The 101422-nt window shown below is 35.2% G+C and overlaps 5 protein-coding genes across 13 annotated transcripts; 4 read left to right on the forward strand and 1 right to left on the reverse strand.

Annotated features, from left to right (window-relative positions):
• The first annotated feature begins 10685 nt into the window (after window positions 1-10685).
• On the forward strand, window positions 10686-53007 carry LOC106054745 (serine-rich adhesin for platelets-like). The gene is made up of 31 exons (XM_056004288.1): window positions 10686-10731; window positions 11012-11241; window positions 12067-12226; window positions 19526-19708; window positions 20885-21016; window positions 21120-21367; window positions 22484-22652; window positions 23904-24074; window positions 24650-24895; window positions 27412-27671; window positions 27849-28014; window positions 28116-28295; window positions 29571-29612; window positions 31019-31126; window positions 31860-32101; window positions 41761-41932; window positions 43044-43214; window positions 44075-44155; window positions 46292-48268; window positions 48563-48822; window positions 49070-49235; window positions 49416-49595; window positions 49712-49744; window positions 49902-50120; window positions 50416-50675; window positions 50924-51089; window positions 51270-51449; window positions 51561-51593; window positions 51752-51970; window positions 52266-52525; window positions 52774-53007. The coding sequence occupies exons 1-31, from the start codon at window positions 10686-10688 to the stop codon at window positions 53005-53007; spliced, it is 7194 nt and encodes a 2397-aa protein (XP_055860263.1).
• Window positions 53008-53136: 129 nt separating this feature from the next.
• LOC106067238 (uncharacterized) lies at window positions 53137-78237 on the forward strand. 3 transcript variants are annotated; one of them, XM_056045631.1, is made up of 20 exons: window positions 53137-53299; window positions 53405-53437; window positions 53595-53813; window positions 54109-54368; window positions 54617-54782; window positions 54963-55142; window positions 55247-55279; window positions 55437-55655; window positions 55951-56210; window positions 56459-56624; window positions 56805-56984; window positions 57088-57120; window positions 57278-57496; window positions 57792-58051; window positions 61502-61667; window positions 61848-62027; window positions 62515-62547; window positions 67643-67703; window positions 68090-68483; window positions 77260-78237. In XM_056045631.1, the coding sequence occupies exons 1-18, from the start codon at window positions 53209-53211 to the stop codon at window positions 67666-67668; spliced, it is 2724 nt and encodes a 907-aa protein (XP_055901606.1). In that variant the 5' UTR covers window positions 53137-53208; the 3' UTR covers window positions 67669-67703; window positions 68090-68483; window positions 77260-78237. The 3 variants fall into 3 exon arrangements, with proteins under 3 accessions (XP_055901606.1, XP_055901604.1, XP_055901605.1); XM_056045629.1 differs by having other exon boundaries at window positions 68090-68454; XM_056045630.1 differs by having other exon boundaries at window positions 68095-68454.
• Window positions 70013-70804, forward strand: LOC129921720 (anti-sigma-I factor RsgI2-like). Its single transcript, XM_056004289.1, has one exon. The coding sequence runs from the start codon at window positions 70013-70015 to the stop codon at window positions 70802-70804; it is 792 nt and encodes a 263-aa protein (XP_055860264.1).
• A 4102-nt stretch (window positions 78238-82339) lies between the features above and the next one.
• On the reverse strand, window positions 82340-92126 carry LOC106064714 (uncharacterized). Of its 7 annotated transcripts, none has more exons than XM_056004757.1 (4): window positions 91664-92126; window positions 88360-88431; window positions 84876-84927; window positions 82340-84752 (listed from the first exon to the last, which is right to left on the reverse strand). In XM_056004757.1, exon 4 carries the CDS (start codon window positions 84717-84719, stop codon window positions 83754-83756), a length of 966 nt encoding a protein of 321 aa, XP_055860732.1. In that variant the 5' UTR covers window positions 84720-84752; window positions 84876-84927; window positions 88360-88431; window positions 91664-92126; the 3' UTR covers window positions 82340-83753. The 7 variants fall into 7 exon arrangements, with proteins under 7 accessions (XP_055860732.1, XP_055860734.1, XP_055860730.1 ...); XM_056004759.1 differs by adding an exon at window positions 88563-88625 and having other exon boundaries at window positions 82340-84927; window positions 88381-88431; window positions 91664-92123; XM_056004755.1 differs by adding an exon at window positions 88563-88625 and having other exon boundaries at window positions 82340-84927; window positions 91664-92123.
• A 6858-nt stretch (window positions 92127-98984) lies between these two features.
• LOC129921721 (G-protein coupled receptor daf-37-like) lies at window positions 98985-100073 on the forward strand. Its single transcript, XM_056004290.1, has one exon. It carries the CDS (start codon window positions 98985-98987, stop codon window positions 100071-100073), a length of 1089 nt encoding a protein of 362 aa, XP_055860265.1.
• Window positions 100074-101422: the final 1349 nt, after the last annotated feature.

Here is a 101422-nt window from a genome sequence, read left to right on the forward strand (position 1 = left end):
CAAGTTCGTACAGCAGTTTCAGACGAGCCATAGTAGATCCGATCCAATCCGATTCCGATCCGATCCCACTTCTGACACCAGTTGTTACGAATCTCACTATCCAGGCTCTCTGCAAACTGCACCATACACCACCAACTTAAAGAACTTGACAACTCAGGGCTCCAAAGTAACGTAACACTTTAATAGTTGAATAAATAACAGCCAATACTGTACAATTGGCAGCACGTACACTGTACAAATATCTCTCCTGTTAATAGCCGTACCGCCGTATCAACTCTTGCACTGGCCTCTCCGTCTCGTTCCGGGCTTGCACTGGGTTCAACAGTTCAGGACTGACTTCACACACTAGGCTCGTTGTGTCGGACTCGATCACAGACCAAGATCAAGACGCCGTTCGTCTCAACTGTACCTTATAGTACTCCGCACTGAACCGTTGTAATGCTCCGTACAGAACCACACCGCTGAACTGTGCTGTACTCGACCGTGTTCTGAACGCTTGTCGTGAACCTCCTTTCTGAACCGTCTTGACTGCGACACCTCCGCTCACTATATAGGGTCCATACAGGCCTTCTAGAACCGGACAGAACGCCGCTCGACGTTTCTAGGTGTCAGATGACTACAACTCTCGTGACGTTCATGAGCTCTGTTCACGACGACGATCCTACTCGAACCTTCATGTGGATACCCGTCTCGGCTGACCGTCGTAACTCGTCACGGTTGACCGCTCGTCTAGCGCTGGCCTGGGGCGATTTGCATCGGCTGACTACACACACACCACTACCCCTCTCTGTGCCATCACCAAGTTTATAACAATATAAACACGTGGAAGTGCGATACATGCAATCCCCTTCCCCTCATCGGACAAATCAATACTTTTTCTATTTGTATTATAGTAAGAAATTACAAAATTTAAAAAAATCTGTCACTAATATAATTTATATATGCTATAAAGTAAATTCTTATATCGAGTCGCCCAACCCCTATTCTTTAATGCAAAATGCAATCATTAGCAGAAATTATAAAAAGGAGCGAGAATTAATCGTTTTCATTTTACCGCCCTTCCCCTTTCAGACAGAGTTTGTGTAATTTGACATGAATTTATCATAACTATTTTAAGAAAGACTTTGCTTTGGAAAAGTTATAATTCAAACGAAATTTTTCAATATAACAGTCACGGTTGAGATAAGTTCAAAAGCCAGATAATCTTTTTCTAGTCGACTTTTTCCAACCTTTACTCTATCTCATATTTTTCTAGTTAAATAAATTTAGGACTATAACTCACAATTTATGCTTAAATTTTATTGAATATTATTAATCGAATTTTTTTTTTCGACGGCTATCCTGAAAACCTTAATCTAAATATGTGGGGTATCTAATCTTTTCAAAGAACAAATCGGTTTTATTTGCAATGTATTAAGGGACTATAAATTCATATTAGAATATTTTTCTCATTATTCAAAATGCACTTTATAATAGAATGAATAATAGGCTGTAGGTCAGTAGAATGCGTTACTGCAGTGAAGAATGCCAGAAAACGCTTTTAGCGTCGTGGCTTCGCCCCGAACCTCACTGATGAATAATAAGCTGTAGATGTCAGGAGAATGCGTTTCTGCAGTGAAGAATGCAAGAAAACGCTTTTGGAGTCGGAGCTTCGCCCCGAACCCCACTAATACATAATGAGCTGTAGATGTCAGGAGGATGCGTTTCTGCAGTGAAAAATGCAAGAAAACTCTTTTGGCGTCGGGGCTTCGCCCCGAACACCACTAATAAGTAATGAGCTGTAGATGTCAGGAGAATGCGTTTCAGCCGTGAAAAATGCAAGACATCGCTTTTGGCGTTGGGGCTTCGCCCCGAATACCACTGATAATTAATGAGCTGTAGATGTCAGGAGGATGCGTTTCTGCAGTGAAAAATGCAAGAAAACGCTTTTGGCGTCGGGGCTTCGCCCCGAACACCACTAATAGGTAATGAGCTGTACATGTCAGGAGAATGCGTTTTAGCTTTGAATAATGCAAGTAAACGCTTTTGGCGTCGGGGCTTCGCCCCGAAACCCACTGATAAATAATGAGCTGTAGATGTCAGAAGAATGCGTTTCTGCAGAGGAAATTGCAAGAAAACGCTTTTGGGCGTCGGTGCTTCGCCCTGAACCCCACTGAAGAAGCTTAAAGCGCTCTCCCAGACCCCCAAGCTTGCAAGAGAAAGACTGTTTTTTTTTTTTATTCGCCGAAGATTGAGAAACAGTCTTATTTTATTCTCATATATCGAATATATATATATATATTATATATATATATATATATATATATATATATATATATATATATATATATATATATATATGCTGTACGCACGTTTATGCATAGGGTTAGGGTTTACTGGGCGTTAGGGTTAGGGTTTGGAAAAAAATCGCCCCCCCCCACTCCAAAGTTCTGGATCCGCCAGTGGTCTCATCAATGGCGAGTCCTACACAGTGAGCTGGGTAAACTTTAGGAAAATAGCGAGAGTTTCTGGTGCGCACGGCATTCGGCCAAGTATTCAAGTCTGTGTGAATGGAGTGTCCGGTCCATTTGGAAATAGCTGAGTTTAATATGGACATTAGCATTTAACTTTTGCCACACAGAGCGCTTTATTCAACCAGGCTTGCAAGCCCCTAGAGTTTCAAGAGCCTTGGCTCAACTCTTTTGATAGTAAAACGGTTTCAAAACGCGTCCTGCACTAAGCCATCTTACTTTCCTAGAGTAAGCCATATCCTAATATTCAGGAATTCTTGAAGTTGCCTGCAAGTAAGACCACGAGAGCGATTAGTGTTCCCATTATTTATACAACATCAAAGACTTTATAAATTTAAGACAGTATCACAGATGTTTCGATGTATTACGAATTATAGAGAAACAGCAAGTTTTGATTTAAAATGTCAAAAAATCCAGATAAGTTGTCAATCATATTGGGGCTCCATCTGTCGTGATAAAGCATGCTGCTGATGTAGGTCATTTAAAAATAATCTTAGTCATGATTTAAAATCATTGCATTGCAACTTTTTTTTATCTACAAACTCAACTATAAAAAGAGTGCAAAATAAAATCTGTATCTTAAATAAATCTAAGTAGTAAATGTTTTTTTTTCTTGCTACACACAAATATCTGTTTTGTATATACAAGGAGGAGTGTTCATAGCCACTAAATACAGGGCAATCAATAGGCGGAGTAATCCTCGGCTCTTTACTATAGGGACTCTATGGCCTCTTTCAGGGACTCTAACCTATAAAATTACCTCTGTATCCAAGCGACACGCCAGGAATCTATCAATGAGTCATAAGTGAATGACTTCCAGACTAGAAATTTTAAGCGCATGGTAAAAAAAAAAATAACTATTCCGTTTTGAAAGAGAAAAAAATGTTTAAGTCTCAATTTATGGTTAGAAAATGATTATGTATTTCACATAAGAGAAGGGAAAGGGTTAAATGTAACGTGAATGAAGTGAAGGGAATAAAACGTGAATGGGGCGTCTGTTTATAGGCCTACATCGGTTGAACCTCCATGTATAACTAGATCATAGAGTTTAACTGTGAGTAGAAGACGTGACTTCCTAAATTCTCCTCTGGATATTTGATAACAATTTATAAAACATCTATTTTTTTATTTACAATGATAGGAGCAAATTAAAAGTGACAAATGATAATGTTACATAGCAGGTCAGTGCAAAAGTAGAAGATAATTCCTAAACCGCGATTCCCTACTAAAGCACGCTTTTTTAATTATTTTGTCTTTAATCAGTTTAAAAATGATTTTTTTAGAAATAATAGTTAACCAGACAAATAATTTTAAGCATTAGCTGGTAGAGATTATATTACAATAAACGAAACAATGACGCTAAATTGATATTCAAAATTGACAAATAAATAAAAGCTACCAACAGAAGAGCTTACGAAACTAGATTTTGTGAAAAATACATGGGGGGGGGGTGGAGGGTGGGGAGGGGGCTACGTGCTAATACATATCATTCTAGAAACATAGCTTGTCAACTCTAGATATACCATCAAGCTTGCTGTTTATAGGCTTTTTGCCCATGTTTGAAAATTTCCAATAAAAAGTAAAAAAAAAACAACTTAATAGTATCTTTTTCCATAAAAGGAAAATGTATATAAAAGCTAGTGTTTTATCACAGCTATTATTAGTTACAGAAAGCGCATCCAATAATGCTGCCTTACAATTACTGAACTTTGGATAACTGATAGAGCGCTTGGCTTCCGAACTGAATCGGGATTTTTTATTTTGGGTCCCTAGGGCGCCCATGAATCCACCCAGCTCTAATAGGGACCTGACATTAGTTGTAGAAAAGTAAAGGTTGGTCAATGTGATGTCAACATTACACCCTCGTAAAAAGTGGGCCACAGATACAGATGACATTTACATCATATTCCCTATAGACCGCATGGTCTGAAAGGGAAACTTTACTTGTTTTACTTAAAACATGTTATTACATAAGGCTTGTCTTCGAGTCCGAAGATTAATGAGGAATGCAGTATTTCCCGTGGATACGCAGCCCCAGCTGTGACCTACATATTTTGCCACCAGCATGGCAAGCATAAGCATTGTCCGCCGATGGTCGATTAAGATTTTCTATTCGCCGTCTGCGTCTGTACATATACATATCTATTCAAACCATACATGGTGTACATCATTACATAACATTGAAATCTCTCATAGTTGCTACTCGATAGCATGTGTGCTATGATTATGTTTGCCCATTATTTCTGTTACTAGTAGTTAAGAACAGAGATAAATCCTACATAGGCATTAATGTAAAAAAAAAAAAATCGTTCGACAATAAAGTCCATTGTCAGAAAAAAAAACCAACATTCGACAATAAAGTCCATTGTCAGAAAAAAAAAACATTCGACAATAAAGTCCATTGTCAGAAAAAAAAAACATTCGACAATAAAGTCCATTGTCAGAAAAAAAAAACATTCGACAATAAAGTCCCTTGTCAGAAAAAAAAAAACAACATTCGACGATAAAAACCATTGTCAGAAAAAAAAAACATTCAACAATAAAGTCCATTGTCAAAAAACAAAACAACATTCGACAATAAAGTCCATTGTCAGACATCAATGTGAAGCGGTGAATAACAAAACCGACAAGAACAAAAGTCTGCATTTTTTGAACGTACATAGAACTCCGCCCTGAGATTTAGTTTCTTGCTAATCATCTCGTGCCTTTAAAACTGTTCACGTTCTGTTGAAGCAGCATGCAAATGTAAAGAATGTACTCCAACATGTTCTTGTTATCTTGCAGTGTGGACTTCTGGGATTTAAAAAAGCGCAGACGGCTCATATCGGACTGTGCCAAGCTTGATCCTCTCTATCTAGAGAAACGTTTGCGAGGCAGAACACTGGTTTCATCACTGACCTTTATAAAAAAATGTAGGATTAATATAAAAGCCTCTTTTAACCACAAACATAAATAACCTTCCCCTTATATCAATCACTTTGTCTCTTGAACTGATGGGGCGGCTTCAAACAAGATTTGTTGACAGTTTTTCTCCATTTTTCTTTGTGTTTTTGTCTTGGATAGAATTTCTTTCAATGAAAAGCCAGTCTTCATTCTTCTTCCAATCGCTTTCTCTGTCTGCCTCTTATTCTTTTTCCTGGTACTGTTCCTCGAAGGAAGTTTTTTGCGAGCCCTGAGACCTTGTGATATGGCGATAGAGTTTAAGTTTGCGTTTTTTAAAATAGTTTATTGTCTATAGCACAGTCTGGAAAGAACCTGGACACTAAAATCTGACTGATGCGCTCCCTGCTCAAGGCCACATTCTTATATGCTTGCAGATCCTGGACGCTGTCTGCAGATCTCAGATGCTTCAGAAAGATCCTAAGTATTAGTTAGAAAGACCGCATCACAAAATGCATAGATTAGAAACAGGATTAACACAGCAATTGAACCCCACGATGACCTGCTAACCTCTGTCACAGAATCTATATTATATTATTTTTGAAACGTATACTTCAATTAAGAAATTAATGTTCTTATAATAAAGGTTTATAATTAAACTATTTTCAATCAGATTGATAGATTCCAAACACATGATGCTCATATTGTGGATCTTTATTGGAAGCCTACTATTCTCAGAGATATACGCTTATAACAGTATGTATACATTTTTTTTTTAAATATTTGATATATTTGTACAGTTGGGAAAAGGTAAATTAAAGTAAAAAAAATGTCCGCATTATACGAAAAAACAAAGCATGCATGATATAAAAAAAAAAGTAAAAAAAAAAAAGCAAAATAGAAATTAAAAAAAAACAAACTCCTACTAATGTTAAAAAATGTTGAAAATGCTCAAATCAAATCTGATTGGATCAGAACCTTTCGGATCGTCTTTGGAAGAATAAATAAATAAAAATGAGAAAGCATGGCAGGTCGAGCCCATGGCAATCGCATTATTAGCGTGACAGTTTATCAACTTTGTTGCCAGACTTTTTCTGCCAGTTTCACGGAATCACCGACTTTCATCTACTCAACCTTTTCTCATAGTGAAAGCTAATAGCATGAATATATATGTAATATTAAAATATCCATGCGCTAAGATATAAGACTAGAGACAAAGATCTATGACAGCATTAATAATAAATGATAATACTAATAACATTTAAACATTTCAAGATTAGGATTAGACTTAGAGCCTTAAGGAGTCGTTCGGCGCATTGGGCTGCAAGCTACCTCCACAGAAATTTATTTCCAGCAATGTTTCAAGCCTCTGGTGTCCACTGCCATGAGATCGGCCCTGTTATAGCCTACAATAGTCGTTTCGGCTGTCATGTTATTGCCTTCCTTGTGATGCACGATTCATTCTGTCTGAGAACATGCTAGTGAAGCGATCTCTCAGACTTAAAATCCGGCTTAGCCATTGCAGCTACAACACATTAGTCTCGCGTGATGAAGTCCCCGTTGAGATAAAGATTGTGTGAAATAGGGGATTTTCGTGGGTCAGGACTGGTATTGAAAGGAGTACCGCGTTCTTGAATGGACTATGGCGTTCGGGAATTTCCGATCGCAAGGCTTTATTTATTCAAGAGTTTAATAAATTTATGTTCAGAAACATTTTGTGTATCGTCTTCTAAGTATAGATCTAAATATTAATCATTGGAATATTATAAAGTGTACTAAATCTATATATTAAACTAAAAAAGAGAACAAAGTATTGACTTATCTAGATATTCATACAATTACTTAAATCTTCATTTTAAAATAATCGAATAGCTTTCAAGTAACACCGCACTCCCCAGCACTAAAGCTGTCAGTCTGGTAAAAGGTTTCCACACGTTATTTCTCCCACACCCATTCTCGGAGTTAGTTGGATTAAAAAAAAACAACTATTTTTTAACATAGACAAGGAATGAATAAATTTTAAAATTAAACAATTAACCAATTACTGGTTATTAATTATTTTATTTGATACCAAGACGGGGACTTAATCCATCAGTATTCAAAGTTACAGCTAATTTGCAGGGGTATTTTCCCTTTTTATAATTGACTTAGTCATTTCTCTTACAGTGGTCTTACACCTATTCTCTGATCTTGTTAAAACTTTAAACAACTATTTAATGCAGTTAGTCTATTAATTATGAGTAATTAGTTATTTTGTTTGATATCGAACAAGAAAAATAGCTTCTACATTATTGAGACATATAGTTGTAAGTGCGGAGTTCTTTCGCCTAGATAAGCTAGATTTTTTAAAAAAAGATTTAAAAAAAATATTTTGCTTGTTTTTTTTTGTCATTAATGTTCTCTATTGTATTCCAGCAAGCTGTGGAAATAACATTACAGATAAAGGAGAATGGGATTTCCCAATGGATATAGAAGGACTAGGTGATCCTAGAATTATAGTTTAGTATTTTATACGTTTTAGTTTGCACAAAATAAAATTACTTATTTGTTTATTTAGACTTTAGACCTATCTAACCAAGAGAACAATTTTTTAAATAGATGTTTATATAGCTCTACTTTCATGCTTATAGCGCTATGGTCCAATCTCATTTGTGAACCAGTTTGGGGGGGGGGGGGGGGGAAGGGATATTTGGGAGAAGGTTTTCGGTGCTGCCTTTAGGCGCTCAGTGAACATAAATCTGCTCGAGTCGGATGTCAGGTACAATTTATAATTAAATTAGACATATTAGCCTATGAAAAAAAAAAGATTTATGTCGTGTAAAAATCACTGCTCGTTTATTAATAACACGGTCTGCTTGACGCTATATCCTTCTAAATAGTCAAGCTAGAGACCTTTTAGACACTTGACCTAATGGAGAGACTTCTTGTAGAGGTATTCTTCGAAGGCCGCCTCTGAGTGTCTGTAAAAAACAATAAAAAAAAACAAAACACTCTCTTTGTAATCGTGTTTAAAAGCCTTGCAAAATATTATAGAGGATTTTTTTAAAATCAATGCTTTCAAAAGAGAAAAAAAAATAGCTTGTTTATAAAAAAAGATTAAAGATTAAATGTAGATCTATCTTTATTAAGATTTAAAAAAAAAACGCAAGCTGAGACTGTCAGGCCTTTTAACGAGATCGCCATGGCTCGCAAAGAGCTTTCTGTAGGGGACACTACCAGGGAAAGAAAAAATAGACAGCAGAGAGTAGACAACTTAAAAGCTTGGGTTGGCCTGTTGTGACATAAGATTACTATGTATTTATTTGTAATATATGACTTTTCCGGTGTGTCATACTAATTTTGTGTGTGTTAGATTATTTTTATACAAAAGGCTTGCGAGCATACGGCCAGTTATTAGATTTTAATTCTAAATTAACTATTTGTATATATGCTTACCTGGGACTTTCTTAAGTCTTATGATTTGCTTACATTAGTGTACTTATATACGTAGAGGGTTATGCTTAGCCTACGAAATATAAGTAGATACCTATAGACCACTGGACGAACGTGCCAACACACCTTAAAAACTGATCACTTGATCTTAATAACCAAATTCTAGCTATAGGCTATTTGGGAACTCGTTAGTAACAATAAAGTCATACTATTTTTAACTATACCCGCTACTAGGTAACATTATTAGATCACATTCGTTCATAACATGGATGCTCTACAGAAGCAACTAACATAGGTCAATAAAAGGCACTAATCCTAACCAAAGACAAAGTGGAGCCGAGAGACATGATCGACAGACAGATCATGTGTGGTGTCCCAACGATTCAACAGACTAAGGGACATAAAAGGATGATGATAATGATGACCAACATTTACCACTGTAAATTACTGGATAGCTGTTCATATAGTTTAAACTGTAGGTTTAAGAAAATAGATGAGTATCTAGAATCTAGATAAATCACTGCTTTTTCTTTTCTTTTAATAAGAATTGCCGTAGGCCTACGTACATATGCCATGTTTAAGAATTTCTTTTATCATTTATATTTTTAAAATGATGTAGGCCTATAATTATATAGCTCCTCCTACTTGGCCAGAGTTAAATATTAAAGACACTCTCATTTCTCAAGACTATATATATATAAAATCCAATCTTCGATTTAAAAAGCCGACCTACCACTTTGCACTGTTAGTATCTCGTGTGTTGAACCAGTTGAGATCGCTTTCCGACGCACGGATCTTAAAAACAAGACTCACGGCAAGGCAATAGTCTGTAGCATGAAGAAGGGATGGAAGAATTACAACACAGCAGACTCTCATGTTCAATTTGTTGATTTTTTGAGCACTCAGCTCTCTTTGACTATATATTATTAGTATTATATGTATATTAATTACTACGAAATTTGTAAAAGAAATAATAGATCTAAAACTTATTTCGAAATTTAAAAACTAGAGATCCCTAGATCTAAACATGTTTCTTTCATTGAAGATCGAATTTTAATAAGGAAAATCAAAATGTAATTATGTCATGATGATGGTCTTCTGACTCTGTTTTAGAATTTCTCGATCTAGAATTCTAGATCTATAGTGACTATAGACACTATAATTGATCTATTTACCAAGATCTAGATATAGAGAATCTATTCTGTCTAAATAGTAAATTAGAATTATTATACTTATTACAGATCGAATCTTGATAATCTAGATTCTAGTAGAGTTAGCGCGACTAGGTCTAGATCTAGGACTAGACTAGCCTATGACTAGGCTCTAGTGACTAGTCCTACTTACTAACTTAGGCTACTCTAGTAGAGTAGAGTAGGCCTATATTATATATAATATATTATTAAAAAAATATAAGTATATTATTAATAATATATGTCTATATTATTATTGGTCTGATATAGATCTGGATTAAATTTAAATAAGATCTTTCTATAGCTATAGCTAGACAGATAGTAGACTAGCTTGATCTGACTAGATCTGTAATTTATTTTCTCTTTTACTGTTTTACTTTAATCTAGACTAGGTTTATTAGAATTAGATAAAGTTCTAGACAAATAGATCTAGATCTATAGATCTATTATTATATCTATAGAGTCTAGTATAAATTAGTTCTAGATCTACTTACACTTTTAAGTTTAAATAATGGTCTAGATTTAGATCTCATCTAGATATCAATATTTAAAAAGAACGTTTCTAGCAAGATGATCTGATCTAAATCTAGTTGTGTTTTTTTTAGTTTAAAGGAATTTAGTTATCTTAGATGTTTTTACTATCACTTCTCTAAAATCAAAATGAGATCTCGTCATGGTCATCTGGTATGCACTTCAGACTGTCATTAAGATGGTTCAGAGTTTGAACTTAGCCCAGTTACACCCACTGCCACAATGCTAGAGATTTAAGTTAGAACATAATCATCCTTATTTCTAAATGAACATCTTAAGCTTATTTTTAAAAATACACACTAAAGCTGCTTATAATGGATTGAAAAATATACAAATCCTCAAACCAGTTTCATTGGTCTTAATTGTAAAGTGTGTATACGGGTCTAGTTAGAACGACCATTTCCAATTTTGTTTAATTAATTAACAGGTTCATCTTAATTAACCTGACAATGTTTTTTTCTCTTATAGCTGCTCCTTCAAAGATCTGTACATCAGCCACTGATCTGGTTTTTGTGATTGATGCCTCCACCAGCATTGGAGCCACCAACTTTAAGAAGCAGCTTAACTTTGTGGATAATACAGCCTCTTATTTTAGGGTAGGTTCAGACTCTCTTAGGCTTGGTGTGGTCTCTTTTGGGACTGAAGCCATTGTTTGGATTAATCTTGGAGATCATAGTAGCTTGCAGGGGATATCTAAGGTGAGTTATAACAATTGAACTGTTAGCATATAATTCTTTATTAACTGATGTTACCCCATCTGACATTTTTAACTCTTTCACCCTGTTGCTAAAATAGCAACGGATGCACTGAGCATACTATAAGCATGAAAGATTTATAAAAGCAAAAAAAAAAAAAATACAGGCCTTCATCAACAAGACAGATGTTTGAGAAATATCTTAAAAATACAGTGGTATGACAAAGTACAAAACACTAAACTCTGGAAGAGGTGCAGCTCTCTGAAAAATGTTGAGATGCATTTTTCACACTCTAAGAAAAAATGTTAACAACAGGGCTAGACAAGCCCTGAATTGGAATCTCCAGGGACAACACACATAAAAAGACCTTAAAGAACATGGTGGACCAGATGAAGCTGAGCAGGCAGGAAAGAGCTGAGAAGCAATCAGAAGACTAGCAAGAGATTGGATAAAAAGTAAAGTAAAGTTCCCCTTTCAGACTTTGTGGTCTAAAGGGAAGATGATGTAAAGGTCATCTGTCTCTGTGGCCTACAGTTTACGAGGCTGTCATGTGGCCAGCACAGCAACCAACCGCTTTTACTTTACCCAACTAATGTCAGGTATCCATTAAAACTGGATGGATTCAGTTGTGCCCAAAGATCCCAAAATTACCCCCATTTTGGAAGCCAAGGGCTTTCCTGCCTAGCCACCACAGCTCCAAGAGATTGGATATTGGGGTGTTTTTACTGAGGCTCTAATCTTCCATGAGGAACACAAGGGGGCGGATGATAATAAAATAAATGCCTCTTTCATGTATCATAGTTTTACTGTTATTTCTCTTTCTCGTAGGCTCTGTTACAGATTACTTATGATGGAGGGTATGCATATATACACAAAGCACTCAGAAAAGTCACAGACACAATGTTTACAAGTGATGCAGGTGGTCGGGACTATGCTCCTGATATTGTAGTGGTGATCACAGATGGACTTTCAAATCAACCTTTCACAAGTAAAGCCCATTATTTATTGTTTTTAATAGTAAATGTTTGATTAATTGTAAAAAAATATATTCCAATCATTAAAGTTGAATATAAAACTATTGTACATCTTTGCAAAATGGAGACTAAATAAGAAAAAAAAAAGAAATATTTAATTAAATAATCTGATTTTTGAAGAATTTTCAAACTAAGATAAACAGTTTTCATTGCCAAAATAAAAAAAAATCATACCAAAGATTGTTAAGGACCTTAAAATTGGCCTCTTATGTTTCTTTAATATCTTATAATTTTTTTTTTCTTTCTTAATTTTTTTTTTTTCTCTTTTCTTGTACAGCCGTTTCTGTAGCAATAGTGGTTTTACAGGGTGGGGTCGCTAGCCCCACGCCAAACCCTCCTCCTTTCTCACCCGGGCTTGGGACCGGCATACGGCGATCACCAAATGGGGAAACCTTCAACGAGATAGATTACATTTGCATCTCCAAACGATGGAGGTCATCTCTGTTAGACGTGCGGACCCGCAGAGGAGCTGATATCGGCTCAGACCACTACCTTGTCAGTGGCAAATGTAAGCTCCGATTGAAACGCCAACCAAAACGAGCCACACGACCCCGCCCATTTAATGTAGAGAAGCTTAAAGACGGCAATACTGCAGCACAGTTCCAATTGAAACTAACGAACCGCTTTGAGGCTCTTGCAGATATATTGACCCTTGAAGAAGAGTGGGCCAACTTCAAAGATACCACTATTGGGTGCGCAGAAGAAGTTATCGGAAGGAGGCGAGGTTCATACAAGGAACGGTGGATACAAGACAGAACATGGAAATTGATAGATGAGAGGAAAGAGGCCAAACGTAGACGAGATCAGAAAAATGAAACACAGGATCGCAGCCTAGCGGAAGAAGCCTATAGGGAAGCAGATCTGAAAGTAAAGAGAAGCTGTCGGCAAGATAAACGGGACTGGATTGAGCAGAAAGGACAAGAGGCACAAGCAGCTGCAAGCAGAAATGACACAAAAACCCTCCATCGTATTGTCCGAGATCTCACTGGAGCAAAGAGTGGACATGGGGCACCAATAAAAGACAAGCAAGGCAAAACTTTGTTAACGAAAGAAGAACAGGATGCAAGATGGGTAGAGCACTTTAAAGAGACCCTTAACCAACTGTCGCCAGACATAACTTACATATTCAAGGACCCCTCTCCAGACAATGATCTCAAGGTCAAGACAGACCCAATAACTGCTGAGGAGGTTACCATGGCCATTGCAGTGCTAAATAATAACAAAGCACCAGGACTAGACATGATATCAGCAGAAATGCTAAAATATGGGGGACAGTGCATTGTTAACAGAATGACTGATCTCTTAAATCTCTGTTGGCGAACTTCAAAAGTCCCAGAGGACTGGCAAAAGGGAGTGATTGTAAAGCTTCCAAAAAAGGGCAACTTGGCAGACTGTAACAACTGGAGGGGCATTACTCTCCTCTCTGTCCCAGGCAAAGTTTTCAGCACTGTTTTGTTGAGACGGCTTCAACAGTCTGTAGATGAAAGGCTCAGAGAAGAACAAGCAGGTTTCCGAAGAGGCAGATCATGTACAGAGCAGATTTTCGTTTTACGAAATATCATAGAACAAAGTTTTGAGTACCAACAACGGCTAACGATCAGTTTCGTGGACTTCAAAAAAGCGTTTGATAGTGTCCACCGAGAATCACTATGGAAAATAGTTAGAGAATACGGTATACCAGAAAAATTCGTCCAGATCCTACGACACCTTTACAGTCAGTCTAGTTGCTGCATTAAAACAGAAGAGGGAACAACAGAGTTTTTTACAATCGAGACAGGTGTGAGACAGGGGTGCATCTTATCTCCCTTCCTTTTCCTCCTAGCCATCGACTACATAATGAGGAGAGCAATGAACCAGACTGCCTTTGGTATTCCATGGCATGAACAACTCCGATTGACGGACTTGGACTTTGCTGATGATGTTGCACTACTCGGGGCTACAAATAAATGCATTCAAGAAATGACGGAGAGCCTAGACAGAGAGGCACCCAAAATTGGCCTCCGCATAAACTTGGATAAGACTAAAATTATGCGAGTGGGATATAAGGCAAAGGGTGTCCCCGTCAGACTTGGCGAGTCAAAGCTTGAAGAGCTGGACAAGTTCACATACCTTGGCAGCATCATAACAAATGATGGAGACGCTTACCATGATGTAGCGTGCCGAATAGGAAAGGCAGGGAGCATTTTCCAAAGGCTGCAGCCTATTTGGACTAGCCAAGCCATTGGACTCGAGACAAAAATACACCTTCTCAACACAATCGTCATTCCAACTGCTACATATGCATGTGAGACGTGGAAGTCATCTGTCAAAATTGAGAAAAGACTAAATGTGGCTCAACAGAGATGGCTGAGACGGATTTTAAGAGTCAGATACACAGACCGGATCTCAAACAAGGAAATCCTTTGCCGAACTGGGAGTCGAACACTTAGTGAGGTTGTGACTGAGCGTCGCATGAGGTTTGCGGGACATGTTCTACGTCAAAATGAATTACGCACACCAAGAGTTGCGATAACATGGAAGCCAAAACGAGGAAAGCGCAAACAGGGACGTCCTCGTATTACCTGGCGACACACCTTCATGGAGGACCTCAGAACAGTGGACACCAGATGGGAAGAGGCTTCAGACATTGCCAGTGACAGATCATTATGGAGACAGCTTGCCGCCCAATGCGCCGAACGGCGCGGGAGGACCTAAGTCTAAGTAAGTCTTGTACAGCACATCTTTCTTGCTTATAGCTCATTTATTGAGCCAAGACCCAATCTCTTTTTTCTGTAAATGTAGGGATATGTATATATGTTAGAAGTTTTTCATGCTGCTTTTAGATGCTCTGCAAACAGAACTCTGCTTGACTTGGGTTTTAAAATTGAGCTTCCTTGACAGGCAGCTAAGTGGCCCATGGTTAATAAGGGTGTCATGTGGCCAGCACAATGACTTAACATTTCACAAACTAATGTCAGGTACCCATTAGAGCTGGGTGAACTCAGAGGCACCCTAAAGATCCTGAAATGAAAAATCCCTATCTTTACCAGGATTCAAAGCAGGGACCTCCAGTTAAACTGAGTTTGGAAGCCAAGCATTTTTCCATTCAGCCTTCTAATGATTCAATGAATATAATCAATTTATAATAGATGTTTTTAATTTACTAGAGTTTTTTTTTCATTCAGTTCATATATATGTTTAAGGTTATAAGAGATGAGTTAAATTTTTCGTTTTGTTGTATTAAAATCAAACCAAATTCATTAAAAAAGCTATTTAAATAATAAACTAATATCTTTAAATTATATATTTAACTTAATTCAGCATTTTTTTTCCACTAATTAATTCAAATTAACAACTCTTAGCTTAGCCCTTAGGACTAGATCTAGACCTAGTCAAGTCAGTCTAGAGTCTAGTCTAGTTTTAGTGTTAGACTTAGACTTTATTTAAGGCTTTAGATCTACTAATCATCTACTAATACTACTAATAATAACTAATAGTAATATTCTATATAGTTAATTATACACGTAAATATATTGATCTAGAATTAGATCTAGATCTAGTCTAGATCGTCTAGGTCCATATTTTGAATTTAATAAACCATTTCATTTGATTTAATTGTCATTGTAAATTAGCTTTCAATTTAGATTTAGACATAAATTAGGCATTGTAAACCTTAAACTAGATTTAGACTAGACCCCTTTAAAAACTAAAATCAACAACAGTCATCATGAAATTGCTCTGGCTATTTATCCTAATAATTACTAAATACATACTAGCTGAACACAGAACCAGATCTACCTTAGTCAACACTAAACTTAAAAAAGAAACAACAGTCATAATCAATCATCACACTTTAGATCAAAGCAACTTAAAAAATAACCTAACATACACATCCATAACACTAAAGAAGATTACCCATCACAAATGGAAGTTCTCAATCAGACACAGCAGAAATAAATACCTATCACTGTTAATATTAATAGCAGGAGATGTAGAGTCAAATCCAGGGTCTAGATCTAAAGATAGATGCAACATCTGCAAAAAAGTATGCACCATGAAACAGAAAGCCATTCAATGTGACACCTGCGATGAATGGTACCATGCATCATGTCTCCATATGAATACACCTGTGTATTATGCCTTAGGCAACAAAGATGCATCATGGCACTGTGTACCGTGTGGGTTACCTCAGTTTACATCAGGACTGTTTGATTCCTTTGATGCAGACACTTCTAACCCATACAACATCCTAAACACCATCCCAAACCAAACTCACCAACCACTAGCCAGATCCACTCCTGTTAAACCTAAATCTACTAAAATTAATACAACAGCCTCACTAAACAAACCTACTAAAGAAGTAACACCAAAATACCTTAAAACCTTAGTAATAAATTTTCAAAGCATTAGGAACAAAACAGCAGACTTAGAAATTTTATTAGAATGTGAGAAACCAGACATAATTGCAGGCACAGAAACTTGGCTACATCCTGAAATTTATAATGCAGAAATTTTCAATAGTAATTATGAAATTTTAAGAAAAGATAGGGCTGATAATCATGGAGGAGTTCTTTTAGCAATAAAAAACACTCTTATAGCAGAAGAAATTACCTTACCTAACTCAAAAAATATAGAATCAACATTTTGTAAAATTAATACCACCTCAACATCCCTAATAATAGGCAGCATTTACAGACCACCAAATTCTAGTTTAGAATACATGCAGGAACTATGTAATCAGATTACTACACTTAAAGAGACAAATAAAAATGCAGTTTTTTGGATTATGGGTGATTTCAACCTACCTGATATAAATTGGAAAACACTAACCATAGATAAACACCAAAACCTTAAGGACATAAATGAGCTTTTCATAGAAACTTTACACAACCTAAGTTTAGATCAAATCATTAAAAAGCCAACTAGATTAAACAACACATTAGATCTCTTCTTAACCAACAGACCTGGATTAGTAGTTGATTATGATATTATCCCTGGTCTATCAGACCATGAGATCATAAAAATACACAGTCAGATAAAAGCTGTAGCCAATACAAAACCCAAAAGAAAAATCTTACTCTGGAATAAATGTAACCTAACACAACTACACCAAGCTGCATTAAACTTTCAACAAACATTCTTATTAGAAAAAGACATTAACCAACCAGTCGATGACCTCTGGAATTTCATTAAAAATCATCTTAAAAGCATTATAGAAAATCATATACCAACTAAATACACATCAAACAAAATAAATAAATGCTGGTTTAATAATAGACTAAAGAAGCTTTGTAAACAGAAGGAAAACCTATATAGAAAATTTAAAGAAACTAATGCAGAAAGAGTTTACAAAAAGTATATAAAAATTAAACACTTAACCCTAAAAGTAAGCAGACAGCTGCAGAGTGAATACATAAACAATGTAATATCTAAAGATAACAACAAAAACCTATGGTCATACATTAAGTCTAAGAAAATGGAAACAACAGGCTTAGCGCCATTAAAAGATGAACATAACATAATACATAATGATAATTAAACTAAAGCAAACATTCTAAACAAATACTTTGCATCAGCATTCTCAGCCCCAGGAGACAAAAGACATATTACTGAATTTGAACCAAGTAGACAACATAGAAGATATAGTAGTACAAGAAAATGGAATTCAAAAACTATTAGCCAACACTAAACCAAATAAAGCTTCTGGACCTGATGGTATTCCAGCTAGATTACTCAAAGAACTAAGTAATGAGCTAGCCCCAGTGTTCAAAATACTCTTTCAGGCTTCACTTAACCAGGGCAGAGTACCAAAGGACTGGAAAGAAGCTAATGTCACCCCCCTATTTAAAAAAGGAGAAAAATCTGACCCAGGAAACTACAGACCAGTATCACTTACCAGCATCACATGTAAAATCCTAGAACACATAATATGTAGCAACATCATAAACCACTTAGACAAACATAATGTCTTCACACCATACCAACATGGCTTTAGGAAATATAGATCATGTGAAACACAACTAATAGGACTAATTGATGATTTTTCAAAAGGTTTAGATAATAGTGAACAAATAGATGCTATCTTACTAGATTTTTCTAAGGCTTTTGACAAAGTTCACCACCATAGTTTGCTTAAAAAATTAAAATATTTCGGCATTAATGGTCCACTGCATCAGTGGATTAAAGATTTTCTGATAGGGAGAGAACAAACTGTAATAATAAATGGCTCTAAATCAACACCGATAACAGTAAACTCAGGTGTACCTCAAGGAACAGTCTTGGGTCCACTACTATTTTTAATTTACATAAATGATTTACCAAATTGCATTACTTCAGGAACAAAAGTCAGATTATTTGCAGACGATTGCATAATATATAGAACAATAAAAACAACACAAGACACAGATATTTTACAAAGAGAATTAGATGAATTACAGAAATGGGAATCAAATTGGAGCATGTCTTTCCACCCAGAAAAATGTCAGTTGTTAAGAGTAACAAAAAAACTAAAACTAATTAATTCCACTTATCTTATTCATGGCAAACCAGTAACACAGACTAAAAACGCAAAATACTTAGGTGTTATAATAAATGAAAAACTGTCATGGAATCCACATATTGATGAAACTACAAAAAAATCAAACAAAGCATTAGGATTTATTAAAAGAAATTTCTATAAATCAAATAAGAACATAAAACTAAAATGTTATTTAACCTTGGTTAGGCCAATAATAGAATATGCATCCTCTGTTTGGGACCCCTAAACTCAAGAAAACATTAAGAAACTAGAACAGACACAAAATAGAGCAGTGCGATTCATAACAAACGAATATTCACATTTGACTAGAGTAACACCTTTAGTAAAATCACTAAATTTAGAAAGCCTTCAGGACAGAAGGCTCAAAAGTAAAGTAGCAATAATACATAAAACACTGAACCATAATCTTCAAATACAAAAACAAAATTTAATAAAATACTCTGAAAGACACAAAGATAAAGGCACATTCCTCGTCCCATATGCTAGGACAAATTTGTACAAATACTCCTTCTTCCCTAGTGCTATTAGAGCATGGAATGGGTTGCCTGAGCTAGCCAGGAAAACCAGTGACTTGGCAGAATTTAAGTCATTGGTTAAATGCATGACGCGTAGGACGTAATCATCTTCTTTTTTGAAGTAACGTCTGTATTATATAAGATAAGATAAGATATGTAAAAAGTTAATATAAATTCAAAATTCTATCATCATTTTAATCAATTTTCTATTTTTTGAACAGCTGCTGCTGAGGCCAAATGTCTCCGAAGTGCTGGGGCTACCATCTATGCTGTGGGTACCTCTCCCAGTGTTCAATCTCTAGAGCTACTACTTATGGCCAGTCGTCCTGAAAATGTTTTCAAGTCCTTGAGTTTTGATTCACTATCTAACATCTCCAATGAACTTGTCTTCTCTATTTGTAAAGGTACTTGTTTGTATTCTAGGCAATATTTGTTTTTTTTTACTGATCCATCTCAGGTATGTTGTTGGTTCTCAAATATTTAATGAGCTTAGTTTAAGAATAAGTTATTTAGAAGTTTTGTTAGTTGATCTACAACGCTTTTCTCTATTTCTGTAAATTTTCTTTAAATACATATTGGGTCATTCTTGTCTGTTTCCACAAAGTATGACTAATTCCTCTCCATTTTGCAAAATTTTTGTTCAATTTTGAATAGCCTGTGGTCATTATATTCTACATTTTCATCTTTACCTATTCCTTAGCCTGTTGGACCGTTGGGGCACCATGCAAGATTTGTCAACCATCTTTCTCTGTTCCTCTCTCTTGTACCTTGAATAGAACCTCTTTCAGTGGCTGGCCCGTCCACTGTACTTCTTTTTACTGGTACTGTTCCCTGAAAGAAAGTCTTTGCAAGCCCGAAGAGCTTGCAATATGCCATAGATTTTTAGCTTGCGTTTTTTACGAAAGTTAACAGGTTAATCATAAATAAAACAATAAAGGAAATATTAGACTATTACACTCAATTATTTGAAACATTAAATTAGCACTTTAGATTCAATTGGGTTTTTTCGTACATCCAATTCAATTAATTTTGACTCTTATTAATAAATTTTGGTCAAATTGGTTGCAATAGATTGATTGGAACAGTGAAACCAACTAAATGTGTAAACATTTCAACAGGCAAACCTTAATTATAAACAAGACTTAATGTTATATTGTACAGTTTAAGTCCAGGTATATTTTAATCTTAAACTATCCTGATGCCTTCATCAAATATCTTACTCATAAATTTAATTCTAGTTAAAAAAAAGGTTCCCCCTTGCGATCGACAGGGCAGATTCTGTAAAGATCATCTTTTTCTGTGACCTACAGCTAATGAGGGTATCATGTGGCCAACACAACAACCAACTGCCTTTACTTTTCCTCAACTGTTGTCAGGAGAGGAAAATTAGAGGAGAGTGGTGCCCTAAAGGTCCCAAATTTAAAAATTCCAGTCTTCACCAGGATTCAAACCCAGGATATCTCAGTTCAGAAGCCAAGTGCTTTACCACTCAGCTACTGCACCCCCCATAAAATTTTATTTGATTGGGTAAATTTACTCTTTACTTGTTAATACATTCTCTATCACTCTGTATTCTGCAGATTACGAGTCCACTATTTCTCCCAGCTCATCAGATGCACCAACAAGACCAAACAGTGTTGAGCTCACAACCACATCACGGCTACTGACACTGCTAACTAGCACATTGACAAGTGTAACAACTCCCCAGAAGGGTAATAAACCACTTCATTACTTTGATGTGCTGTTTAATCATGTTCTTTTAAATCATACAATAGACAAGATAATCATTTCAATGAGTATAATTTTGTTTTTAAGAAGTGATGACTGACCAGCCAACTACCACAACATCTCACGCTTTCAAGACTGACATCATACTTCTCATCGATGCATCGACTAGTGTTGGACTAGAGAGCTGGTCAAATCTAACCACTTTTGCATCCAATTTTGTGCGCTCCTTAACCTTTGGTCCTGATAAAAATCTCTTTGGAGCAGTTGTATTCAATAAGAGATCTAATATATTATTTAGCATGGACACTTACACCAGCATTGATGAAGTCTCAGAAGTAAGTTGAATTTTAAAGTGTCTGGAACTGTAAATTTTCTTACTTAACTGAGGTTTAAGAATTTTGCAAATGAATTATGTGACACTATCATGTTACCCTAGTGTTTTGGGGGAGGGGGGGGGAGTAAAATTTTGTATTTGAAAACACAAGTTTAGTGATTTAACATTAAAGAGTAGCTCAGGGATATTAAAATTAGTGAAAAATAAAACAGAATTTATCTTGGTGAATTGAATTATTAATCCAAGTTGAAATTATAGAATTAGTATACACAAACAAAATCCCAATTTAGAATGCCCATTATAATGAAATTTGAAAATTGAATGCACAGGAATAACTTAATATTGAACTTAAAAAAATGGAACTACCATAAACAAATATGCCTCTGGTCTTTATAGCTGTATGGACTTTTCAGGACTAGAATGCCACAGAAATCTTATGCACTAAAGTTCAATTAATTTTTTTATTACTTCCCTGCACTGTTTACATTTCTTAGTAGACTTACTTATTCCTGTAAACCACCAAGGAGCATATGGCCTTAACCACACCTCTCCACCAACTTAACCACACCTCTCCGCCAACTTAACCACATCTCTCCACCAACTTAACCACACCTCTCCACCAAACTCGGTTCTGAGCAGCTTTCTTCATCTGCTCCCAAAACATTCCAGTATCCTCAGCTTCACTAATGACAGACCTCTTCCAAGTATTTCTTGGGCCTGTCCATTTTCCTCTTTCCTTGCGGATTCCCCTCAAGTCCTAGTAGAAACACAAATTATATAGAATCAATGTACAAGACACATTTGATTAGATGACAATCATCATCATCTGTAATTCATGTAAGCATTTGCAAATCTCTTTTGTGAGCTAAAAAGATTAAAAAAAATAAATTTTGTGACATCTGAAGACTTATACTAACTCCACCACAGTATATAGGTGTGTTATCATTTCATCCTCTCCTAATGCTCAATCCCTTGATCAACCTTTCCAGACTAAATTTCATTAAGACATTTAATTGAGCCTCAAAACATTGAAGACAAATCTTATTTTATAAAGTAATAATTAGAACATCTTTCATTATTTACAAATGTAAATTTTTATTTTTCATCTTGTATTCAGGCATTATTATCTGCACCCAATCCATCTATCAGTAGTACTAGGAACACTAACCTGGGTCTGGCTGAAGTAAGAAATTCATTCCTGTTTGGTCCATCAGCAGGTGGGAGAGATGAGGTGCCAGATATTCTTGTTGTTATTACTAATGGACTGTCTAGATACCCAACAGAAAGTAAGTAGTTTTGATGTTTCTTAATATTTCTAATAAGTAAACATAGTTAACTGCCTGTTTGTATGGTGTCTGCTCTGGGCTGTTGTCTTCATGGTCCTAGGTTCAAACCCTGCCCATCACCATACCCCACCATCCAGCAAAGGTTGGGGCTTGGCTGAAATAATCTTTAATGTTGAATGAACATCTTTGACATTAAAAAGTAATTAAACAAACAAACATTTGTAATATTTTACAGCCATTAGTAAGGTACAGAGGTAAATAGGACAATCTATTTTCTAATTATTGTTTGTGTAGATGTAAAACTTTGTGTTTTGTTCCAGCACTTTCTTTACCTGAAAATTTTTGGTCCAGTAGCTCATTGGTTGAAACAAATGATTGTAATAACATTAATTTGCAATAAATCCTTTGGTAGATTCAGGTTTTCTTTAGATCATGAAGAAGAAACATTTCATAGTAAAAGAAAATCTATTTAATCACTTTTTTAAGTATATAAATATTATCAATGGAGATGTAAGCCTAACCTTAGGGCCTATAACATTTATTCATCTTTCATTTTATAGGATTCAATTAACTTAAAAAACTTATAACCAAGAAATTTACACTTAAATAAGTTTCAGCTGATGTTATCTGTCATGAGATTCATATAATAAACATTCACAAACAGATAGAAAAGACAAACAAATATTCTTCCCTTGGTATTAAAAAGAAGCAGGGTGTCTGTGTTGTCAAATGCGAGGGAGGACTGAGATGTTAAACTTTGGAACAATAAGGATTTCCAAATGTTTACCCAAATCTAATGGGAAAAGTAATGATCACTGTGCTGACACCTCCATTAACAATCTCTCTCTATAAAAGTAAAGTTCCCCTTTCAGACCTTGCATTTTATAGGGCAGATGAATTTAAGGTCATCTGATTCTTTGAACATAGTTAACGAGCAGGGTGTCATGTGACCACCACAACAGCCAACCACCTTTACTTTCTACAAATAAAATCAGGTACCCATTAGAGTTGGTGGACTCAGGGTAATCCTAAAAATTCCAAAATTTAAAATCCCAGTCTTCACCAAGATTTGAACCCAGGACCCTTTGTTCAGAAGTCAAGCACTTAACCTGTCAGCCATCTCTCTCTATATATATGTATATATTTATGTTCTTGGTGATGCTTACTATCAAGTTTATTTCATTATTTTTTTTTTAAACTTTTCTTTATCGCAAAACTAACTAATACATAAACATTGTTGTTGGTCTATAGCTCATGACCAGGCCAACATCCTTAAAGACAGTGGTGTGAAAATCATAACTGTAGGTATAGGACTGAAGGATGCCAATGAAGTGTTAGATATGGCTAGTAGTTCAGAATTCGCCCTTAATGCTGCAGGATATGACCAATTGCAAGACATTCAAGAAAATCTCACAGATGCTGGTAATTTTATCAATTCCATTTGTACTCCTTAGGATATATATAATATTGTATATATATATTCAGTGGCATTTTATGTCTTGAGAGACAATCTTTTCCCTTTGCAACTTATTGTGTGACTGAAGAGGCATATCCTTGATATACAACTGTGGTCACAGGTTGGGCATCTGTAGTCCCTGGGCATCTGTAGTCAGTCACCAGGGGCTGTTCTACTTTCATCCTTCTTTCTGCTACTGTTGTGTATGGCATCTGCAATATAGGACCCTCCCTAAATGCTCTTCATGTGTATCTATCCAGTGCCCCTTTTTCACTACTGTTAGTGATGATCTACATAGATATAATTAGATATGGATAAAGAGAAAAAACATTTTTGTTAAATGTTGTGTCAGTTATCATGCTGAATCCTTCTTACCAATTTTTGTGTTACACTTAAAAAATAAAAGAAAATTCTTTCTGAATTACAAATTTGTAAGGATGTTAAAGGAAGTGGAGAATTAATTTAGAGTTAAATTATTATCTGAAAAACTATTTTTAAATGATTAAATTATGATTTAAATATTAATACTTTAATTTTTTAGTGTTAAAAATAGCATCATCAAGATATGCAACTGATGCCACTTATTGGGGGAACACAACTTCTGTAACTAATGCATCCTCAATAATTCCTGGAACTTCAACTTTGAGTGCATTTACTACAACATCCTCATCTACAAGCAGCACTGCTATGACATATTCTTCAGCTGAAATAAGTGTTCCAACAGCAGAAACATCAATGCCATCAGTAACTTCAGTTACTATGGACAAATCTTTTTCAATCACAACTGGTAAGGGACATACATAATCTTCATTTACGTATAGAGAATTGATGAAGGTTTGATGGGACACAATTCTTCATTTCCACTCTAGGAGAAAAATACAAATGTAGGGATTTCTGTTTTTAAAAATATATGTTCATATAGTTGAATAGGCTTAACAAAGGTGTTGAAGAGCCTGATCTTGGTGGTGGTGCCTATTTCCCTAGATCCCCAGGTTTTCTTCAGCTGATGGAAGACTGCTGGTTCTTAAATCTGCATCTGTTCTTTGACGTTGTCTAGGATACTGCTGAAATAGGTGAAGCTTTCCACTGCTTCAAGTGTTGAAATAGATGGACTACATGAGGATGTAATCATTTAAGTTTTAATAACTGGCTGGTCCATTTAACTGGATTTGACAGTATAATAAGATTAGTACTTAAGGAATTGGTCCATATAAGCAGATGGTCTGACTAACTGGATTGGACAGTATAAATAAATTTAGTGACTTTGATGTTATCCAGTCTAAACTTGTTGCTCAGAAAATTTTAGAAAAATTGAAAGATTTGGGAATGTCAACGGGTGATAGCTGGAGGTGAATATGAAGGTGAATATTAAATACTCTCTGTTAGTGCACTAGGCTGGAGCCTATTTTGAATGAAATGGTTATGCCAAGATGATCACTATCTCCTCTATTAATTATTTTTTGGTTGAATTCAGATGATCCACTGACTAGTCTATGGCTTTAAATTACAAATATATATCATTATTAAAAAAGAAGATAAAATGCATCAATTTTCTTATTAACATTCATTAATCCATTAATTAGGTCAAGATAAATTGGCCACATTTTTGTGAGGCTAGTATGGATGTTTCAGAGTCATTTAAATGGCTAATACTAATAGATAATGCCACTAGGTTTCATTATGTAGCAATATGCTTATTCTGACACTTGTATTCATTATAATAATGTGTTAGATACACATAATATACAAACTGGAATTTATATGTATTGGTTGTTATATAAAGTCTCCAATTAGTCATAGAAAGACTATGGTTCATCTCATGAAGATGGGATGAGAGCCTGGGTATTAGTTATAGTTAGAACATTGTCACTCACACAACATTTCACCCCTTCGCCACGCTGCTGCTAGGTCCAATATAGTTTGGGATCAGCAGTTGGGCCTGCCAGAGTTTAGCACTATGTGTTGTTTGTAAAATGTTTTACATGTTTCGGATGTTCCTTCAGAGTTGAAGATAGTTTACTTCCTAGTCCAAACCTCCCGCAGGACGACGGGGGATGGGAGCGGGCAGGATTTGAACCCTCGACCATCGATAAATCCGAACAACAGTCCAGCGCACAAACCACACGACCAGGCAGCCTATGCTACCTATGCTTGGGATCCTTTAACTAAAAAGAAACATATATAAAAACTAGATACAAAATAAAGCCATAAAATTTATAACAAAGTAACAAAGTAACATTAACATTTGACTAGAGTAAAACCATTTGTAAAATCACTCAATTAAGAGACACTTCAGGACGGAATACTGAAATTAAAGAAGCAATGCTATTAAAGCAGTGAATGGGTTGCCTTGATCCTCTAGAAACTAATGACTTAGCAAAGTTTAAGTCACTAATTAACATATGCAGCACTAGATTAACACATGGACAATTATCTTCTCTTTTGTAGGAACATCTGTTATTTATGAGATAAAGATGTTCACACAAAATAAGGAACATTCCTCATTCCATATGCTTGGGCAAATTTGAACAAATGCTCCTTCTTCCCTAGTGTTATTAGATCATGGAATGGGTTGCCTGAGTCAGCCAGGAAAACCAGTGACTTGGCAGAATTTAGGTTATTGGTTAATATGCATGACTGAATGCATGACGCGTAGGATGTAATCATCTTTTTTGAAGTAACGTCTGTACTATATAAGATAAGAAGATAAATGTTTTTACTATCACTTCTCTTAAATGAGATCTTGTCATGTATTCATCATGCATATTAACCAATGACCTAAATTCTGCCAAGTCACTGGTTTTCCTGGCTTATCTTATAAAATACAGAGGCTACTTAAAAAAAAAGAAGAGAAATTACATCCTACACATATCTCTAGGTCAATCTAGTCATGTAATTTCTCTTTTTTTTTTTTTTAAGTAATTGTCTACAAGCAGTTCCTCAATAGGTGACACAACTTCCTTCACTATATCTGTTGGTTAGTAAGCAAAAGATGGAATTTATTTAGAAATCAAATTGAGATCAAAATAGATATAAAAAAAATGTTTGCTTATTAGAGATAAAAAAAAGTTCACTTAAAGAAAATGAATTTTAAAAAATGTTGATAAAATTAGGATACAATGTTTAAATTTACAGGAAGCAAAAATTGAAATTTATTCTTTAAACTAATTTTGGTAGAACTATAACTATAATAAATCTATTTATTACTATAGAAAATACCCATTATTATTATTTTTTTGTATTTAATAGTTTCATATTTCTATTTAATTTTGTTAAGAAATGTATAACTATTGTTTCATTCAGAAGAGACAGCACCCACATTACCAGAAGATGTCCTCATTTCTTGCGGAAACTCAACCAAGTCAGATATTATTTTCTTGCTTGATGCATCATCCAGTATAGGAGCTAGCAACTGGCTAAAACAAGTCCAATTTGCATCCAAATTAGTGCAAAACTTTAGTGTTGGACCCAATGCAAACCTATTTGGTGCAGTCATATTTAACAGTCACCCAACCAAAATATTTGACCTTAATACCTACTCCAATGAAACTGGAGTTGCTAATGTATGTTTGTTTTTTTTTATCAAAAAGATTTTTTTTTTTAAAGATATGATCAACAATTTATTATATTGATTGATTATTTAAATTAGATTTAAAAACAAAAATTATTAACTATTAATCTCACCCCTTTAACAAAAAGTGAATATTCTTTGAATGTCAATTTTTTTTTTTTATGAGTAGGCTTTGCTCTCCATTCCATATCCATTTACAAGTGGGACCTACACTGATGTGGCTTTGTCTTTTGTAAGAACAAATAATCTGTTTGCTACAGCACAAGGTGGAAGGGATGAGGCTGAAAACATTCTTTTAGTCATCACAGATGGACAGTCTTATTTTCCTACTTTAAGTATGTCATTGTATTCTGTTAGCTTGTGCTTCTTGTAAACTAGATCTAGAAAGTATAAGATCTGACTTAATTTTTTTTACCAATTATCAAATATTTCTCAGCAATTTCAGAAGCTCAGAAACTTAAACATGCTGGTGTTTCTATAGTAACTATTGGCGTTGGTCTGACTGTATATGAAGAAATCAATGCCATGGCCAGTCAACTTGATTATGTGCTTACAATTAACAGCTTTGATTTACTTGATATTATCCAAAACAGCTTAATTGATATTACCTGTGACAGTAAGTGCCTTATTTTAATTACATAAGCCAAAACTGCCAAAAAAATTAATTTAAAACTCTAATTTTAATATGTATAATTTGACATGGGTTTTAAAAGATGTGGCTAAGACTAAGACTGCTTTAAGACTAAGACTAAGACTGCTTTATTGATCATTATGGAAATTAGTTGTGATTACAAGGACTCTTTTCTCACATAAAGACAACACAACAGAAACATACACATAAATAGAACAGACACAAAATAAAGAGTTCATTCAGCAACTACACACAGGCATCATGGTGCATTTCATGTTTTCTGATCAACAAGTGGCGCTGATATAGTCTGACCGAGTGAGGTACGAACGGGTTTTGGACTGCTTTGTTCTTGTTTTGATTGACAGCAGTTGCCCACATCACGACAACCTGATGTAGTTCTGATTGTGCGGGTGGCCGTTGTCTTCCAAGATTTTTTCAATTGTTTTTAGACACTTATGTTCAAAAAGTTCCTTTAAATATGGTAATGTTGTGAGTGTAATTTTTGATGCCCTTTTTATGATGTTTTCTAGAAAGCGCAACAGGTTAGATGAAGCATTGCCTTGCCAACAAATTATTCTGTATGTTAGCAGATTTTGTATAGTCGCGTCATAAAAGGTATCTAGGATCTTCTTATTTAGTTTAAAGCTATTGAGTTTGTATAGAAAAAAAGTCACTGCTATTGAGTTTGTATAGAAAAAAAGTCACTGGGCTGTTTTCTTTGTCAGATTTCCTAGGTGGTCTTCCCAAGAAAGCTTGTTATCAATGATAACGCCTAGATATTTATAAGCCTTCACTTGTTCTATAGAAGTAGTGTTTATTGCAGTTCGTGAATCGTTTGTTTTTTCTTTCTGAAATCTATTATAAGTTCTTTAGTTTTTGTGACATTCAGTTCTAGAAAGTTGTCAGTGCATCAGTTTATAAACTCTTCTATCATGCTTCGATACTGAGTTTCGTCTTCTGAAATAAGACTGACTATGACAGTATCATCAGTGAATTGTAAAAAATTGTCATCTCTCTTTTTAAAAAATCAAACAAGATTCTCATATTTGTTTCATAATTCCAAAAAAAGAAAGTCATAGCTATAGTGTTTATTTTCCTAATAACAACACTAAATATAATTTTTGTGTTTATTTATAAACATAGGCCACAGTCTATTGGAATATTTATTTCTTGTATTCATTGTACAAAGCATGTTTCTGACATAAAATGACATCTTTGTGTTTTTCTGTTATTATAAATGCCTGAATCATTTTTTTTCAGTATCCAATGGAGCTGTGAACCCAAGAACACAAATAACACAAAGTAAGCTTTATAAAAATATATGATTATTTTTCATTGCACATATCTTTGTGCATACATTAAAAAAAAAAGGTAAAGTTTCCCTTTCAGACTTTGTGATGTATGGAGCAGATGATGTTAAGGTCATCTGTTTGTTTGGCCAGGGTGTCATGTGTCCAGCACAACAACGAACCACCTTTCCATAACTACAGTCAGGTACCCATTAGAGCTGGGTGAACTCAAGAGGGCCCTAAAAATCGAGAATTTCAAAATCCCAGTCTTCACTGAGATTTGAACCCAGGATCCCAGGTTTGGAAGCCAAGCGCTTAACCACTCAGGCATTGCGTCCCCTTGTGCATACAGTAGAACATCGCTTATCAATTGTCAGTTAAAGAAGTCTTCTTTCTAATGTGCGACTTTGTCTAATGCATTGCTCCTTGAACTTGGTATATTCCAGTGGTCTAGTGCACATGTTTAAAATCGTGTGTGAACAAGTCAACAGATTTAAAGCTTGCAAGACAGTAAGGAGAAGTGTTGGCTGGCTGTGTAGTGAATTGTGGGAAGGGGGGAACATGCTTTTATCTATGTGGAAAATAAAACGTGCTAATAATGGTATCGAAGTAGGAAATCCTAAATCTCTTTGATAAGGGAGAAAGTAGGGCTTCTGTCACCAAGATTTTTAGCTTCTGCACATCCACAAAAAAAAAACAGACACCTTAAAAGAATTTGAGACCAGGTTGTTGCAGCAAATAAATATTTTTGTCAATAAAAGTAGCCTACTATATATAATTCTTAGTTCCCCTATAGGCCCATATTTTACTTGATACGCCACATATGAATTTTCATCTTGTTGGTGAAATGGACACATTTGGTTATCTGGACAATTAGGAATTTAAACAGACCCCGTTACCAATTAATCCAGATAAATTTGTTGTTTAGTTTTTATATAGTCTACACATTTTTGGTTCTTTGAATTTATTTATTAAGCAATTAGAATATTACTTAACTTTAATGCTCATGCTGTAACCAAGATTCTGAGCTTCTTGCAATATTTAAACTTCCAGAGCTAGTAATGATCTGTTTCTATGGCCATTGGTTAATATGACATCTTCTTTTAACTTTCCTCAATAAATGATATTCTGATCTTTACCTCACAATAGCTTCTGGTGTCTGCATTAAGTTAACTTTTAAAACCATATCAGAAGCAGCTAAAGATATAATAGGGGTCATTATTTGCCCTGGCATTTGAGCATTATGTTTGGCATTCATTATTTTATCTAACCTTGTAAAAACCATTACCCTCTCCCATATATTCATATCAATGAAGACCTAATTAATGTACAATTTATAAAGTTTTACACATTATATGTGTCATACAAATATTGGTTAGGGTGTTATAATTAATAATATTTGTAATATAATTGCAACAGCATTACTGACTGAAACAAAGATGTCTACCATACACAGTTCAGAGTCTGAAATGTCACCCACCAAATCAACTCTACTTGAAACAGCTAGCTCAACTCTCAGTTCAACTGGTAAGTTTATGATTTAAGAAACAACTGACTAAATCTACACAATATACATAGAGGGTTTGGCAGTAAACCCTGAGGAAAAATCAGGATCTGACAACCTTTACACAGTTCAGAGCACACAGTGCTACACTCTGTCAGAGCCTGCAATGCAGCATGTTCCCAAACTTGTATCTGCACTTGCTGTTCCTTTGGTTCCATCAGCTGCATGGAGAGGAGGAACTGCTATGTGGGTGACATTGTTCTGATATAGCTAATGCTAATGATTCATAGTGGCTTTGCTACTGAAGGAGGCCATCCAGTACTTATAGTATATAACATTACTATTGTCACATTTTGTAACTTCTTGCTGGGAAAAAGTCAATGCATTGTATAAATGTGAATTGTTTGGATGGCTGTCTTGAGCCCTGCCTGCCCTCCTGCAGGATGTTTGAGCTAGAATGTAATAACCTTCAATTGTGAAGGAACATAAGAAATATATAGAGCAAACCAGAAAAAAAATATAATAAGGTTGAATCCAGGTATTAAAAAAAAATATTTATGAGCTTTTCTTTAATGTAAGTTTGGGTCTAAACTAGTTGTGAACTGTGACTCAAGCTTTGTTAAAGGTTCTCTCAGAAATGCTAACAAAATAAAATAAAAAGGTTTGTTAAATGACAGATGATTTAAATTAATTTTTGTTAAAGAGAGAATTTTATAAAAATGTCAACTAATGGCCATAATATTGCCCATCTACCAGATATTTCACATACTACACTATTAGACAAGGAACCTGTTTCAGCGGACATTATTATTTTATTGGACTCTTCTGCAAGTCTGGGACTAGAGAACTGGCTCAAAATGACCAAGTTTGCAGCAGATTTTGTGGAGTCTTTTGATGTTGGTCCAGATGGTGCACAGTTTGGGGCACTTACATTTAGCAACAGACCTGAACTCTTGTTTAAGCTCAACACTTATCCCAACAGATCCCCAGTAATTGAAGTAAGTATAGTCTTTCATTCTTTTTGGATAAAGTTTTTTTTCTGTTACTACAGAGAACTAAATTATTTAGACTAGCAAACATTACAATGAATTAACAGAGACTTCATGTTTTCAGTAAAAGTAGACATTAAAAGTCCACTTTATTACATCACATCCTTTTAAGTACTTTTCAAAAAACACCCACAATATATAATGACCTAATATAAACCTATTAGCACATCCTTCCTTTTAAAGTTCCTATCACAAAGTTGATAATATGAAGTAATGATGAATTGAACAGTATTTGTTCTCAGTATTGTTTTATTTTGCTTATTTTATGTATTGTTGATGGTCTATTTTGTTGATGAGTATATATATGTTACTGGTGCATGCGAGTCCATATGACACAACAACAGAATGAATCAAGAATATACTTAATAACGCAGGCTGATAACTTCAACAATTTAATAAACAATAAAAAGGGCACAGTCCTCTGTCGTCGCTAGCCTAGCGTCGTCCTCTTAGGCGTCTTGTCCGTTATTCTTCTTGTTCATTATCCTACTCTGTTCTTACTCGTCACATTACTTAGGAAAAACCCGATTCACATCAACTTCTACGCATCTTGTGTCATTACATATTTCCTCCCCCCTTTATCAAAAAAAAAAATTTTGTCAATTTTTTTTTTCAGTCTAAAACACTATCCCTACTGTCATGTCTGTACAATATACATGGCCAAAATTTTGGGGAAAGACAAAACAAACATATATCTTGATCTTGATGGACATCATCATGTTTCCCATCTTCATCAGTTCCTGGTAAAATTGTCCATGTTCCTATGTCACAAAGTTCACACTGTAGTTGAATGTTGACACCAAGAAAACAATATGTACAGTTATTAGTAAGAAAATATCTGGTATGCGGTGTTCTAATCATCACTCATTGACGATAAAATAGTATAGTACAGTGTAATAGTTTCACCAACCAATAGTACTAAGTCCATCAAGACATGTATACAGTCCCCATACGACGATGCCTTTGTCGATTCCACAGACATAAAACAGTTTTTCAGAGTAAATACACATGTATATAGTCCACATACGAAGATGCCTTTGCTGACTCCATAGGCATAAAACAGAGTTTTTCAGAGTAAATACTGTTATTGGCTATATGTGCGTTGATGGTTGTCTCATATCACACCAAACCCCTCCTGTCAGACAAAATGTAATATTTGTGTCAAAACAACTTTCCAAATTATTCTACCTAACTTTTTTGTTGGGTACCAATAAGTATATTTTCTCTCCACTTACCATTTCCAAACTGACCTAGCCTTTTACTAATGGATGATAATGATTATATAAAAAAATAATGACTGTAGATGATCATACTTACTTTAATTTACACCTTTGACTTCAATTATTGAAATTTTATAATTATCTCCCTTGATTTAATAAAATTCCCAATTTATATTTTACTGAGTTATCTTCCTTTAAAGGAAATAAAATATATATAGTCCATATATAAACAACTTATTCATACCCATTGACTAGAACATATACATATATATACAAGCATAAACAAATCAAAATGAATAATCATTATTTACAACAGTTTATCTCACTGTAACTCTTGACAACATGTCAGCTACAATATTAATTTCTCCCCTAATAGCCTCCAATTGAAAATTATATTCTTGTAGAATTAGAAACCACCTGTATAATCTACCATTTTTAATACTTTTTTCTTGCATAAACTTAAGAGGCCTGTGATCAGATAACAATATGAATTTGTTTCCCAGTAAATAGCTTTCCAACTTAGTTACAACCCAAACAACAGCTAAAGCCTCCTTCTCTATGACACTGTATCTCTTCTCGGTATCAGATAATTTCCTACTTACATAAATTATTGGGTGTAATTTATCATACTGTTGCATCAAACAACCTCCTATAGCACTACCAGAAGCATCAGTAGTGACATAGAATATTTTAGAAACATCTGGTAATCTCAATATTAAATTTGTAGAAAAAATATGCTTAACTTTCTCTATAGCTTCTACACACTTTCTATTATAAGTCACTTTTCTAGGCTGTCCTTTCTTTAATAACTGGTTTAATGGATCAACTATCTCTGCTAAATTTGGTATGTATTTTCTATAATAGTTTATCATCCCTAGTATTGATTTAATCTGTTTTTGTGTTGTTGGTATTTCTATTTCTAATATCTTCTTTACATTATCTTCAATGGGACTGATAGTATTATTTTTAACTCTATGTCCTAAAAATGTGATTTCTTCTAAGCCTATCTCTACCTTTTCTGCTTGAACTGTTAGACCATTTTGTTTAATTAACTCAAAAATCTCCCTAATTCCTTTTAAATGTTCTTTCCAATCCTCATGAAAAATGCATATATCATCTAAGTAACAGATTACATTTTTTCTATGACCTATAACCGACATCATCATCCTATTAAAGGTAGCTGGAGCATTTATAAGCCCAAAGCTCATAAAGTTCCATTGGAATATTCCATAAGGAGTGATAAATGCAGTATAAGGTTTAGCTCTATTGGTTAAAGGAATTTGCCAATATCCTTTTGTCAGATCCAATTTTGTAAATACTTTAGCATTGGACAATTTGTGTAATATGTCATCAATGTTAGGCATAGGGTAAGGATCAAATTCAGTTATTTTATTTAACTGTCTATAATCTATGCATAACCTTATATCCCCATTCTTTTTCTTTGCTATAACTATTGGTGAAGCATAAGCTGAATTGGATGGTTCTATTATTCCTAGTTTTAATAAGCTGTCTATTTCATCTTTAACTTTTCCCTGTAAGTGTAATGGAATCCTATAAGGCTTCATGAAAATAGGTTTGTCACTAGTTAACTTTATGTCATGCTTTATGATATTTGTTTTTCCTGGCAAACTGGAAAAAATTTCTTTAAAATCACTGATTACATTTATTATGTCTTTTGTTTTTTCTGGAGATAAATTTTCTAAATTCAGTTTTTCCCATGTTTGGTTATCTTTAGTTTCTAGTATAGGAATATTTTTAATATCATTTTCATTAGTTTCCTCATTGATTAAAACAATTAAACATTCATCTACTTGATTTTCATTTTCCACAGTTTCTGTATCTAACTTTTGAGTTTGATTTTCATTGTTTACTTCTGTATCCAAATTTTGAAATTGATTTTCATTTCTCTCATTGTATAACTTCAAATTATTTATATGATATGTTTTTATTTTTCCATTCATATTAATCTTATAGTTTACTTCACTTGTTTTATTTGTAACAACAAATGGACCCTTCCACTGTTTTCCTAATTTGTTTTTTAAGTCAATTACCAAAAGTAATACCTTGTCTCCTACCTCCAATGTTCTTAATTTTCTTTTTTCATTTAAGTTCTCATGTACTGTTTCTTTATATTTCATGTTATTCTCAAAAGCTTCCGCCCATATTTGTTTTAAATCTAAAGCTGTTTCATTGTCATTTTCCTTTTCTATTTTATTTAAGATCAAACTTTCTTTAAAAATTTGTATTTCATCCCTAGGTTTCCTTCCATGTACTAACTCATATGGTGAAAATTGAGTTGCCTCATGAATATTATTTCTAATAGAAAATAGAACAAAATTAATATATTGATCCCAGTTTTTCTGATTATTTTCTACAATTTTAGCTAAGGATCTTTTTATAACACCGTTAAGGCGTTCACAAAGCCCGTTGGCTTCCGGGTGGAATGGCGATGATTTAATGTGTTCTATACCATATTTTAATATCCATCTTTTAAATAACTCAGATGTAAACATAGAAGCATTGTCTGATAGTAATGTTTTTGGTATCCCATGTCTGACTATGAACTTTTGATCTAAAGCATTAATAATATTTTCTGTGTCTATATTGGATAATACCACTGCTTCAGGATATCTACTGAACATGTCTACTATTGTCAATATGTACTTATTATTATGTTCTGTTTTAGTTAAAGGTCCTATGATGTCTATTGCTATTTTTTGAAATGGTTTATTTGGTTCATCCATTGACTGTAATGGAGCTTTACCTAATTTACCCTTAAGTCCCCTTCTTTGACACATATCACATGATCTTATGTATTTTGATATGGTTCCTTTCATTTTAGGCCAAAATACTTGAGTTGCTAAATTTCTAAAACATTTCTTTATACCTCTATGTCCACTTAAATTACTGTCATGTGACAAAATCATGACATCCTTCCAATACTTTTGTGGTAAGACTAATTGTTTTATTTCTCTATCATTTATTTTTGTTTTCCTAAATAGTATTCCTTCTTCTATGACATATTTCTCCATTGGGTTATTATTTCTCCTGTCACTAATTCTGTCATATGTTTTCCCAATGATGTTATCTTGTTTTTGTTCTTGAGCCAATTTGTTTATTCCTTTCAATTCTTCTGTTTTCATTTCTTCAGTTCCATCTTTCTGTTTTTCTGCTTGCGTTTCGTCTTGTTTTTGACCTTGTATTTCAACCTCTTTCTCTTTATCTTCTTCACCATTAACTATTTCATCATTCATATCAATAAGTTCCTGAGTTTCTTGTTTTGGCTTATTCTTAGATCTGGTTATTACCATATTACTAATATAATTATCTGTTTCAGTATTCCTATTCTGCTGTAACCTTTCATATTTCTTTTCCCATGCTTCAATTTCCTGTCTTGAACATTCCTTCAAATCTGTTAAGTTTCCAATTAACATATCATGTCTCATGTTAGGCATGGCTACTCCCTCACAATGGCCAGTGTAAAAAGGTGTCTCAATAAACACTTTAAATACTTTAAATTCCTTTATACTGCCATCTGCCAACTCCACTTTCCTTGTATATCCCCTATAATATTGCGCCTCAATGAGATCAGCCCGAACCACGAGTGTGTTACAGCCACTATCTCGGATTGCCTTTATTGGAACATTGTTAATAAAAGCTGGGTAGAAAGCAAAATTGTTTTTATTTTCCCTAACAAAAAACACTCTGTCAGAATCTCTATTTTTATATTCCCTGCTTTTACTCCTATTGTATGTGTTATTATTGTAATTGTTGTTGTAATTGCTGTACCTATTCCTACTGTCTGCTCTGTAATTATTTCTACTATCTGTCCTATTGTAATTATGTGTACTACTTGATCTATTATAATTATTCCTACTGTTTGACCTGTTTTGTGTTCCCCTGCATCTCATAGCCATATGTCCTTTTTTCCCACATCTATAACATGTAACCTCCCTGTTGTTTGACCTATCTCTACTATTGCTATATCTAAAATGTTGGCTATCCCTACTTCTATTTCTACTTCTTTCATTGTTTTCCTGTGTATATCCCACTAGATCAATATTCTTTTTATCTTTACATGAAAAAAGGTTGTTGGGATAGGCATTTTTATATGTTCTTATTATCTCAGTAACATCATCCAAAACTTTGGGATTCCTTTCTTTGATAAATGATTGTAATTGAGGGTCACACTTAGCTACAAAATTATCAAGTAATATAAAATTTTTTAATCCCTCCAAGGTACTGTCAATCTTCTCAAATCCCAGCCATTTATTAAAATAGTCTTTTTCCAAATTTATAGTGGTTTGTGGTTCTATCTGATTGGAAGGTGTGTTTTCAAAATATTTTTTTCTGAATGTGCTGGCATTGTGTCCATATGCATTCAGCAATTCCTTTTTTAAAATTTGGTAGCTATTTTGTACAGTATGATTATGGTTTTGACAAATTGTAAGAGCTTGCCCTTGTACAAAGTCTAACAAAATTTGAGACCACTCTTCCTCCCTTATATTACAATTAACCATTTTAATTTCATATCTCTTTAGGTAGTCTGAAATACAATCTCTAGCCTCCTGAAAGGGTTGTAGTTTTTTCCTCAACCAATGGTTGTTATCACTTGAAATATTAGTGTTGTTTGTATGATTATTACTATTATTGGTTTCAATGTGATTGTCTGGGGCATTGGTAGTATTAGTATTAGATCTATCATTAGTATTATTGCTATTAACTTTTTGTTTATTTTGTTCAGCTTCAATTCTCAATTTCTCAAGATCATATTGTAATTTCCTATCTGCTTCTTCTTTTATTAATTGTGCTTCCCTATCCTTTTCTTTCTCTCTACGCTCTGTTTCTAGTTTATTCTTTTCCATTTCTATCTTATCTATTCTATCTCTCTCTATTGTCACCATTTGCTGTACATAGCCAGTTAGGTCCTTTCCTTTAAGTTCTAGCTGTTTAGCCTCAGCAATAATTTGCTGGCGAAAAGTCTCCATATAATCAAAGTTTGGAGCTGTTGCCATTATGCTTATTTTATTTTAAACAATGTCTCAATATAGTTTTGATATGGCCTCCCTATTGGCCTAAATATCCCAATTTAGTTTTCACAAAAACTCACTTTCAAATACTTCTTGTAATATATATATATTTATATATTTAAATACCTTTGCTCAGTGTTATATCAACAAATATTACCTCAGTGGACTTACTCACAACCACAATACTTGAATACAACTCAAAATTTTATATCACCTTAATTCAGTGGACTTACTTTAGACCACATAAACAAATATCAATACCTCAATACTTAATTCAATGGACTTACTTCTTGCCAATAAATACCCCTAGGACTATTCTAGTCACTAGTCTAGATTCAATACAACTTCAATACAACCTCAAATAGATAAATCAATATTATACCTCCAACAGTAAATCACAATCCAGTGATACTGACAAAAAATTTTATTCTGACCAATTAGACTGTGTTTAAACACATCTATAAAATAATGTCAACCGATTAATCGGGACAAAAGATCTATATATAAATAATTACTCCTTAGACTCAGTTGTCCTCAGGATAAAATAGATCTAAGGCTCTCATAGGTATAACAATTTAGTTAATACCTGGAAACAATCTAGAATTTATAATCTAGATTAAACGTGGCTTACCTTATCTACTTAAGATAAAATTACTAATATATAATAAGAATAGTGTAAAATAAACGTAATAAGACACAAAAAAAATAAATCTATTCTAATGAGATGAGACTTTTTAGAGGAAGTATACACTGAAAGAGACAAATAAAGATAACTTCACTTGACTTCTAAAAAAAAATAAAATGTACGTGGATACGAACAAAACAAGACAATCTAAACAATCATCGAGACTTTATTAAATGGAGCAGGTCCACTTTCTAATGTGTCCTATAATGACGCCCTTATCAGGCAACCTGCTCTTAACAAAGATCTACTGTCCCTAATAGACTTAATTTAATAATAATGGAGAGAAAAAATAAACTTATCTTTAGTTAGATCCCCTTTGTTCAGTCCACGGAGCTACAACGGTCAGTTCCACACAAGTTCCCCACTGTCTTTGTCTTAGGCAAGGCAAGGTGTGCTCCCACAATGGCTACTCGACAGGCAGTACTGAGTTAGGCCAATCTCTCCTGTTGCTGCCACAGTATGGTACGGTTCTCAGATAAAGTCCTCTGGTAGGGTTCCAAGGTTCCGGTTCCACTTGATGATCTGTTGGTGCTGGCTTCTGTCTTCAGGTCAGGAACATAAGTCAATACTGAGACAAGCTGGTGGTGCTGTCTCAAGAGAGGTAAAAAAAAATGACTAAGTCCAACTCTCTCTTTTGATGAATATAAATTAGTCAACTTTACAAGTTGATTAGATGGTCACGCAGTGTGGTAGTAGGGTATACCATCACTCGTGTGTAGATTAGATTGTAAGCTCAGCAACACTGCAACAGTCAATTAATAGCTTGAAAAACAAACCTGACAAGGTGACTCCAACGGTCAGCTTGTAGATACTAGATATGTAGACTCAGATGACTTTCCGTACTCACAATAAACAGATAAACCTGACAAAATGAGGTATCTTCACTCTTGAGGTATATAGGTAGAGGTATACTGACGACGGACTGCCCTAAATCACTTCAACGGACGAAATAGTTCTGGATTCAGACACAATAGATATAGATCTAGTCAATATAGATCCAAGTTCAATCTAAAAATATCCAACATGGCTGACAAAGCTAGACGCTGGTAACGGTTTCGAATTTTCTCTAATAGAAAGTCTAGATCCACTGGAACAAAGATGCCAAAATCCAGCTGCAGTCCAGATAATTAGCACAGACGTAGGGTAGATCTAGTAGAAATAAACGAATGTTAATCCAGTACTTCTCCAGTGTACTTCGCCAAGTGTAGAATTGTAGATAGATATATCCAGAACACGAAGTTAACTAGATTGTAGATCAAAATGACGCCCTGGCCGTCGTGGGTCGCCACATCTGTTGATGGTCTATTTTGTTGATGAGTATATATATGTTACTGGTGCATGCGAGTCCATATGACACAACAACAGAATGAATCAAGAATATACTTAATAACGCAGGCTGATAACTTCAACAATTTAATAAACAATAAAAAGGGCACAGTCCTCTGTCGTCGCTAGCCTAGCGTCGTCCTCTTAGGCGTCTTGTCCGTTATTCTTCTTGTTCATAATCCTACTCTGTTCTTACTCGTCACATTACTTAGGAAAAACCCGATTCACATCAACTTCTACGCATCTTGTGTCATTACAGTATTAACTCCCTTTTTGCTAGAATTCAATAGCTTAAATGATATGAACAATTCCATTTTTTCAAGTCTTTCTCACTCAAATAATTTTCCACACTCTGAAGGAATCACTTGACCCATTAGTGCATTACCATGTTATTATTAAACTTCAATGACATTTTTGTTGGATACCTGACAATGTTATTTTTTGTATAGAATTACAGGGGGAATACATTCTCTTTTAAAAAATAAAAATTAAATTTTATATAGCGTAAAATAAATTTAATTTTATATTTTGAAGTAAAAATAAAAACTTCCCAGCTGTTTTCTGTAGACTAGGACTATGGGATATTTTATGATCCAAATTGAATACAAGTTATTTAGTTTAGGATGCACGTGCATATTTTATCAAAAAAACATTATGAATAACACATTTAAAACCATAAATTTAAAATCTTAAACTTAATATCTATATCCCCATGCATTTTTAAAGACATAATACAAGTTTATGCTACCCACATTAAGCCCATCATACTTGGTAAAAACACATTCAATGGAAAAAATCAGATGGATGACAAAGAGAAATTATTTATATTTAAGTGGGAAGCGTGGTCGAGAGGCTAAGTGCACTTGAACTTAGCTTGGCTTGGCTACCTATAAAGGGGGCTCGAGGTTCGACATCCGACTCGGGCAGAGTTGTGTTTACTGAGCGCCTAAAGGCAGCATGGAAAAACCTACTCCTAGATACCCCATTTCCCCCCCCCCCCCCCCCCCCACTGGTCCACTACTTAGATTGGACCAAAGCGCTCTGAGCATGCTATAAGCATGAAAGTAGCACTATATAAAAGCCATAATTTAATTTAATTTTAATTTAAGCATTTAGCAATTAAAAAAATGCATAGGGTGAGAAAAATAAACAAAAGAGTTTTATAGTATCAACAATTGGAGCATAAATCTTTACAATTTCACATCGATGATGTGAGCATCATTCTGGAGAGAAAAAAAGTCTTACAAACTGACATGACCTAGAAGCATATGATCATAAGTTGTTGTTTTTTTTTAATGTTAAAAAGATTATATGATTCATATTCATATATCTTTCTTTTTATTACAGAAGATACTATCAGCACCATACGTTCCAACCTACACTCGGAATCAAGGTTTAAATCAAGGTTTGGCTTCAATCAGGAGCTGGTTTCTCTTTGAACCATCCTCTGGTGGTAGACCTGAGGCACCAGATATTGTTATTGTCATTATGAATGGAACATCTAGATATCCTGCTGAAGGTTTTTAGATTATCTTGTTTCAATCCACATTAAGCTGGATACATTGATATTAGTGAAGATTCTCAATAAGATGTAAAGTAGAGAAAAGTTAACTAGAGTCCTGGGCAATTGGTAATGAGGAAGTTACATAATTCTCTCTGAGTTTTGTATTCTTTGTAAAGCAAAACAACTTGAATGTCTGCAGAACATAGAACTGAAAGGCTATTCAACTTTTCTTAGACCATTAAAATACACATTCTCTGTTTGGAAGATATCAACTTAAGTAAAAACATTGAGAAACTAGAAGCGGTGCCAAAAAGGGCTGTGAGATTACTAACAAACATTCACATTTGACTTAGAGTAAAACCATTAATAAAATTACTAAAGCTAGAAACACTGCAGAATGGAAGATTTACAAGTAATGTAGTATTATACAACTGGGACTTTGTAGCAACATAAAATACTCTAAGAAGACACGAAGATAAAGTCATGTTTCTTATTTCATAAGCATGGACAAATTTTTCTAAGTGCTGTTTCTTCTTAGTGCCATTAGAGCATGGAATGGGTTAATGCCTGAATCAGCCAGCAAACCAACAACTTAGTAGAGTTTAAGTCTTTAATTAAGATTCACAACTATATTGAGACGCAGATATGCATAGGAGATTATTATGTTCTTCCTTGAAGGAGGTATATAATTTCTAAGATTCAATAAGAACCAGCTCACTTTGAACTTTGAGACCAATAGGTGCTGTAGAGCAGAGTTAGTGAATTGAGTTGAGGTAAAGTCAGTTGGTCATTATGCTGACAACATGACATCCTAATTAGCAGCAGCCACAGAAACCAAAAAAAAAACAACAAAAAAACATTATATATTTAACTATCTAGGTATCTACCGAAATAAAAGTTACACCTGTTTATATACGTTTTAATAAATAAAGCTAGATAACATTATATATAAAATAAATTCATTTTACATTTCTGGTAAATAGGTGTAAGAATTTTAAGTACATAAAAGACAAGAAAAGATCCTTATGAACTTAGTTAAGTAAAAAAAGAGTGCATTAAAAAAAGTGAAATATGATTGTAACCTACAGATTGTTTCACATATCAAAAATACAACTTTTATCTATAGCTTCTTATGAGGCTGGCTTACTCAAAGAAAATGGTATAAACATTGTAGCTGTTGGAGTTGGACTGAACTCAGCGGCTGAATTAATGAATATTGCCAATGATAAGGAGTCTGTCATCTCAGTTAATGGATTTGATCAATTGGATGACATCAAGTTCAATCTTATGTCGGAAGGTAAGGAACATCTGTACAAATTTAGAAAGAAAAATCACTTTAATTTGTGCGCTGTTGCTAAGGGTGCGCTCTGTGTATGTCATTTCTTTCTTTTCTTGCCTGGGTAGCAGAGTTTTGGCTGGAGCTTTCTGTTTGTTGTTTTTCCCCAGTAGTGGGTAAGTTAGGTTATTAAAATTTCTTCATAATTCATAGCTCTAATGTCGTTGTCATATAATCATGTGAATGGCGGTCACAAGGAATGCATATTTTTGTTTGTTTAGAGACTCAGGCTTGGGTCTCTGTGGAAGTCAAGCCTGATCTATGTTTGTATGGACCCAACTTGGCGATTATTCACTAGGTTGAGGGCATCGCGAGCCAAGAATGGATTTCTAGCACTGTGACTAATGTGTGCTTACATGTTATCTATTTTGTATATCTGCACATAACTTAGTATAGTATTAATTGTTATCATCCATGTTATGTCATAACATACTATTGGATCATTAAACCTTTGTTGTATAAACCCTTGTTATTTACTAGTATATGTTTACATATTATTATTACTTGTTCTCTTGCTTATTACTTAATATATTAACTGATAGATTGTATGGGGTGGCCGGGCAGATGATCCATTGCCAAAATTACAACCCTGTCAAAATCTGCATTAAAGCTATAATATTGCTTCATTCATTTTAAAATGATAGATAATTTAATAACTAATTGTAACATAAAAATAGTAAAGAAAATGATTTAATTGTATGCAGTTATTAAAATAACTTAAATGGTAATCTCACTTATGTCAAAAAGTTGTTTTTATTATAGTGTTATTGATAAATAGTCTCACAGTTCAATATGAATAAAATTGTGATTAACTTTCTAAGTGCTGGACATTGTGACACTGACGACATCCACATCTATGACTAATACAACCGTTTCAAACTTTCTGACCACAGAATTAGCAGGTGAGTGCAATTTAAATTATTTATTATCGTTAACTCTTGCCTTTGTGCAAACTAATCAAACATTTACCATAAATTTGTTTAAAAGTTAAATAATAATTTAAAATAAAAAAGAATAAGGGTTTAGAAATACAGTAAATTATAAGAATTATGATTTATATATGTTGTATATTTTAGTTGTATGCATAAATACTAGTTTTACAGACAGGCCAACCAGTTCCCAGGATATCTATTGCTTATTTTGGCTTTTTTTTTTTCTCAAAGAAAACTGGCCATATTTTATTGCTCTCCTTAACCTAGTTATAGCTCCTGACTTGTAGTGTGTGTTATGTTGAACTTGCTCGCCTTAACCTAGCTATAGCTCCTGACTTATAGTGTGTGTTATGTTGAACTTGCTCTCCTTAACCTAGTTATAGCTCCTGACTTGTAGTGTGTGTTATGTTGAACTTGCTCTCCTTAACCTAGTTATAGTTCCTGACTTGTAGTGTGTGTTATGTTGAACTTGCTCTCCTTAACCTTGCTATAGCTCCTGACTTGTAGTGTGTGTTATGTTGAACTTGCTCTCCTTAACCTAGCTATAGCTCCTGACTTGTAGTGTGTGTTATGTTGAACTTGCTCTCCTTAACCTAGCTATAGCTCCTGACTTGTAGTGTGTGTTATGTTGAACTTGCTCTCCTTAACCTAGCTATAGCTCCTGACTTGTAGTGTGTGTTATGTTGAACTTGCTCTCCTTAACCTAGTTATAGCTCCTGACTTGTAGTGTGTGTTATGTTGAACTTGCTCTCCTTAACCTAGGTATAGCTCCTGACTTGTAGTGTGTGTTATGTTGAACTTGCTCTCCTTAACCTAGTTATAGTTCCTGACTTGTAGTGTGTGTTATGTTGAACTTGCTCTCCTTAACCTAGCTATAGCTCCTGACTTGTAGTGTGTGTTATGTTGAACTTGCTCTCCTTAACCTAGCTATAGCTCCTGACTTGTAGTGTGTGTGTTATGTTGAACTTGCTCTCCTTAACCTAGTTATAGTTCCTGACTTGTAGTGTGTGTTATGTTGAACTTGCTCTCCTTAACCTAGCTATAGCCCCTGACTTGTAGTGTGTGTGTTATGTTGAGCTTGCTCTCCTTAACCTAGTTATAGCTCCTGACTTGTAGTGTGTGTTATGTTGAACTTGCTCTCCTTAACCTAGCTATAGCTCCTGACTTGTAGTGTGTGTGTTATGTTGAACTGACACCTTTAAACTACCCACACATACATTTACTTTGGGAAACAGTCAATCATTTTGTCTATCCCCCTCCTCCACCCCTCCCCCTCCTTCTACAAAAAGTATCTCACTATTCTTTGGCTTCTTCATTCAACCTTGAAATATTTTGTAGTCTCCTGTTGAGTTTTGTACATCCCCCCCCTCCTTTTTTAAATATTTTTTTTTTTCATTTTGAATCATGCACACCACTGTAAAGCTCTTTTTCTTAGACTTTTAACCTTTCAATTTTTATTTAACCTTTTCTTCTCTTTTGGAACAGTTGGAAAAGATACAGTTTTAACAATTTGTTCTCTCTTAAAAAATGACTTCTAAAATTTTGTCAATGATATTTTAGCCTGACTGCTCCCCCACCCCCTCGCCTGCCGAAACAAAAAAAAATTAGTGTATATACAAAAAATAATTTCTTAAAACTCATACACACTCTATATAGACCCTCACATCTTGGGATTTTTATTTCTAGACTTAGAATTGATAGAAATCTAGATATTATCTAATACTAAAGACTTTTCATTTTATTTTGTAGACCAAGTATATTTCTTCACACTAACTGCATACAGATTTTCTGTATTCTGGAGAAAAAAAAAATAATTTGTTTGTTTTTTTTAATTTTATTAATTGTAAAATTATCAGTTTTAAGAGTTACAAAATATGAATACAAAGGTTTTCTTGCTCTTTTTTCAAGAGTATTCACACTCACATTTTGAGTCTATGCAAATTAATTCTAATTGAAAACAAAAAAAAAAAGAAGTAATTGTGTACAAATTATCATGCAAATCCATTCTACAGTTCAAAAGATCTTTTAATAGATGAATAAATAAACATTTTCATATATATTTTTTCTTCTTGCAACTAATATTCTAAAACCAACATGTTTTCACAGGTACTACATCGGTGTCAATAGCATCAAGCACTACATCCACAACAACAACTGCTTCCACATTAAGTACACTAAATACATTACCGAGCATGTCAACAAGTGAAGAAAGTACAGATGCAAATCTACAAACCACATTATCCCAAGTGACAACTAACATGATACCAACTACTTATGCTAGCACATCAGCTTTTCTAGAATCTAGTACTACATCAGTGTCTACAACTTCAAGCACTACAACCACAACAACAACTGTTCCCACAATAAAAACAACAACATCTGTTCCTACAATACGTACATCTACATTACCAATCACATCAACAACTAAAGCTAGTACAGAAGCAAATCTACCAACCACATTATCCCAAACTACATCTAACACGACAACTACTACACATGCTAGCACATCAGCTTTTCTAGAATCTAGTACTATATCAGCGTCTTCAGCATCAAGCACTATGACCACAACAACAACTGTTCCCACAATAAAAACAACAACACCTGTTCCCACAGTAAATACAACAATAACAGTACCAAACACATCAACAACTACAGTAAGTACAGAAGCAACAACTAAAACAGCACCATCTACAAATTCTAGCACATCAGCTATTCTACAATCTATAACAACATCAGTATCTACAGCAACAAGCACTACGACCACATCTGTTCCCACAATAAATACAACAACTGTTACTACAGTAACAACAACAACTAAATTACCAAGTACATCAACAACTTCAGCAAGTACTGAAGCAACAACTAAAACAACACCATCTACACATGCTAGCACATCAACTTTTCTAGAATCTAGTACTACATCAGCGTCTACAGTATCAAGCACTACAAACATGACATCTGTTCCCACAATAAATACAACTACTGTACCAAACACATCAACTACTTCAGCAAGTACAGAAGCAACAACTAAAACAACACCATCTACGCATGCTAACACATCAGCTATTCTAGAATCTAGTACTACATCAGCGTCTACAGAAACAAGCACTATGCCCACAATATCTGTTCCCACAATAAATACAACAACATCTGTAACTACAGTAAGTACAAAAACTAAATTACCAAGCACATCAACAACTTCAGCAAGTACTGAAGCAACAACTAAAACAACATCATCTATAAATGCTATCACATCAGCTATTCTAGAATCTAGTAATACATCAGCGTCTACAGAAACAAGCACTATGCCCACAATTTCTGTTCCCACAGTAAATACAACAACATCTATTCCCACAGTAAGTACAACATCTACATTACCAAGCACTTCAACATTTAAAGCTAATACAGAAGAACATCTACCAACAACATTATCCAAAGCTTCAACTAACACAACACCATCTACACATGCTAGCACATCAGCTATTCTAGAATCTAGTACAAAATCAGCGTCTTCAGCATCAAGCACTATGACCACAACAACAACTGTTCCCACAATAAATACTACAACATTTGTTACTACAGTAAATACAACAACTACATTACCAAACACATCAACAACTTCAGCAAGTACAGAAGCAACAACTAAAACAACACCATCTACACATGCTAGCACATCAGCTATTCTTGAATCTAGTACTACATCAGCATCTACAGCATCAAACACTACGACTACCATTACATCTGTTCCCACAGTAAATACAACAACATCTGATCCCACAATAAGAACATCAACTAAAGAAAGTACAGAAGCAAAAATTCCAACAACATTATCCCAAGCTTCATCTAACACAACACCATCTACACCAGCTAGCACATCAGCTATTCTAGAAACTAGTACATCAGCATTTACAGCATTAAGTGCTTTGACCAAAACAACATCTGTTTCCATAACAAGTACAACATTATCTAGTGCCACCAGTATTTCTCCTAAAACAACAACTGTACAACTTGCTACCTCTACGGGAACTTTGGTAACCAATGAGTCAATAAGTACTTCTAGTGCACCTGCTAATGTATCATTTGGTGAGTATGATCAATGCACAATAGTTACTCAGATAAAAGTAGGTAGAGCAGAAAAAAATAACACAGTGTACAGTTTTTGAAAACATTACATTTTAGTTTGTAAAAATTAAGCAAATCTATAGACTCTTCTACATTAAAAAATGTGTAACTCTTGGAATTTTACAAAATACTTTAGCGTATGTCTTCTGTGTTGTTTTCATTTGCACATTTCAATGCCACATGTGCTGTAATCATTTATCAGTATGCTTTATCCTGTGTATGAAAATGTTGAAACTATTTTTTTGGATGCAACAGAAGATACACCTGCTCCACTACCTGGAGATGTTGTTGTTTCTTGTGGAAATTCCAGCAAGGCAGACATAATATTTCTACTTGATGCATCGTCCAGTGTAACAGAACCAAACTGGAAAAAGATTGTCAAATTTTCATCCGATTTGGTTCTGAACTTTACTTTTGGTTCTGATAGCAATCTGTTTGGAGCAGTCATTTTTAACTCACAGGCTACCAAGAAATTTGATCTGAACACCTATCATAATAAAACTGCAGTTGCTAATGTAAGTACTATTTTCAAAGAGAGAAACATATTTGGATCTTTTATTATATAAACATGATTCTAGAACTTTATTAGGCTATGTCACCACAGGTGTCACAATTTCTTTGTATCTTCTGTTTAGCCTTTACCATTTTATTCCTTTTAACTAAGTGGCTTGCAACCATATTTTAAATCTGAACAAACGCAAGAGTTTAATTCAAGATTCTGTCCTCATACTATTTGTTACTATTCTCTTGTGATTTTGACAGGCTCTACTGGCTATACCATATCCTTTCACCAGTGGCACAAACACTGCTTCAGCATTGTCCTTTATACTGACAAATAACACATTTGGTACATCCAGTGGAGGCAGAGATGATGCTCAAAACATTCTCATAGTCATAACAGATGGACAATCTTCCAATCCTAATCAAAGTATGAACCATTTTAAATTTGTTGACAGTCTTTATTCTTCATCTAGATTAAATAATGTATCTTACTGACTTGATCACTTGAAATTATTTGTGGTACTGTTCTTGAAAAGAATTCTATCATTGAACTAATGAAATGATATGGAGTTCATAAACCTTCTTTTTACATTTTGTTTTCACACAGCAATCATAGCAGCTCAGAATTTGAAAGATGCTGGCATATCAATAGTAACAATAGGAATAGGTCTGGCAGATTTACACGAAATAACAGCAATGGCCAGTCAGCATGATTTTGTGTTTAACATAAACAACTTTGATGTCTTAAGCATAATCAATAAAGACTTGTTGCAAATTACTTGTGACAGTGAGTAGACACAATTGTATTCAGCTAGATTCCTAGAATAATAGCTTTCGTGTCTATTTGATTTTACCCTTTCTGATGCCAATTCAATTTTTTTTTTTTTGTATCTTTTTTTGCAGTATCTAATGTCTTCACAAACCAAACAACTAATGGTAAGTTTGCAATAAAACTAAAAAATATGGATATAAGTTTCTAGTTTCCACATAAATAACCAAAGTTTAAATGTACCTTAATGCTGAGAATGTTAAAAAGTGACATTGTTGTTTGTTTTTTTAATAATTAGGGTGACACTGTTTTATCTTTGCGCAGCATCTACAACAAGGGCCACAACAAGGGATGTATCAACAAGTCAAAGTATTACTACCTTGCTTGTCACCGAAACACCATCCACTCAAGCATCATCATCATTAGCTAGTGCCACCAGTATTTCTCCTAGAACAACAACTGTACAACTTGCTACCTCTACAGGAACTTTGGTAACCAATGGGTCAATAAGTACTTCTAGTGCACCTGCTAATATATCATTTGGTGAGTATGATCAATGCACAAGAGTAACTCAGATAAAACTAGGTAGAGCAGAAAAAAAATAACACAGTGTACAGTTTTTGAAAACATTACATTTTAGTTTGTAAAAATTAAGCAAATCTATAGACTCTTCTACATTAAAAAATGTGTAACTCTTGGAATTTTACAAAATACTTTAGCGTATGTCTTCTGTGTTGTTTTTCTTTGCACATTTCAATGCCACATGTGCTGTAATCATTTATCATTATGCTTTATCCTGTGTATGAAAATGTTGAAACTATTTTTTTGGATGCAACAGAAGATACACCTGCTCCACTACCTGGAGATGTTGTTGTTTCTTGTGGAAATTCCAGCAAGGCAGACATAATATTTCTACTTGATGCATCGTCCAGTGTAACAGAACCAAACTGGAAAAAGATTGTCAAATTTTCATCCGATTTGGTTCTGAACTTTACTTTTGGTTCTGATAGCAATCTGTTTGGAGCAGTCATTTTCAACTCACAGGCTACCAAGAAATTTGATCTGAACACCTATCATAATAAAACTGCAGTTGCTAATGTAAGTACTATTTTCAAAGAGAGAAACATATTTGGATGTTTTATTATATAAACATGATTCTAGAACTTTATTAGGCTATGTCACCTCAGGTGTCACAAATGTTTTTGTATCTTCTGTTTAGCCTTTACCATTTTATTCCTTTTAACTAAGTGGCTTGCAACCATATTTTAAATCTGAACAAACGCAAGAGTTTAATTCAAGATTCTGTCCTCATACTATTTGTTACTATTCTCTTGTGATTTTGACAGGCTCTACTGGCTATACCATATCCTTTCACCAGTGGCACAAACACTGCTTCAGCATTGTCCTTTTTACTGACAAATAACACATTTGGTACATCCAGCGGAGGCAGAGATGATGCTCATAACATTCTCATAGTCATAACAGATGGACAATCCTCCAATCCTAATCAAAGTATGAACCATTTTAAATTTGTTGACAGTCTTTATTCTTTATCTAGATTAAATAATGTATCTTACTGACTTGATCACTTGAAATTATTTGTGGTACTGTTCTTGAAAAGAATTCTATCATTGAACTAATGAAATGATATGGAGTTCATAAACCTTCTTTTTACATTTTGTTTTCACACAGCAATCATAGCAGCTCAGAATTTGAAAGATGCTGGCATATCAATAGTAACAATAGGAATAGGTCTGGCAGATTTACACGAAATAACAGCAATGGCCAGTCAGCATGATTTTGTGTTTAACATAAGCAACTTTGATGTCTTAAGCATAATCAATAAAGACTTGTTGCAAATTACTTGTGACAGTGAGTAGACACAATTGTATTCAGCTAGATTCCTAGAATAATAGCTTTCGTGTCTATTTGATTTTACCCTTTCTGATGCCAATTCAATTTTTTTTTTTTCTTTTTTTGCAGTATCTAATGGCTTCACAAACCAAACAACTAATGGTAAGTTTGCAATAAAACTAAAAAATATGGATATAAGTTTCTAGTTTCCACATAAATAACCAAAATTTAAATGTACCTTAATGCTGAGAATGTTAAAAAGTGACATTGTTGTTTTTTTTTTTTATTAATTTTGGTGACACTGTTTTATCTTTACGTAGCATCTACAACAAGGGCCACAACAAGGGATGTATCAACAAGTCAAAGTATTACTACCTTGCTTGTCACCGAAACAACATCCATTCAAGCATCATCATCATTAGCTAGTGCCACCAGTATTTCTCCTAGAACAACAACTGTACAGCTTGCTACCTCTACAGGAACTTTGGTAACCAATGGGTCAATAAGTACTTCTAGTGCACCTGCTAATATATCATTTGGTGAGTATGATCAATGCACAAGAGTAACTCAGATAAAACTAGGTAGAGCAGAAAAAAAATAACACAGTGTACAGTTTTTGAAAACATTACATTTTAGTTTGTAAAAATTAAGCAAATCTATAGACTCTTCTACATTAAAAAATGTGTAACTCTTGGAATTTTACAAAATACTTTAGCGTATGTCTTCTGTGTTGTTTTTCTTTGCACATTTCAATTCCACATATGCTGTAATCATTTATCAGTATGCTTTATCCTGTGTATGAAAATGTTGAAACTATTTTTTTGGATGCAACAGAAGATACACCTGCTCCACTACCTGGAGATGTTGTTGTTTCTTGTGGAAATTCCAGCAAGGCAGACATAATATTTCTACTTGATGCATCGTCCAGTGTAACAGAACCAAACTGGAAAAAGATTGTCAAATTTTCATCCGATTTGGTTCTGAACTTTACTTTTGGTTCTGATAGCAATCTGTTTGGAGCAGTCATTTTCAACTCACAGGCTACCAAGAAATTTGATCTGAACACCTATCATAATAAAACTGCAGTTGCTAATGTAAGTACTATTTTCAAAGAGAGAAACATATTTGGATGTTTTATTATATAAACATGATTCTAGAACTTTATTAGGCTATGTCACCTCAGGTGTCACAAATGTTTTTGTATCTTCTGTTTAGCCTTTACCATTTTATTCCTTTTAACTAAATGGCTTGCAACCATATTTTAAATCTGAACAAAAGCAAGAGTTTTATTCAATGTTCTGTCCTCATACTATTTGTTACTATTCTCTTGTGATTTTGACAGGCTCTACTGGCTATACCATATCCTTTCACCAGTGGCACAAACACTGCTTCAGCATTGTCCATTTTACTGACAAATAACACATTTGGTACATCCAGTGGAGGCAGAGATGATGCTCATAACATTCTCATAGTCATAACAGATGGACAATCCTCCAATCCTAATCAAAGTATGAACCATTTTAAATTTGTTGACAGTCTTTATTCTTCATCTAGATTAAATAATGTATCTTTCTGACTTGATCACTAGAAATTATTTGTGGTACTGTACTTGAAAAGAATGATATCATTGAACTAATGAAATGATATGGAGTTCATAAACCTTCTTTTTACATTTTGTTTTCACACAGCAATCATAGCAGCTCAGAATTTGAAAGATGCTAGCATATCAATAGTAACAATAGGAATAGGTCTGGCAGATTTACACGAAATAACAGCAATGGCCAGTCAGCATGATTTTGTGTTTAACATAAGCAACTTTGATGTCTTAAGCATAATCAATAAAGACTTGTTGCAAATTACTTGTGACAGTGAGTAGACACAATTGTATTCAGCTAGATTCCTAGAATAATAGCTTTCGTGTCTATTTGATTTTACCCTTTTTGATGCCAATTCAATTTTTTTTTTTTTTGCAGTATCTAATGTCTTCACAAACCAAACAACTAAAGGTAAGTTTGCAATAAAACTAAAAAATATGGATATAAGTTTCTAGTTTCCACATAAATAACCAAAGTTTAAATGTACCTTAATGCTGAGAATGTTAAAAAGTGACATTGTTGTTTGTTTTTTTAATAATTATGGTGACACTGTTTTATCTTTGCGCAGCATCTACAACAAGGGCCACAACAAGGGATGTATCAACAAGTCAAAGTATTACTACCTTGCTTGTCACCGAAACACCATCCACTCAAGCATCATCATCATTAGCTAGTGCCACCAGTATTTCTCCTAGAACAACAACTGTACAACTTGCTACCTCTACAGGAACTTTGGTAACCAATGGGTCAATAAGTACTTCTAGTGCACCTGCTAATATATCATTTGGTGAGTATGATCAATGCACAAGAGTAACTCAGATAAAACTAGGTAGAGCAGAAAAAAAATAACACAGTGTACAGTTTTTGAAAACATTACATTTTAGTTTGTAAAAATTAAGCAAATCTATAGACTCTTCTACATTAAAAAATGTGTAACTCTTGGAATTTTACAAAATACTTTAGCGTATGTCTTCTGTGTTGTTTTTCTTTGCACATTTCAATGCCACATGTGCTGTAATCATTTATCATTATGCTTTATCCTGTGTATGAAAATGTTGAAAATATTTTTTTGGATGCAACAGAAGATACACCTGCTCCACTACCTGGAGATGTTGTTGTTTCTTGTGGAAATTCCAGCAAGGCAGACATAATATTTCTACTTGATGCATCGTCCAGTGTAACAGAACCAAACTGGAAAAAGATTGTCAAATTTTCATCCGATTTGGTTCTGAACTTTACTTTTGGTTCTGATAGCAATCTGTTTGGAGCAGTCATTTTCAACTCACAGGCTACCAAGAAATTTGATCTGAACACCTATCATAATAAAACTGCAGTTGCTAATGTAAGTACTATTTTCAAAGAGAGAAACATATTTGGATGTTTTATTATATAAACATGATTCTAGAACTTTATTAGGCTATGTCACCTAAGGTGTCACAAATGTTTTTGTATCTTCTGTTTAGCCTTTACCATTTTATTCCTTTTAACTAAATGGCTTGCAACCATATTTTAAATCTGAACAAATGCAAGAGTTTTATTCAATGTTCTGTCCTCATACTATTTGTTACTATTCTCTTGTGATTTTGACAGGCTCTACTGGCTATACCATATCCTTTCACCAGTGGCACAAACACTGCTTCAGCATTGTCCTTTATACTGACAAATAACACATTTGGTACATCCAGCGGAGGCAGAGATGATGCTCAAAACATTCTCATAGTCATAACAGATGGACAATCCTCCAATCCTAATCAAAGTATGAACCATTTTAAATTTGTTGACAGTCTTTATTCTTCATCTAGATTAAATAATGTATCTTTCTGACTTGATCACTAGAAATTATTTGTGGTACTGTACTTGAAAAGAATGATATCATTGAACTAATGAAATGATATGGAGTTCATAAACCTTCTTTTTACATTTTGTTTTCACACAGCAATCATAGCAGCTCAGAATTTGAAAGATGCTGGCATATCAATAGTAACAATAGGAATAGGTCTGGCAGATTTACACGAAATAACAGCAATGGCCAGTCAGCATGATTTTGTGTTTAACATAAGCAACTTTGATGTCTTAAGCATAATCAATAAAGACTTGTTGCAAATTACTTGTGACAGTGAGTAGACACAATTGTATTCAGCTAGATTCCTAGAATAATAGCTTTCGTGTCTATTTGATTTTACCCTTTCTAATGCCAATTCAATTTTTTTTTTTTTGCAGTATCTAATGGCTTCACAAACCAAACAACTAATGGTAAGTTTGCAATAAAACTAAAAAATATGGATATAAGTTTCTAGTTTCCACATAAATAACCAAAGTTTAAATGTACCTTAATGCTGAGAATGTTAAAAAGTGACATTGTTGTTTGTTTTTTTAATAATTATGGTGACACTGTTTTATCTTTGCGCAGCATCTACAACAAGGGCCACAACAAGGGATGTATCAACAAGTCAAAGTATTACTACCTTGCTTGTCACCGAAACACCATCCACTCAAGCATCATCATCATTAGCTAGTGCCACCAGTATTTCTCCTAGAACAACAACTGTACAACTTGCTACCTCTACAGGAACTTTGGTAACCAATGGGTCAATAAGTACTTCTAGTGCACCTGCTAATATATCATTTGGTGAGTATGATCAATGCACAAGAGTAACTCAGATAAAACTAGGTAGAGCAGAAAAAAAATAACACAGTGTACAGTTTTTGAAAACATTACATTTTAGTTTGTAAAAATTAAGCAAATCTATAGACTCTTCTACATTAAAAAATGTGTAACTCTTGGAATTTTACAAAATACTTTAGCGTATGTCTTCTGTGTTGTTTTTCTTTGCACATTTCAATGCCACATGTGCTGTAATCATTTATCATTATGCTTTATCCTGTGTATGAAAATGTTGAAAATATTTTTTTGGATGCAACAGAAGATACACCTGCTCCACTACCTGGAGATGTTGTTGTTTCTTGTGGAAATTCCAGCAAGGCAGACATAATATTTCTACTTGATGCATCGTCCAGTGTAACAGAACCAAACTGGAAAAAGATTGTCAAATTTTCATCCGATTTGGTTCTGAACTTTACTTTTGGTTCTGATAGCAATCTGTTTGGAGCAGTCATTTTCAACTCACAGGCTACCAAGAAATTTGATCTGAACACCTATCATAATAAAACTGCAGTTGCTAATGTAAGTACTATTTTCAAAGAGAGAAACATATTTGGATGTTTTATTATATAAACATGATTCTAGAACTTTATTAGGCTATGTCACCTAAGGTGTCACAAATGTTTTTGTATCTTCTGTTTAGCCTTTACCATTTTATTCCTTTTAACTAAATGGCTTGCAACCATATTTTAAATCTGAACAAATGCAAGAGTTTTATTCAATGTTCTGTCCTCATACTATTTGTTACTATTCTCTTGTGATTTTGACAGGCTCTACTGGCTATACCATATCCTTTCACCAGTGGCACAAACACTGCTTCAGCATTGTCCTTTATACTGACAAATAACACATTTGGTACATCCAGCGGAGGCAGAGATGATGCTCAAAACATTCTCATAGTCATAACAGATGGACAATCCTCCAATCCTAATCAAAGTATGAACCATTTTAAATTTGTTGACAGTCTTTATTCTTCATCTAGATTAAATAATGTATCTTTCTGACTTGATCACTAGAAATTATTTGTGGTACTGTACTTGAAAAGAATGATATCATTGAACTAATGAAATGATATGGAGTTCATAAACCTTCTTTTTACATTTTGTTTTCACACAGCAATCATAGCAGCTCAGAATTTGAAAGATGCTGGCATATCAATAGTAACAATAGGAATAGGTCTGGCAGATTTACACGAAATAACAGCAATGGCCAGTCAGCATGATTTTGTGTTTAACATAAGCAACTTTGATGTCTTAAGCATAATCAATAAAGACTTGTTGCAAATTACTTGTGACAGTGAGTAGACACAATTGTATTCAGCTAGATTCCTAGAATAATAGCTTTCGTGTCTATTTGATTTTACCCTTTCTAATGCCAATTCAATTTTTTTTTTTTGCAGTATCTAATGGCTTCACAAACCAAACAACTAATGGTAAGTTTGCAATAAAACTAAAAAATATGGATATAAGTTTCTAGTTTCCACATAAATAACCAAAGTTTAAATGTACCTTAATGCTGAGAATGTTAAAAAGTGACATTGTTGTTTGTTTTTTTAATAATTATGGTGACACTGTTTTATCTTTGCGCAGCATCTACAACAAGGGCCACAACAAGGGATGTATCAACAAGTCAAAGTATTACTACCTTGCTTGTCACCGAAACACCATCCACTCAAGCATCATCATCATTAGCTAGTGCCACCAGTATTTCTCCTAAAACAACAACTGTACAGCTTGCTACCTCTACAGGAACTTTGGTAACCAATGGGTCAACAAGTACTTCTAGTGCACCTGCTAATGTATCATTTGGTGAGTATGATCAATGCACAATAGTTACTCAGATAAAAGTAGGTAGAGCAGAAAAAAAATAACACAGTGTACAGTTTTTGAAAACATTACATTTTAGTTTGTAAAAATTAAGCAGATCTATAGACTCTTCTACATTAAAAAATGTGTAACTCTTGGAATTTTACAAAATACTTTAGCGTATGTCTTCTGTGTTGTTTTCATTTGCACATTTCAATGCCACATGTGCTGTAATCATTTATCAGTATGCTTTATCCTGTGTATGAAAATGTTGAAACTATTTTTTTGGATGCAACAGAAGATACACCTGCTCCACTACCTGGAGATGTTGTTGTTTCTTGTGGAAATTCCAGCAAGGCAGACATAATATTTCTACTTGATGCATCGTCCAGTGTAACAGAACCAAACTGGAAAAAGATTGTCAAATTTTCATCCGATTTGGTTCTGAACTTTACTTTTGGTTCTGATAGCAATCTGTTTGGAGCAGTCATTTTCAACTCACAGGCTACCAAGAAATTTGATCTGAACACCTATCATAATAAAACTGCAGTTGCTAATGTAAGTACTATTTTCAAAGAGAGAAACATATTTGTTTTTTTTTATTATATAAACATGATTCTAGAACTTTATTAGGCTATGTCACCACAGGTGTCACAAATGTTTTTGTATCTTCTGTTTAGCCTTTACCATTTTATTCCTTTTAACTAAATGGCTTGCAACCATCTAAAGATCTAAAGATAGATGCAACATCTGCAAAAAAATATGCACCCTGAAACAGAAAGCCATTCAATGTGACACCTGCGATGAATGGTACCATGCATCATGTCTCCATATGAATACACCTGTGTATTATGCCTTAGGCAACAAAGACGCATCATGGCACTGTGTACCGTGTGGGTTACCTCAGTTTACATCAGGACTGTTTGATTCCTTTGATGCGGACACTTCTAACCCATACAACATCCTAAACACCATCCCGAACCAAACTCACCAACCACTAGCCAGATCCACTCCTGTTAAACCTAAATCTACTAAAATTAATACAACAGCCTCACTAAACAAACCTACTAAAGAAGTAATACCAAAATACCTTAAAACCTTAGTTATAAATTTTCAAAGCATTAGGAACAAAACAGCAGACTTAGAAATTTTATTAGAATGTGAGAAACCAGACATAATTGCAGGAACAGAAACTTGGCTGCATCCTGAAATTTATAATGCAGAAATTTTCAATAGTAATTATGAAACTTTTAGAAAAGATAGGGCTGATAATCATGGAGGAGTTCTTTAAGCAATAAAAAACACTCTTATAGCAGAAGAAATTACCTTACCTAACTCAAAAAATGTAGAATCAACATTTTGTAAAATTAATACCACCTCAACATCCCTAATAATAGGCAGCATTTACAGACCACCAAATTCTAGTTTAGAATACATGCAGGAACTATGTAATCAGATTACTACACTTAAAGAGACAAATACAAATGCAGTTTTTTGGATTATGGGTGATTTCAACCTACCTGATATAAATTGGAAAACACTAACCATAGATAAACACCAAAACCTTAAGGACATAAATGAGCTTTTCATAGAAACTTTACACAACCTAAGTTTAGATCAAATCATTAAAAAGCCAACTAGATTAAACAACACATTAGATCTCTTCTTAACCAACAGACCTGGATTAGTAGTTGATTATGAAATTATCCCTGGTCTATCAGACCATGAGATCATAAAAATACACAGTCAGATAAAAGCAGTAGCCAATACAAAACCCAAAAGAAAAATCTTACTCTGGAATAAATGTAACCTAACACAACTACACCAAGCTGCACTAAACTTTCAACAAACATTCTTATTAGAAAAAGACATTAACCAACCAGTCGATGACCTCTGGAATTTCATTAAAAACCATCTTAAAAGCATAATAGAAAATCATATACCAACTAAATACACATCAAACAAAATAAATAAATGCTGGTTTAATAATAGACTAAAGAAGCTTTGTAAACAGAAGGAAAACCTCTATAGAAAATTTAAAGAAACTAATGCAGAAAGAGTTTACAAAAAGTATATAAAAATTAAACACTTAACCCAAAAAGTAAGCAGACAGCTGCAGAGTGAATACATAAACAATGTAATATCTAAAGATAACAACAAAAACCTATGGTCATACATTAAGTCTAAGAAAATGGAAACAACAGGCGTAGCGCCATTAAAAGATGAACATAACATAATACATAATGATAATGAAACTAAAGCAAACATTCTAAACAAATACTTTGCATCAGCATTCTCAGCCCCAGGAGACAAAGACATATTACTGAATTTGAACCAAGTAGACAACATAGAAGATATAGTAGTACAAGAAAATGGAATTCAAAAACTATTAGCCAACACCAAACCAAATAAAGCTTCTGGACCTGATGGTATTCCAGCTAGATTACTCAAAGAACTAAGTAATGAGCTAGCCCCAGTGTTCAAAATACTCTTTCAGGCTTCACTTAACCAGGGCAGAGTACCAAAGGACTGGAAAGAAGCTAATGTCACCCCCCTATTTAAAAAAGGAGAAAAATCTGACCCAGGGAACTACAGACCAGTATCACTTACCAGCATCACATGTAAAATCCTAGAACACATAATATGTAGCAACATCATAAACCACTTAGACAAACATAATGTCCTCACACCATACCAACATGGCTTTAGGAAATATAGATCATGTGAAACACAACTAATAGGACTAATTGATGATTTTTCAAAAGGTTTAGATAATAGTGAACAAATAGATGCTATCTTACTAGATTTTTCTAAGGCTTTTGATAAAGTTCACCACCATAGTTTGCTTAAAAAATTAAAATATTTCGGCATTAATGGTCCACTGCATCAGTGGATTAAAGACTTTCTGATAGGGAGAGAACAAACTGTAATAATAAATGGCTCTAAATCAACACCGATAACAGTAAACTCAGGTGTACCTCAAGGTACAGTCTTGGGTCCACTACTATTTTTAATTTACATAAATGATTTACCAAATTGCATTAGTTCAGGAACAAAAGTCAGATTATTTGCAGACGATTGCATAATATATAGAACAATAAAAACAACACAAGACACAGAGAGAATTAGATGAATTACAGAAATGGGAATCAAATTGGAGCATGTCTTTCCACCCAGAAAAATGTCAGTTGTTAAGAGTAACAAAAAAACTAAAACAAATTAATTCCACTTATCTTATTCATGGCAAACCAGTATCACAGACTAAAAACGCAAAATACCTAGGTGTTATAATAAATGAAAAACTATCATGGAATCCACATATTGATGAAACTACAAAAAAATCAAACAAAGCATTAGGATTTATTAAAAGAAATTTCTATAAATCAAATAAGAACATAAAACTAAAATGTTACTTAACCTTGGTTAGGCCAATAATAGAATATGCATCCTCCGTTTGGGACCCCTCAACTCAAGAAAACATTAAGAAACTAGAACAGACACAAAATAGAGCAGTGCGATTCATAACAAACGAATATTCACATTTGACTAGAGTAACACCTTTAGTAAAATCACTAAATTTAGAAAGCCTTCAGGACAGAAGGCTCAAAAGTAAAGTAGCAATAATACATAAAACACTGAACCATAATCTTCAAATACAAAAACAAAATTTAATAAAATACTCTGAAAGACACAAAGATAAAGGCACAATCCTCGTCCCATATGCTAGGACAAATTTGTACAAATACTCCTTCTTCCCTAGTGCTATTAGAGCATGGAATGGGTTGCCTGAGCTAGCCAGGAAAACCAGTGACTTGGCAGAATTTAAGTCATTGGTTAATATGCATGACTAAATGCATGACGCGTAGGACGTAATCATCTTCTTTTTTGAAGTAACGTCTGTATTATATAAGATAAGAAGATAAGATTTTAAATCTGAACAAAAGCAAGAGTTTTATTCAATGTTCTGTCCTCATACTATTTGTTACTATTCTCTTGTGATTTTGACAGGCTCTACTGGCTATACCATATCCTTTCACCAGTGGCACAAACACTGCTTCATCATTGTCCTTTATACTGACAAATAACACATTTGGTACATCCAGTGGAGGCAGAGATGATGCTCAAAACATTCTCATAGTCATAACAGACGGACAATCCTCCAATCCTAATCAAAGTATGAACTATTTTAAATTTGTTGACAGTCTTTATTCTTCATCTAGATTAAATAATCTATCTTACTGACTTGATCACTAGAAATTATTTGTGGTATTGTACTTGAAAAGAATTCTATCATTGAACTAATGAAATGATATGGAGTTCATAAACCTTCTTTTTACATTTTGTTTTCACACAGCAATCATAGCAGCTCAGAATTTGAAAGATGCTGGCATATCAATAGTAACAATAGGAATAGGTCTGGCAGATTTACAGGAAATAACAGCTATGGCCAGTCAGCCTGATTTAGTGTTTAACATAAGCAACTTTGATGTCTTGAGTATAATCTATGAAGACTTGTTGCAAATTACTTGTGACAGTAAGTGTAGACACCATTGTTTGTAATAGTGTTTATTTTAGTTTGAATTGTCAATTTCTTCTTTTATTAAATGAAGTATTTTTAAAAAAGAAATACATTTTACAAAAAAAAATTAATTTTGTTTCTACATCTTATTTAGAGACTAGTTTTTCTTTCTGAGTTAGAATTTTATGCTTTACTGAAAATAGGAAAAATGAAGCATTTGTAGTATTTTTCTCAGCATTTGAAATATAATTGTTCTAGTTATCTTTGTGTATTTCCCAGTGTTTTATTAGCTCATGTTTTTGTGTTTGTAAGTTAAGATTCAATGATTTCTATATTATTATTTTGTTGTTCATTTACTTTGTAGTCTTTTTTAAGTACTGGTATCCCAAATTAGGAATTTACTTATGATGTTAATGTTTGTATTGATTTGTTATAATTTTTGTATACCTTTAATTTATAAACATTTCTAATGCCAAAACATCTTGTTTGACCTTTTTTGCAGTATCTTATAGCACCACAGACTTATCAACTTCAGGTAATTTTATAGCTTTTTAAAATATTTTACCAATATTCAATATATTGAATCTTTAGTTTATGAAAGCTTATTAATCATTGCGGCTATACCTGGACATGGGAAAGGCTTCAGGAGACAACCCTGAGGAAAAGTTAGGAGCTGGTGACCCTTAGGCAGATTGCTGCACACTGTGCTACAGCCTGGCAGAGCTGTGGCACTACTGATCCCAAACTGTATCGGACATTCTGTTTCTTTGGTCTCAGCAGCTGCGCGGAGAGGGGGGAACTGCTGAGTGGGTGACATCGTTATAACTAAGACTATGCCCAGGCTTTCATCTCGCTAACTCAAAGCCCAAACCCAAAAACTGTAGAGGATATGAAAAAGTATTCAAGATGAACCATAGTCGTTCTACCACTGAAGGAGGCCAATCATTGTAGCCATTATAGAATAAGAAAACAATATGATTTTTAGCAGCCCCAGATAGGGGAATAGCTGCTATTAGTTTTGTATGGTCTATCTGTGTGTCTATCAGTTCTATTTAGATCACAAAAACTATTGAAAATAGAACATTATGATATTCTAGATCTATTAAAGTTCTGATGCAACAGCAATTTTTTTTTCTTTTCAGAAAGTGTATCATTTAATTTTTTAAATTAAGATTCCAGCACTTTTTTTTTAATAAAACAAAATACACCATTTTTACAATTATTCACTTTTAGTAGTAAAAAAACATGGGAGATAATATTAGTATTGGCTATAATGGATAATAAAGATTATTATTATTTACCTGTATATTTTTTCAATATTTATGTTTACATTTTTATCAGTTTTCAAAAAAATATTTGTATTACTAAAATTATATGTGTCATGTCACACAAGTTACTAGTTAAATAAATTATTTACTTTGTTTTATCAGTATACAAGTAGAACATAATTTAAAACATCATTAATAACTAAAGTCCAATATTACGCACCTATTTTGAAATGTACAATAAGAATTTGCTACTTTAAGATTTAATCAAAGGGAAAAGTTTCATTTTTTAAGGCTACGAATGATTACATCGAATAAGCCAGATTCAAGTTAAACCATCTTCTCAATCATCAGTTCATTGAATACATGTGATTATTAACAGTTTAAAAATGATAAGTTTAATATACACTCATATCTCTGTATTATGTGGTATCATGTCATCAGTGAGCCTAACAATAGAATAATATTGCCAAAACTTTTCATATATGCGCATGTCTTCTTTTTTTATAAGGGTAGACAGGGTTGTGGTTATTGAGAGTTTTTAGTTCATAGCTTCTGATATTCTTTCTGAAAATATTGAAACCTGTCTTTTTTACCTGCCTGAGTGGACCACTTTGGAGGCCGATCTGATTTGGTGTTTCCACACAAACTGAGTTTGTAATCTAGTTTAATATTTGGCATTGCAAACTCTAGTTTTGAATTTTCAAAATCATAATTTTCTTTCTAATTGTTAACGAAATTAGTTAATTATGGAAGTTTTAGCCTTTATTTCTCCAGTAGTCTTGTGTTTTTCTTTTAACAACAAATTAGTATCTCTTGTAAAAAAAATATTCATGATTATATGATACCTTTTATGCATTTGCAATTTCTGTTCAATTATTAATTGATTAAAGCTAAACATTATTCTAGTGCGATTGACTACTTTTATATATTCATGTTTTGTTGTTGTTTTTTAAAGCTTTTATTCAACTTTGTCCTAATCTAAAAATAGAAATCTTGTTGTCAATAATTCAGTACCGGTGTGTATATATATATATAAAGAAATTATATTTAATTTTCAGTTAGGCTGAAAGACTTATCCTAGTGGATATATGTCAACTAAATTTATTGATCTATCAGCTATAGATATACATTTGCATTTACATTGAAAAGTTTTTCATCAATGAAGACTTGCAAACAGTTATATTTGACTTAATTGACAAAGCTGGGTCATAATTATGTCTCCACTTATGCAATGTCATTGGGGGGTTTTTTTGTTGTTTTTTTTTTTAGTCTTTTTGATGTCTGCATCCTTATACCATCACGAATAAGATATGTCACCAATCGTAAAAAAAACACAAAGAATCAATAGTTCGTTCCCTAGGTAGTGAAATGTTTGTAAAATGTTTTGTTATGTTTGTAAAATGTTTTACATGTTTCGGATGTTCCTTCAGAGTTGAAGATAATTACTTCCTAGTCCAAACCTCCCGCAGGACGACGGGGGATGGGAGCGGGCAGGGTTTGAACCCGGGACCATCGATAAATCTGAACGACAGTCCAGCGTGCAAACCGCACGACCAGGCAGCCATCAATTACTGAATTTAAAATAAGCTACAGATAATGTTCAAGTGAAACTGTTGTATGAAAAGTCCTTATGATATGTATTGCTATATTGTAAAACACATTTCCTATAGGTTACGCTGTGACCTACATATTTTTCCACATTCATCGCAGACATAACCGTTGGGTTCTTTTTTTCGCCGTCTACATCTGTCCTCGGTAGCGGTTTTCATTTTGGTCTCAAATTGGCATTGGCAGCCTTTGCAATAAATCTTCAGCTGTCTCGTTCGGGAGTCGCCTGCTCCCAGGTTCTCTCTTCTGTGTCAGTTAAAGCAAGCTTGTACCTAAGCTGGTCTTTAAAGCGTTTCCGGGAGCACCTTTCAGCTAACCCAATTGCGCTGCCTTTGGCAGAGTACAGTTGTCCCCCTATCGAACTGTTAACAACCTTTTAACAATGTGCATACCAGCATTTGTAAGACCTTGTTGATGTCTAAGAGCTGAGCCGAAGGCTCTTCGAGCTCTAAGTTTGAAAAAAAACCTGTTTGGACGCCAAACAGTAAAAAAAAACAAACCTGTGTGAACACACAGTTCTGTTTGGGAGAGACCCTAGACAATGCCTATGTAAGGCATTGCTGTTGACCGATGCGTTCAGCCCCCGACACGTGGACTAGAGACACGGCCGAAGGCCGAGAATGCACCGGGGACTTCTGCCATTTTCCTTCAATGTACCAAGCTAACTGTGCGGGATCCGCCATTTATGTAACGGTCCCTTTGAGGAACAGCGCATGGATTGGTGACGTGTTTGTGGGGACTTTATTACAACCCCGCCCGTGCAATGGGTGGACTCTCGTCTACCCGTGGGCATCCCCACGGGAGTCCTGTGTTGCTACCCATTTAGCCTAGCCAATTCCTCAAATGGCCGTTTCCACGCGGGCGCCACGATGAGGCAGGGCAACGTGCCCGCGTTTGTAAGACCAACTGTATTTGAAGAGCGCTGACATCTTTGATGAAATCGTTCGAGACACGCTTTAAAGACCAGCTGAAGATTTATTGCAAAGGCTGCCAATGCCAGATTTGTAAACTAGTCTACCACAATGAGAAGGAGATCATTCACGTTTATGTTTGAGGCTGAGTTGATTTTTAGCGGCTCCCGAAAGGGGAAAAGACGCTATTAGTTTTGTGCGAAATGTCTGTCCGTCTGTCCGCCTGTCCGTCTGTCCGTCCGTCCCGTTTAGATCTCGTAAACTAGAAAAGATATAGAAAATCCGACATCACAATATTTTAGACCATTCAAAGTTCTGATGCAACGGCTACTTTTTTTTTCTGAAAGCGAAAAATCTAATTTTTAAAATCAGTTATGCAAGCAGTTTTTTTAAAGAGAAAAAGCTAATTAATATGCATTATAAATTAGACCTAAATTAACACGAATAGTAATCTTGTAAACGTCATTTTCGTGCACTTATTTTTTTAATGCCAACATGTTTTTTTTTTGTTTTTTTTTTAAAGCATTCGAATAAGAGATTGAGCCTTTTTCAAAACAATTATATCAATTATAGGTTCAGTTAGGCCAGGAGAGGCGCGGTAGCTGAGCGGTAAAGCGCTTGGCTTCCGAACCGGGAGCCACGGGTTCGAATCCTGGTGAAGACTGGGATTTTCAACTTCGGAATCCTTAGGCGCCTCTGAGTCCACCCAGCTCAAATGGGTACCTGATATTAGTTGGGGGAAAGTAAAGGCGGTTGGTCGTTGTGCTGGCTATATGACAACCTCGTTAACCGTAGACCACAAAAACAGATGAACTTTACATCATCTGCACTATAGACCACAAGGTCTGAAAGGGGAACTAGTTAGGCCAGGTTCACATCTAACTTTGCATTCACTTTCACCTATCCTTTGATCTGTTGTACCGTTGGGGCACTACACAAGATCTGTCAACCTTCTTTCTCCATTCTTATCTCTCAATTGTCTTTGATATAATTTCATTTGGATGTTCTTTCTGAAAATATTGAAGCCTGCGTGGGTGGACCACTTCTGGGGCCGATTTTGAGTCTGTGTTTCCACTCAAACTGTCTTTGTAATCTTGTTTTAAATTAGACTTCTGAAACATGTCTTCTTTTTTTCCGAGGTTTATTATGTACATGTGTTTGTTTGATGCATGTATGTGTTTGATTATTTCGATATTCTGTGTCACGTGTCACATAGGCCTATCGGTAAATTCACTAAAACACACACGCAAATCCAAACACATATGCTATCTCCTAAAGATATTGAAATGTTTATTCTAACCTACATTTTGTACCAATGTAATTTTTTGGGATACAATAGTAGGACCCAGTTACGTTATTGATATCATTAGATGGGTCGGTTCATTATATCTGCGAGACGAGTACGCTCCTAAAATTATATTTAGTTTGATAATTGTATCCATAACTGGTTTTTATTGAATTAAGTCTAGTTATCTCAGCATGGAGTTTTTAGCAGTGTATAGCTATCTTATTTCCGATTAGGCTTTGGTAGTATTTCTTAAGGAATAACTTTAGCATGTGAGTAGCACTCTGTAGGCATCTGTTAGTAGCACTCCCACAGAGGATGCACTCATTCTTAGAACCTTTTTTTTAGAGTTGATATCCCAACTCCATCATAGTTCTAGATACTTGATTTTAACCATCTATCCGTATCTTTAAATTCAAAGACTTCAATCTTTCTTATGAGTTGGCTGTAGTGGGTATTGGTTAGAATAATGATAATAGTGTACTTTTGAAATGTTCTAAATAATGTTACATACTAACAGTAAACTTGTGTTCTCTTATTTTGTTTTTCTTACTTTAGACTGGCACAATGGCGAGATGATATGAGATCTAATGGTTATTTAAATAGAATGAGCTATCAGGTATGGTTTCTATCTATCTATCTATCTATCTATCTATCTATCTATCTATCTATCTATCCATCCACCTATCTATCTATCTATCTATCTATCTATCTATCCATCCACCTATCTATCTATCTATCTATCTATCTATCTATCTATCTATCTATCTATCTATCTATCTATCTATCTATCTATCTATCGTACTTTGCCTAAAACGCAGGGCATTCTATACAATATCTGCATTTCGCACTTTTGCCAGTAAAATATATATATTATATATATGAAATACTATCGCTGATTTCTTTGAATTCTAAGTCTGTTAAACATTTCTCATATTATTGTATTTAATGTTAAGAGTTAATTTTTGCTAATATATTTTATTTTTTACTTTTCCCTCATCTTAGTAAAGGTGTGACTATATTTACAGCCAACACCCTGGGTGTTAGGCTAGAATGTATCTGAGACATGTAATGGCAGGCTTAATATTTCTAATTGTGCTGTCAGATCAAGCAAGCTCCGCCCATGGCAAGGACACGGCACGCACCTGTCATCCTTACAAAGCGTACGAGAGAACGTCCGTTTGGTGGCCCAAAGCACAAGACCAGACCGAGGCGGCCCGCGATCCCGGACCTAGTGGCGACATGAACATGACTGTGTTGAAAGATATAGATGAAGATGTTGTGGTGTTTACGATAGAGGTTCAACCTGTCTCCCAGGGCGAAGACATAGATTTACATACGGCCAACTACACTGTTGAGGAGTATATCCTGTAGGTCTACTTTATGCACTTAAGAAATGGTATTGTTTTGTTTATTTTGTTGTTGTTTTTTTTTGGATTTTTCTGTAGAAATACAGGCTGCAGGGGAGGGGAGAAAGCGGGGCGCGGGCATAATTTTAATCATTGTAATGACAGTAGGAAGCCCATACCACAGGGCTGTGCAACCATCTTAATCTTAGAAAACTCTCGGCCTCTCTATCTCTATGTTTCTCTTTATCTCCCTCACTGCCTTTCTTTTTATCTCCCTCACTGCCTTTCTTTTTATCTCCCTCTCTGTCTTTCTTTTTATCTGCCTCTCTGTCTTTCTTTTTATCTGCCTCTCTGTCTTTCTATTTCCACCACTGCCTTTCTTTTTATCTCCCTCACTGCCTTTCTTTTTATCTCCCTCACTGCCTTTCTTTTTATCTGCCTCTCTGTCTTTCTATTTCCACCACTGCCTTTCTTTTTATCTCCCTCACTGCCTTTCTTTTTATCTCCCTCGCTGCCTTTCTTTTTATCTCCCTCACTGCCTTTCTTTTTATCTGCCTCTCTGTCTTTCTATTTCCACCACTGCCTTTCTTTTTATCTCCCTCACTGCCTTTCTTTTTATCTGCCTCTCTGTCTTTCTATTTCCACCACTGCCTTTCTCTCTATCTGCCTGCCCTGCCTCCTCGTCTTTCTATCTCCTTCCCTGCCTTTTTTCTCTATGAGTCTCTGCCTGTCTTTCTCTTCTACAAGCTCCCCTTCCCCCATTTGTGTGTACGGTATATTTCCAATGCAGTTGCAATGTTTACATTACGGCCCACCTTACACTGGGCCTACATCAGTGGTTCCCAAAACATTTTCCTTAAGTGACTGAACACTTCACGCCTTCTAAATATTTAGCGGAACACTTTCTGTTTTTTTTTTTAAAGTAATATTGTAAATTAAACATTTTATTCTAATATCTAAGGAGACGTGAGGCCTGTTTCTAGACTTTGACTTGGTGGCAACATAATAAGAGGATCTTGCTTCGCACAAATAGTTTGTAGGAAACCCTGTGCCCTGTGGTACTCTTCAGACAAACATGATCAGAAAAAAAAATAATGGTTGATATTTTATGGCATCTTTGTTTCAATTAGTTTTAGAATCTATATCAGTTCAAAGTTCTTAATAAGAAAACAAAATTATATCCCTTATCAGACCTTGCGATCTATAGGGTAGATGATATTAAGGTCATCTGTTTCTTTATCCCACGGTTACGAGCATGTCTTTTGGCCAGCTCAGCGACCAACCGCCGTTTCTTCCCCCAGCTAAAAGAAGGAACCCATTAGAGTTGGGTGGACTCGTAGTTCAAAATCCCAATCTTCAGCGAGATTCGAGCCCAGGATCCCTAGTTTAGAAGCCAAGTGTTTAACAAATCAACCACCGCGCCCCCAAAGTTCATAGTGGTGTTATAGAATTTATTTTGTTATTAAGAAAAACTTTTTTCTCTGCATTAATTCACGTGTAGGCCTACTAGTTAATTATTCCAGTAGTAGCTTATGGAACACCTAGACCTCGCAGAACACCTAGGCCTCACAGAACACCTATGCCTCACAGAACATCTATGCCTCACAGAACACCTATGCCTCGCAGAACACCTATGCCTCGCAGAACACCTAGACCTCGCAGAACACCTAGGCCTCGCAGAACACCTATGTCTCACAGAACACCTATGCCTCACAGAACACCTATGCCTCACAGAACACCTATGCCTCGCAGAACACCTATGCCTCACAGAACACCTATGCCTCACAGAACAACTATGCCTCGCATAACACCTATGCCTCTTAGAACACCTATGCCTCGCATAACACCTATGCCTCACAGAACACCTATGCCTCACAGAACACCTATGCCTCACAGAACACCTATGCCTCACAGAACAACTATGCCTCGCATAACACCTATGCCTCTTAGAACACCTATGCCTCGCATAACACCTATGCCTCACAGAACACCTATGCCTCACAGAACACCTATGCCTCGCATAACACCTATGCCTCACAGAACACCTATGCCTCACAGAACACCTATGCCTCACAGAACACCTAGACCTCGCAGAACACCTAGACCTCGCAGAACACCTAGGCCTCGCAGAACACCTAGACCTCGCAGAACACCTAGACCTCGCAGAACACCTAGGCCTCGCAGAACACCTAGACCTCGCAGAACACCTAGACCTCGCAGAACACCTAGGCCTCGCAGAACACCTAGACCTCGCAGAACACTAGGGCTCCGCGGAACACAGTTTGGGAAACACTGCCCTACACGAATAAGCTTAAAGCATAAAACTGTTGACGATGGTTGCTCATTGGCAAGCTTTGGGTGGGTCATGTGACATTTGGGGGGACAAATACAGCAAGTTACTGATGGGAAAGGATTTTTTTTAATAGGATGATTGTGTGTAAACTTCTTCCCTGTGTTGTGTGTGCGTTCCTGGTTGCGTTTGTGTTTAGGGTTGCGAAGCTCCTATGTGTACCTCTAGGCTTGCATCTGTCACAATTTTATTTAAACATTTTTCTCACTGTCTTCTAGCTGGTCGAACTCTTTTGTTGAGTATTTACAAAGCTTATATCAACTCTGTCTGTGTGGTAAAAAGTTTGTACACGTTATTTCCCACACCGGATCAAGTCGAAACTTTGCACAATTATTTATTGGCATTGACAAGACATAAATTAGTAAAACAGAAATTAACCAATAAGTCAATTGGTGTGACTGGTAATCAATTATTTTATCTGATACCAACATGGGAAATTAATCCTTCTGTATTTACAGATTCGGCTAAATATGTAGGGTTTCGTCCAATTAGATGATTGAATACGTAATTTCCCCCACACCTATTCCCGGATCAAGTTGAAACTTCAAAAAGTTATTTATTGCACCTACTTGACTAAACTAATTAATTTTTTAAAATATGGAATAAGGGAAATAGCTTTTACATTACTGAGAATTTAATGTATGTGTGAAGCTATTTCCCTTAGTAAGGATTTGTTTTTGTATAAAAAAAAATGTTTTATTTCGCTTGTTTATATATAGGCCTACTTCCAAAGGTGTGTTCCTCTAAAAAAACAAAACATCATTTATAAAACGTAATTTCTTCCAAGCTGTGATAGCTGGGTGTTTGTTCACACTGATGTCATCCTTGTGTGTGTTGAATTAATTGTGTGTGTGTGTTGTCCTAATTGTTTGTGTGTATGTACAAAACTGAATGACCTTCGCTGTTAATCTATTATCATGTTGAACAGGTGAACACGTTTATGAATGATTGTGCTAAGTTGTGAAGGAGTTGACACTAGAGTGCTGATTAAGAAAGCTAGGTTAAATAGTGAGAAATATAGTTTCTATTTTCGTAGTTACTCAGTAAAATATGTCTTTAGTGTTGGCCTGTAAGCCAGGTATATGTTGGTAAACAAGTTCTTTTATCTTATCTTAATCTTACGTTACTTTAAGTCCTTAATTAGTCCCACGCATTTCAAATGTCAATCTAATCATTCTTTTTAATCGGTGACCTAAACTCTGATATGCCGTTGGTTTTCCTGGATGATTCAAGAAACCCATTTCATTCTCCAATTGCACTAGGTAAGAAGGAGCACTTATATGAATTTGTCCTAGAAAATGGAAAAAAAAATTGTGTCTCTATGTGTCTTTCTGAGCATTATATCTATCAATATATATAATTCTCTTCATAGCTCAAGAGTTTGGACAAGAAGTAAAGGAAAGCTCACTCTTTTATTTCTGCAAGCCGGACTAGAGTTACCCTACGAAAAAAAAAAGAGGGGTGGGAGAACAAGTAGTATTCACCCATCGCTAAATAGCAGGGCTGAACTCAACCGTTGTGGGGCCTTATGCGAAACGGATTTTTCGGGGCCAACTTTGGGTAGGGATACGGATAATAAGTTAAATTTTAGAGTTTGTATTAGAAAATAAATTCGTCTTTGCATTTTTTTCATTCTTTACTACGTACAGAACTACTTCACGCGCCTTGCGTGTAGCGAAGTCATGACATTCATAAAAAGTTTATTTCCTACATAGCTCACGCTCAATAGCAAGAATTACCAAATGTTTTCAATCTATCTACGTGAATAGTTGAACTCAAGTAATTCTTCATTAGTTTGAGGCGCGAAAAGCTTCTTTCAACAGATTCCAAAATTACTGGATAATGCCGTTTTTTTTTTTTTATCGCGCGTTGGATTGTCGTTTTCCATATTGAATGACACCCCAAAATGACATTTTTGTCTATATATTTCAGGAGATTTTTATGAGTTTTCTAAAGATTTTAATAATTTCCGGATATTTCCATGAGCTCCTGGTAAATTGACAGGAGGGCACGGGAAATCTGTTTTAAGTTATAAATGGTTTAATTTAATAATTTATACACCTAAAATTAGAGCTGGTCCTATGAAAATGCGGGGCCCACTGCGGTCGCATAGGTTGCAGTGGCCTAAGGCTGGCCCTGCAAAATAGCGGCTGATACTACGTCGCCGGTCAACTAGTAAATATATAAACTAGTAGGTCAAACAATACGTCGAACGATTTAGAATGTTTCAACTCACTTTACTTTATAATTATCATTTTTTTTTGTTGTAGAAATGGATTCATTTTCAATCTTTGGCACTGCCAGGGTTGAGCTCTATTAAAAGAAACCAAATTTATAGTAGTCCCATGAATAGTGTCCTGTATGAGAAATTTTCTGATGATGTGGCAGGTCTGCAGCAGTATTACCATTTATAGAGGTAATAAGTATCCTCTTAAGAACGCTTTAGGGCTTGGAATGTGTCTGCGATTCTTCCCCTTGGTGCATCAAACAACAAGGTGTATTGGTATTTAGCTTCCTTAGTTGCTTCATCTCTAAGATTTTCCTATTTTCTTCGTTTTGTTCAATTTCAGTTTTCCTTTTATTCTGAGATAGCGGTACGGCGATATCAATGATTTTTCTAAACAGTACTTAAATTTAGGCTATTGAAATCCACCATCTTGTCAATCAAAATAGATATATCCCGGTATAATCGGTTGACTCGAGGACCTCCTGTGGTGAGCATTTGTTGTAAGGAGTTTATTTCATAATCATATTTTGTGTCAAAGCCAGATTTTGATGTATTTAATTCGACAATAGGATTTGGCAACTCAGGTAGTCAGATTCTGGCCAAGCTCCACATCATGATCCTGCTATTATGTCTTCAATTGACTTACCCGTATTTCGCTTAATTGGCATTTGTTAACAACTTCGAGTTTTAGGATTTTCTTTTCATAATTTTTAGTCCTGATAACTGTATTGCTGTGACAAAGCCTTTCGTTTCAGGGTAGATATGACCTGATTTGAATCATGTCATGGAAGCCTTATAGATCTTGTCACCGTGTAATATAGCTGGTAATTTTCCGTGCTTTTTCTTCCCACTTGCGAACCTTGTGCCCTGCGTCATCTAAACCAACATTAACATCATTTTTTTTTTTGTTTTGTTCAGTGGGGTAGCCTCAAAGTCGTATTATTTTTATTTATATTATTATTAGGCCTGTTAGTAGTAGTGTTTTTATTTCCACCATTATTATAATGTAGCCAATAGTTTGTCCCACGTATCGTAGACTAAAGATTTTATTTGAGAGACTATAATTTCTAATTTTAAAGGGAAATGCAATGATAAGCTAAAACAAACAGGATGTTAAAGACAAATCCTGTTTTTTTTTTGTTTGTATGTTTGTTTGCAGCGCGGTCTTGTTGTTATTTGTTATGTGTCACACACACGCACACACATTGTACACTTGTACCGAGGGCTGCAACATCTTATCTATTTAGGGGTTTTCCATTTAGTGTTCATTTGCTATAGGGCTACTAGGGTAAAAACAAAAATTACCTCTGTAATGGTAGAAATTGAGCCAATGAATTTGCTACATATAGTACTAAGAGTTCTCATAATAAAGTCAATGTCCTAAATATCTTTTAGTAAGGTTAAGTAAAGTGACCCTTTTAGATACTGCGATCTCTAGGACAGTCGATGACAATGCCATCTGTTTCTACGGACGACGGTTAACGAGGGTGTCATGTGGCCAGCACAACGAGCAACTGCCTTTACTTTTCCAACTAATGTCAGGTGCTTAAAGAGTTGGTTAAATAAGGTGCGTTCTTAATATCTCGAAATTCAAAATCCCAGTATTTACCAAGATTCGAATCCGAGACCCCTCGGTTCGGAAGCCAAGAACCTTACTACTCAGCCACCATGCCCCAAAGTTCTTCTGGTAATATTTTGTTTTGTTTGTTTCACAAGTTTTGTATGTTCCTTCGAATAGGAGATAATTAGTTTAATGACGGATGACGGGAATTGACGGCGAAGGGTGTCGAGCCGGAACCATCGTGACCATCAAACGACAGTCCAGAGCGCATACATTCATACATTCATACATTCGGTAACTGAAACAAAATGTTGACATTAATTTGTTGATGATGATAATGTTGTTGCTGATGATGCTGTTGCTAGTGATAATTTTTTTGATAATGATGCTGTTGGTGATGGTATTAATGTTCAAGATGATGCTGTTGAAGATAAATGTTGTTGATGATGATAATGTCAATATTGATGACGATGAAAATGCTGTTGATGAAAATGTTGTTGATCAAAATGTTGTTGATGAAAATGCTGATGAAAATGTTGATGATGAAAATGTTGATGAAAATGTTGATGATGAAAAATCTTGATGAAAATGTTGTTGATGAAAATGTTGATGAAAATGTTGATGATGAAAATGTTAATGAAAATGTTGTTGATGAAAATGTTGATGAAAATGTTGTTAATGAAAATGTTGATGAAAATGTTGATGATGAAAATGTTGATGATAATGTTGATGCTGCGAGTAAATCTCCCCTGAAGTACTTACGGATACATTTATGAAAAAAAAAACGGGTTTCACCATATTCAGGAATGTGTATTTGTTGTTCATATTTTCCGAAGAAATGAAAACATATGGCTTACGTCTCAACATCGCATCTGTTTGTTACATTGAAGTTATAGTCGACATATTTCAAAGGAAATCATCATAGAGTGGTCTCCCGTAAATTCTTTATATCTTGAATCAAACATTAATGTTGAATAAACGTGTTTTTACATAAGTTGTATTTAACAATAGTATTTTTAATCTTGGCTATGTACAACCCAAACATTAGTTAACTCATAATCAATGTCTAGTCCCTCTCTGTATATAGACCTATAGGTCTTTAAAGAGTTTTTTTTTTTTGTTTTTTTTATTTTCTTTAGAATGCTCTTTGATTACCATTTGAGGGTCCTACCAGTATTTCGAAAAAGATTTATTTTACTACAATTGTTTTTTAGTCTTTCCATTTTTTTGGAAATCTATAACGACCAAAAGAGAAAACTCACAAAAGGGACTTAAACATATTTGAATACTAGATCAACATAAAAATCATTTTTCACTTCATACGTAGTTACATCATAAATCTATACCGAAGCAGGGCGTTTTGGAGCAGTCGTTTAGGCGCAGTCGTTTATGCGCAGTCGTTTTGGTGCAGGCGTTTTGTCGCAGTGGTCTTTTTTATCTGTGACATTTTAGCACTAAATGTCATACGCGAATTATATATGTTCATATTATTATAATAATAATAATAATAATAATAATAATCTTTATTATCCGTAAGGAAATTTGTCTTACAATTTGTGCATTACACCAAACAAAAAACATTATAACTATAAGAAACCAAAGTGTACATTCACACCAGACTCACTCATAATTTACATGTGACAAAGTTTATACCAGATTGTTCTTATTTAATGACTTGATTGCCAGGGGAACAAAAGAGTGTTTGTGTCTGTTTGTCTTTGCTATCGGTGTCTTGTATCTCTTTTGTGATGGTAAAATCACAAAGTCCTGACACAAAGGGTGATTCTTTATTTCGAGGATCTTGTTAGCTTTTTTATAGATGTTTGTCTCAAACAACTGCCCAAATGGGGTTTGTTTTTTGCCAATGATTTTGCCAGCAGCATTTAGGATTCTATTAAGTTTATTTTTATTTTTAATGCTCAGATTGCCATACCAGGCAGTGATATTGAAACTTAAAATATTGCAGATGTGAGCGTGATAAAACATAGCCAAGGCCTTTTCGCTAACATTAAACGAGGACAGTTTTCTTAGTAGTCGTAATCTTTGCTGCCCTTTTTTGCTGATATAATCAGTATTTGCAGTAAAATTTAGTTTATTGTCTAGGATAGTACCAAGGTATTTAAAGGTTTGCACAATTTCAATAGTCTCTCCAGCTACAGAAACAATATCATTTCCCTTCTTGTCCCTACGAAAATCGATTATCATTTCTTTGTTTTTTTTTACATTTAATAATAAAAAATTATCTTTACAGTATTCCTCAATGTGTTCTAGTTCTTTGAAATACTCATTTACGTCTGAGCTCTCTGAGAGCAGGGCAAGAAGAGCCGCATCATCAGCGAATTTTGTGAAGGAGCAACAATAACTATCGGATTGAAAATCATTGGTGTACAAAATGAACCACAATGGCGATGTTACAGCCCCCTGGGGCGCCCCTGTGTTAACTATGCGTTCATTAGATATAACATTGTTTACCCTAACCCTCTGAGCTCTCTGGGTCAAAAATTCATTAGCCCATAGTATTATGTATGGACTAATCTGCAACGCTTTCATCTTTTCAATGAGTCTTTTATGTCTTTTAAAAGAATGATTCATATCCATATTTTGTATATGTGTTTGTGTTCTAACGCATTTTCTTTACTGTTCTGTTTTAAGGTAAGAATGCAACATTTAATCTTTTTCTATCCACAGATTCCTGCAATGTCTTTCCAACTTTAAAGTATCTTTCTGTGAATTCCCATTACAAGACGTAACAGATTCCAAAAATCAAAGTCTTGTTCTAAAACCTGACAATTTCACAAACACAAGTCTCAGTGTAACCTGTGGTTATAATACAAACTTTAGTTCAATACAGTGCAACAAATCTGACAATTCTAGCGCCACCCAGCTTGGTATATTTAACATAGACGTCCATGAAGCCAACAGAACAAACATAACTATTTTCTTGAACTGGAAGAGCTCACTGGAAGTTACAGAACTACGATGGGCTGATTTTTTAGACGTGCACTTCGTCTGTCTGGCAGACGACAAGGCAGGTGACTTAGTGAAGATGTCACTTCCACTCCAAATCGCCGGAGCGTCCATGGCGCTGGTCATCATTATCATGTTTACCATCACGGTGTGCCGTAGTTTCAGGAGAAGGCGTCAACTGGAAGAGAAGCTAAAGTTAATACCGGAAACGGAAGTGGAGCTGGAGCACACGAAGACTTTTTCAAGCCAAATTCGTCTCATTACAGACACCACTGACAAACCTGTACCTGAAGAGAACACAATTGTTGTTAAATTCTAAACATTATTGATTCGTTCTGATGTCTATTGAATTTATAAGAGGAAGCACACTACGTCATTCTGAAGAGATAAATGCCTTATTAAGAAATCCATTTCGTAAGCCAGATCTACTGCTAGTTATGTAATAAATATTTGTTGTAGGTAATGTTAGTTCAAATATTGTATGTTGCTTAACAAGTAATTTACTTTATAAATAGACCTTCTAGATGTCGATGTATCATGCGAGTGATATGCTTATTGTCAAAAGTTGATATTGTGATAAATGTTTAGATACACATTGGATGATATAATGTGCAATAGTTCTGTACTCTCTAATTCGTGGGCCAATTAAATTAATAACAGTCCAGGTTAAAAAAAAAACAGATTATAATAATTTTTAAATATGTCGAGTTTTTTTTTATAATTGTGATCTAATTAGTCTGTAAGTCTTAAATGTTTCCCCAATGGTCAGCATCAGTGTTTACTGTTTTGAGATCCCATTTTATTTTACATCCACGTAACAGAGGTGGGGAGCGACCAGTTTTTCTAGAACTGGACGCGAGCTGCCCTTAAAGAATTACTTTCGGAAAGCGGTTGTCCTCCATTCGGCGAACACACAAACACACACACTCACACACACAAACACATAATATATACATATACAATATACACATAGCAACTGATTGAGGAAGAAAGACTGACATGGGCCAACGTCACTTTATTTACATATGAAACGAGAGAGCCGACAGTTTGGCGAATATAAAGAACGTTCCTTGACTCACCAGAGGAGCCGCAAACATTTGAGAGTGCAACAGCAAGAATTTGTGAATGGATTAAGTCCAAGTGGTACGATATTGACCGTGCTATGAGAGTAATATCAGCTTATAGCTTTACAGCCTGGGGGCTTACAAATGATACCAATTAGAGTTGGGTGAATTCAGAAGTTTAAAATTCCAGTCATCTTTTGAGACCCATCAGTAGCTAAAATGTTGTTTTACATATTTAGTTTGTTCCCTATGATTGGTGAAGAGCCAATTTCTCATCCTGGCCATGGATAAAAGCCTTTCCTTGGTCAAGAGGTCCATAAAAGTAAACCGGATGTTCTCGGACTTTAAGGACATCTGATTCAGTATGTTCCCTCAGATTCTGAAGATAAATATATTCTAGCCCAAACCTCCCGCAGGAAGACGGGGAACGGCACCGGGCAGGTTTTGAACCCAAACGACAGCCCAGAGCGCATGCCACACGACAAGAAGCCAAACACCTTACCACTTAGCTATCAAAAAAAGAGAACATAAAGAAATGTAAATTGTTGCTGTAAGCTTGTGACATAACTTTGTAATGTGACACACTTTAAAAAGGAATTTACCTCCTGGTGTTGCGATGTATCCAGGAAGTGACATTTGATATAGGCTTTTGTGTTACTCTCTCTCTCTCTCTCTCTCTCTTGCTTATATCTTTCTCTTTTCCCTCTGTACATCGCTGTCTCTGTTTCTTTCTCTCCTGTCTGTTAATCCGTTTCCTTCTTACCCTAGTTTTGACACCCCCCCTCTCGCCCCCCGTCTTTTCCTCTTTAATTCCCCTTTCATCCCCTGCTCTCAAAGCGTACAGACCTGTGACGTGGCAAAGAGCTATTGGTCTAAACTGCCCACAGGTTGTGACGTTTACAAGTCGGTGGTCAGGCCTTCTATAACGATTGCTCTCACTTTTACCCCCCCCCCCTCAGTTTATTCTTTGTCTTTCAGTATTTCTTGCGTACTAGTTAACGGTGGCTAAGCGGTAAAGCGCTTGGCTTCCGAACCGAGGGGCCCCGGGTTTGAATCCCGGTGAAGACTGGGGTTTTAAATTTCGGGATCTTTACGGGCCTCTGAGTCCACCAAGCTCCATTGGGTACCTGACATTAGTTGTGGAAAAGTAAAGGCAGTTGGTTATTGTGCTAAGACATGACGCCTTCGTTAACTGTAGGCCACAGAAACAGATGACCTTTACATCATCTGCTCTATAGACCACAAGTTCTGAAAGGGGACTTTTACTTTTAGTCAACATTATAGGCCAGGTATATTAAAAACTTCAAAGCCATTTAATATAATGTATATTTACTTTCAATGATCACGACCATCTCTATCTTTAGAATTTCTAAGACTCTTAATATAGGTTGTAAAACTTCCCGGATGTTACATTTTTACCTGTCGCAAAAACATTTGGCCATATAAAAAACAAAACAGACTTCTAGGTCACCTAAAAGAAGTATGAAAGCTTGATTAAATAGTTTTTTTTGTTAGATATATTTATTTATTTCAAATGTATATGCTATCAATAAATAAAGTAAAGTAACCCTTTCAGACTGCGATCTATGTGGCAAATAATGTTAAGGTCATCTATTTCTGTGGCCTACTGTTAACGAGGGTGTCATGTGGACAGCACATCGACCAGCCTCCTTTACTATTCCCCCAGGTACCCATTAAAGCTGTGTGGATCCAGAGACATCCTAAAGATCCAGATATTAAAATCCCAATCTTCAAGAGGATTCGAACACGGAACTCTGGTTCAAAAGCCAAGCGCATTACCTCTCAGCCACCGCTCTTCCAAATACTGTTAATACTAATGCAATATTGAGACCACAAATGCAAAAGTATTTACAAATTGCAACTATTAAAGATATTTTTGTAATTAAAAAATTAATTTTAAAGACATTAATTGGTGAATTAGCTAGTCGAACAGAAAAAGTTCGGATTCTTCAGGGAGGAACGGAAAAATTAAAATCACTATTCATTAAATACATATTTACATAAACCAAACTCCATACGCGAAAGAAAGTCCATAGTAGCTGAGTCCCGATCAGGCCACACCCCTCGGTATAGAGTAATGAATAAAATGACAGACAATCCGAACATCTGGTGCATTTGTATTTGATCCAACGTGTTCTGGGTTAAAAGCTTTTCGGTTGGAATTCCCATTGACACATTTAATTTGATCAGCTTTGGGTTCTTTTAAAAGTGAAGCTAGTCAGTGTACTGTTTACATAATACTCTCGTAAACCCGTGTACTGAAAAAATTTTATAAGTGACACCCAACCTTTTTTTTTAATTGGGGGCGGGAGGTGGGGGGGATATAAATTCGCGAGACGCTGATATGGTCTGCGTCAGTGCAGAACATTGTAGAGTCCTAATGAAAAGATTTTCTGCGGGATAAGCAAGTTTTGAGGGGCCATATAGCATCACTGAAGGGGCCGTAGATTGAACGTAGAGCTACAAGTGAAGTAACAGGCTGGACCCCAGTAGGCTGGTTATGAATTAATTTTGTACAGCACATTTTGTATGCTAGCGTGCTCAGTGCGTTCTTTTCTGGATCGTGGAGGTATCTGGTATACATTTGAAGTGCTGCCTTCAAGGGGATGATACGTACATACTGAACATAAATGAAAAGCAACACAAGGGACCAAGTCTTAAAATAAGAGAAAGTAGTGAATGCAACGAAAAAATTAGTGACTGCGCCGACCTAGGCTTAAACCAGTGACCCTGGAAACGACAACATCGTCTAACAGTAACGCAGTCTCGACCTTCGGAAAGTCAAAAAAAACAGTGTCCTGGTCATTTCGCCAGTATGCAAATTATCCCCCCAGTGGTCAATGTTCACATGCCCAGCTAGCCCCGCGCCCACCTCGCCGCACCTGTGTTCACTAGTAATTTCAACAGAGCCGACACAGACTTCGTTAGGCATGTATTAGACTAACAATGGCTCTGTCTAATTGTGTATCTCTCATTATGACCAGTTCAATAGGCCATCCTGACCTAGTTCGATAGACCGTCCTACCCTAGCTCAATAGGCCGTCCTCCCTCAGTTCAATAGACCGTCGTCCCTCAGTTCAATAGACCGTCCTTCCTCAGTTCAATAGGCCGTCCTCCCTCAGTTCAATAGGCCGTCCTCACTCAGTTCAATAGACCGTCCTCCCTCAGTTCAATAGACCGTCCTAGTCAGTGCAATAGACCATGGTAGTTAGTTCAACAGACCGTCCTAGCAAATTAGACTGTGCTAGCCAGTTCAATAGACCGTCCAAGTCAATTCAATAGACCGTCCTACCACAGTTCAATAGGCCGTCCTACTGCAGTTGTTGGTCATTGTTCAATAGGCGTCCACTTTGGGCTATTCAACTATTACGACACACGGTGACGCCATTGCAGACAGGACGAGGTAACAGAAGAGCAAATTTTGTCAAGATTGTCGCGTCTTGCACGCTACGGATCAAATGATGGCTAATTCCTAGCTACGCCACTGTCACATGCTCTAAGGGAATACGTCTCAGCGAGATACTCATCACGACAAGGGATTCAGATACGGACCTCATAATTTTGTTTTAGCAAAGATCCTCCAATAAGAATAACTATTAAAACAATGTTATTTTTTCTAAAAGCCTTTGTAGATTTAAGTACTGCTTATTGTGTGTGTGTTTTTTTTGTGTGTTTCTAAGTCGTTAAACATGTGATTGTATTTAGAAAGTAAAGCCTTTATATAGCATATCAGAGCAGTTTATTGAGTTCAGCGAAAAACATTACCTTTGACTTGAACAGTTTTTTGGTAAAAAAAAACAAAAAACAACAACAATGATTTTCATCACATTCGGACATTTTTTAACACTAGTCGAACGGACCTACTCATAATCATTACAATGCACATTTAATAACTATACTACAATGGACATTATATGCAATAAAAACAGAATAGAATCAAATTAATCTAAATATCTCAAGTTAAAACATTAACTTCAATTGTAATTTCGATTAAAATAGTTCAAAAAGATTCGTTCATTTCTCATTGAGTTTACATGTTAAGGCAAAATGTTATATACGGTTAACGAGGGTTACATGTGACCAGCACAACGACCAACCGCCAACTAATGTCAGGTACTAAGAGGCGCCCAAAGATCCCGAAATTAAAAATCCCAGCCTTCACCAGGATTCGAACCCGGGAACTCCGGTATAGAAGCCAAGCGCCTATACTGCTATATATATATATATATATATATATAGCCAGGAAAACCAGTGACTTGGCAGAATTTAAGTCATTGGTTAATATACATGACTAAATGCATGACGCGTAGGATGTAATCATCTTCTTTTTTGAAGTAACGTCTGTATTATATAAGATAAGATAAGATATATGTATCCAGGTTTATTTAGTTAAATTTTTTATATATTTTTTAAAATATTAAACTTTTTTTTTACTCTTGTTATCTTTTCTGTATCTAAGAAAAACGTAATCTTTAACGCTGATACTATTTCTGGTTTATCTCATTCAAATCTATAATAAATCTATAATAAATTCATTTGAATTTCAATATTGTAAATAGAAGTCGTCATAACTACCCTTTTTTAATTATACTATTTCATTCAAATCAAAAATTAAATAAAGCTCAAAATAACAATCCGCGTAAGTAGTAATATTATCTAATGTTGTTGTTTTTTTTAAATTAACAATCAGTTTTAATAACATACTTCTTCTACTTCCTGGTTCAAGATTTGCAGTCTATGTGAACACGAAGTGAAGTTCGATCTTCGCCTTGATGCCGATTTTACTTTCAATGGTCAAAGTGCTCAGTCTTTTTTATCAGTTTAAAGACGTTTTAATTGAATACATAAATGTCATCTCCTTGATCCAAAGATAAACTTGCACTTGCACCCATTTAAAGGCTATCATTAATATACCTACTCTTAGAAGAGCTCCTGCTATATATCTCCTTAGTCAAACCTGTTTCAGAAAATTCCAGCACACACTGTAATCCTATTAGACGTACTAACCAACATTTGGCGTCCTCTGGCTGAGCTGTAGACTATTTAGCAATGACTGCCTTGACTTAATAGTCCTCCAAGGAGAGTGAGAAAACAAAGGAATATTTGCTATATTTGTGTACACTGTACCTGCTACAGCTTGTACGTAATCTCGCCAGACAATTCTTCGTTTAGTGCGTACTTCTTCTTTTTCTTTTTGCTGAGTTTAAATGGTTTTGATTTGGTTAAGCTCAACCCATGGCTTTGTCCGTTTTGACCGTTGTGCATTGTCAGTGTGGTGTTGGCATAGTTTGAAGTGCCGGTGTCTTGACCTGCATCTATACTGAACTTATCCAACTGAAGTTCTTTCATGTTAACATACGAATCAGTCTGAGTCAATGGATTTTCCTTGGTCGAATCAGAGTTGTTACTCGATCCATGAGGTTGAACATTCATCAGTATATAGTTCGATGAGCTCCTGTCCAAAGGTTGGGTACTTAAAGGAAGCGTGATTGATTCGTATTCTTCATTTGCTTCCATATTATTGAAAGCTACTTTGTTTGAAGAAGGGGCATTGTAGGTCTGGTTCTCGTACATTTGAGATGACGGTCTATCTTTATTTTTTCTCGAGACTTCAGTTAAGACAGAAAGCGTTGCGTCTGGTTCTCTAGTGTTGGGTGTGGTTCCTTTATAGTAATGATCATTGTCTGAATCTTTCTGAATGTGTTCGTAAGGTTCGCTTGCTGATTTTAGGGATCCCAATCTGCGCTGACTGTCTCTGTGTTTCTTTTCCTTTCTTTTCCTGACGATGATGTAGAAGACGACAACGGCGATGGCCAGCCCCAGAACACCAAATACGACGCCACATATGATGGCCACCTCCCTTTCGCTCAACGCTGGAGCAATGCTTGCTTGGTCGGTGGTGTTTGAAGACGATGTGATGAAGGAGATGGTTGACGTTCCGTTTGGTGTAGAGGTGGGAGGCTGTGAATGGGTTGTGTACGTTGTTGTATGTGTTGTGGTAAAAAATGTTGTTAAAGAAGTTGTTAATATTGTAGTGGTGGTCGTAGTTGAATCCGTTAAAGTTTCAGTTATAGTGGTCTTCGATTCCTCAGCCATTTGTCATAGTATAGTTCTGTAGCTGTTATTTCTATAGATTGTATCGGTGTAAATCTGCAGCTTTACTGTTTCTGATAGATTGTATCGGTGTCAATCTGCAGCTTTACTGTTTCTGATAGATTGTATCGGTGTCAATCTGCAGCTTTACTGTTTCTGATAGATTGTATCGGTGTCAATCTGCAGCTTTACTGTTTCTGATTCAGGAAATCTGCGTAAAAAAAGTGTTATTTATAATAAACTTAATTTCACAAGTAGCTTGTTCTAACTTAACTATTATCGTTTTTAGACAAAGTACACAATATAAAATCGTTCGCTATGTATACAAATAAATGTTTCGGAAGATATAATGGATTGGCAGTAATATAAGTTTCTGACTGGCGCAAGCTTGAACGCCAGGGACCATTCTCGACAGTAAGAGAGATGTTTCAGCCTAACTAGATAACTACTGCCTGCCAGCCCTATGATAATAAAGTGCTATAGAACCACAGCTGGCTGCATTACTGGGTGCTTCTTGCTAGGTCAAAATCGACAAGAAAACTGCTCAGTTTCACCATCTCAACATTTAAAAGAAAATAATTTTCCTTGTTACGTTTCGCTAACTAGAACATACGGACAATGTGACCTGGCTTTAATACTGACCCAGACCTTGTTACCGATATGCATCAAACTGCCACCATTGACACAAAATTTAACAGAATGCAGTTGAACTGCAGGTCGTCCAATTCTAAGATGCACTGATACATGCAAACAGTACATGAAGCTGCAACAGTTGGAAGAAAGATGCACTGATACATGCAAACAGTACATGAAGCTGCAACAGTTGGAAGAAAGATGCACTGATACATGCAAGCAGTACATGAAGCTGCAACAGTTGGAAGAAAGATGCACTGGATAGATCCTTATGAAGAGGAAGCATAAAAGAAGGGTCCTGGATTGTAGATGGCGTACCCACCAGAAGTAGGAAAGATGCTTAAGACGATACAGTTCTGGTGATCCCAAATGCCCAACCTGGGCTCGCAGGTGTATATCAAGGATTGGCTTCTTATGAGAAGCTGCAAAGGGAAAAGATCATCACACCGACCATAAGAATTTGGAGCTGCTTGCGAATAATTTCGATATATGTAAGAGCACACAACCTGTTCTATTACAGTTATATTTACGATATATTTTGTAGATTCTAAAATTTTATTGAGCATAGGAACTTTTGTAAATTTCCCCTCTAGCAGATGTAACATCAGAACACTCACCTCAAAAACCCAGATTTTTAACGAATTCACAAAAGCGTCTTAAATTTTAAATTCAAGAATTACAAAGCTATCCAAAACCTCTTTTCAAAACAAGCCTCACAAGTTGATTCCTTACAGCACATTTGTTATCTCCCCTTAACACGTTGCCTCTCATTGTTGTAAACAAAGTCAATTTTATACCTCTGTCTACATCCCCCTCCCCAGCTTTTACTATCAAATCATACTTTCCTAACCTGCGTTTATACATATTTGGTTGTTATTTATAGATTTACAAACAATAGGGATGTTATCATGTATTAATTTACAGGATTTTTTTTTCACTGAACCGGTATTTAAGGCTAAAATAATAATTGTGTTCTTTCAAGGCACCACTGCTGGTACTACCTGGTAGAGAATATTTCATAAACGTTAAAAGTGCATACAAATACGGAAGGGAAAACATGTTATCTAGTAATAGCTTGGTATAAATGTGTACAAAACTGATATCAACTCATCCTGTCTGGTACAAATCATTTCTCCCACTTTTCGTTCCCGCATCAAGTTGAAACTTGGTTTAATTATTTATGGTCGATGACAACACAGGAATCAATTATACAAAAAAAAAAAACAACAACAAGAACCTATTAGTTAAGTGATTAGCGGTAATTGATTAGTTTAATTTTATACAGAAAAAGGGAGATACATCTTGCAGTATTCAACCTATCTTATCTTATATAATACAGACGTTACTTCAAAAAAGAAGATGATTACGTCCTACGCGTCATGCATTCAGTCATGCATATTAACTATACTATTAACTATATATATATACATAGCAAGCGGCCCTTTCGGTGTCTCTAACGGCCGATCGGGATACCGGCCGACCGGGCATTTCCCCGAATGCCCATATAGCCAGTCATCGAAAGACATTTTAGTCACAACATAAGATAGAGAGGAATGGAGAAAGACGGTCAGTAGAGCGTGTGTGATGTCCAAGCGGTTGCAAAAGACTAAGAGATAGGGGACGGGAACAGTTTAGCAGCAGCCGTAATGTTTTTCCCTATTCTATATTTAGAACTACAGCCTGACCATTTAAAACGTGACAAGTAGCGGCTAGCTTAAAATGCAGGAGAAACTAAAGCATCGATCTGATTTACTGTCACATAAAGGACGTGATTAGTTTAGAGTGTAATTATCGTATCGATCCGCACCAATCCTGTTCGATATTGTAACCAGACCTAAAAGGCGAAATGCCATGAATCGAATGAATAGTGTTGATTTAATAAGTTAATATTGTTTTCAACTCAGGCCGTACAAAAAGACGCTAACTATAAAAAAAATAATAATTCTGATTTCACTTCGATAGATTCGTTCCCATGTGAATTAATAACAGCAACCATGAATTAATATTCATTTCAAATATTGTATACGACTAATGACTTAGGAACAAGACTAGTTAGTCATCACGAGTGGCTCGGGAATTATTTATTTACATCCTAATCCGAACCTCCCGAAGGATGTCGAAGGATGGCAGGGTGGTCGCTCGATATGCGAACTGGACTATCGCCCAGATGTCCCAGGTTCGATTTCTGCCCGCTGCTATCCCACGCTGCTCTGCTAGAGGTTTGGGCTAAGGTGCAATAGTTTCCAATTCTGAAGAACATTAGAAACACATATTCTATAGAAAGATAAAACTCAAGGTCCAATGGGGTAACCATAGGGAGCTGCCGACCAAGGTTTGCACTACAGAAAGCTATTATTAGTATTATTACCTATTGTACAGCAGCAGACGACTACAAGGCTCCGGTACTCCGCCCAGAAAGGGCCGGACTTAGGCCTCTTCAACCTATGCAGTCGCAGTGGACCCCGCACTTTCAAAGGCCCCGCGCTAATCAGAGGTGTAAATTATTAAATTAAACCATTCTTATAACTAATATATAATAACAGGGTTTACGCAGGCCTCCTGATTTTCCAGGGCCTCATAGAAATCTCATGTAATTATTAAAATCTGAAAAATCATAAAAATCTCATGATTAATTGACAAAATTCTCATTTTGGGGTGCCACTCCAACGCGCGATAAAAAAAAGTCATTGTCAGCTTTCATTTAATACAAATTTATTGCAAAGACGAATGTATTTTCTAATACAAAATCGTAATTTTGACGTTATGCTAAACCCTACCTAGACCGGGCACCGCGAAATCCGTTTCGCATTGGGCCTCGCGATTGTTAGGACCGGCACTGCCCCCAGATCATCCATTAAACACTCACAAGCTTGACTGCATTAACCAAACACTATTGGCAATATGCTCATTCTATTTATATTCAAAAAAAAAGGTGTCGAAAAATATACTTTATACTTTTTTTTAGATACAAATTTAAGGTATCTAGACTCTAAATAGTTTGAATACTAACAAGCATCTTCCGTTGCTTTACCAGAGTAAAGTTTGTGTCGGCAATGAGATCCTTCATCTTATACGATCAAGTCTGAAACAAAAGAATGAATATAAATTTATATAATAAAAAAAAACAGGCTTGTTTATTTCTCACTTGAAGTCACTCACTAAAGATAACACTTGATAAGAAGTGAATTATTTGTCTACAGTCATATCCCATACTTCTAAGGGGCGCTGACAGCGAATCTCCGTCAAGCTCAACGCTCATCATTCACAAGGACATGTCTGCAAAAAATAAATGGTTGATGATTGGACAGCGAATATGCGAATATTTGAATCGTTTTTTATAATGCTTCTTAAAACAACGTTTTCTAGCCTGCCCCCGTTTCGCCCCTTCAAAAAAAGATTAATTACTTTCAATGTCTCTATAAAATGTATTTAGTTCATAAGTGGTTTACAAACATCAGCACCAAAATATATAAAGGAAAAAAAACTTTTGGCAATCCATTTGTATTACAATTACAATTTTATAATATAATATTTTATAATTTTTCAAAAAGATCTTCCAACTTATTTAAGTGATCACCAGTCAGGTTGTTTTTTTTGTTTGTAACATTTTCAGTGACGCACACTAGTCATTCATAGAAGTCAAATATTTAAGTTTCAAGGACAAAGTCTACCTGAGATGAAGTATCTACCTGAGATGAAGTATCTACCTGAGATGAAGTATCTACCTGAGATGAAGTATCTACCTGAGATGAAGTATCTACCTGAGATGAAGTATCTACCTGAGATGAAGTATCTACCTGAGATGAAGTATCTACCTGAGATGAAGTATCTACCTGAGATGAAGTATCTACCTGAGATGAAGTATCTACCTGAGATGAAGTATCTACCTGAGATGAAGTATCTACCTGAGATGAAGTATCTACCTGAGATGAAGTATCTACCTGAGATGAAGTATCTACCTGAGATGAAGTATCTACCATGACTAATAGTAGTCCACACGACTGAACGTTTAGAGATAACATCCCTTTGTTTTTAACCTTTTTGTTTTGTCTCTCTCTCTCTCTCTCTCTCTCTCACTCTATCTCTCTCACACACACACTCTCTCTCTCTCTCTCTTTATATTCTATTTCCGTGATAGGATAATGAACAAGCCAATGCTACAGGGGTTCTCAAAATGCTTAAATCAATTAACTACTCTTAGCTAAAAAAAAAACAACCCTGTCACATACAGTCACCTATAAATTAGTTCCCATGGTAACATTGCTTATATAACACCACCATATATTATTATTTCAGTACATTGTTCACTTTGGTCTATACAAGTTTAAGATGAGAAACATTCGACTTATTTTGAGGTGTATTTTGAATTGAAATCATATGTGATGTTCAACCCAACTTCACCTCATAGAACTATAAAAAAATATTATAATTAAATATTCTCTCTTAAGTGTATAGTATTTTATATATTATTAATAATATAAACATATAATATAGGCTTTCTGAATATTTGTAATTATCAAACCTATTTGATAGCAATTAACATTGGATGTTGCCAACTACTGTATTTGTTTTTAAATCTTAGCCAAAATTGGAAATAGCTTTAAATAATAACAAAAAGTTGTTTTTTTTTACCCAATCAAGGTGCGGAAAAATATGCAGGTCTCAACTGGGTTTAAGTAGTCATATGAAATACTTTACTTATCTTTAATCTTCGGAATCGAAGACATTACCATTTGATTTTTTCCTCAAAGAACAACATATACAACACGAATAGTTGACCAATGTTTCAACATGTTTGTTTCCAATCTTTCAATTTGGGCTACTACAGGGCTGGCAAGATGATAGTGACCTGCTTCTTTATGTACACATCTGTTTAACATTAACAATGACATGAGTCTGCTTGTTACAGTTGACATGTAACCGCATTGACATGTAACCGCATTGACATGTAACCGCATTGACATGTAACCGCATTGACATGTAACCCCAGCGGCATGTATCCTCAATGACAATTACCTTCATTGACATGTAACCACATTAAGATGTAACCTCATTGACATGTGGACTCATTGACATGTAACCGCATTGACATGTATCCACACTGACATGTATCCACAATGACATGTATCCACAATGACATGTATCTACATTGATGTGTACCCTCATTAATATGTAACCTCATTAATATGTATCTACATTAACATGCAACCTCATTAACATGTGACCTAAATGACATGTGACCTCATCGACATGTAACCTCATTGACATGTGACCTCATTGACAAGTGACCTCACTGACTTGTAATCACATTGACATGTGTCCCCATTGACATGTAACTTAATGACACGTAACCTTATGGACATGTAACCTTATGGACATGTAATCTCATTGACTTGTAACCTCAATGACATGTAACCTCATGGACATGTAGCCTAATGGACATGTAACTTCAATGACATGTAACCTCAATGATATGTAACCTCAATGACATGTAAAGTCAATGACATGTTACCTCAATGACATGTAACCTCAATGACATGTAACCTCAATGGTATTTGAAGTATCTTCCTACTCTTGATACTCAAATTATTATTATTTTTTTTTTTTACTTTCTGTCTCTCCCCTTTCTCCCACTTCTGGCTCTTCCTCTGCCGCCTTGTTACTGTCCTCTGTGTTTCTCTCCCTCTCTATGTCTCACTATGTATTGATTCTCATTGACGTCTGCTATCCACGTTAACGAAGCCCATATGTTAGGGGCGCGATTCTCTCCCTTTGTAATTTAAAGCTCTATATAGGAGCATTAAGAATATGTTGACAAATTGAAGAATCAAACAGATTTGCAGCCCTTGTAGCCCTAGAGTAGACGGTTACGAAGGCCCATAGCCAGTTCTTTTTTTTTTATGTCGCCGGCACCTTTTTCAATATGGGGAAAAATATTACTTTTCTTGTATTTTGACGTTTATTTTTTAGTAGTTAAAAGGTAGACAATCCATCAACGAGTAACGGCACCTAGTTTTTTTTTTTGTTTGTTTTTTGTACAAAATAAAGCCATAGCCTACTTCTGATTAAAGTTCAATTTAACGCAAGCTCTGAGCGTTCAGTATTCAATAAACCGATAAAATCAAATACCATCGATTTTAATTATCAAATATTTGCCCCTATTGATGTGACTAACCAACTTTGGTTTTATCAGAATCAGAAAATAATTACTAAATAATAGTTTTTACATTTTGGTAATTTGTATAGTGTATTAATGTTCTATTATACCGTTACTCTAATTGATAACATCTTGTATATAGTTTCTAAGCTCCTACCTGGTAGTAATCAACAGAACATTGTCCATTACTCAAACTGAGTTTATCTAGAAATATTTGTTTCACTTATTAAAGTGAAAGCCTTTGTACACTAAGAACAAGATCATCAATGAAACTGATTGGGAATGTCCTATGCGCAAGTGAAATGTGTTCGAATCTAATGCACCAGTCACTTGAAATAATTTCACGCTTGAGTAAACATTCTCCCCCCAAAAATAAATCTGCAGAAATAAATCCAATGCGATCAATGCAAGGAGATGGATTTTTTTTCTATTTTATTTCACCTGGTCTTAGGGTGTGTGTAGTTGTGTGTGTTGTGTGGGTGGGAGTGTGTGTGTGTGTGTGAATGTTCTTCAATCAGACGTGCTAATGGGGGCCGGACATTAAATAGAAATGTCAGCTTAGGATAGAGTAGAGGCAAAGGGGATGAGAGGGGGGAGAGGGAGGCTCAGATAGAGGGGAGTAGGCCAGTCGTGATTCGTGTGTTTGTATTCACCCAAGCAGGAAATAAAAGCACAAGTGATAATGCAGACACACATGTATGCACACATCGTCTGCAGTATTGGGCCCATCAGACACACGAGTCGGATGTCATGGATCTAGTTACAAAGCTTTTGTCAACTCACTCTGTCTGTCTGTCTGTCTGGAAAAAAGTGTGTACACTTTATTTCTTCCTCAGCCACTCTCGGATTAAATTGAAACTTTGCACAAAACTTGCTCCTATAAGACACTGGCCCCAAAACATCTCAATTAGAAAGAAAACTATATGGAGAGCTCCCTGATTTGGAGATCACAGCACAGTTCATCTCATATATTGGTCTCTAGTCAACTGAACGCTCCAACAGTTCATCTCATATATTGGTCTCTAGTCATCTGAACGCTCCAACAGTTCATCTCATATATTGGTCTCTAGTCATCTGAACGCTCCAACAGTTCATCTCATATATTGGTCTCTAGTCGCCTGAACGTTCCAACTTCAAAATGAAGACAAAGAAGAATTCAGATCTGAAAAAAAAGAGGTCTTACCCCCCCCCCTCATTTTTCTCTCTTTGTTACAAATCGTAACAAGACTCAAAATTCCCTCTCCCCCCTCCCCCCCCCCCCCCTAATGGTAGAATAACAACAAGAAAATTCGAATTTTACAAAACACTTATTAATAAATTATCCTTTTCCCAAATCCCATTTTTTATCACTGTATCGACAAAAAATGATGGGGGAAGTCTAGACTTCTTTCAGCGCTTCGATGACGTATTCAGTTTTTTTCCCCCAATACTCTACATATACATTGGGCGTCCGCCGGAAATCCCAAGGAAAAAAAAACTTGATGTTTAAAAATACCATGGACTATTTTTGTACAACTTTTTTTGTTGTTGTTGTAAACACGTAGTATAGCCTTTCCGAATTTCCGAGAAAGTGGAAATCGTGAAAAGTAAAGGAACAACTGTACACGCTACTTCATTTGAATATTTTTTGTTTCGATACGTACTGACTCCCCCCCCCCTTCCCTTGTAATAAATCATAACAAAGTTGTATACCTCTCTACGAGCTTTTCATTTCAAGTCAGTATTGTTATCTGGTCTCTGCAGTGCTACCTACGGTCAAGTGATTGCCTCCCCTCCCCTCTCTGGAGGCCAGCACATCTCTTTCCGTAATCGTCCTCACAAAGGATACTATGTACTGGTCCAGGGTTCGATCGCCTTGTTGCTGCCATCCCTCGTTGTCCTGAGGGGGAGAGGGATGGTAGGATGTAATTATCTTCAAATCTGAAGGAACACAAAAATACGTATAGATAGATCCTAATTAAAATTTTGCAGGTATAGCTCCAACGAAACTATGTGGGAGGAGATAGCCAAGACCGGACACAATTAGAGCAAAAGAAATGAAGCTGCATCAGTCAAGAGAAAAAAAAAAAAGCTGCCATGTCAGCTAGCTCTAGGACAGACGCAAATGTATGCACGAACTGTGGCAAAGTCAGCCGCTCCAGAATTGGCTTGATCAGTCACTCCAGATTCTGCCTTGTCTCAAGACGACACCAAAGCCAGTGACTCATCTTGGCGCATCCATTGTCTTCCGAGACAGAAGGAGTCATATAATAGCTCTAACGGTACAACAAGAGGCATTAGTACATTACATATAAATAGCCTCAGAAGTGATAGTAGTTATTCGCATTAAGATCCAGGAAGTCTAATATGTATATATTGAAGTATCATTACAATGTCAACATGATATCGTGGTGACTACTTCATCAAATTCCAATATTAAGACCAGTAATATAGTATAGTATAATATAGTCTAAATAGCTGGTTAGATTCCTAATTATAAACTTAGAAATAAACCTAAGAAATAAATTTACAAACTCAGTGAATACACAGCCAAGTAAATGTTTTGTTAAACAAAATGATCCATCAGGCATTCTATGTTGGACAACTCTACTCATCAACACTTGTTAAACCATTTTCAGTTTCTTTTTTTTTGTCTTGGTTAACTCCCTTGGACTTTTAATTAACACAAGACACACAGTACTTATGGATGCATTCAGTTATACCCATTTTATGACATTTCATTACGTGAGGATTTCAAATGTTTTATGTGTATATATTTATGTGTCTAAATAGGCTGTATTGTAGTTTTTTCTATACAGACACAAAATCTATAAATAGCTAACTTTTTGGGTGTATCGGGTGTATTAGAAGTGTTATGAAACTATGGTGTTGGTGTTTTTTAAGTTAAAAAAACTTTTTTCACTGCAGAATCTTCCAATTGTTGATCACCTTTTTTAAAATTTAGTGGCAATATACATGTTACAAATTTTTTTATCTTGACATTGCTTAGTTGATCCTGAAAAATCACGAATATTTACATGGGTTTCAGAATTTAGTAAATATTCGCTAATTCTCTGTCTACTCTTTTTATGTGATTTTCAAATATCATTCTAGATAATAATACCATAACACATCAAAGAATGACGTTTTTGTTACTTATTTTACCAATGTTTATTATAAGGCGTTTTGTAAGATCAAACTCTACATATTAAGGAAGAGCTTTGACCCACAATAAATATAAAATATACATCATACATCCATAAAACTATGCAACTTGTTTTTAAATGTATGTTTATTATTCACAGAATACATATGATCTAACAGAGATTAATATTTTAAAGTAAAAACATGTACATATCATTGTTTGCATGAGCTAACATCTGTCTCAATGTATGTATGGCCTCTTTCAGTTGTGAGGCGACTACGGACCATCTCATAGAAATGAAAGCCTATGTATTAGCCATGGTTGGAATGATGTCGCCATGACTATGCCAACAGCTCTAGATGCAGTTGATGTGTCCAAACGAATATTTTGAGATCAGCGGCGTCTTAGGTTCTGCTAGGGTGCCTATGGGTCGTCTGCTCCTGATTTTTCCACAGGATTGACTTCCAAATCCTTTCACATAATTGGGTATAAATACAAGGCAGCAGAGGTTTAAATTTAAAGTTTTCTATTAGGGAGCCAAACATTTTATTTATTTTAAGAGTTGAGAGCCGAGACTAATGGAAGCTCCACTCCGCCGGCCTGATTGAACAATAGTTATACAGGTGCAGATCTTAGAGAGGAAGCTGAGATGGAATTGCCACACTCTTAGAAAAGATACCAACAACAGGGCTAGACAGGCCTTACAGTGGAGCCACCAAGGAACAAGACGTAGAGGAAGACCAAAAAGAACTTGGCTACGCAGTATACTACATGAAGCCGAAAGGACAGGAAAGAGCTGGGAAGCCTTTAATAAACTAGCAAGAGACCGTGGAGAGTGGCGTGTTTTTATTGAGGCCCTATGTTCCATGATGAACGCAAAGGATAGATGATAATGAATTTGAGTACATGTATATATATTTTTTTGGAAATTTTATTTGTAAGTAGCATACATGTGGGGGGTGGGGGAATAAAGCGCTGGCTTCCGAACTGGATGTCCCTGGTTCAAATCCTGGTGAAGACTGAGGTTTGTAATTTCGGAATCTTTGGGTGCCTCTGTCCCCCCATCTTTACTTTTTACTGACATTAGACATTAGCTGGCCATAAAGTGGCGATTTGGTGTAAACCCTAGCTAGAGGAGACGGTTAGGCCAATCGGGAACAATAATAAGACCACGTTGGGTTGCCTAAGAACTTTGACGGGGTAGCGAGAAAGCCCCAACAGTGTTGTTACGATCCACACACCCTTCATAAAAGCGGACACTTGAAAGGCTAATGTGGCACATTGAAGGAAAAGGAAGAAGTTTCCACTGTGTGCTCGGTCTTCGGCTTCGCCTTTAGTCCCAAGAGTCTTGGGAATCGATCGGAGTGGAGCGTCCATTAGTCTCGGCTCTCAACTCTTAAAACAACAATGGCTAATACATAGGCTTTCATTTCTATGAGATGGTCCGTAGTCGCCTCGCAACTGAAAGAGGCCACACATACATTGAGATAGATGTTAGCTCATGTAAACAATGATATAAATACATGGAGCCATCACTAATAAGGATTTGATCTATTTTCATCTGCTTGCATCTTTCCCAGTTAGAAATATTATTTAATAAATCATTATCTTCTGAGATGTACTCGATCAAATGCTAAGATCAGTCTTATATATCTAAATTGTTTCATTCCTTTGTGTTTTTATGTTTAGAAAACGTGTGAAGGTACGAAGTTAAACATCAACAGACAAGGCCGGCTTAACGAATTGAATGGATGCTTGCGAGGCCCCCTATTTTTATTTTACAATAACAACTATTACTATTAATTAGATCATTATACCAACATTTCTTATACAAAATGCAGAGAAGCAACTCAAATGCAATAGGCCCAAGTGGGTTTATTAAAGTTACGTCGATCGTACGATGGCCTACACTGGCCTACACTAAATATATTAACCATGTAAGTCCTACATCTTTAAAAGTCAGTGACAATAGCCACAAGTTATCGTTATACGCATAATGTACATTGCGAGGCCCAAATCGGAGCACTCAGTTAAAGCGGCGTAACCAGCTCTGTCAACAGAAAGGAAAAACAAACAGAAAAATTGATGCTAAAATCTAAACAGCTCAACATTTGTAGCGCGCTCATTCTGTTTAGTGGTACCGCCTTGACGAATAAAACGTCTAAACAGAATAAAAATGTGTTTTTTGTTTATTTCTCTGTACATATATTTATAAAAGATGCACTATTATTGTTGTTAAACTTTGTCAATGGACTAATTATGAGTTTGCTGTACGCAACATTTTAAGGATTGTCATTACATAAAAACAGAAGAAAAAGAAATTGATTTTCTAAATGGTTTGAATTAAACACCACTTTCTATAATTACTAATCTTGGATGTAGTTTTGTGATAGATATATTTAATAGCTTTGTCTTATTCATCAAGTCTCTAACCATAAACATATCTAATATTTATTGAAGCGATTACAAATATTTTTCTACGTATTTATCACAACAGCAGAGAGACCTATAAATACAGTAATTATTGATATAAGAAAAGACCATAAAAAAATGGGTTGATGTTTGCTTTCATAATGTTTAAAGAAATATCCTCTTGAAATAAATAGCTTGTCTTTTGAGGTGTTGTGCCCCTGTGTGTCCAAACATTTATTTATATCAGAATTTAAAAGTAGGCTTTCAGAAAAATCTTCTGACACATAAAAAAAGGTTGTTTGATTTATTTAAAGTGAAACTTACAAAAAAAAAAAAAAAATGGTGCGTTCTTTGCTACAATTAAAATGTACTCAAAAATAATTTGTTCTCTAGATCTACATTTCAAGACACTTTTTGCATATTTTTTTTTTTCATTTTTTGTCCGACATATAAATTCATTTTGGTTGGACTTGAAAGTTATGTTCCAATTATTTCTACATTTGGTTTTGTTTTCAGTTTAATTTCTGTCATCTCTCTTCATGTTCATCTATGACTTGGCTTCATGAAAACATTCCTCCCAGCGATAATAAATATCTCCCCTTATTTTTTGTTTCTTGAAAGATATATAACTGTCTCACTTTTGTTTGAGAACCAACCCGAAGAAGTTTATTATCGATCATTTGATATGGGCTTGAAGTGTATTTAATTTGATAACATTTCATATTTCGTCAATTTTTTTTAACCTTCCAGTAGAAATTTCGCTTTATTTCGTTAACTATCGTAATTAATTTATGCTAGTCAAACTCCCTTTTTATGGTAGTTTTTTTTGTTTTTTTTTTCAATTTGTGCAAAATTTTTTTTTTCGATTTTGGCCACTTAGAAATTTGTTTTCTGTTATTTTTCTCCACGATTCCATAGACTTTGGCTTTTATCCATCTTTCACTACTTTTATTTGTTAACACTACTCGTGGCTATGCTGAGATAATTCTTTTTAAGAACTATGTTTGCTGCTTTTAGTAACTGTTAAGCAGATTTGATTTCATAATGCAATGCATAAATTATTTAACAAGCATACTTTTATTTTAAAATGTAGTGCTGAAATGAGTGAAGTTTGAAAATATGTGAAATATTACTTGAAAACTACTGGCGTAGCTAAATTTCGATTAGGATTGGGAAACGCTTGTAGTGATATGTAGCAACTAGCCATCTAATTCTCGTATGCACCGTACCGATATATTTTTCGTTGTATGCGATGGTGATGTACTGGAAACGTCCCGCGGGTAAGTATAGCGGCCCTGGAATCGGTGCTATCTTGTTGCTCGATACTTGTCCACAGTGAAAGAAATACTTGAAATAGGCTTTTTTAAAAAGAAACTAGAGGAAGACATTGAATTGGCCCTTGACAGGTGAGTCGGAAATAAATACGTGTCCCAGTGGCCACTGGTTTTAGGCATCAGTGACGAGTAAATTGATCTCTTGTAAAGTACAATGTTTAGTAGTCTTCGTAAGCAGGAAAACCGTAATGTAAGAGGAAAAGCCGCTATTAGTTTTGCGGAGTATGTCTGTCCTTCTCTCCGTCTGTCACGTTTAGCATACACTTGCCAAGAGTCAATAGTTGTCAAAACATTCCCATCTCCCATGTTTGAAATTGTGCCGCCAGGGGGAGGACCTCAAGCATTGGATGTGAAGTGTCGCAGGCTATCCCGCTTCACATGAAGTACAGAGAAAGATAGGAATGTGGTTATTAATAGTTTATAGTTTAAAGATTCGGATATTCGAGATTAAAATGGCCAAAACCTATATTCCTACCTGCATTGCAAGTCCGTGGGCGGACACAGTCTGTCTTTGTAAACATGTTTTTCTTTTAAGATATAATTATTTTATTGCGTCTGTCAATCAAAGAATAATTCAAATATTGTTGTCTATTTTTTAGGAGTAAAGAATGAACATCGGAAATTTAACTATAACTAAGAACATTACAGAAAGCTGGACGGCAGTCTTCAACATGACAATGAACACAGTCACCGATAAAACGAAAACTGAGGTATCTAGGAATGACGACTACCGTTTAAGAATCATTCTTCTTTACGTGCAACCGATTGTGGGAATTTTAGGAATGGTCGCCAATATTTTAACGTTTGCCATGTTGATCAAGAGCGGTTTGAAGAAGCCATCCAACATTATAATATTTGGTCTGACATTGGCTGACTGCTTCTTGCTTATCACTCCGATCAACATCTTTGACCTGACAGCCAGATTTCTTCACTCGAAAGAAACTGCTAACTACTTTGGTTGGGAGTGTTCGGAAAAACTGGCCAGATTTTTGTCCGTTGTAAATCGGGTGTTGACCACTTTGCATTACTGGGGAGGTTTTGCTGGGACCGGTTTGCCAGTTGTAATTACACTGGAAAGAATCTTTGCTGTGTTTTTCCCGATGAAATTCGCAACTATTGTAACATCCAGAAGAGCCATTTTGGCAGTAGTTTCTGTTTGGCTGTTTTGGGGACCGTGGGCTTGCTTTTCTGCTTTTCTGAGGGACTTTCGATATACAGTTCTGCCCAGTGGACAGTCTATTGGCTATGAAAAATCTGCCGAATTGTTGATCAGTAACTTTTTGGTAGTTCAAACCTTAAACCGTTACGTTTTTAATTTTCTAAGCTCCATTGTTCCAGTCTCTATTGTAACCTTTGGCTGTGTGATGATTGGGGTCAAGGTCAAGCATTCGTTGTTACAGCGTCAACGGATGTCTTCGGCAAAGAAAACGAAAAGGCCCTCCCTTAAAACGACTCGGACCTTGGTGGCTATCGCCTTGATCTTTGCTACCGTTCACGGGACCTACTTCACCATGACCTGTGCTATGGTAGATCAGTATATCAACGACACCACGTTCAGCCTCGTTTTGGATGAAATCAAACTGACCCTCATCTACGTCTGCGGCTCGTGTAACTTCTTCGTCTACGTCCTTCTCAACAGCAAGTTTCGTAACATTTTAATTGGCATGTTTCAAAAAACTCATTCTGAATTAGCGTAATTGGAAATAAACAAAGCAAAGCAAGCATTTCAGAACATGGTTTTGAATACGTAATCTGTTGTTGGGCTTGAAAAGAAAAAAAATATTGCGAATTACGAAATCATTTGCTTATATCCTAAAGAAAAGAAAACAGAAAAAATAAGCGCAGAAGAAACTATGGGCAAGATCTGGAAGTAAAAATACAAATAGAAAAATCGTTATTAAGATAACATGGTTAAACAGAGTACAAGTTATAAAATGGTAGTTATTATTAGTTTATAAACTACACATGAAAAAAAAGATACTTTGTATTCAAAGCACAGTAACATTGGGATATCTGGACTTCAAGACATGAAAAACTTTAAGGAGAGTCAGCTTATTTCATAAATCTATTGGAGATTCTCAAACGTTGATGTAAACCCATACATAGCAAGCTTTTGAAGTATTTAGTGTTCTTAGTATTTGTACAAACCCTACAATACCTTTTGTTTCTTTTCACCAATTCTGAATCAATTTTCCAAGCTTTTGTTCTTGTAAAGTAGTTTTCATTTTTAGTGGGCAATTGGCAATTTATTTTATCTTACAACACAAGAGCCAATAAAAAAAATTAACCAATTAGTTCATTAACTATTGGTAATAAATTACTTTGTTTGGTATCTCGAACCAAGGAAAGAAATTGTAATTGACAAGGCTTGAGCCATGAGTTCGAATTCAGATCGTTCCCCTTTTTTAAATTTTTATAAATACTTTGTTAGTCTAAATCTATTTCAAAATTTAATTACATGTCTGATCCAAACTAATTGATACAAGTACGCTAAATATAAGCTTTGCTTTTGAAAAAGTTTTTTTTTTTTCTTGTTTTGTCTCTTTATTTTAAAATCTCCCCTGACATTCTTATGTTCCTATTTCTACATAATTCTATGTCTTTTGTTGTTGCTTTTATTGTTTTATTGTTGTTTTTTTTTTGTTTTTTTTTTTTTTTTTTTTTTTTTTTTTTTTTTTTTTTACTCTTACTGAATTGTATTGCATAAAGAATGAAAATGGAATCTTAGAAATGGTTAACAAATAGAGGAATAATGTGAAAGTTGTAACAAGAAATCCCAAAGAGAATAGAAGAGATCGAGAATTAAAATCTATTTTTCTTTTAAAAACAATTACATTTTTCAATCATTTGATCTCGGCCAATGTATTTGTGTTTCCTGGCACCGCTTGTAATTAAGTACATCATCAATGTTGTGGATGTGTGTTTGTGGACTCAGTCAATGGAGACTTACAGAAAAACGTAGCTAAATGCAAGTTGAGAAGAGATGAATTGCAACGAAGTGAAGAGATGAATTGCAACGAAGTATAGCTAACTGTAAACCGACAGA

Source organism: Biomphalaria glabrata, chromosome 11 (genome assembly GCF_947242115.1).
Source record: "Biomphalaria glabrata chromosome 11, xgBioGlab47.1, whole genome shotgun sequence".
NCBI classification, from domain to species: Eukaryota; Metazoa; Mollusca; class Gastropoda; family Planorbidae; genus Biomphalaria; species Biomphalaria glabrata.

Bases quoted from the DNA above. Each gene is read 5' to 3' on its own strand.
- LOC106054745 (XM_056004288.1), top strand. From the start codon at position 10,686: ATGGTCATCTGGTATGCACTTCAGACTGTCATTAAGATGGTTCAGA. The intron at 19,709-20,884 runs GTACTTGTTTGT...TGTATTCTGCAG, and splicing joins TGTCTTCTCTATTTGTAAAG to ATTACGAGTCCACTATTTCT. The intron at 22,653-23,903 runs GTAAGTAGTTTT...GTTGGTCTATAG, and splicing joins GTCTAGATACCCAACAGAAA to CTCATGACCAGGCCAACATC.
- LOC106067238 (XM_056045631.1), top strand. From the start codon at position 53,209: ATGGCCAGTCAGCATGATTTTGTGTTTAACATAAGCAACTTTGATGTC. The intron at 53,438-53,594 runs GTAAGTTTGCAA...ATCTTTGCGCAG, and splicing joins CACAAACCAAACAACTAAAG to CATCTACAACAAGGGCCACA. The intron at 62,028-62,514 runs GTAAGTGTAGAC...CCTTTTTTGCAG, and splicing joins GTTGCAAATTACTTGTGACA to TATCTTATAGCACCACAGAC.
- LOC129921720 (XM_056004289.1), top strand. From the start codon at position 70,013: ATGCCTCACAGAACATCTATGCCTCACAGAACACCTATGCCTCGCAGA.
- LOC106064714 (XM_056004757.1), bottom strand. From the start codon at position 84,719: ATGGCTGAGGAATCGAAGACCACTATAACTGAAACTTTAACGGATTCA.
- LOC129921721 (XM_056004290.1), top strand. From the start codon at position 98,985: ATGAACATCGGAAATTTAACTATAACTAAGAACATTACAGAAAGCTGG.